The sequence below is a fragment of the Pelophylax lessonae genome, assembly GCF_965119305.1.
Source record: "Pelophylax lessonae genome assembly, chromosome: 3".
In the NCBI taxonomy this organism is placed as follows: domain Eukaryota; kingdom Metazoa; phylum Chordata; class Amphibia; order Anura; family Ranidae; genus Pelophylax; species Pelophylax lessonae.
In genome coordinates, this window is record NC_138770.1 from 513,775,169 (window position 1) to 513,882,668 (window position 107,500).

General features: G+C 41.9%; 1 protein-coding gene across 1 annotated transcript; it reads right to left on the bottom strand.

Annotated features, from left to right (window-relative positions):
- Positions 1-11,168: 11,168 nt before the first annotated feature.
- On the bottom strand, positions 11,169-92,812 carry LOC309549578 (visual pigment-like receptor peropsin; the record flags this gene model as incomplete). Its single annotated transcript, XM_082249951.1, has 6 exons — positions 11,169-12,047; positions 15,154-15,377; positions 23,820-23,924; positions 30,107-30,206; positions 73,631-73,836; positions 92,692-92,812. The coding sequence occupies 6 exons, from the start codon at positions 92,810-92,812 to the stop codon at positions 11,589-11,591; spliced, it is 1,215 nt and encodes a 404-aa protein (XP_082106077.1). The 3' UTR covers positions 11,169-11,588.
- Between the last annotated feature and the right edge of the window lie 14,688 nt (positions 92,813-107,500).

Here is a 107,500-nt window from a genome sequence, read left to right on the forward strand (position 1 = left end):
TCTGTTGGAATTCTATAAAGCTTATGCAGAAGATTTATCCCCTAGATTACACACAATGGTGGTTGGATACCTAGGATCAGAGTCTCTCAAGAGTATATCAGAGTCTACAATGTAATATTGACAGCAAACACACTCATCATAGGTTAAACTTAATGGACTGGTGTCTTTTTTCAACCTTACTTACTATGTAACCACAGCCTCTTACTGGATTATGTGAATTATGTTCACGTTTTTTTATGTTCATGTTTTTGCCTATGTTTGTATATGTTTTGTTCCTTATTTTTGGAAATCTTACATCTCTGTTATTTTCTATCATGGCAAACAGTATAAAATTGATGTAAATATTAAGCTATATACAATAAGGAATACAAATTCCAATCATAAATAATACACTTTGGCAGCCCTTGGAAATTTTGTTTAGGTTAGGGGATGACTAATACAAACAGTTGATGATGATGCTGGGCCCTATAGGATAATCAGATACAACTGTTTGGATTCACTAATCTTTTGCCTGGAAGTTAACTCTTAGCTAAATCAATTGAAATGGTGTGTAGAAATGTAAAACAAATTGTATGTGCATATCCAGCAAAACATATTCTAACGCCTATGGAAGAGATAGTAAAGCTATTCATACATGACTGGAGTTTTGCTCAAAAATGTTTTTTTTTTAAATCTGATTATTAGTGGATTGCAGTCAACCTTTGAATATGGTCTTAGGGATGGAAAGATTTGAAGCAAAAGGTTGGAAAATGTTTTCTATCAGAACAAGCAAAACTCTAGCTGTGAATGTCATTTTCATTCAAGAATATTAAAGTGTCAATCCACTATTGTTGAGAAAAAAACATTCCCCTCTGGGTGATCTATGTACATCGCAAGAGTTAAAACAACCTTTGTTCCAGATTCCTACCTTTTGTTATTCTGAAGAAATCCCTCTGTGTTCCTCTGTGCCGCTGTGGGAAAATTAATCTAATGGGAGTATTTTCATAATTATCAATCAGCTGTGACACCTGCAGGGCACTAAAGAGGAAAGCTGCTGGGGCTGCATCCCTTTACAAGTGTTCCTATTGGGAGTATCTCACCAAAAATTACCTTTTTGTTTTGAGGGGATTACTGAAATCTGACTTGCATCTCAATGCAGACTTCTGGGAAAATTGGTGAGCCAATCACACAAGCGGGAAATTATGTTTCTGGGGGGTGTTCAGTTCTCATTCTGTGTTCTGTGTACAGAACAACTCCAGGTAGCCGTATTGCATTGCATTTTTAGTATATTACAGCAGCTGCAGATTGAAAAGGAAAGGTTATTTTTAATGATATTCAAATACAATATGACTTTATTTGCTATTTTTTCCCCCACAGAAGTGAAGTTACCCTTTAACTGATTGAAAAGGGTTTGCCACTGACAGTACTAAAAATAGAGCTATAGCCAGGAAAAAAGATTGCTAGGGTAAAAGCACTCAAACTTGAAAACATGCCTGGAAATCAGATACTGTACCTGTCCAAAAAAAAAATATATATATATATATATCGCAAATCTTTTATTAGTGAACGTGCCCTGTCTTCTGTATTTGGTTAACCTTAGAAAAATTGGGAAAACTGTCTAGTTCTATCAGTAGGGGGTAACAGTAGCGGGTAAAGAGATGAGATCACAGTGTTGGAGAAATGGACACTGTGTGCTTCCATCGTGGTTGACAAATCCTTTAGGAACCTCTACATTTTATCATTTAAAAAAAAAAAAATTTGATCCTGTGCCCTGTAGTCATTAACATTTCCAGTGCCCAAGGCTCGTCTAGATAAAGCCTCTAAAACAAAGTCACAACTTTCTCACATTAACATACTAACTGGAATTTTCAGACAGTAAAGCTCTATTGGTATTCTAATGCTACAGGTTTTAATAAAATCTACAATTATAAAATACAACGTTTTTTTGTGTTATAACCAGAGAGTGTTTTTCAAAGCTTTCAAAAACATATGTTATATACTCCCTTATTTATACTCATCAAAAATTATTTTTCTTTTAGTGTATCTTTAGCCAAAACATTTTCTTGTTAGCTTTGGATGGAGTACTAAAGGATTAAAGTCTCTGTCATGTTTTTATTGCTTTCCATGTCCCTACGGGGAAAATCTACCTCCCTTTTTGCCCAGTTGACCCATTTTATTGGGACACAGGAAAAATACAACATGGCATGGTTGTCATATTATCAGGGGAGAAGGGAAACCCGCCAGTGAGGACACCTGTTCTGATGGGAATGGTCTATGGTCTGTTCTAAAGGCGATGATTTATGGTCTGTTCTGATGGCAATGGTCTTTTTCTGCTTATTTTGTTGAGATTTATACTTACTTCCTGTTGTGTTTGCAAGACAGAAAGTGAGGGGAAATCTTTTAAATGGGACATGTATGATGAATAAACTCCACAGTGTTTTTGAAAAAGTGTTTTCGGAAATAATACTATAGCTGAATACAGAATGGCAATCGGCAATAAAACTAGAGGGCAGTTATAGAGGAAAAATGGGTGTAATTGACTAAAAGCATTAGTACAATATAATAAACATAAATACAAACAGTGTAAATACAATACAGACTTGTGCATATCACCTGATCAACAAATTAAAGAAACTGTGCTTACCGACTCCACATAACCCCCCTTTTCAGGACGTTCATAACACGCTTTTTTGTGCATTAAGGGAAAGACTCCAGATGTCCACTGTGGACACTCCTCAATAAAATAAGGATAGTGATATACACATATGGCCACCATGTTATATATCTAGTTGCTGTTTCCTAGTAATAACTGAGGACACCATGTGGTTATTTCTCAGGCAAGTGAATGAGAATGTTAGGTATAGCAAGAGCACGTCCATCCAACACTCATCTCTTTGGAGCTAGTGAGCACTTTTTTCATCCATCACTTTTGGTGCTTTTGGTGAAGGAATCGGTGGGTGTCATAATATAATCCGTGGGACTGTAAACCATGTTTCACCTCTGATTATCTTCACGTCACATACCTAAATTGGAATTGTACTTTGTTTATGTTTTCCACTTTGGATTCACTGTGTGGGGGGATTTTTCTCCCTTTTGTATATTTTTTTTGTCACTTTCACTGTTACTTGACGTGATTAATATGCTTTAGTTTAGTTTAATGCCAGACACTTTTTTGTATGTACTGATAGTTTATTGTATTAACTAGGGACATCGGCACAGTCACTATGATGATATTTTGATTAATTAAGTTTGGTTGAGTGCCACACAACACTACAACATTTCTTACTAGAAAGGATATCTTCTGCAGTGTTTGCAGTCTTAGGCGTTTTTTTCAGAAGCCCCTGAACGCAGCTCCATGTTATCTTATCTGTCCATGTACACCAGGTCGTTTACAGTCATTTGCAGGCAGTTGCGTTCAGGGACTTTTTTTTAGAACGCAATTATTTGCGTTCAAACGTGTGTTTCCCGGCGTTTCAAACACAAAAACGCGACCAAACGCGTCCGAACGCGTCCGAACGCGTCCGAACGCGATGACCCGCGTTTAGCGTTCGCGTTTTTCCATTTTAAAGGGGAATAATTTTTTTTACCTCTAGGAACGGTTCTAAACACAAACGCCCGCTAAACGCGGGTACAAACGCGACCGAACGGACGTTTCAAACGTTCTAAAATTTCCAGCATTCAAAGGGACTTTTAACAACGTCCTGTGTACATGGAGCCTTACCGGTATGGTTTTTGTATTTTTCATTTTTATTTTTATTGATTTTGTTAAGTACTTTTTATTTTTGTTGCACAGGTCTGTTTATTGAAATCTTCAAAACAAGACACGGGGTAATTGTGTCTCTAAATAATTGGGAATTGGGAAAGTGTCCCAGTTAGGCGTGCAAATTCTTTTATACAAAAATATATGCATATACTAAACAACATTAATGTATCTTCCTCCTAATTATAAAATCATTGGAATGTATTCAGAAATTTCAAAACCTATAGATGGAATACCCCAATACAATCATTACGTTTATCTTTTTAATTAGCAAACAACTTGACTGAAACATATTTTAGGCTGCAACCAAAACTTTTATATCGGATGCCAAGAGTGCACCATTCATTCATTATTCATAGAATAACCACCAAAAAAGAATGATTTAGTTGGGCTGCATATACAGAGAATTCATTCATTCACTGCTGTTTATTGGCTGTTTCAAGGTGTAATATTTTAAAAACGTTAAAAACTCCACTGTTTTGAGTAAACAGATTTCTCCATATCATTTGTACATTGCAAGATTTTTTATCAGACTTGATTCCTTCATTCTTATCTGCATCCTCCATACTAGGAATGTTAATTCAAAAACTTATTTAAGCTTTAGAAAGGAGGATTGTTAAGGATGAGGTTATCCTTGCTATATTTACATTATTGGACCATGTGTCATAAAAAGATAAAATATGTTGGAAACAGAAAATTCGTTTTCAGAAGGAGTCCTGTACCATGGTTACCATGGAAGAGAGGATGCAACACAGTCAATTGCACATAGTTTGTCCTTCCAGTGTCACCACCAGTCACCACCAGTGCAGGGGCTTTTTTCCTTCTAGTGACACAAAAGACACAGGACAGTTTTTCCTTCCATTGACACGGATGCAGGGACATTTTTTTCCTTCCAGTGACACTTCTGCTGCAGAGACATTTTTCTATTTTATCACACCAGTGATGCAGAGACAATGCTTCCTCACACTGATGCTGGAACATTTCTTCCTTTTGTCATTGTTGCCAGTATATTGTGGGTACGTACATATGTGTACAGAATATAAAGCAAAAAGGGACAGATTATTTTCAAGCATCCCCCTTTAGGACATTCCTACTGTTAGCTGCAATCTTCCCAGGCCCAAAATGCATCCCATCACGCTATAAGAGAACTTGTATCTGATTTTTCTCCCAGGGTGCCACAGGTATTTTTGTTATCCTAGTCATGCTCCCATTTTTCAAAGTCATGATTGTTTGCAGGAAAGCCAAGAAGATTTTTCTTATGGGTATTTTTAATGCTTACATATTATTTATACTGTTTCAATGTTGTTTTAAATGACTGTGGACACTGGAAGGGGACATGGGCTCAACTCATGTTTTTGCATATATGCCTACCGCATTCAGAAAACCCCTCCTAAATTTCATAAAAGGATAAGAATCTTTATTTTCACCTGTAACCATATATTTCAAATCTCAGCTGAAAATAACTGTCACGTTTTTAAACCATTGATCCTATTCCTGGTGTGTTAGCTTTGTGAATTTACAGTATATTAAAGTAGAACTTTACCAATAACAATTTGATAACAAATAATGTTCTTTAGCAAGGAACATACATTCCACATTAATAATTATGCTACCAAAATAAGGGTGTGCTGTAAACTGCCTCTAGCATTGCTCCTGTTTCTTCTTGTTAGAGGCTGCCATTTTGCAGAAGCCCAGAACCCCTGAACAGCAGTAAATCATAAATCAGAACTAAACCCCTCAATTAATGGTTTCAAAAAACAGTTCAATTCCTGGAATGATGGGATTGCTAACTGTCTCATTTGCTTGTGTCCTCAACTAAACTGCCAAGCCATCAAATGAATGGTGTCATAATTGATCACATGTCCAACACTATGGCAGTTGCAGATCAAACAGAAGCAACTTCTAAATGTAAAGGATAGGAGGGCCTAATTCCACTTTAAGGCTGTCAGCAGATCAGCCTCTACAAATTGGGCACAGTGCCTAAAAATAGAGTGCAGCTGGGCATGTGCAGAGCAGGGTGAGTGCATTACTGAATTTTAAACAGCATAGGCACTCTTTTTTCGTTTTACATAGCTATACCTGCAAAAGGGGCCAGCCTAATGTGATCTAGCAGGACTTCATTTTTTGACTAAGGTTCCAATTTATTTTAGCACACAACAATGGCTCTGATCTTATTTGCATTTCACCCATGAAATGGGATGAAACCCAATCTGAAAAGAAGCAACAAAAAAAGATAACTGACATATTAACATATAAAACAGTGGTATCTATGTTCTTTCTTGCATTGACCGTGGCTCAATCTAAAGAATATTATTTGATTTTTCATTAGAATTTATAATAATCATGATATTAAACTTTCACTAGTTTTTTCTCAGCTTTACTCCAACCGCGTATGACTATGATTAACAAGTTGCTGTAGGCTTTCTTACACCAGCAATACTTTAGTGTTTGGCACTTGTTGTTAAATGCCATACACTTGGCTCTAGCGACTCACAAATAAAAGCAGTTCTGTTATCCTTAATGAACAGACTCTATTGAAGCATTGTTGAATGAGTGCTGGTCACTAATAGCAAGCTGTTTCCACTGGGAAGGTGTTGGCTGGATATCAGCAAAGTTCTCAAACATTTCCAAGCATTTTACACTCTGTTTCCTATTTTAAAAGCAAATTGTTGATGAGAGAACTAAAGCATCCCACGCCCTGGGAACAATGCTTCTCATCACTTTTACAAGCTCAGATTGATTCCATTACAGCCAAAATTGCAAAAGAGACACTGACAATACTCATAGACACAGTCTATCTGATCTGGCTGATTTCAGAAATTTTTAGTCACCTGTGTTAAGGCAATCATACATATGTAAAAAATGTCACCAAACCTGGCCATTCTCTGCTGGGTCAGATGAATATGGGATGTCAACTCTTCTAGCTTATGAGTCAGTCTATGAAGCATCAGACAGGTGCTGAGAATGTACCTGGATGTATGAATAGCAGCCCTTTGAAGTTTATGGGAAGATTTAAGGTGCCTGCTGTTAAATAGTTCAGGTACGTTAACCAAATGATCTGGAGTAGTGAAAAGAGGGAAGATGTAAGAATAAAAGTTTTGCTGAAAGTTGAACTTTCAGGAAAAGAAGCATACAATGTAAGGGATGATGTTCTGGTCTATGGAAAAAGTTCATGGCAAATCTATTTCTAAAACAATTTAAAAAAAGATTAGATTAACCTTGAGAAAATTTCTCAATTACATGCATCATGTGGCTGCCCTTAAACCATCAGCTGGATGCTGATTAGATTTTATACATTATCTAAGAAAATACTCTGATAGCTTAGAGATACCTGGATATTTGTCATTCTAGCTATTTCTCTTAAAGCGGAGTTCCACCCAAAAGTGTAACTTCCGCTTTAGGCAGTTCTAACCCCCTGACATGCCACATTTGGCATGTCATTTTTTTTGGGGGGGGGGGGAGCAGGTACCTAGTTGTGACAGGTACCTGCTCCCTCTTCCGCTCGGAGCCCTGCGGCACCCTGAGCGGAAGTTCTCCTCTCCCCCTCCCTCCCTGCAATCTTCTGGGACATGTCAGAGGTCCCAGAAGATTGCCGGCCAATCACGACGCGTAGCGCAACTCGCGCATGCGCAGTGCATACCCGGCTGTGAAGCCGAAAACTGTCACAGCCGGGTGCCCACACCAGTGATGCCGGCGCCGCAGACAGAGAGGGAGAAGAGCGAGGCTTCGGGCGGCCACATCGCTGGACCGTTGGACAGGTGAGTGTGTGTTTAGGCTGGAACTCCGCTTTAAATAAGATCCATCATTATATTTTTGTTTTATAGTTCTGTCCCATGTGGGTCAAAGTACATGTAGTACTTTGCCCCATATTTCTAAGTGCTTTTTAACCCTAGTTATGAGTATGGCCCTGCCCCTCTCCCCTCCTGCCATAGCTGATCCAACAACAGCTTTGAAGGAGACGGCTGATTCATAGTTGCTGCTTGTTTCAGCTGTGAACACTTTGCCGAAATGAACAATAGGGAATGAGGGGAATGCAGAGGAAGGGGGAATGTGTCAGCTTCAGCTTTTGCAATAATAGCAACATTTTTTTTTTTCTTGGCAAAATGTCCAAAATTTCTAATCTGCTTTCTCTTAAATTTGGCTTACTGCTTTCTTAGAAATACACACATTGTCTTCACTGAAATTATAAGCATCCTTAACATTTTACTGCAGTATTTATTAGGCTTGGGTAAACCTAGGAATATTCATCTGAATAAATGAATTGTGAATGTTGTATTCAGTGAATGAGGGATGTCAAGCAATAGAAGAGATGGGTCCATGTCAAATATTCAAGCAGACCATCTAATACTCAGCTAGTATTAATAGTATTTGTCTAGATCAGATTGGCAAAGAACAATCAGTGTGACTGAATTTTTTTATAAATAAATAATAAGAAGAAATAAAGCAAATTAATGCCTGTGAAATAAGCCATGAATAAGCAATTGGCTAGAGTTGACCGATATGAACTTTATCTAACGTGAGATTAGCTGGCCATATATTATACAATATTCTTATTAATTTTCCTTTAGCTTTATCTTCAACTATATAGTGCAAGGGCCTGCCTGATTGCACACAGGTGTTTAGGTTTCACCTCATGTTATATGGTTTAGGTAAATCTAAAGGAAAATTGTACAATGTATGGCCAGCCTAAGGTTTTGGCATAAATGCATTAGCACTTTGCTGAATTAAAGGATTCTCTGGATTTTTTTTTTTTTTTTCGCAATTGAATTTCTTGTATCTTTCAGGATTAAAAGTGAACTCCAGTTCTTTTATCTACTTACAGATGCGGAGATACTTGGAAAGTTATAGCATACCCAAAAAGAATGCTCAGGTAATAAACATTTTCTTATTGGAACATTTGGATTGGTCCTGTCCTTCAAAATCCTCCCACAGTAGGGCTCTGCAATAATGTTGATTAAAATTATAGCAATGTACATAGTATATAATTTACTTGGAGTGTGATTTTTTCAGCTTTCTGGAATATATTCCTCTAGGGTCTGTCCCCTGAAGTGATATTTTCGGTATAAGGAGAGCAATGTTAGATGCGTCCACCCCTGGGTTCTTATATTTCTTGGGCGCTCCTACAGCAAGATCTCCTTGCCAAAGTTTCCAATTCTGTTCCTATCCACCTGGGAGTTTTTTGTGTTCCCACCCACTTTTTTGTTTTTTAGCACTTCCTGTTTCATTGTTCATAATAAAGGATGAACCCCTCATCCAGTAAGGAGCATAAGGACCTCTGATGTACAAACCCAGGACTTCAAGTGCAAATATCCTACCAACAGTGTCCCTGAGAGATACTAGTAATTGTTCAGTAGTTTTATTCTCCAGTTTTTAATAAAAAACTGTTCAATTGGTTTGGGTGGACTGACCCTTAAAATAAATAAAACCTATCATCATTATTCCAGCTTCTTTGCATTACCTATATTTGGTTAAGCTTACATGGCTCTGTGGCTACTCAGCAACTGACTACACAACCTCGGTTTTTACCTGTCTTCATGAAGTTGTTTGGTATTGTAATGATTTAGGATGTTCCACATCAACAATGCCAATTTAATTGTTTTAGATTTCTCTACGAATGCTGCTCTGAGCAACTAATTAAGTTTCAGCAGTCATCATTCTGATAACAATAGGATTATTCTACTAAAAGTATACAGTACATTCTGTTCACTTAGTCCAGTGGTGTCCAAACTTTTTTCAAAGAGGGCCAGATTTGATGAAGTGAACATGCGTAAGGGCCGACCATTTTGCCTGACATTTAAACCATTAAAATTAAATATACACACACATATATATATATATATATATATATATATATAGTGTATAGTATATATATATATATATACTATATATATATATATATACACACATACATATACACACACACACACGCACACACACGCACACACATATATATATATATATATATATATGTATATATATATATATATATATATATATATATATATATATATATATAGGAAATAATAAGCATCAGTACTTTCTGAATAAAATCACACTTACAGTAGGATTGTAGAAGCGACACCTCCTCGGTCAGCCCCATACATACATGCATACATACATACACACATACACACACACACACACATAGACACACATACATACATACACTCACACATACACACACACATATATCACACTTACAGAAACAGGTAGTAGGATTGTAGAAGTGACATCTCCTCGGTCAGTTCCACAAGATCCTTGGTCGGCTCCTACAGGTGGCTGTGTGCGGTGAAGGAGAGAAGGCGAGAAGGCATGCAATTTTCAAATTAATTCTGCACTCCCGCTCAGTCGAGTGGGGGGGGGGGGGGAGCAGGACTCGGCGGGACTCGGGAGCAGCCGAGTGAGGCCAGAGGCCCCGTCCCCGAGCCATCGCATCGGGGCGGGGATGTGAGGAGTCTCAGAGAGAAAGGCATTGACAAAAGTCAGCAGTGTCTCAGGGGGCCGTATAAAACTAAAGGATGGGGCACAACTGGCCCGCGGCCTGGACTTTGGACATGACTGACTTAGTCTGTCCATACATGGTTCGAATCTGGCCAGTTCAGCAGAAATGGGCAGAGATTCCAACTGTTAAAATGGGCAGGCTAAATGTACCAAGTTGATCAATCGATCAACTTGGGTACAACCAGCCTGCAGGATTTTCTTGCAATTATCACTAGTGGCTGCTATAATAATCACTGTCTTCTCCTGGCGGGGAAGGCATCTCCTGCCCGTCCCCTCCCTGCCCTGAAAGACAATTGCTCACAGCCCATGGTTGCAGAAAATAAATTTGTATTGTGTATGGCCTGCCTTAGCTTAGTAGACAATATAAAGCTGTGTCCACTTTGATCATCCAGTCTCATCTAATTTTCCTGGTATATGATTGGGTATTCACAGTAAACAAAGCTTCATCTTATTTAGTAAGCTAAGTGAATTTACACCTTTTAAGTGAACAACTTCTTTCTTTAGGTAAAGGAGAATGGTCAACACTTTCATGGATTCATTTCCAATACATACTTCCAATTTTAAAATGAGCTCCTGTGAACAAAAATATAAATCTAAGCATATCACATCAGAAGTACATTATGTACAAATGTTAGTACAGTTAAGGCTGTATACATTGTAATATACACATTAAACATTTCACAGAAGTTATTATTATTATACTTCATAACTTTAAGTCATGCAAAAAAAAAAAAAAAATGAGCAAAGTCAAGTGTTGTTTATTTAGAATGAGAAAGAGCATACAGTACATTATAATCATATACTTTGCAATTTGCACAGAAATACGTAATATTGAAATAATTATGAAAACATAATTAAACCAGCATAAAAAACTAAACTTTCATGCTTGCTTTCAAGATGACCTGATGGCTGCCATACCAGGTTGCTACTTTGCTTTAGGCAGGTATTTATTTGGATGTGGCTTGGCTGTTGCCTAGGTGGTCTTCCCCCAGGCAGAATTCCTTTTACTGGTTATTAGATGACTCAGACTAATTTGTTAAGATTTCTATCAATATTAATTACTTCTTTTGATGTCAGCAGATTGCCTATTATGCTATGAAGGTGATGAAAAAAGCATGACTTTTTAATCTTTGCACTTTAAGGTATTAATACATCCATTGCCTTCAGAGATAATGAAGGTAAAATGTTGTTACCTATAAGGCAGTTGTGTTTTTTTACTGCTTGATATAATATATTAGGGTTAAGACCAAGTGATGCAAATAAAGACAGCGTACTCCAAAAAGTCTTGCATTTTCTCTTGGCTTTCATAAAAAATGTAATGAATCATTAGATAAAATGATCAAACAACTCACAGCCGATCACATTGATAACTTGGGTTTTCAGGTTCTATATTTAGGCGACAGGTATAGACATCTTTCGTTTTAAGTGGAGGGGTATTGCTGGGACTTCCCACTCCAGAGTCTTGACTTGGTGCTACCTGTGGTACTTCTTCAGGATGCTCAATTGGCTTCTGTTCTTTGAAATTAGCACGGGGGTCCTGTTTATGCTTCAGACGTTTGAAACGTTTTAGTTTGACAGGGTCCTTACCACTTGCCTTTGTGCATGGAAGCAAGATGCCAAGGTCCTTTCTGAACTTAGAGCTCATCCCAAAATAAATCAGAGGATTGTAGAAACTGGCAGATTTTGCAAAAAGAGCTGCTAGTATACTGGTAAGATTGGGGACATAATATCCACATGCTGACCACATAGATATCACAGCATAAGGAGACCAGGCAATTATAAAGGCTGTGCAAATGACAATGGAAACCTATAAAGAGAACATAGGAAAACATTTTAAAACAGCGGCAATTGCAAAATGTGCACCATTGTATTGTTTCACTGATGAATGCTAAAGAAGGCTGCTAGCAAATCCATGATAAATGCTTAAGGGTTCCCGTTCAGACTGTCAAGGTCCAATGAGTTAGTTGTCACTGGGTAGCGAGGATGCAAGCTAAGCAAAGGTCCATCCAGACCCAAAGCACTCTGCAAAAATAGGAAGATATAGTTAGCCCATCGCACACCTCCCCTGTCCCGAGTGGTTAGCAGGTAAAAGCAGCCCCAGCTTGATATATGCAGACCACAACTCCAACATGTTTTGCCCTGCCCTCAGGGCTTAATCATGGAGTACCAAGGGTGGGGCGAAACTTGTTGGAGTTGTGGTCTAAATGAATTGAGCTGGGGCTACTTATACCTGCTAACTACTCAGGCTGGGTGAGGTGTGTAGCAGCCAGGCTATCTCTTCCTATTTTTGCAGTATACTAACAAACCCAGCCACATTGTCATGCTTAGATCTTGGGGTTTAGCCTCAGAATGAGTGTTACTTGGTCCTAGGGAAACAAATGTCTTTGAGCAGAAAATGTTAGTAGCAGTTACCTGAGTTTTTCAGTGTTTAGTTAGATACACATAAACTACTGGATTACTACTGGTGGGAAAGGGAGGATAAATTGAGGATAAATTCAGCTTTGTGTATGGTGCATAAAACAGAAGACAGAGGCTGTCACCTTAGAAACTTACACCACAAAATAGTTTTTATTTGGGGTCTGTAACACTTGCCACATTATGATCAGCATGTAGGCAAACACCAAACTGCACAGTTAAAATAGTTCTGAACTGTATAAATTGCCAAAACTTTAACAATAATACATTTATTTAGGCAGTGGTTAGACCCAGACCCTCTGGCAGACACTTTGGCAGACCTTCTGGCAGGTGGTAACCATTTGTTTATCTCAACTATGAATTCCTGAAGCTGAGAATGGGATTTCACTAAGGATCCGGTCTGGAGAATTAACTTGAGAAATTTCTGGCTGATATTGGAAGGAGGCATCCAAATATCCAGGGACATTATAAGCACAGACCTGAGTGTAGAATTCTGGTGACTATTGCAACTGTTATCCCCATTCACCCAAACAAGTGCTTGCCTGGTTTGGGACATTTCTGAGGGTGCCCCAGTGCTCTCTACTACTTGTGGACTATTGCTAGAAGGACTGCCCTAAGCAGTAGTGATGAAGTGGAGAGTTCCCTCTGATTGCTGTTCTGGGTTTCTGGAGTATCCCACAGCTCCTGACACCCTACCCAGGTCATCCAGAAATTAATTTGAAAAAGGCAACCACTAGGCTGTTCATTAAACCAGAAGAGTGGATGTTGCTGTGTGCCTGGCTGCTGTTACACCTGAACCTGAGGCAAACCAGTAGTCCCTATAGGGGTGAAACGCTAGATCTACTTAACCTCATGTTTCAAGCAACTGGACAGAAGAGCAGCAACCTTCCCAATTGTTTCATATCTTGTGTCTACTGTATATATATATATCAGTACATAACAAAATGTGAAGTCTACTGTGTTTGTACAGTGGATAAGTAAAATAACTTTAAGTAAAGTTCCATCCTTATTTTTTATTGCTCCCATTTGTTTAAAAAAAAGTCAGTTTTTAAATGACAACTTCACTCCTAACACTTCAGCTATGCCCTTTGCATCCTCCTCTGCAGCGGGCTTTGGTCTTTATCTTGGCTAAACTCACTTCTTGTTAGCCCATTCTGTCAATAACACATCCCTAAAGGGTGCATTAGTACCCAGCCTGGTTTCCATAATCTTGGACTGAGCAGCACTCTCATGTTAAAAACAAACCCAAATCCACAGCTCCACTTAAGACTCACCTCTCCTGTACATGGACAATTTGGGTCCCGACCACTGCAGTCTGTCTCCACTGCTCATCAGAAATATGAAAGTCGCACTCCACCCTTAGATTCTCTTGCCATATTTATTTGTTAACAAAGTGACTGCAAACAACAAGATCTTCACTTTGGAACCAACCTTCCTTGATGCATTTCACCACTCCTGGCTTGCTCACAAGGATAGGGGATAGGTTAGAGGACTTTTCCAATCTATGTGAGGAAGCCAGGAGAGGTGAAAAGCATCAAGCAAGGTTGGTTTCCAGAAGGAGACACTGCGGTCACTTTGTTTACAATTAATAAAAATGGCAAGAGTAGCGAAGAGTGGAGTATATTTTATTACCATTCACATGCTGTTAGATGTTGTTAGATGACTACTATAGGCAGGAAGTAAAGAACACTCCCCATTACCACCCGAGAAGAAAAGAATTTCTAAGGGCTCTTTCACACGGTCCGCTCCGTAGGCGGATCCGTGTTGCTCAGCAGGGATCGTTCCGCGATCCTCGCTGAGCCGGGCGGATGACAGCTCCGTCTCCGCTTGCAGAGCGGAGAGGGAGGTGTCTCAGCACCCGCTGCCCTCTATGGGGGATCGGATGAGAGCGGACCACCTGTCCGCTCTCATCAGATCCGCTCCGCTCCGATTACTGAACGGATGGAAAAATAGGGTTTCCATCCGTCCAGATTTCACGCACAGGATCGGATGCGGATGGCAGTGGGTGTCAGCGGAGGTGTCTCCGCTGACACCCGCTGTCCCATAGAGCTGCATGGAGGATCCGATCAGATCAGCCTAAAAAACTGACAGGCGGATCTGATCGGATCGCCCGTGTGAAAGAGCCCTTACTTTAAAGGGTAGGTCACAAAACTGCAAGGTTAAGACATATATGAAGCAAATTTGGGGAGAGAAGGGGTGAGTTAGTCAGATAAGCTGTTTTTTCTATTTATACTCGATAACACAAGAAAAAAGAGATGTAGCAAATTTCTAACTGAAGATCAATGAGCCAGGTTCATCATTTTGAAAGTTTTGGGACTCAATGTTCATAAATACTGTAGAAACTCAATAATTTAAACAACAGCAGAATGTGATTTTTAGTTAAAACAGAAATATGGTCCATACACAACAGTTAAACAGTACTGATATTAGAAAATCATATAATACATCCAATAGTATTCTAAATCTGTCCTAATATATTTCATTATAAAGATACATACCCTGGTTACATCTCGCTCCATCTTTCTTTGTCTGTCTGATAAATTTCCTTCAGTAGCTAAAGCACGACTTGATTTAACAGTGTTGATAATAGAAACATAGCAAAAGACCATGACCATAACAGGCAGGAAGAAACAGCAAATAAATATGGACACAATATAAGACTTGTATATAGTGGAGAAACTGGCTTTAGTCCAGTCTATTTCACATGTTCCATACAAACGATCTAAGAAAAGCAGAAAACATTACTTAGTATTAGTACTCAAATATTCTGAAGTTGGGAAAAGGAAAAATGATTACAAATATATGCATGGAGTTCTGATGAATTTCTAAATATATACAATACTAAATAAAATGTTTCTTTGCTGATCATACACACTAAGCTGTCTACTGTTTCCTGCACTGTCAACCAATCTTTGAGTAGTCTAATGCCTCGTTTCCACTGAGTGGTACGGTACGGTTCGGTTCAGTACGGTACGGTTCGGTTCAGTACGGTACGGTTCGGAACGGTACACATTGCGTTTCCACTGCCAATAGTACCCTTTCATGATAGGCGTGGTGTAGCAGGAAAGCTGTGATAGACGATTCTCTGTCAACCAATCAAAGTTCTGCAGAGTGTAGCTCCACCCTGTTGGTACGGTACTAATGTGCTTGGTACCCCAACTAAAGGGTACCAAAAAGTGTTACGATACAGTTCGGAATTAGGGTACCATTCATAATGGAAACGGCATAAATAGCGTACCGTACCGAACCGAACCGTACCAGAAAGCTCAGTGGAAACAAGCCATTATGGGACTACATCAAGAACAGTGGATACATTTGGCTCAACACATTTATATATTTAAGCTGATCTTAGAAACGGCACAGCAGCGCCAGCACATCAATGGTTCATGGACACCCAAATAAAATCCACTTGGTATTTACTATGCACTAGAGCTGCAGGATTAATCGTTAAAAAATTGCGATCTTGGTTCACCCCCCCTTCATGATCTTAAAATGGCATGTCCTCAATTCTTGCTGAGCTTTTCTCTGCTCACTCACAGCTGTGAAATGTTTATCAACATTGTTAAGGCTGCTAAATAACTATAAACACAATGTTTTACAATATATCATTTTGTTCTTTTAGATCAAAGGAATGAACTTCTGTCTGTAAGTGAGGGCAGTTGAACCTCTTAAAGACTAAGGCTCCGTTTCCCCTATTGCGACTTGTTGTGCGACTTAACACATGTCAAGTCACACAGCAAGTCAAAAGCCATTAATTTCAATTTGGCTCGTTCTAACTGCTGCGACTTGAGTCGCAGCGACTTGAAAAATGTTTTTTTGCACTACTTTTGGGCCGACTTCAGTGCGACTTGTCCCTCATAGAAGGAAGGTCGGACTGAAGTCCCCAGAAGTAGCCTCAAACAAGTCACCCTACAAAGTCGCGCTAGAAGTAGCGCGACTTTGTAGCCTCAAAAGTGGAAACGTAGCCTAAGCCTTTTTCTGACATTTGCTGCTTACAAGTTAAAATCAGTATTTTTTGCTAGAAACCTTACTTAGAAACCCCAAACATTATATATATATATATGTGTATTTTGGCAGAGACCCTAGAGAATAAAATGGTGATTTTTTATGTCACACTGTATTTGCGCTGAAGTCTTTCAAATGCAGCTTTTGGGAAAAAATACACTTTAATAAATTTCAAAAAGACTAAACAGTAAAGTTAGCCCAATTTTTTGGGATAATGTAATAGATGATGTTACGCCGAGAATCGTGATCTTTATTCTAAGCAAAAAAAATGTGATTCCCATTTTATCCAGAATCGAGCAGCTCTACTATGCACCCACAATCAGTGTTAATTTTGGCAGTAAATTTCAATTTAATTTTAGCTGTAGTCTTTTGACTATAATGCCATTTTAATTTTAGTCATATTTTAGTCTTTTGACTAAAATGTTATTTTAGTTTTAGTCGTATTTAAGTCATCTGAATTGTTTTAGTCATATTTTAGTCGACTAAAATCTGAAGCAGGGTTTAGGTAAATTGTAATGCATTATTTAAACATTTGTCTAGAATTTTCAAACTAGTTATATTCTCCTGGATTAAAAATCGATTAATATGTTATTATTTATAGTTTGAACATGCACTACAGACAGAGATTTGTGATAGGTTATACATATATATTACACATTGTGATATATAACATCTTTATAAATAAAACCAAGTTTCATAAACAAACAAAAATATTGCTTTTTGACAAACAGAAGTGCTACTTTAAAATACAAAAAACTAAAAAACTGTAAACTCTATTGGCTATAATGTCATTGCACTTATTACCGGAATATATTAATAACATTAACCTCTTGCCGACCACCCGCCGCAGATATACTGCGGCAAGGTGGCTAGGTTGCATGAATCGCCGTACCCATACGTCCCTTCTCGTGACAGGGGAAGCTGAGTTTGTGGGGTTGGCACCCGTGATTGTTGCCGGGCACCCGCGATCACTCCCCAGGGAGACAGAACGGCAGTCTGACCTCATAAACACGGCAGACCATTGTTCTGTCAGCAATCAACACAGAGATCCTATGTTTCTCCTATTTAGGAACACAGGTCTCTGGGTTGATTCCATAAGCCCATCCTCCTCACAGTTAGAAAACACCCCTAGGCATACATTTAACCCTTTGATCGCCCCTGGTGTTAACCCCTTCCCTGCCAGTGTCATTAGCACAGTAACAGTGCATATTTTTAGCACTGATTACTGTAGTACTGTCACTGGTCCCTCCAAAACTGTCCAAAATGTCAGTTAGGTGTCCGATCTGTCCGCCACAATGTCACAGTCATGCTAAAAATCGCTGATCCCCACCATTACTAGTAAAAAAATAGTTAAATAAAAATGAAATAAATCTTTCCCTTAGTTTGTAGACGCGATAACTTTTGCGCAAACCAATCAATATACACTTATTGGGATTTTTTTTTTACCAAAAATATGTGGCAGAATACAAATTGTCCTAAAATGATGAAAAAAAATGATTTTTCATTTTTTTAATTGGGAATGTTATATAGCAGAAAGTAAAAAATATAGTTTTTTTTCCAAATTGTCGCTCTTTTTTTGTTTATAGCGCAAAAAATAAAAATCCCAAAGGTGATCAAATACCACCAAATGAAAGCTCTAATTGTAAGTACAGCATCACATGACTACGCAATTGTCAGTTAAAGTAAGACAATGCTGAATCTCAAAAACTGGCCTGGTCATTAAGGGGGTAAAACCTTCCGGTCCCTAAGTGGCTAAATATTAAGAAAAAAATATAAGAAAAACATTTTTCTTATTTTTTTCTCTTTCTCTTTTAGTAGATGCCCCCTACTTATGCTTATGTGGTATTGCAATACAGGCTTTGGATGGAATTGTATTGCCGATTTAGAAATGGTCAGCAGAGTAGTGTTCATTTTTATGTCAATTTTCAAATTAGTTTTAGTCAAAGTCTTTTGACTAAAATATCATTTTAGTTTTAGTCGTATTTTAGTCATCTGAATTGTTTTAGTTTTAGTCGTATTTTAGTCTAATAAAATAGTGTTAATTTAGTCAACAAAAATATTTCAGTCGATGAAATTAGCACTGCGCACAATGTATGCATGCATGTGCATAGGCTGCAGCACAAATATGTTGAGTTTATTAACAAGCGTTGTTCTATATGAAATATATTCTCTGATGTACAAATGTACATTGCCTGAGCCATGGAATGGCAAGAACAAAAAAGTACTTTTCTCCCATTTTTTTCTATGTTTATCTAACTGTTGTTACTACACATACATACCATGTAGGACTAAAACCTCATTTTAGGACACACTACTATTATCATTAAAAATCACCAAAAAAGCCATAGTGAATGATATTCTCATGAATGCACTGCATTCTTGCTCTGATAGCATGATGCATGAGCTTTAAGACCCTCTGCTTGGCTTGGTACATGTGTATTTTTTTTTCATAGTGAGCATTTTTTGTTTTCTCCATCGGTACTCTATCCGTACATCAGCCCCAATATCTGAACATTCACTAAATAATAAAAAAATTATTATTTCCTTGGTTGTTTTACTATTGAGTGCATATAATGGAACAAAAATGGTTCAGCTGTAATGATATTATTTAGTGATTTCACTGCTTAGTTCAGACTCTAAGCCCCCGTTCACACTGGGGTGACCTGTCAGGCGACCTGGTCGCCTGACAGGTCGCCGTAGGTCGCCTTCCATAGAGAAGCTGCGGACCCGTTCTAATAGGAGCGACACAAGTCGCTCCGACCTAGAAAAAGGGTCCGGAGCTTCTTTGGGGCGACCCGGAGCGACCTGCATAGACTTCAATGTTATGAAGTCCGTGCCGGCCGCTCCGAGGTCGCGGGGCGAGCAGCGCGCCGCGACCTATGAGGTCGCCCGGCAAAGTAGCGTCGCCCCAGTGTGAACGGGGCCTGAAAACAAAAATTACAATATGCTAGAATGTTTCACTGAATTTGGAAAACAACATTTTAATAACTTTCTTTTGGGTGTGTAAAAAGGTGGCATTGACACTTTATTGTCTGAGTGAAAACTCATCCGGTAAAAAAATGTACCCTAGGTGAATCTCTCCCTGCTTTAGTTTACCCTCTGCCTTACTAGCTGTCTGTGTGAAAATGTGTGAAACTCTCATTGCTCTGGTATATTGAGTTAACCTTTGCTTTACTGACTGTCTGTGTGAAAACTCATCCTATGTTATCTTCTATCAATTTTATAGAAATAAATGTATCTTCCTGTTTGATCAGAGAGATCTGATGCTAGCTTTAAAACCCAGCAGACATTAGTCCTTTATCAGTTTCCTATGGATTAATTTCCAAACATTCCCCATCAATCAGGTGCGGCTGGTGCTTCATTTAATCGGAGGGGTGGCAAACAAACCTCACCGCCAGGTCCGCACATCCAGGCACAAGCGGCTTCCCTGGCTTCTTCTCCCTGCCAATCTGGTCTTAAAACCTGCTTCCTGTTCTGATTGGCCAGGAGGAGAGGCAGGAAGACAATGGCAAATGTTGATTCATTAATGTCACAAGTGGGTGGGCTTGGGGTGCAGTGCTCTAATTGGCTTTTTGAAGACAAATAGTGCCTCAGGCTCTAATCATGTTTAAAAAAAAAAAAAAGCTAGAAGAAATCTATGCGGCCGGCGCCCCACATGGAGATTAGGGGCCGGCGCATGGAAATTAGGGGGGTGGCCGCTGCTGCCATTAATATTCTGATAAAATTAGAGCAGTCTTTGAGGGTAGGCATTTTTGGTGCCTGGGATATTGGTACTCTTGTAATATCAATTTTTATCCAAAGTTTCACTTTTTAGCACAATTGTCCTGGCTAGGGCAGAAACAAGACGGCATGCAAACTGCTCCTGACAGACTACAGGTGAGCCTAAATTTCCCCACTCAGCCTTTTCCTTCCCAGTCTGACTACTGCTTTCTCCAATAGTGTCTTCTCTCCTGAGACTCTCATTCATATATCTTTTCCACTGCACAGCTTTTACATATTACCATAAATCCAGCCCTCCCCCTAATACTGCACGTATTACCTCCTGCTTATTCTTAACCCACAGGCTGACAAAGCTTTCAGAACACTAGAACTTGTGTAATCTCCCTTCCATCTCACCTTCCTTACCCTCATGCTTCTCCTAACTACAGGGAATATCTCCCCCAGCCTTGGCCCTCTGCTATCCTTCATCCACACACCCAGCACTCTTCTTCATCTGCCAGCCCTGAAATCTAAATGCATTAATTTTTATTTCTAAGCTTCCAAGAACCAACCATGCCTTTTCATCTGCCCTCTGGAATACCTGCTCAATCTGTAACAAGCTCACTTCTGTCCATTACCTTTTTATGTCCAACTACCTTAGCCTACTTGCCCATACCCTAACCTGGCTTCAAGAATCTAACTTTACCTCTCCAGCTGCCCTCTCTCATGGTGGCCTTTATTGGACTCATGCAAACTAAGTGAACATAAAGGAAGTGGGGCTGGAAACCTTTCTATTCCTGCAAAGCGCTTTCCAAGTTTTCCCCCTCACTACATGCAGAATTAGGCTCCAGCTCCTACAACCCTGGCAAACAGTTGACACAAGAAGTCTGAAATGACATAGCCTTATCTTAAGTAAGTGTGGCATATAAATACATCTCTGCAAGACTGTCCTCCTAAAATATAACATTTCCTTCCCTGCTGCCAAACAGATTTATTTTATCACTTTCATTAAAACCATTTGATCCAGTTCTTTCCAATTCTTTTCTACCTTTAACTCTCTACCTTATCCCTCACTGCCACCACCCACAAATAAAACAAGATACATGCAGTTTGTGATGTCATCTTTAGCACCGCATCAATGCTCTCCTTTTTTGATCCTGTCACTACAGAGAAGATTGCTAATGTTTTCTCTGATGCCCATATCGCTGCCTGCTGTCCCCTTCCCTCACAACTACTCAGGTTACCCTTTTGCATTATTCTTTGTTTTCTTACTCAACTCTTCAATCTCTCCCTTACTACTTGCATCTTCCACTCTCCTCTAAAACATGCATTGGTTTCCCTGATACTTAAAATAGCTTTTGCTGGACCCCACCACTCGAAACATCAAAAGACCCATCTCCTTGCTCCCGTTTAGCTCCAAACTCCTGGAATGCCTAGTTTACAACTGTCTGAGATGATACCTCACTGAAAACAATCCTCTTAACCCTTTACAGTCTGCCTTTTGACCAAAACACTCTACAGAAACTGCTCCTCTAAAACTCACAACTTATTAACAGTTAAAACCATTGGCCACTGTGCACTACCCTACTATTAGACCTTTCTGATGACTTCAGCACAGTTGACCACTACCTTGGCCTCCAAGACTGTCCTATTTCTTGGTTCTACAACTACCTACCTAAGCTCTCCTTCAAATTTACCTACAACTCTTTTTGTAGGGGTCCCTATCTACAGCTTTTCTCTTGGTCAGTTGATAACCTTGCATGACATGCAATACCATCTCTATGCTAATGATACCCAAATCTACCTCTCCACTCTATAGCTCACCCTTTTAGACTTCTTGTGCATCACTATTCTACTAACCGACATATCAGTATGGATGTCAAGCCACTTTCCAGACCTCAATCTTTCAAAAACTGAGTTTGACCTTGAGATTAGCTTGAGATAGCTTGAGATTAATAGCATATCTATCCCTCTCTCCCTTTAAACCAAGATGCTAGGTGAATTACTGGACTTTCAGTCCCACATTCAAGCACTATCCAAAGTGCCTTTACCTATGTAACATTTTTCCAGAATACAGTAAACCCCCCTCCATTAGTTACGTTCCGGACCCAGCCGCGAAAAGTGAAAATCCGCAAAATAGAAAAACCCTATTAAAATGCATTGTAGGCATGTTTTTTTTACTGTCACTGTACGTGTAAAAGCATTTTAAGGTCTTTAAACACACTTCTTTTAAAACAATAGAAACTCATTTAAACACATACAAGATACTGAGAGACATAGCAAGAGCTATGGAAAACACAAAAATATTTCATTTTTAATGATTTATATAGTAAAATAACATTACAAAAAAAACCGCAATATACCGGGACTGCAAAAACTGAACCGCGATGGAGCGGGGGTTTACTGTATACCCTTTCTTAACCAACAAGACCACCAAGCTACTAAATAACTCTCTTCTTAACTCTTTATCACTTCAACTCCCTCCGCATTGGCCCACCACTACACAGGCTATTCTCCCTCTGGCCCACTGGTTTCTGATCTATCAACAAATATACTTCAAAATATTAACAACAACTGGTAAAGACAGCTATATCACAAAACTCATATCAAAATATCAACCAAGCTGTCCAATTAGCTCCTCCAAAAACATGTCCTATAGCTCCCTTGTCAACTCCTTCCATGCTTTCTGTCAGGACTTCTCTGGAGCCTCTCCCATCCTCTTACACCAGCCAACTTGTATGGCTGTCTCCTGCTTTATATTCCTTTAAGCAATCTCTGAGACCTATTTTTTTCAGGAAAGCCTATCCTGCCTCTAGGTAGCAACTGAATTTTACTTTATTGAAGAGCCCATCCCCACACAGTTATTACCTTTTGTATCACTTCCTCCTCCCCTAAATTGTAAGCTTTTATAAGCAGACCCACAACCCTCCTTATTTAAATTATATTGTAACTTTACTATCTCCCTTTATTATTTAAAGCCCCATGCAAGCAGTTGGTGCTATAAAAATCCTAAATAATAATACTAATAATATTAATAATAATATTTATGATATTAAAATAAGCCAGAAGTTAGCTTGTATAAATACACGATAATACATGATCTGACACACAGGTGGAATTATAATGGGCTTATTATAATTTACTTTTTATCTGTAAAGCACATGGTAACTCTAACACATTCCAATATTATTTTGAGTAAATAATTACCCTTTGTTTCCCATGAATGAAAAAATAATGCTCCCAACCTTCCATCCTAGATCACCTAATCTCTAGTTACTATTCATTAGAAACTATAGTATATTTCAAGCAATGTACATGTACATGTACTGTGTATAGATACCTGTAAAATTTATAAACATTACCTTCCTTGTTTGATTTGCTTATGCATTCATTAACACGCTGTAAAAAGCAGACAAAAACATGTGGCGAGTGCAAATGACCATTTAATCAGGTACCTTACCTCTATAGCTTCCCCATCCTAGAAGAGGAGCTGCTGACCAAAACAAGGCTGCAATCCATATAAGTACCAGGGACACACTGATGCTGTTTTTGCTAATGCAGGTGGCTGTAACATTACAGAGACATGTGTTATACAGAGTATGCCTTATGTAGGGGAAACCCAAGGAGCAGAGGAAAAAAATGAAAGGAGAATGAAAATTTGAGAGCTTGAAAAGGAGATCCATATGCTTCGATTTGTTTCTATGCAATATATCTTTATAAGCTTGTATGTTAAAAATCAATGTATTTAGTTGTACATTGTGTCATGATTGCACAAATATGCAGCATAATTGTAAAGAAAATGAATGTTAAGAGGGACCTGCTTACTGAAATTGGCAATTTAAAAAGGTATAAAGGTATCATGGGGATGTAAAACAAATATTTGTGCATACAGTTTAGTTTGTCTAACTCTGTGTGTGCACCACTTTTATTACTGCGCATACTGTAGGGGCTGTTTCCACCTCATTTGTTCCAGTTAGAAATAATTTTACAACACAGAGATTACGTTTGTAGGTCCTACATTGGGTACGCTAGTGGATTACATTTGTTGTTGGTCTGTTCCCTAAAGGTGGGGAACAGATTTAAAAGAATGCGATTACCATCTTGAAAAGTATGGATTTAAAGAATAAGTCCACCCTTTGGGGAAAAAAATAAAAATAAATGCACATAGTTTTGCAGGTAAAAAAAAGTGCATTCATTTCTTTTCTCAGGAACCTGCAGCATACTGACCAGTGGATTGTGGGTGCAATAGGCTCCTGCAGATGCTTGCTACATCTTTCTGCCCATACTTCTGTACAGGCTTTCTGTTTGAAAGCTGTAGAAAGTGTCAATAAACTATGAGAGCACTCACCAGCACCCTAAATATGGGTGTAGCGTGTAAAATGCTTCAAAAGGTGAACTTATCCTTTAACCACTTAAGCCCCGGAAGATTTTACCCCCTTCCTGACCAGGGGGTATTTTGGGATTCGGCACTGCGTGAATTTAACGGACAATTGCGCGGTCGTGCGACGCTGTATCTAAACGAATTTGGCGTCCTTTTTTTCCCACAAACAGAGCTTTCTTTTGGTGGTATTTTATCACCTGTGCGATTTTTTGATCATGCGCTATAAACAAAAAAAGAGCGTAAATTTTGCAAAAATAGCAATATTTTTCACATATTTTTATATGAAATTCCCCCCCAAAAAAATGTAAAAATCAAAATTTTTTAACATTTTCGGCCAATTTGTTTTATGCTACCTATGTTTGGTAAAAAAAATCGCAAAAAGCGTATTTTGATTGGTTTGCGCAAAAGTTATCGCGTTTACTAACAAAGGGAAAGATTTTTGTCATTTTTGTTGGTTTTTTTTAACGCGTAATGGCGGCGATCTGCGATTTTTTTGTGGTACTGCGACATTGCGACGGACAGATCGGACCCTTGACTGACATTTTTGACACTTTTGGGGTTACCAGTGACTTTTCTACAGTAATCAGTGCTATACATATGCACTGTTACTGTAAAAATACACTGGCAGTGAAGGGGTTAACTTTTTTTGAAAGGGAGGGGCTATGTGTGTCCCTAGGGGCGTGCTTTCTACTGTGATTGGCTGTGGCTTCAGATGTATGAACAGTGATCAACCGTTCTACATAGTAGAACCGTATGATCATCCTTCATACACAGGCCGCCTGACTTTCTCCCTCTCCCCCGACGATCGCAGAGCGGGGGGGTGCATGACCGCGCAGGAGCGGGAGCGCACCTCCGGCGGCACGCGCTCGCTCCCTAGACCTTCACAAGCTAGCGACGTAGACCTACGTCGCTTTGCCTGTGAGGGGCTGACTGCCGACGTAGATCTGCGTTAGTGTCACGGAACCATGAACCAGACGTACAACAACAGATAAGTGAAAATAAGAAGGCTTTATTGAAAATCAAGCTGTAAAGCAAAAGTCCAAACGGATGGCAAAACCAAAGCAGAGTCTTTGCGAAGCCAGGAGGTCAGGAGCCAGGAGGGTAGTCAGACGAAGCCGGGATCAGGAACCAGCAGGGTAGTCAGACGAAGCCAGGATCAGGAACCAGCAGGGTAGTCAGATGAAGCCAGGATCAGGAACCAGCAGGGTAGTCAGACGAAGCCAGGATCAGGAACCAGAAGCAGCAGCAGTCTTAGAAGCATGTGAACACAGGAGGACCAAGCAAGGAACTGAAGCCACAGACCTCCTATATATATGAGCTAGGCATCCAGCTCCTCCCAGTGGGAAGGAGGAGCCGCAGGGTGGGAGGCTACAAGAAACCCAGAAACCAAGATGGCCGCCAGCACATGTCAAACGAAGGAGAACAGCAAGAAGGTAAGACCATGACAGTACCTCCCCCTCAAGGGCCCCTCCTCCGCAGAGTAAAGAACGGTTTCTGAGGGAAGCGTGCGTGGAAGGCTCGGAGCAAGGCAGGAGCATGGACATCTGCGGAGGGAATTCAGGAACGCTCCTCTGGACCATAACCACGCCAATGAACCAAAAACTGCACCCGACCGCGGACCAGGCGTGAGTCCAGGATATTGCTCACCTCATACTCCTCACGATTGCCCACTTGGACCGGACGGCGCAGAGGAACCGAGGAAGTGAAACGATTACACACCAGTGGCTTCAACAGGGAGACATGAAACACGTTGGAGATCCGCATGCCAGGAGGAAGCGCAAGGGCATAGGCTACCGGGTTTACCCTGCGAAGCACTCAGAAGGGACCAACAAAGCGAGGCGCCAGCTTGGGAGTGGGCACTCGAAGGTTGAGGTTGCGGGTGGACAACCATACACGGTCTCCGGCCTGGTAGGAAGGAGCAGGCGCTCATCTGCGATCAGCCTGGAGTCTCTGGCGCTGCGCAGAGACCTCAAGGGACTTCTGGATCTGTACCCAAGAAGCACGTAGGACGGAAAGGTGATCCTCCACAGCCGGAATATCCTGGGGAGAGAATACCTCCGGTAACACGGCAGGTTGGAACCCATAATTGGCCATGAAGGGAGACGTCCCAGAGGAAGAGTTCACCGCCGTGTTCCTGGCAAACTCAGCCCAAGGCAGGAGGTCAACCCAATTGTCTTGGTGATCGGAGACATAGCAACGAAGGAATTGCTCCAAGGCCTGATTGGATCGTTCTGCGGCCCCATTGGACTGAGGGTGGTAGGCCGAGGAGAAGGAGAGATGAATCCCCAACTGGGAGCAAAAGGCGCGCCAGAACCTGGACACAAACTGACTCCCCCGATCCGACACAATCTCCTTGGGCAAACCGTGCAACCGGAAGACCTCCCTGGCAAAAATCGTGGCCAACTCCTGTGCAGAGGGTAACTTCTTGAGAGGAACACAGTGGCACATTTTGGAAAACCGATCCACAATCATGAGAATGACCGTATGGCCTCGGGATGCAGGGAGGTCCACAATGAAATCCATCCCCAGGTGTGACCATGGGCGCTCCCCGGTGGCTATGGGTTGCAGAAGGCCCAACGGAAGGTGCCGAGGGGACTTACTCTGGGCACAAACGGAGCATGCCGCTACATATGCGGCGATGTCGGAACGTAGGGAAGGCCACCAGAACAGACGTGAAACAGCCCAGGACAGCTGATTCTTTCCAGGATGCCCCGCGGTCTTGGAGTTATGGTAGGTTCGCAACAACCGAGTGCGCAACTCCTCAGGCACAAAACATCTGCCGTTGGGTCTCTCAGAGGGAGCACCAGATTGAGCCGCCAAAATCTGCTCACCCAGGGGGGAGGTCAGGCTGGTGCGAATGGCGGCCAGGATCTGATTCGGAGGTATGACCGAAGTCGGAATCGACTCCTCCCTGGACAGGTCGGAGTACTGCCATGATAAGGCATCCGCCCTGATGTTCTTGGAACCGGGTAGGTAGGAGACCACGTAATTAAAACGTGACAAGAACAGAGCCCATCTGGCCTGACGTGGTGTCAATCTTTTGGCCTCAGAAAGGTAGGTGAGATTCTTGTGGTCCGTCAGGATGGGGACCGGAACCACCGAACCCTCGAGCAAGTGCCTCCATTCTTTAAGGGCCTGCACGATGGCCAATAACTCCCTGTCACCAATCTGATAGTTGCACTCCGCGGGAGACAGTTTCCGGGAGTAAAACCCACAAGGAAGCAGAGGACCCTCTGGTGTTCTACGCTGAGACAGAAGGGCGCCTACTCCCGTCTCAGACGCGTCCACCTCGAGGACAAAGGGCAACCCAGGGTTGGGATGCGACAGAATCGGAGCCGACACAAAGGCGGACTTTAGAGCCTCAAAAGCTCGGATGGCCTCGAGCGGCCAGACCTGGGAATTACTGCCCTTCTTGGTCAGATCCGTGAGAGGCTTGGCTAGCATGGAAAAGTCCCTGATGAACTTCCGATAATAATTGGCGAAGCCCAAAAAGCGCTGCAGGGAGCGAAGACCACTGGGCTGGGGCCACTGTAAGACAGCCGAAACCTTCTCAGGATCCATGGAGAACCCCTCAGCGGAAATGATGTAACCTAAGAAGGTTACCTGGGATCGGTGAAATTCGCATTTCTCAAGCTTACCGAACAGCTTGTTCTCTCGTAACCGTTGCAACACTCGTCTGACATCCAGAATGTGGGTCTCCATGGATTCAGAATATACCAAGATGTCATCCAAATAGACCACCACACACTGCTGCAACAGGTCACGGAAAACATCGTTAATGAATTCCTGAAAGACTGCGGGCGCATTGCACAACCCAAAGGGCATAACCAAGGATTCATAATGACCGGTCCTGGTGTTAAACGCGGTCTTCCACTCATCGCCCGCCTTGCGAAGCCAGGAGGTCAGGAGCCAGGAGGGTAGTCAGACGAAGCCGGGATCAGGAACCAGCAGGGTAGTCAGACGAAGCCAGGATCAGGAACCAGCAGGGTAGTCAGATGAAGCCAGGATCAGGAACCAGCAGGGTAGTCAGACGAAGCCAGGATCAGGAACCAGAAGCAGCAGCAGTCTTAGAAGCATGTGAACACAGGAGGACCAAGCAAGGAACTGAAGCCACAGACCTCCTATATATATGAGCTAGGCATCCAGCTCCTCCCAGTGGGAAGGAGGAGCCGCAGGGTGGGAGGCTACAAGAAACCCAGAAACCAAGATGGCCGCCAGCACATGTCAAACGAAGGAGAACAGCAAGAAGGTAAGACCATGACAGTTAGGCAGTCGGCAAGTGGTTAAGCAGAAATATTGAGAAGATGCATTAACCACTCATATACTGTATGTCCTACTTTAGAGATTTCATTTGATAATTGTAAGGATGATATCCACTAGACATTTGTGGTTCCAAAATGAAATTCACACACATTTTTCGGCATTTGGAAATTCAGATGTATACAATAGTAACAAATTTAAACAAATCCGAAACAATGAAACAAGATTTCGAACTAAATTTGAGTTTGAATAGTTTTCAAATCGAATATGAATAGTTTTCAAATTTGAATAGTTTTTGAATTTGAATAGTTTTCTAATTCAAATGGTTTTCAAATCGAATTTGAATTTCTGAAGAGAATAAAATAGAATAGAAAATAAAGGATTGGAATAGAAATAGAATAGAAATGAAAAGAAAAGAATAGATAATAGAGGGATTAGATAGAAAATAAAAGAACAGAATAGTGAAGAGAGAAAAATAGAACAAAATAGAATAGAAAATAAAAGAACAAAATACAATAGAATAAAACACAAAGGAATAGAATAGTATATAATATAGAATAAAATAGAAAAAATATAACCATCTTTTGAAACTTGAATTTCAAATAGAATACATTTGAATTTGAATACAATAGAAAAGAATATAAAAGAAAATAAGATAAGAATTGAAAAGAATAGAATAGAACAAAAGAATATAATAAAATAGAAAAGATATAACCTTCTTCCAAAATTCGAATTTCGAAAAGAATAAATTCAAACTCGGAAAAAATAAAGAATAAAATATAATAGAAAAAAAAGCATACAACAGAAAATGAAAAAGAATAGAATAGAAAAAATATAGATTAGAATGGAATAGAAAGAATATAACCATTTTCCAAAATTCAAATTTATTCAAATTCAAATAAATGAAACAAATTCCGAAAAACGAATTGAACAAATTGAACTAAATGAATTAATGTAAATACCGAATCGAAACGACATGAAGCGTAACAATTTTTTTCATTTTGCACATGTCTAATATCCAATTCCAATAAGTGTTGGAAGCATTTGGTAGGAACATATAAACTGGTATTAAAATAATTTATACCATGTTATTTAAATCTTCTTACCGCTTTGAGGATGACATCCTTTAATATAGCGAGTTACACTGATAACAGTTAGCGTGTTTATACTGGCCAAACCAAACAGTAGAGTAAGAAAACCATCAACCTGTAATAGAAATGCAAAAGCTAAAATTTTGTATTAATTCTCATAGCATCATTCTGAAAACTGTGAAAAGTCTGGAAATTAAATGGCAGATTTTAGTGTTTAATCTCTGAGAAACACAAATATAAAACAGTGGGTCATAGATGATGCAATTTTCTTTCCTGCAGCAGTCAGTGTTGATGTGGGATTCCTTCCCGTAGAGTTATGGTGTTCTCCCGGGGGGAGCGCGGAAAGACGTTCCCTACCAGGAGAACACACAGGGATTATTGCTAGCACGGCTATAGCCACTGGCAATAGTCACATGTTTGAAATCCGACGTGCTGGTTGTACCCAAGTTGATCCATGAATCAACTTGGGTACAATCAGCCTGCCAATACATGGATTGAATTTCTCCCGGTCCTTGCTGAACCAGATTCAAACCCTCTATGAACGTCTTAAGTTTGCTATATTTATCTAATCAGACCAACAAACTTATTAAATGTACAAAAAGGGCCTTTCATGACCAAACATTGGCAAAATTATCTTTAAACATGACAAAAAAAATCATTCAGACAGGTTTTAACTCCTTAATTCTCTGCACATATGTTTTATCAAATGTTTATTGAATTGTAATAACAATAATTTTGTCTATGGTCATCCTACGGCACACAGGCTCACGTAAACCCAAAAACAACAAAACAAAGTTTAAAATCACTGATGGCCAACCTATTATTTGATGCAAGGGGCCTCAAAGTCAGTCCTAACATTGTCAACAAAGGGCCCCACTTATTCTTTAGTGAATATAATGCTGCAGAAAGCGGTCAGAGACTGCAGATATGCACCAGGAGATGAACAATTATGGGCATGCTACAATGGATGGTTAAAGACTACATAGGAGACGGTTGGAAATGATGAATGACCAAATATACGTACTATAGAAGTTGCTGGAGACAGGGGACGTCCTTCAGAAGACAGTCACAGAGTGGAGACTCCTTACCTGAGATGCCTAGATTGCTTCACTGTTATTAGAGCCACTTTACATATCAATGTTTCCACGTTTGTGCTCTCTACAGCCCTATTAAAAAATAATTTTCCCAAATCTGATATTTCTTTCAACAAGGTCCAATATAAAAACAAACAGAAAAGGAGCATGTTGCACAGAAAACCTAAGATAGTGTGAAAGAAATAAACCAAATCGATTAAATACTGGAATTCAGTCTAAAGAATATTTTTCCTTCACTGACCTAAGAAAGTATCTAGGCAAGATTAATTTGTCTGCAGATGCCCTGAGCGCTGCATAATAAGTGTAATAATAAGGGCCGCAGGCACCCCCTAAGGTTAGGCATCAAGATTTTTATATATTTATTTTTATCAGTGCTTTCTTGTGGTACCTGCATTAGTTTTCTTTGTTTTCAGGCTATTTTCCCTTATTTTCAGTGATCCTGTCAGTAACAAACTTCCTGTCCTAGGGTGACAATACTTCGACATTATGCTATATGTTTACAGGGGCAGTATTGTCACCTTAGGCTTCTCTCCTGATTTAACCGCTTGCCAACCAGCCGCTGTGGTTTTTTTGCGGCAGGTCGGCTCTGTCACGCGAAACAACGTACCTGTACGTCGCTTCGCGGGACCACTAGAGGGGGGGGGGTGCGTGTGTACCACCGGAGGCACACGTACATGCACATTGGCCAAAGGGGTAGCCAATCTGCGGGTCTGGCAGCCGCGATTCCTGCCGGGCACCCGCGATTGCTGCCGGGCACCCGCGATCGCTCCCTGTGGAGACAGAACTGTTCTATCAGTTATGAACACAGGGATCCTGTGTTCCTCCTATTTAGGAACACAGGTCCCTGTGTTCATCCAGCAAGTCCACCACCCCAACAGTTAGAAAGCACCCCCTAGAGACACATTTAAGCCTTTGATTGCCCCTGGTGTTAACCCCTTCCCTGCCAGTGTCATTAGTACAGTAACAGTGCATATTTTTTGCACTGATTACTGTAGTAATGTCACTGGTCCCCCCAAAAGTGTCAAAAAATGTAAATTAGGTGTCGGATCTGTCCACTGCAATGTTGCAGTCCCGCTAAAAAAATCGCTGATCGCCGCCATTACTAGTAAAAAAAATAAATAAATAGAAATTACATAAATCTTTCCCCTAGCTTATAGATGCAATAACTTTTGTGCAAACCAATCAATATACACTTATTGGGATTTTATTTACTAAAAATATGTGGCAGAATACAAATAGGCCTAAAATGATGAAAAAAAATGATTTAAATGTTTTTTTATTGGGAATGTTATATAGCAGAAAGTAAAAAATATTGTTTTGATTTCAGAATTGTCGCTCATTTTTTGTTTATAGTGCAAAAAATAAAAATCACAGAGGTGATCAAATACCACTATAAGAAATCTCTATTTATGGGAAAAAAAGGACATCAATTGTTTTTGGGTACAGCATGACTGCGCAATTGTCAGTCAAAGTAATGCAGTGCTGAATCGCAAAAAATTGCCTGGTCATTAAGAGGGTAAATCCTTCCGGTCCAGAAGTGGTTAAACTACAATCATCCCCTCTCATATCCCCATATCATTGAGCAGGAGGTGTTCTGTTGTTTACAGAGAAAACTGGGAGGGCTGTTAGCATTGTTTGACATTTTAGTTACAGGGACACTGGATTTCTGTCATGATCAATGGGTATTTTTATTTACTTGCAAAAAATGGACTTAAACTGAAAACAGAAAACTCCTGCAGCCACCATATCTGATGACTGGTACAGTATTGTACATTTTTGTTCTTGGGTTTAGATATGCTTTAATAAAGCCACACAAAAGTACTGATGATGAAAAAGTGACCTATTCCAACCAATCAGATTACATGTTTTATCATTTTATAAAGGTAAGACCAATAAAGGATGATTTGCCCAAAATGTACTCCAGATACCTAATAATTGTGGCCACTGCTGTTTTATAATATGAAAGCCTGAAACTGGCCATCCATCCCATTGTAGTGATAACTGCCTCTGCCATAAACTTTTTCTCCCAAATTGTAAACTTGTTATACATAAGGATTGAAATAAATGTAAAGACATAATTGGGAATTTCATTTTATCTTACCCTATTTAATGTGAAATTAAATGTTTTAGCTAAGCTTTAAAATCTATGAGCTTAGCAATACTTGACCATCAATAAAGTGAAACAATTTTCTTTAAATTTTCGAAAATAGCCACTGGGTGGTCACGCCTCATGAACCCCGGCAAATTCTTCTAAACAGTTATAATACAGTTTTAATTTTAATACATCACTTGACCCTTGCTGGCTTTCCTTGACCCAAGAAGAAGTCAATGTAAGGCTTACAGAAAATCCCTTTCCATTTTAGCCAGTTTTTTTTAGCAGTCATAATTTGTTCACATTAGCCATCATACTTCACCTCATTAATTAAATTTAAACATGAGCTATTTAATCATAATGCTGTTGATATAAAAAAAAAAAAAAAGCAGGCACCTAGATGTCCCTGCACATACATGCAGCAACCTTCCAAACTCTTATGTCACAGCTGAATGCTGGAATGTTCTAATCAGCAAAGCTTCAGCACTTCCTGCTAGTTCCCCATCCGTTCCTGTCTCCTGCACATTCTTGTTGTCAATTATATCTTACCATCAAAGTGATGATGAATTATTCTATAATTAGGAATACATTAGGAGTAGGTCTTAATAGCAAACTTGCTACCCAGAACTGTTGAAAAATTGCCTAGCAAAATTGCCTGCAATTTGGACTTCATGACACATACAACATGTATGTGCAGGAACCTCTAGGTGCTTATATTTAAAGTGATTGTATAGTCTTTTTTTTTTCTTTTTTAAAATACCAAACATGTCATACTTACCTGCTCTGTGCAGTTGGTTTTGCACAGAGTGGCCCAGATCCTCCTCTTCTCGGGTCCCTCTTTGGTGCTCCTGGCCCCTCCATCCTGTTGAGTGCCCCCACAGTAAGCTGCTTGCTGTGTGGGCACCTGAGCCGAGTCACAGCTCCCTGTGTCCATTCAGACATGGAGCCGCGACCCAGTCCCACCCCTTGATTGACAGCAGCGGGAGCCAATTGCGCCATGCTGCTCTCTCAGCCAATGAGGAGGGGAGTCCCAGGCAACTCCTGGGACATCGCTGGATAAAGATAGACTCAGGAAAGTATTAGAGGGGTTGAGGGGGGCTGCTGCACACAGATGGGTTTTTTATCCTAATGCATTGAATTCTTCTGCCTTTACAATCCTTTTAAGACTTGAAGAAGATTTTTTTTTTTTTTTTTAGATGACAGGGTCTCTTTAGGTAAAAGCTAAGACATGTATTTGTAATGACCTTTGTACTAAGGCAATGTATTTGTCATCAATAAGCCAGAGGGCATTTGACATCATGACTAAGTGATAACCTGATAGTGGAACAGTCATAAACCCCCAGAGATTAACAAAGTATTTTTCTTTTCCAGTCACATTTCAAGTACTGTAACACCTGAGCCTCAGGCAAAGAGAACTGTATCACTTTTGTAAAAAAACAATGATTAATTGCCTGATAGGTAAAGATTGAATGCCCCAAAGCTACTATGGGCATTACTTAGCACGCCTTTGCCATCATTGATGAGAAACGTAAAACAGCTTTATTCTATGAGACAAAAAGCAAAAAACAAGATCCCTTATTTAAATTCACCGGTCAAAGTTCATATCTTAGTAATCTTTATTGATAAAATCCCCAAAACAAACAAAAACATTAATATATCTTTCTTTTGTTTTAACAGGAAAAAGATCTGGTATAACATAGAAACATAGAAACATAGAATGTGTCGGCAGATAAGAACCATTTGGCACATCTAGTCTGCCCAATATATCTGAATCCTATGAATAGTCCCTGGCCCTATCTTATATGAAGAATAGCCTTATGCCTATCCCATGCATGCTTAAACTCCTTCACTGTATTTGCAGCTACCACTTCTGCAGGAAGGTTATTCCATGCATCCACTACTCTCTCAGTAAAGTAATACTTCCTCATATTACTTTTAAAACTTTGCCCCTCTAATTTAAAACTGTGTCCTCTTGTGGTAGTTTTTCTTCTTTTAAATATGCTCTCCTCCTTTACCGAGTTGATTCCCTTTATGTATTTAAAAGTTTCTATCATATCCCCTCTGTCTCTTCTTTCTTCCAAGCTATACATGTTAAGGTCCTTTAACCTTTCCTGGTAAGTTTTTTCCTGCAATCCATGTACTAGTTTAGTAGCTCTTCTCTGAACTCTCTCTAGAGTATCTATATCCTTCTGGAGATATGGCCTCCAGTACTGCGCACAATACTCCAAGTGAGGTCTCACCAGTGTTCTGTACAGCGGCATAAGCACTTCTCTCTTTCTACTGCTTATACCTCTCCCTATACATCCAAGCATTCTGCTGGCATTTCGTGCTGCTCTATTACATTGTCTTCCCACCTTTAAGTCTTCTGAAATAATTACTCCTAAATCCCTTTCCTCAGATACTGAGGTCAGGACTGTGTCAAATATTCTATATTCTGCCCTTGGGTTTTTACGTCCCAGGTGCATTATCTTGCACTTATCCACATTAAATTTCAGTTGCCAGAGTTCTGACCATTCTTCTAGTTTTCCTAAATCCTTTTCCATTTGGCGTTTCCCTCCAGGAACATCAACCCTGTTACATATCTTTGTGTCTTCAGCAAAAAGACAAACCTTACCATCGAGGCCTTTTGCAATATCACTTAAGAAGATATTAAACAAAATCGGTCCCAGTACAGATACCTGAGGTACCCCACTGGTAACATGACCTTGTTCTGAATGTTCTCCATTGACTACAACCCTCTGTTGTCTGTCACTCAGCCACTGCCTAATCCACTCAACAATATGGGAGTCCATGCTCAATGACTGCAGTTTATTGATAAGTCTTCTATGTGGGACAGTGTCAAAAGCCTTACTAAAATCTAGATATGCAATGTCTACTGCACCTCCACCGTCTATTATTTTAGTCACCCAGTCAAAAAAGTCTATAAGATTTGTTTGACATGATCTCCCTGAAGTAAACCCATGTTGTTTTTCATCTTGCAATCCATGGGATTTAAGATGTTCCACAATCCTATCCTTTAATAGGGTTTCCATTAATTTGCCTACTATTGATGTCAGACTCACTGGTCTATAGTTGCTCAATTCCTCCCTACTACCTTTCTTGTGAATGGGCACGACATTTGCCAATTTCCAATCTTCCGGGACGACTCCTGTTGCTAATGATTGGTTAAATAAATCTGTTAATGGTTTTGCCAGCTCACCACTAAGCTCTTTTAATCATTTTGGGTGTATCTCATCAGGGCCCTGTGACTTATTTGTCTTCACTTTAGACAGCAATCTTAGAACGTCTTCCTCTGTAAAGACACATGCATCAAACAATTCATTAGTCATCCTTTCAAGTGGAGGTCCTTCTCCTTCTTTTTCTTCTGTAAAAACTGAACAGAAGTATTCATTAAGGCAGTCTGCTAGCCCTTTATTCTCTTCTACATACCTTCCGTCCTTTGTTTTTAATTTAGTTATTCCTTGTTTTAATTTCCTTTTTTCATTTATATATCTGAAGAATGTCTTATCCCCCTTTTTCATAGACTAAGCTAGTTTTTCTTCTGCCTGCGCTTTAGAAGTTCTTATAACTTGCTTGGCCTCTTTCTGCCTAATCTTGTAGATTTCCTTATCTTCATTGCTCTGGGTTTTTTTATAATTACAAAATGCTAGCTTTTTGTAATTATAAAAAAACCCAGAGCATAACAAACGGTCGGTCAAGACAATGTAACTAGAGAAAAACAAATAATGGAAAAATCAGTGGAAGGGCAATTATTTCATTATTTGCTCCTCTTTGGTTACGATGTTACAATTATTCAGTTAGTATAAAAATTGTAAAATGTGGACTTCTTATCAATTTGTTATTAAATGCTGTGTTGTTTCCCCCATCTCCTCCAAACAGGAGTAGGGTTGAGCGAACACCTAGATGTCCGTGTTCGACGGGTTCGGCCGAACTTTAAAAAAAAGTCCGGGTCCGTGTCCCGGACTTTTACCGAACTTTTCCCGGACACCGAACCCCATTGAAGTCAATGGGGACCCGAACTTTAAGGCACTAAAATGGCTCTAAAACACCAAAGGAAAGGGCTAGAGTGCTGCAAATGGCAGCAAAACGTAATTAAGAGCATGGCAAGTGCTCTGCAAACAAATGTGGATAGGGAAATAACTTAAAACAACAAAAAAAAAAACAGAAAAATAAAACAATGTTCTTCTTCATCTCTGAAGGACGAGGCCCATATGGAGTAGGAGGGAGGTTGAGGTGGTGGTGGATGTGGCGGTGACATAGGCGTGCGCACAGGGTGTGCTGGGTGTGCCTGGGCACACCCTAATCACCTAGGGCACATAGCATTGCCAGTGAGGAGATGGGAAAGATCTCCCTGGGACCTGCTCTGCTCTATTTCTCCTTGCCTACAGGTACATGGCCCCGATACATTACTCTCCCTGCTGGCAAACACATGCATGTGTATTTCAACTTTGGGGTGCACACCTTAATGCAATAGGCTGCGCACACCTATGGGCGGTGTAGGTGGAAGCGGCGGTGGAGGAGGACCAGGGCCGGATTAACAGCATCATGGGCTTGGTGCTGAGGATTTTGAAGGGCCTTAAGGGCCGTGCCTTGCCATGCACCCAGAGGAGGAAGGGTGCAGCCATGCATGCCTAATTCAACATGGGATGCTGTCTCTGAAGCCCATAAACACATCCATGCATCGCCAACTGTCCCTCCTTGTCCGGCCTTCACGCTGTGTGGGGAGGTTCTGAGGGTGCTGCCTGGGGAAGCGAGCATAGAAGCCAGACTTCTGTGTTTACACGTGACAGAAGAGCGGTAACAGTGAATATGGCCAACCCGGGGCCTATATAAAAGGTAGGGGCCTGGAGCTGCAGCTCCAATAGCCCCTACATTAATCTGGCCCTGAGGAGGAGGACGAGGTAGCCAACACTGCTTCTTTTCAAAAATTTTAAATGAGGGTACACCCCAAAAGAGTGAGAAAGAGCAAAAATGGAACAATGGGTGGGTAAGGTCGGTATCCATTGCTATTCTGCATAAGGTACGGAAAAGTCCCGTGGGATCCATGCCTGGTTCATTTTAATGAACGTGAGCTTGTCCACATTGTCTCTGGACAGGCGGCTGCGCTTGTCTGTTATAACGCCCCCAGCCGTGCTAAATACCCGTTCAGATAATACACTGGCTGCAGGGCACGCCAGCACCTCCAAGGCGTAAAGGGCAAGCTCAAGCCATGTGCCCAATTTGGAGACCCAGAAGTTGAAGGGGGCAGACCCGTCATTCACTACATGTAGGCGTGTGCACACATACTGCTCCACCATGTTGGTAAAATGCTGCCTCCTGCTAAGACGTTCCATCTGAGCTGCTGGTGCTGCTGTTTGTTGTGGCGTGCTGACAAAGCTTTTCCACATTTCGGCCATGCTAACCCTGCCTTCTGAGGTGCTGGCGGTGCCCTGGTTGCGTTGGCGACCTCCTCCTCCTCCTCCTCTGCCTTGTGCTTCCACTGTGGCCCCGCTGTCAGATGGGAATGCCAGCAGCATGGCGTCTACCAGCGTGCGCTTGTACTCGCGCATCTTGCGATCGCGCTCCAGTGAGTGAATTAAGGACGGTACGTTGTCCTTGTAACGGGGATCCAGCAGCGTGGCCACCCAGTAATCAGCACAAGTTAGAATGTGGGCAACTCGGCGGTCGTTGTGGAGACACTGCAGCATGTAATCGCTCATGTGTGCCAGGCTGCCCAGAGGCAACGAAAGGCTGTCCTCTGTGGGAGGTGTATCGTCCGTGTCCTCTGTATCCCCCCAGCCACGCACCAGTGATGGCCATGAGCTGGCCTGGGTGCCACCCTGCTGTGAACATGGTTCCATCTCCTCCTCCAGCTCCTCCTCCTCCTCATCCTCCTCATCCTCCAGAACTGTGCCCCTGCTGGACAATTGCGTCCCTGGCGTTTGCGTGTGCAGGAACCCACCCTCGGAGCCCCTTGCGAATGACTGCCCTGAAAGCCTTGGAAATGTTACCTCTTCATCCTCCTCCTCCTCCTCATCCTGTGCCACATCCTCTTCCATCATCGCCCGAATTGTTTTTTCAAGGAGGCATAGAAGTGGGATAGTTAAGCTGAGAACGGCGTCATTGCCACTGGCCATGTTGGTGGAGTACTCAAAACAGCGCAACAAGGCACACAGGTCTCGCATGGAGGCCCAGTTAAATTAAATAGCGGAATAGAAAATATGATCCAAAAAAAGTGTATGTATATCACACGTACACAACCACACTGGGCCCCAATTACTATTGTTTGTACCCCTAAAAGGCTAGATGAGGAGTAGGGGGAGTATGGAACAGGCAGCACCCTCAAACCTTCAGAAGTATGAGATGAACCCCAACAACTTGGAAAGGTGGATCTCTCTCACACGTACCGACACAGACTATCCCGCAATTCAATTGATCCTCAAAGGTTTTTATTGAATAGCGGAATAGGAAATATGATCAAAAAAAGTGTATGTATCTCGCACGTACACAACCACACTAGGCCCCAATTACTATTGTTTGTACCCCTAAAAGGCTAGATGAGGAGTAGGGGGGGTATGGAACAGGCAGCACCCTCAAACCTTCAGAAGTATGAGATGAACCCCAACAACTTGGAAAGGTGGATCTCTCTCACACGTACCGACACAGACTATCCCCCAATTTAACTGATCCCCAAAGGTTTTTGATTAAATAGCGGAATAGAAAATATGATCCAAAAAAAGTGTATGTATATCACACGTACACAACCACACTAGGCCCCAATTACTATTGTTTGTACCCCTAAAAGGCTAGATGAGGAGTAGGGGGGGTATGGAACAGGCAGCACCCTCAAACCTTCAGAAGTATGAGATGAACCCCAACAACTTGGAAAGGTGGATCTCTCTCACACGTACCGACACAGACTATCCCCCAATTTAACTGATCCCCAAAGGTTTTTGATTAAATAGCGGAATAGAAAATATGATCCCAAAAAAGTGTATGTATATCACACGTACACAACCACACTGGGCCCCAATTACTATTGTTTGTACCCCTAAAAGGCTAGATGAGGAGTAGGGGGAGTATGGAACAGGCAGCACCCTCAAACCTTCAGAAGTATGAGATGAACCCCAACAACTTGGAAAGGTGGATCTCTCTCACACGTACCAACACAGACTATCCCCCAATTTAACTGATCCCCAAAGGTTTTTGATTAAATAGCGGAATAGAAAATATGATCCAAAAAAAGTGTATGTATATCACACGTACACAACCACACTAGGCCCCAATTACTATTGTTTGTACCCCTAAAAGGCTAGATGAGGAGTAGGGGGAGTATGGAACAGGCAGCACCCTCAAACCTTCAGAAGTATGAGATGAACCCCAACAACTTGGAAAGGTGGATCTCTCTCACACGTACCGACACAGACTATCCCGCAATTCAATTGATCCTCAAAGGTTTTTATTGAATAGCGGAATAGGAAATATGATCAAAAAAAGTGTATGTATCTCGCACGTACACAACCACACTAGGCCCCAATTACTATTGTTTGTACCCCTAAAAGGCTAGATGAGGAGTAGGGGGGGTATGGAACAGGCAGCACCCTCAAACCTTCAGAAGTATGAGATGAACCCCAACAACTTGGAAAGGTGGATCTCTCTCACACGTACCGACACAGACTATCCCCCAATTTAACTGATCCCCAAAGGTTTTTGATTAAATAGCGGAATAGAAAATATGATCCCAAAAAAGTGTATGTATATCACACGTACACAACCACACTGGGCCCCAATTACTATTGTTTGTACCCCTAAAAGGCTAGATGAGGAGTAGGGGGAGTATGGAACAGGCAGCACCCTCAAACCTTCAGAAGTATGAGATGAACCCCAACAACTTGGAAAGGTGGATCTCTCTCACACGTACCAACACAGACTATCCCCCAATTTAACTGATCCCCAAAGGTTTTTGATTAAATAGCGGAATAGAAAATATGATCCAAAAAAAGTGTATGTATATCACACGTACACAACCACACTAGGCCCCAATTACTATTGTTTGTACCCCTAAAAGGCTAGATGAGGAGTAGGGGGAGTATGGAACAGGCAGCACCCTCAAACCTTCAGAAGTATGAGATGAACCCCAACAACTTGGAAAGGTGGATCTCTCTCACACGTACCGACACAGACTATCCCGCAATTCAATTGATCCTCAAAGGTTTTTATTGAATAGCGGAATAGGAAATATGATCAAAAAAAGTGTATGTATCTCGCACGTACACAACCACACTAGGCCCCAATTACTATTGTTTGTACCCCTAAAAGGCTAGATGAGGAGTAGGGGGGGTATGGAACAGGCAGCACCCTCAAACCTTCAGAAGTATGAGATGAACCCCAACAACTTGGAAAGGTGGATCTCTCTCACACGTACCGACACAGACTATCCCCCAATTTAACTGATCCCCAAAGGTTTTTGATTAAATAGCGGAATAGAAAATATGATCCCAAAAAAGTGTATGTATATCACACGTACACAACCACACTGGGCCCCAATTACTATTGTTTGTACCCCTAAAAGGCTAGATGAGGAGTAGGGGGAGTATGGAACAGGCAGCACCCTCAAACCTTCAGAAGTATGAGATGAACCCCAACAACTTGGAAAGGTGGATCTCTCTCACACGTACCAACACAGACTATCCCCCAATTTAACTGATCCCCAAAGGTTTTTGATTAAATAGCGGAATAGAAAATATGATCCAAAAAAAGTGTATGTATATCACACGTACACAACCACACTAGGCCCCAATTACTATTGTTTGTACCCCTAAAAGGCTAGATGAGGAGTAGGGGGAGTATGGAACAGGCAGCACCCTCAAACCTTCAGAAGTATGAGATGAACCCCAACAACTTGGAAAGGTGGATCTCTCTCACACGTACCGACACAGACTATCCCGCAATTCAATTGATCCTCAAAGGTTTTTATTGAATAGCGGAATAGGAAATATGATCAAAAAAAGTGTATGTATCTCGCACGTACACAACCACACTAGGCCCCAATTACTATTGTTTGTACCCCTAAAAGGCTAGATGAGGAGTAGGGGGGGTATGGAACAGGCAGCACCCTCAAACCTTCAGAAGTATGAGATGAACCCCAACAACTTGGAAAGGTGGATCTCTCTCACACGTACCGACACAGACTATCCCCCAATTTAACTGATCCCCAAAGGTTTTTGATTAAATAGCGGAATAGAAAATATGATCCCAAAAAAGTGTATGTATATCACACGTACACAACCACACTGGGCCCCAATTACTATTGTTTGTACCCCTAAAAGGCTAGATGAGGAGTAGGGGGAGTATGGAACAGGCAGCACCCTCAAACCTTCAGAAGTATGAGATGAACCCCAACAACTTGGAAAGGTGGATCTCTCTCACACGTACCAACACAGACTATCCCCCAATTTAACTGATCCCCAAAGGTTTTTGATTAAATAGCGGAATAGAAAATATGATCCCAAAAAAGTGTATGTATATCACACGTACACAACCACACTAGGCCCCAATTACTATTGTTTGTACCCCTAAAAGGCTAGGAGTAGGGGGAGTATGGAACAGGCAGCACCCTCAAACCTTCAGAAGTATGAGATGAACCCCAACAACTTGGAAAGGTGGATCTCTCTCACACGTACCAACACAGACTATCCCCCAATTTAACTGATCCCCAAAGGTTTTTGATTAAATAGCGGAATAGAAAATATGATCCCAAAAAAGTGTATGTATATCACACGTACACAACCACACTAGGCCCCAATTACTATTGTTTGTACCCCTAAAAGGCTAGGAGTAGGGGGAGTATGGAACAGGCAGCACCCTCAAACCTTCAGAAGTATGAGATGAACCCCAACAACTTGGAAAGGTGGATCTCTCTCACACGTACCAACACAGACTATCCCCCAATTTAACTGATCCCCAAAGGTTTTTGATTAAATAGCGGAATAGAAAATATGATCCCAAAAAAGTGTATGTATATCACACGTACACAACCACACTAGGCCCCAATTACTATTGTTTGTACCCCTAAAAGGCTAGGAGTAGGGGGAGTATGGAACAGGCAGCACCCTCAAACCTTCAGAAGTATGAGATGAACCCCAACAACTTGGAAAGGTGGATCTCTCTCACACGTACCAACACAGACTATCCCCCAATTTAACTGATCCCCAAAGGTTTTTGATTAAATAGCGGAATAGAAAATATGATCCCAAAAAAGTGTATGTATATCACACGTACACAACCACACTAGGCCCCAATTACTATTGTTTGTACCCCTAAAAGGCTAGGAGTAGGGGGAGTATGGAACAGGCAGCACCCTCAAACCTTCAGAAGTATGAGATGAACCCCAACAACTTGGAAAGGTGGATCTCTCTCACACGTACCAACACAGACTATCCCCCAATTTAACTGATCCCCAAAGGTTTTTGATTAAATAGCGGAATAGAAAATATGATCCCAAAAAAGTGTATGTATATCACACGTACACAACCACACTAGGCCCCAATTACTATTGTTTGTACCCCTAAAAGGCTAGGAGTAGGGGGAGTATGGAACAGGCAGCACCCTCAAACCTTCAGAAGTATGAGATGAACCCCAACAACTTGGAAAGGTGGATCTCTCTCACACGTACCAACACAGACTATCCCCCAATTTAACTGATCCCCAAAGGTTTTTGATTAAATAGCGGAATAGAAAATATGATCCCAAAAAAGTGTATGTATATCACACGTACACAACCACACTAGGCCCCAATTACTATTGTTTGTACCCCTAAAAGGCTAGATGAGGAGTAGGGGGAGTATGGAACAGGCAGCACCCTCAAACCTTCAGAAGTATGAGATTGTGTTCACTGTACCCCACAAAGATTGAGTTCACTGCACCCCACAATGATTGTGTTCACTGCACCCCACAAAGATTGTGTTCACTGCACCTCACAAAGATTGTGTTCACTGTACCCCCCAAAGATTGTGTTCACTGCACCCCACAAAGATTCTGTTCACTGTACCCCACAAAGATTGTGTTCACTGCACCCCAAAAAGATTGTGTTCACTGCACCCCAAAAAGGATGTTGTTCACTGCACCCCAAAAAGGATGTTGTTCACTCCACCCCAAAAAGATTGTGTTCACTGCACCCCACAAAGATTGTGTTCACTGCACCCCAAAAAGATTGTGTTCACTGCACCCCAAAAATGATTTTGTTCACTGCACCCCAAAAAGGATTTTGTTCACTGCACCCCAAAAAGGATGTTGTTCACTCCACCCCAAAAAGATTGTGTTCACTGCACCCCAAAAAGATTGTGTTCACTGCACCCCACAAAGGATTTTGTTCACTGCACCCCAAAAAGATTGTGTTCACTGCACCCCAAAAAGGATGTTGTTCACTGCACCCCAAAAAGGATTTTGTTCACTGCACCCCAAAAAGATTGTGTTCACTGCACCCCACAAAGGATTTTGTTCACTGCACCCCACAAAGATTGTGTTCACTGCACACCAAAAAGGATTGTGTTCACTGCACCCCAAAAAGATTTTGTTCACTGCACCCCAAAAAGATTGTGTTCACTGCAGCCCAAAAAGATTGTGTTCACTGCAGCCCAAAAAGATTGTGTTCACTGCAGCCCAAAAAGATTGTGTTCACTGCAGCCCAAAAAGATTGTGTTCACTGCAGCTCACACACAGAAAAATGGATGTGGATCACTGACACCTGCCTATCTCCAATCCCACACCACACAGCAATATCGATTGTAGTTTGTAGAACACAGTTTCCCTAAAATTCAGCAGACTCTGTCCCTAACAGGATTGAGAAGAGATCGTAGATCAGGATTGAGTGCAGACCCCACCCCCCACACAGCAATATCGATTGTAGTTTGTAGAAGACACTGACCCTATATAATTCAGCAGACTCTATCCCTAAAATGCCTACAACTCGCCCTGCCTAAACACTCCGACCTGTCCCTCAATTCTATCCGGACACAAATGGTTTTTTCCTGCCTATCTTTCCCTAATCAGCAGCCAGCACGTTGATGTGTGCTCTGTCCCTGAATCTAAGCAGCATAATGACGCCGCTGCGGCTGCCTCGAACTTATAAAGACTTGGTCACATGCTTCAGACGGCCAATCACAGCTACTGAGACATTTGCAGGCATGGCTGGGATGGCTTAAGGCACACCAGTTAAACGATTGTTGATTGGCTGTTGAAAGCCCGCCATGAAAAGAGCGCCAAAGCATGCAAAACCCGGAAATAAAACGACCGAACACGGATTTTTACCCGAACATACAGTAAAGTGTCCGTGTCCGTGTTCGGGTACAAAAAATCCAATTATTCGGTACGAACACGAATAATACAGTCCGTGTTCGCTCAACACTAAACAGGAGTAGGGGGACATCACCACCATAATAATGACCTACTGTAAGTTAAGATAACACCTAATAAGGAAGTATTATAATAATTATTCAATTGACATCAACGAGAGAAAGTGATAGATTTTTGCCCAGTAACCTCTTCTGCATATTACCAGGGATTTTGGTGGCTACATTTGGTTTACCAGCAAACCTGATTTGTTCAGTTAATTGTCCACTTAACCAGTGGACCATGGACATTCATAAAAACTTGGCAAACTATATATGTGCAAAAATTGAGACATGACCCTGTATGTGGTGGTGCCACATCCACTGAATATGTAGAAAGAAAAAAGGGGGGAGAAAAAAAAAAACCCTGACTTTAAAGGCACCCAGTGTTAATCTCATAAAGAAATATATGATATAAAAACATACAAAATATATTTCTACACAGTGGACAGTTTCAATCAGGAACAATCCTGTTATCATTACTACTCTATAGTTGCAAACTGAAATTCCATTACTACTCTATATTTCCAAACTGAGAGGATACTGGGCACACTATGTCTATTATCCAAACACCAAAAGGATCTCCTGAGGAAGCTGCATAGCGAAACACGTAGCGATCCATTGGCATCCAATAGAACCCTTCTGACCTGGACATAGGAGGTCGTTTGTCCCTGTGGTCCACAGATATCATACCCTGGCATATGTTGGGCCATGCATGGGTTCTTTTGGTTCAGTAGCATGCTGTTTTGCACTTTTGTGCGTACTCATTAATGCGATGGTTTTTATGTATTGAATTATTCTACTATGTTACTACAATAAATTGTGTATGTTTTTATACATTCAAGTATCGTATATTTCTTTATGAGAATAACAGTAGGTGCCTTTATAGTCCTATTACCCTCAGATTTGTTTCTCCCTCCTTTTTTTCTTTCTACAAAAACTTAGCAAATGTTCGGACACTTACTAATTTAGTAGCTTAGCAAATATTATATTAAAGTGGTATAACAAAAAAATAAGCAAAACTGGATAAAGCCAGAACGAGGGACATAGCTACAAAATCCAATCTGCAAACTTGTGAATCGTGGCTCTGTTTAGAGACCATACTGCATTGAGGCAATTGATATCACCGTTTTATACAAGCATATTTTTTTGCGCTGAAAAAGAACAAGGCCAACTCTGAAATTTGGGACAGCATGCTGCCTGTGTCTTACTGAAAGTATGCTGAGAAAACAAGATGTCTAGATTTTACTTGCACTGCAGAGGGTCTTGTTATCAGTAGCTATTGACTCTATCTTCATATATTCTTCTGGATTTACTCGCAAGTGTGAAGAGATGGTTAAACAGAAATCAAAAAGAGTAAGCTTGATCTGAAAATGTTGAATTTACTTGGAGCCAAAAGTGACTTTTCACTTGGCCAAAAGTGACTTTTAACATTCTAAAAAGAAGGAAAGTTAAACACAACAGCAGAGATGAAGGGACACAATCCATAGGAAAATACTCATTTACAGTATATGAATATAGGACACCCCAGGTCATCTTAAAGTCGAACATAGGCAAAACTTTGTTTTATTTTGAATAGAGTAAGGGAGGGTTATAAGTAACCCCTGTTAGTTTATTTATTGCCATTTGTGCCTCATTGGGAAGATTAACCTTCACTTCCTGTTCCATAGCCATAGAAATCCCTGCAAATTAAGAGAATCCTTTGGGGACCCCCCGGGTGACAAGGTCCAGTGTCCCCATTGGAAGATTTCCCCTCTATTACTTTTCTGGGGACAACCCAAAATGTGAGATTTTCTTTTTCTTTTACTTTCACTTTCAATGATAATGGTCAATGTCCATGTTTTTCCCTAGTAAAAGCACCTCCCACGGTACACAAAAACACTGGCTAGGCACACAGTTAACCCTTTGATCGCTCCTGATGGTAACCCCTTCCCAGCCATCAGTCATTAGTACTGTGACAGTGTATACACTTTTTAGCACTGATCACTATATTAGTGTCAATTGTCCCCAAAAAGTGTCAAAAGTGTCAGTTAGTGTCAGAATGTCCGCAGCAATATCGCAGTTCTGCTATAAGTCGCTAATCATCGCCATTACTAGTAAAAAAAAAAAAGTAAAAATAATTAAAAAGATCCCACAGTTTGTAGATGCTATAACTTTTGTGCACACCAATCAATATACGCTTATTGGAATTTTTTTTTTTTACCAAAAATATGTAGCAGAACACATATTGGCCTAAATTGATAAGGAAATTTGATTTTTTTTCATTTTTTTTTATTGCATATGTTTTATAGCAGATGGTGAAAAATGTTGTTTTTTTTTTTTTTTTTTCAAAAGTCTTTTGTTTAAAGCTCAAAAAACAAAAACACAGAGGTGAGCAAATAGCACTAAAAGAAAGCAATATTTGTGGGGAAAAAAAGGACATACATTTTATTTGGGTACAGTGTCACATGGCCGCACAATTGTCAGTTAAAGTAAAACCATGTTGTAATGCAAAAAATAGCCTGGTCATGAAGGGGGGTAAATCTTTTGGAGGTAAAGTGGTTAAAGATACCCATCTTAGTTCAAGACTTCCTGTGATAAATCCTGACAATCAGAGAAAGCCTCTCCTGAGACCCTTGCTTATTTTTAATGCCCCCCCATGGTCCCCAACAGGACTTCTTTTGTTTGTATTTTTTACTTGCATTGTTGACAAGAACAATTTTACAGACAGCATTCACAGATCTTAGGCTTCGTTCACACTATGGTGTTCCCATTTATGGGCAGAATTTGACAAGAACAATTTTACAAACATCATTCACAGATCTTTAGGCTTAGTTCTCACTATGGCGTTCCGATTTATGGGTGGAATTTGACAAGAACAATTTTACAAACACCATTCACAGATCTTTAGGCTTAGTTCTCACTATGGCGTTCCGATTTATGGGTGGAATTTGACAAGAACAATTTTACAGACATCATTCACAGATCTTTAGGCTTAGTTCACACTATGGCATTTCGAATAGTGGGTAGAATTGCAGCAATTCTGACCGTGATTCCGAAACGCCGCAAATCGTGGATTGCCCTTGCAATCCCCATTATTTTCAACGGCACTCAAATCACGGCTCGATTTTGCCATGATTGTCGCCCCGACGAATCGTGGTAAAATATCGCAAACAGAATTGCGGTACACCTGTTCCGGAACTTCTTTTGGGCAACAAGCGTCCCGCGATTCTGTTAGTGTGATTTTACAGCGATTCGTCAGGCAACAATCACAGCAAAATTGTGCCGCAATTTGAGTGCTTTAAAAAAAAACAGGGATCGCAAGTGCATTCTGCGTTTTGTGGCGATACGGAATCATGGGCAGAATCATGCCGATTCTGCCCGTCATCCGAAATGCCATTGTGTGAACAGAACCTTAAGCTTCTAAGGAAGCAGGCTTAGTCTGCGAAAAAAAAAAAAAAAGATAGAACACGTTGATTTCCAATCTTCCAAATCTACATAAACACCAGTGGTTGTAACAAGCTGATCTGTCAAGCCCTCTAAGTGAGGCCTAACCACTTCACTACAGGGCACCTTCACCCCCTTTCTGGTCCAGGCCAATTTTCAGCTTTCAGCGCTGTCACATTTTGAATGACAATTGGGCGGTCATGCAACACTCTACTCAAATGACATATTTTACATTATTTTCCCACAAATAGAACTTTCTTTTGGAGGTATTTGATCACCACTGGATTTTTTTTTTTATTTTTTGCTAAACAAATTAAAAGAAAAAAAAAATTTTGAAAAAAAAAATGTTTCTTTGTTTCTGTTATAAAATTTTGTAAATAAGTACGTTTTCTCCTTTACTGACGGACACTTATGAGGCAGCACTGACGGGCCCTGATGAGATGGCACTAATGGGCACTGATGGGGATGCACTAATATGCAGCACTGATGGGCAATGATAGGTGGCATTGAAATACAGCACTTATGGGCACTGATAGGCGGCACTGATAGATGGCACTGATGGGCACTGATAGGTGGCACTGATGGGCACTGATAGGCAGCACTGATGAGGAGCCCTGCCAGGCATTACTGCTGAGTACTGTCTGGCATCCCTAATGGGGCACTGATTGGCATCCCTGGTGGGCACTGATTGGCATTACAGGTTGGCACTGGTGAGCATCACAGGCGGGCACCACTGATGGGTCTGCACTGATAATCCCTGCACTAATTATAAGTGCAGATCCCCCCATCAGGAAAGCCGCTAATCGGCTCTCCTATACTCGCGCTCTATCACGCGAATAGAGGAATGCCGCCACGTCCTAGTAATGCTGTGATTAGCTGTGTTTGGACACAGCTGATCACGTGGTAAAAGCCTACGCCATGAGCACTTTACCGTACTACTGTTCTCTGCAGTGCACGCCCCAGGGGGCGCACGCGAGCGGCTTGTCCTGCTGGATGTCATATGACGTCCAGTCAGGATAATAAAACCTCTGTCTGGCTGTCATTCTGCTATAGGCTCGGCGGAATGTGGTTAAAGTAGAACTATAGACAGAATTTTTTTTTTCATTTTGGATGGAGCAAAGCAGGGTCATAACCCGTCATTTTTTTTTTTTTTGCCATCGGTGTCCCATTGCAGAGATTTCTCTTTACTTCCTGTTCGGTAGCCAAACAGGAAGTGAAGGAATTCCCTGCAACTAAAGGGATTTCCTTGGTGACCCTCGGTTCACCAGAACTAGTGTACCCGTTGGAAGATTTTGCCTATTACTTTCCTGGGAACAACTCAGAATTTAGGATTTTCTTTTTCTTTCACTTTCAATGATAACAGTAAACAAGACAAAAAGAGAGGGGTGCACAGACAGAAAAATACATTAACCACTTGCCGACTGCCTAACGCCGATCTACGTCGGCAGTCAGCCCCTCACAGGCAAAGTGACGTAGGGCTACGTCACTAGCTTGTGAGGGTCTAGGGAGCGAGCGCGCGCCCCCGGAGGCGCGCTCCCGCTCCCGCGTGGTCACGGACCCCCCCCGCGCGTGTGACCGGGAGAGGGAGAATGTCAGGCAGCTTGTGTAAACAAGCCACCTGTCATTCTCCTTGCTATTAGGATACTGATCACTCGGATCTAGTATGTAGATCCGTTGATCAGTGTCCATACAGCTCAAGCCCCAGCCAATCACAGTAGAAAGCACGCCCCTAGGGATACACACAGCCCCTCCCTCCCAAATAAAGTTAACCCCTTCACTACCAGTGTATTTTTACAGTAACAGTGCATATATATAGCACTGATTACTGTAGAAATGTCACTGGTAACCCCAAAAGTGTCAAAAATGTCAGTCAAGGGTCCGATCTGTCCGCCCCAATGTCGCAGTACCGCAAAAAAAATCGCAGATCGCCGCCATTACACGTTAAAAAAAAAAACAACAAAAATTACAGAAATCTTTCCCTTTGTTAGTAAACGCGATAACTTTTGCGCAAACCAATCAAAATACGCTTTTTGCGATTTTTTTTACCAAACATAGGTAGCATAAAACAAATTGGCCGAAAAAGTAAAAAAATTTTGATTTTTAAATTTTTTTTTGGGGAATTTCATATAAAAAAAATGTGAAAAATATTGCTATTTTTGCAAAATTGACACTCTTTTTTTGTTTATAGCGCGTGATCAAAAAATCGCACAGGTGATCAAATACCACCAAAAGAAAGCTCTGTTTGTGGGAAAAAAAAGACGCCAAATTCGTTTAGGTACAGCGTCGCACGACCGCGCAATTGTCCGTTAAAGTCACGCAGTGCCGAATCGCAAAATACCCCCTGGTCGGAATGGGGGTAAAATCTTCCGGGGCTTAAGTGGTTAACAGGTGTTCTAATCCCTTTCTACTCTATCCAAAAATATGCCTTCAGTTGTACTATAAGCAAGGTATGCCCATATTAAAATTAGTACGATTCAGCAGGAACCGGCCAAATGTCAACGTGTATGTCCCTCTCTGTTCGACAGAAGCTGATCTATTGACCAGCTTCTGTCAAATGGTCCAGCTGGAAAATCAGCATCCAATCAGCGCATGCAGCCAATAGCTGATCAGGGCTTTCTGACAGGGGGGAGTCCCCCTTTGTCAGAATATAATAGCACAGCTGTAGAGATTCTTACATCTATAACACTTGTGTGGATGCCGGAATATGTGGTAGTACCAGTAGTAAATGATGCATGAGACCGGGACAGCCAGGAACAGTCCAGGTTTGTTCTTCCCTTTTACTCATCACTGCAGCAATACAGGTTCAATGCAGGGGGGGCTTTGAACATATATATAGTAAAAACAAATATCTGCTAGGGGAGGAGCCGAGCTGTGTGTGACGTTTTACCGGAGTCGCGCCGTTGGAGGTGGTGAGCCGGATGACAATATTAAAGCGTGTATTTTCTACCTTCTTGTAAGTGGAATTTTAATGGGGTTTTAATAAAGTGTTGTTATGGTACATGCTACTGTATGTCTGTCATTTTTACCCTGTTACATATTACCTGTGGGGAACTGTGAGGACCAAACATTCCGCTCCATCGGTGTGGAGAAGAGGAAAGGAGACGTCTGTTTTGGTTATAGCAACAAGCTTTCTCATATGTGTTTGGAGCTGAAAGGACAGAAGGTTCTGTTTAATCGGTGTGGAGAGGAGGAGTGGATATATTCACCTCGGTATAAAACGACAAGCTTTATCTTATGTGTATTGAGGTGAGCAGGCCCTTCACCTGGTGATGGATATTCACAGTGCATGAAGATTTTAGACACGCGGTGTGTTGAAGTAGTTGATGCAGTGCACATGGAGGAGTCAATATATATTTATTCATCAGTGTATTTGATGCGACTTTTTTGGGACTGTTTATAATTATTGCTGCGCTACACTGATAAATAATTTTTTGATTGTTTATTATAGGTGTTGTGGAGTCACTTACACAGTGTTTGGCTGTGCAGCAAGCTTTTCTTGTAATTTCTTTACACAGATTTTTCACAATTGTTTTTACATGTTTATTATTTTTTAAGGGGTGTATTTGCGCTGATTGTTTTCACTATAATTAAAAATTAATGTACAAAAAAGGGCATTGAAAGCTGAGAACCACCATGGCAGCGGGAACAGTGTCCTTTTCTGCATCTTTGAGGGCAACATGGAAAATACACCAATTCTTTAGACTACATGCTTGGGAGATGCCTTCAAGCTGTATGTGGTGTTAAAGAACAATATGATAGTAATAGGCAACTCCAGCAACACTGTATTCTGGCATTAAGTATTTTTGATTTTTTTTTAAATTGCTACATATTACCTTGACCTAGATACAGCTTAATACTTAACAAAAAGTTATTTAGTTTTGCCATGGCATCTGATTTTTTTATCAAACAGTAACCCAGATAATCAAAAAAATAGCCTTATATGAAGACTACCTACAGCGCTTGCTCAAATTATGTGATTAGATCATATAAAGGTGCTATATACAATATGTGAATTTACGTACTATACAGTTGATGATAGGCTCCTCATTGGGAAGTGCAAATTGCAATAAATAAATCAATAAATACAATATATAAATCCGTGGTAAACAAATGATATACAAAATAGTGGATAATTAAAACACTGTGCTATTGGTTTAAAGTACACGTGACCCTTAGGGGTTGATTCTAGTCCATATGAAGTGACTGTGGTGATTAAAACAGTTCAACAAATATTCCTTGTGCAAATATGTTCAGATATGTAAAGTTTTGTATATATTTTTATATATACCTTTCATGTTTTTAAGAGTATTTTTTGCACCGTATGTAATTTATTGAGTATATATATATACGATTCGCTATGCAATAGAAGAAGGGATGCGTAAAATATATACTGTTTATGAACAAATCACCAAGAAATTTTACCTATACATAAAATGGGAATACAATGTTTATAAGTCATTGGACCATTTTTAAACACCGTAAATATAACTAGATCTGCTTTGGTTATACTTCAGTATCGGAAGTATATATCAATTCCCCCCCCCCCCCAAATACACAATTTGGCCATCTACGTAAGGTGACACGTAGTCCCGTAGTTTAGCCCATTCCGGAATCAATTACACTGGGCGGAGTGAGGGGCGGTGTTTGCCATATAAATCAATACCGCTACTGTGCCTTCCCATCTCTGATGACGTCACAGGAAGTGATGAAACACGTTAGATTGGAATGCACAGCATGTCAGCACGTCAGGCAGAGCGCAAGCCGGAACTTCCGCTTGCCACTCTGCAGTTGAATTGCCTTAGACGTACAGCCTGTCATTTTTATCGCTCTGCAGGCAAAAGTGGTCTTAATGCCATACGGCATATAGGACCCACTAGTTCTGGTAAGTTACCCAATTTACCCTTACCATGGTGAAGAGATCTATGTCACAAAGAAAAAATTGAATACAATCCACATTGAACACCTGCACCTTGATTATGTTGGATGAACATATTTGCACAAGGAATATTTGTTGAACTGTTTTAATCACCACAGTCACTTCATATGGACTAGAATCAACCTCTAAGGGTCACATGCACGTTAAACCAATGTTTTAATTATCCACTATTGTGTATATCATTTGTTTACCACGGATTTATATATTGTATTTATTGATATATTTATTGCAATTTGCATGTCCCACTGAGGAGCCTATCATCAACTGTATAGCACGTATATTCACATATTGTATATAGCACTTTTATATGATCTAATCACATAATTTGAGCAAGTGCTGTAGGTAGTCTTTGTATAAGGCTATTTTTTGATTATTACCACTTCCATTCTATAGCTGCTGCTTTACACTTTAATTTTTATATCCTACAATACCTCCAGGCATGGGGAATATACCTAGGTATATTTTTATTACATAGTAACCCAGATAGCAAGCAATTGAGCTGCAAGTTTGAAAATGACTTGTTAAACTATTGCTAGACTTGCCTGATTTCACAAGTTTGTTGCACAATTGCAGCAAGTCTTCATTGCATGACTCCAGATCAACTTTCTTTGCAAAAATTCTGCAAGTCTGCTGAAAGTTCGGGCTCAGTTCTGTTGTGCAATAGTCATCCCACCACAGGGTCACTGTGGTGCAGAGTTCTTTCTGTAGACTCACCACTGATACTTTCCATGCAAATTTTCTACAAATTAGAAAAGTGTCAACTAGAACTTGTACTTCAAGTGATCTGCAACTGTATAATGTGCAGCAAGTTAACGGAAAATTCCTATCATACTTACCGTAATTTTCCTTTCCTGGTGGTCTCCATGGCAGCCTACGTGTGGGTTAACCCCGCCTCCTCTCCAATGGTATAGGACCCCCCTCTATAAATTTCAGCTTGCAGGCACAGCCAGTGTTCCATATCTTAGCCGAATCCAAGACCAGAGGGTGGGAACTCCGGCTGCCATGGAGACCACCAGGAAAGGAAAATTACGGTAAGTATGATAGGAATTTTCCGTTTTCCTGGCAGTCTCCATGGCAGCCTACGTGTGGGAAATAACTAGCCCAAACCACACGGGTGGGAATGTTTCAAATCAAATTTTACTTCAAATTATTAGCAGACAAAACAGTCAAGCCAAAATTAACTGAAGATAAGGAGGCTGGCTCCACACAATAATGTGTCATGAACGTATTTACAGAAGACCATGAAGCTGCTCTGCAGACTACTTCTGGTGCAACATGATGTGAAGCCGCCCAGGACGTTGAGATGCTTCTCGTCGAGTGGGCTGTCACCGCCTCCGGAGGAGCCAAACCCTCTACACAGTAAGCTCGCTGAATGGCAGACACAATCCAGGCCGCAATGGACCTTGACGAGGCCCGTTTCCCTCTATTCTTGCCTGAGAAAAGGACGAAGAGATTATCCGATTGTCTGAAAGAAGACGTTGACTGGAGATATTCCATAAGAGTTTTCCCTACATCCAAGGGATGAGGTTCATTATCCTCTGAAGAACGAAAGGTAGGAAGTACAATCTCCTGGTTCTCATGAAAAACCGATGATACCTTCGGATTGGAATTGAGCATCGGAATTAGGACTACTCGGTCCGGGAAAAACGTGAGAAAAGGTTCTTTATAACCAAGAGAACTGATCTCAGAAACTCTTTTAGCTGAAGTGATTGCTACTAAAAAGGCTGTTTTAATGGTAAGATCTTTAATGGAGTCCGACAAACTAGATCTTGAAAGGACGTTAAGGACAAGGGGAAGGTCCCATTTTGGGAACCTTGGCTTCCTCTGAGGTCTGAGTCTGACCGCACCTTTGAAGAATTGTTGTATGAGTATATGCTTGGCCCAGGAGAACCCTGAGAACACCGATAAGGCTGATATTTGCACCCTGAGAGTCCCAACTGATAGGGACTTATCCAGACCTGCTTGAAGGAACTTCAGGACTTCTTGAACTCCGAAATTCAGGGAATGATTTCCCTCCGGGTACGTGAATTCCAAGAATCTAGACCAGACTCTACAGTAAACTCTGTTCGTGCTAGGTCTCCTAGAGTTCATTAAAGTAGGGATTGCCCCAGGAGGGCATCCGAGTGACTCCAACCTCTCCCTCTCAAGAACCAGACCGTTAACCTGAGCAAGGCGGGGCAGGGGTGTAATGTTGTTCCCTGCGAGAGAAGGTCTGGTTTGATGGGCAGGGGAATCGGGCTCCGATAGCTGAGTTGCAGGAGAAGTGGGAACCAGGGCCTGTTCGGCCAGTGAGGGGCTACCATGACGATCTCCACATCTTCCGCTTGGAGTCTCTGAAGAAATCTGAGGATGATGGGAAATGGGTGAAAAGCATATGCCCTGCTGAATTCCCATCTGTCGGTCAGAGCATCCGTTCCGCATGCTTGGTGACACTTGCTGCGTGTGAAGTACCGGACTAGCTTGTGGTTGCATGGAGATGCAAACAGGTCTACTTCTGGTGAGACCCCTAGGGACAGAATCCACTTGAATGAGTCTATGTGGAGAGACCACTCGTTGTGATTCAACTGAACTCTGGAAAGGAAATCTGCCTGAACATTCTGTGGCCCCGGAATGTAGGCCGCCGAGATGTTGGACAGATGGGCTTGGGCCCATGTCATGATTGGGTCTACTTCTTGAAGAAGGGAGAGACTCCTGGTACCGCCCTGTCTTTTCACATAAGCCACTGCCGTGGTGTTGTCCATTCGAAGAAGTACGGATTTGCCTTCTATTAGATGATGGAAAGCTTGAAGAGCTAGAAAAGCCGCACGAAGCTCCAGGACGTTGGAAACTGGGGAGTGGGCTTGCGGGGGCCATTTCCCTTGAGCCACCTCTGTCATGCAATGGGCTCCCCAGCCAGAGTTGCTGGCGTCGGTTGTAATGATGACCCATGTGATGGGGACTAGAGAATGGCAATTGAGCAGGTTCTTGCGTTGGAGCCACCAAAATAAGCTGCTCCTCATGCTGTGGGAAATAAAGATATGCTGATCGTGATCTTCCGGATTCCACTGCCGAAGGAAGCCCCTCTGAAAGGGCCGCATTCGCCACAGTGCCCACTTGACCATAGGGGCCGTCGAGACCATTGTGCCGATGATCTTGAGACACTGGGATGCCGTCAGAAAAGAGGATGAGAGGGCTGGAAGGATCCTCTCCCGAACCACCGGGATTTTCTCTAGAGGCAGAGAAAGTGTATTCTGAACGGTGTTGAATTGAGCCCCTAGATAGACCAGATGTTGAGAGGGCTCCAGATGACTTTTTTGAAGATTCAACAACCACCCGAACTCCATGAGAGTTGTAGTGACCAGGTCCCTGTGGAACAAAAGTTGATCCCGGTCTTGTGACAACAGTAGAAGATCGTCCAAGTAGTGATGTAGACGTACACCCTTTTTTCTGATTAGAGCCACCACAGCTAGAAGGACCTTGGAAAACACCCTTGGGGATGTGGACAGGCCAAAAGGAAGGCAGATGAACTGGAAGTGTTGATGTTCTACCGCGAAACGAAGGTACTTGTGGAAGTTTACTGCTATAGGCACATGGAAATACGCGTCTTTGAGATCTATTGACACTAGCCAGTCTCCTGGAAGTACTGCTTTCTGGATAGTAGATAAGGTTTCCATTTTGAACTTTTCGTTCTTGATGAACCTGTTGAGATAGGTGAGATCTATCACAGGGCGCCAGGATCCATTCTTCTTCTGTACTCGAAAGAGGGGCGAGTACACGCCTTGGAATCTTTCCTGCACGGGCACCGGAATTATTGCGCCCTGAGCTACCAAAGTGCTTACATAGTCGAGCAAAACGTTTCTTTTCTCGTCCTGAGAAGGCAAGCGAGTGGGAATAAATCTGGACACGGGATCTGTTGAGAAAGTCCATGTGTGTCCTGTGGACACTGTCCTGATGGTCCAGAAGTCTGAGATTGAGGCCGCCCAGACACGCTGAAAGTGGAGCAGGCGTGCCCCCACCTGGCATGTCTGAACGGGCCCAATCTCAAAAGGACTTCGAGGTTTCTTGACCGGAAGGTGCTGAGCCTCTGACCGGCTTACGAGAGGATGCTTGGCTGCTCTTCCAATTTCTCCTGTAATCTCGCCCAGGCCTATATGAGCGGGCATCCTTTGATCGCTCTGCAAACTGCTTTCTTGGTTGCTGCTTCTTAGGGCCAAAGAGGCGCCTATCTTGGGGAAGGAGACCTGACTTTCCACCCGTCACTTTAGTAATTGCATTATCCAATTTGTTTCCAAATAAAGAGGAACCTTCAAAAGGGATTTTGCACCAAGCCTGTTTAGAGGCTGGGTCTGCCAGCCAGGGACGCAACCACAGGGCCCGTTTGGCTGTGACAGAAGCCAACATGGATCTGGATAAGAGACGTAACACATCAATGGATGCTTCTCCAAGAAACACAGAAGCTAACTTCAGTTCCTGAACAGGAGAGTTCTCTACTGCATCTTCAGACACACTTCTTAATTTTAGTTCAACATCAGAAACCCAGGTTTCCATGGCCTTAGACATGGCTGCTAGTGCTAGCACAGGTTTACAAGCCGCACCGGCTGTGACATAAATTCTTTTTAAATCCAAGTCCATCTTCCTATCCAGAGGGTCTTTAAAGGACACCGCATTATCCAGCGGGAGTGTAACGTGTTTAGCCAGTCTGGAAACTGCAGCATCAACCAGAGGAGCTGATTCCAGGTGACTGACTTCTTCCGATTTAAAAGGATACAACTTGGACAGTTTGGAGGATAAGGAGGTCTTGCTGTCCCCTTTACTCCACTCTTCTAGGATGACATCCTTCAATTCTGACAGGAGCGGAAAGTTTAGCCGCTCTTTCCCCAAATGTTTGAAAAACCTTCTCTGTTTTACTTGTGGGGTACTGGGATCTTCCCATTTCAGAGCCTCTTTGACTGCTCTTATGAGAGGTGCAACAAGGGCAAAATCAAAACCCCCAACTGCACCTTCCTCTTCTTCCGAATCGCTCTCTGAGGATTTCCCGGAAGTGAAGCTTGGCTGAGAGGGACCTTGCTCTTCAGGAGCATCAGCAGGAGAGCTGGGAGTAGCAGATCCAGGTGTGGGACTAGCATTCCACTCCTTCATGGATTGTTGGACAATCCGTTTCACCAGGGATTCCAATCTCTGATCTTCAGACTCTCTTTCACCAGCTGCACGAGCGAAACAGGGCTCGCAAAGGGACTTGTCCTCCGGGACATGCGCCCCACAACCCCAACAGGCTCTCTGGGCCGTATGGCTACTGTGGCGGTGTGTGCGGTGTCTGGAGGAGGAATGTGAGCGTCTCCTCTCATGTCTGCTCCCTGATGGAGACTCACGGCGTCTTGACCTTGAAGATGATTCTCTTCGTGGCCTGACAGGGTCTCTTTCTTGACCAGACCTGGAGGAGCTGGGAGAAAGAGAAATCCAGGGAGACACAGGATTTAGCCATGAATCATGAGCCAGCATCCCTCCCTTCATATCCCTCTAAATGTACCAGCACTCACCTGTTGTGAGAGGGCTGGCCACAAGAGGGCGGTGAAGCAGGATCCATGTTTCAGGCAAAACCACAAACTCACTAGGAAGTAGAGCATACAGGGATCACTACAAAGCAATAAGGAACATTCAGGTGTTGTCCTAATATGCATCCAACCGCTCTCCCCCCCCCCCTGCATACCACAAAAGGGTATGCAGCATCCGGTCCCCACATACCTGGTAAAAAAACGGACAAGGTACCGGGAAGACGTCGCTATGCCCACAGTGCATTCCCAAATGCTCTGGAGCTGACAGGCGTTTAAATTTTCGCGCCAGGATGACGTCAGCGATGGCCGGCCGTGATCGCAAGTGCGCATGCGCGGACCAGGCCTCGCTTCCGATCGCGGCGAAGTGCGCATGCGCAGGCAGCGAGCGGAGCTCCATTACCACACAGCGCATGCGTCCGCCGGACTGAGCGGAGGGGAAGCAGGAAGGAGATGGCTGGAACGCACGGAGCGTTCCAGCCGCCATTGGGCCACCAGGGATAGCAAAGAAAGATAGTTTGGAGACAAACAAACATAACAAAAACACTGCCATGGAGGAGACAAATCTTCAGACCCTGTCAGGATATCCGTCGGCCATCCGAAGCACCGCACAGTTATCAGCCAAAGGGGATTTTGAAATGTCACTCACCCGCCCGTGGCTGGGCCCTGGACATAGACACCGACTTTTCATTCTGAGGTAAGCCGACCAAATTCCAACAGGAAATAATCCAAATAGTTGATCCTTGGAGGAGGACAAAAAAGGAACACTGGCTGTGCCTGCAAGCTGAAATTTATAGAGGGGGGTCCTATACCATTGGAGAGGAGGCGGGGTTAACCCACACGTAGGCTGCCATGGAGACTGCCAGGAAAACAAGGCTTACAATTCAACACTGCCACAAATGTATTGCTATCTGGGAAAAGGCCAGGAAATTAACTGGTAAAAGTAGCAGCCACAACAAATCTAAAAGCTATAGAAATTAAAGGTAAAGTCCTCAAACTTCATACAAACTGGCTCCGTTTAACGGTTTAACAGTATACTTTGTGAGTGCCTTTTTTCTTCGCATCACACTGCATTGTCTTAAACGTTTAATAAGAAGTTAAAAGAGAATGCATGAAAGCGCTTCAAATCCACAATCCCCCATTCCACAAACCCACTACCATCCCTGTATCTTCAAAATATAGACTTCAAGATTGTGTTTGGTAGAACTTGGCTAGTGTGAGGACAGTAAGGCTACAAACTTCAAGGTGCTATCTGGGAATTTCTTGCAGGAAACAAACAAAATTGGCAGCTGAGATCTAGCTGTGGATACATTGTGTGGCACTGTTATTATGCTGGAGCTTTAGAATATACTAGAAAAGGTTGGCAGGCGCTAGTAATGTTGGCACATATAATTACATTTTTTTGGAGGCCTCATGACAAAGTTCAGTATGTATCATCCACAGTAGGGATTTTGTAGTCATTGGTAATCCAAGACAGTCTTATTTTATTGAAAGTGTCGGGGGACAGGCATATTTATCTCTCTTTACCAGAAGAGGAGGAGAAGGAAGAAGAGGGTGCATTAGCAGAAGTTGCAAACAACTGACTGCTCTGTATCTGGGGGGGGGGGGGGGTAGAGGAGGAAAGTGTCAGCCACTCAAATATTTCCTGTGTGTGATGTGGCTGTAAAGCATGACTGCTCTGAGATAGAACAGGCAGCTGTGCCCTGCTTCTAGATTGTGTGACCCAGCCACTGTCTTGTCTTGCAGAACCTCTACCTCTCACTTAGGGGATTGCCTGCATTCAATAGCAGTAATGAAAATAGGAGATTAAATACACTGCTCAAAAAAATTAAATGAACACTTTTTAATCAGAGTATAGCATCAAAACAAGTAAACTCCTGGGATATTGATCTGGTCATTTAAGTAGAAGAGGGGGGTTGGTAATTAGTTTCAGCTTTGGTGTTAATGAAATTAACAGGAATGGTTTTACCATCCTGACTACTATTGATAGTGTTTTCATCAGCAAATTCTTAGATATAGTCCCTTATCAACCCCCCCAATAGTTTATATACTATTGATGCTAGACTAACTGGCCTGTAGTTTCCAGTAGGGTTGCTCCGATACTGATACCAGTAACGGTGCCGATACTAAGTATTTTCATAGGTATCGGTACTCATGCAAATGCATCGATACCCAAAACTGATACCTTCTGGTTCGGTTCTTTCAACTGTCAGCAGGATTTCCCCCGCTAACAGCTGAAATGTAAAGAGAAGAATGCCGGCAATTATTGGTTGTTAAGGAGCGGTGCAGCCACATCCAAAACAATCAATGACATTTCAGCTGTCCGGGATTCCCCTCCCTGCCTCCTCCTCCCCTCCCGCCAGCTGTCACCAGCCGGGCTGCATGTACTAAAAAAAAGCTGGCTAATGTGACAGCAGAGCTGACACCAGCATAAGGCTGTGTAGACAAGACAATAATCCTTGCAGCAACCGCCCTATACACACTCCTCTGCCCAGTCCACTGTGTTTCTTTTTTAGTAATAAAGGTTGTGGGAGTGGAGAACCCAGGTCAATTCACAGGCTCTGTCCTCTTACCTCATCCCTGGTTTTGCTGGGGGTGCGCATTGACCAATATACGACCAGTGGCAGACCGTGGGTCAGTCAGACTGAGGAGAAAGACAGTGGGCTCAGAGTTTAATTGGTTGTGGTGAAGAGAAAGGGGGGAGCTTTTGCAAACTGGCCTACCCATCATCCTGAATGTAGGTGCTACATTGCTGCTGTACAGACTCTTCCTATAACATTATTATTACTGACATTCCTGAAGTGCTGTGACCTGAGATTGTACAAATGTTGAGGATCCCCTGCAGCTTGCTAGGACTACAATTACAGCAAACACTGTTTCTGATAATTGATTGATTTGGGATACAAAGCTCACGAAAAATCGCACATTGTTGTCACCGGAAGTGTTTTTTAGGAAAGTCACTGGATCATCAATGAACTTTCATTACAACCACTTGTTATGAATTAGCACTTTATTTTGGGCACATTGCTCATTTGCATTTGGACTTTTGGTTCCTATGTTAACCCATTGTAGGCACTTTACAGCAATTTCTGGTGGTTATTATCATTTTACATTATTTAGCACTATTTGCACTTTCATTTTTATTATATATAGTGCCTACTTGCACATACATTGTGTCTCATCTGTTTATTCACTGCTAGCTTATTACAGCCTTCTTGCTGTTTATAGCTAATATTTTTTTGTGTCTGTAGCACTATTAGCACTTTCATCATCAGTATTTATTCACTGATCACTTTATCAGCAATTCAGCACTCTTTGTGTATATTTGCACAATTTGCACTGCTTTTTATTATAATAAGAAGGATTGATTTACGTATATCCACATTGTTATATTAATTCATATCTACACTTCTATTATACTCATCGTTTATGATAATTTTGTCCACTGAACATTTTATTGTGTCATTAGCACTTCAGCACTCATTGTGGGATTTTGCACATTTTGCACTGCTATTTTATTGTTTTTTTATGAAGGATTGTTATATATATATATATATATATATATATATATATATATATATATATATATATATATATTATCCTCACTATTTACGGTCGTTAGTTCTACCATACCACTATTTATTTGATTTTTATGATTATTATCTGTGATTTATTCTTCATATTCTACATACTACATTTATTTCATCTCCACGTTTTTTTCTGTGGTCCACCATTCCCAGAAATCAAGCGCTGATTTCCCTTCTTGTATCTTTTTGAGTATGTTGTGACACTACTGAATCAGCTGCTGATTTCGGTGTTCCACCAATACTCCATTATTTCACCTTTTATTCTTCACATTTACCTCAGTGGTAGCGCATTGGTTCCCCTCCTCTTTTTTCTACTGTTTCTGATAACACCAGAGCGCTGTCACTTCCTATGACACAGTGGATTCTGTTATAGACTGTGTGTATATACTGGGGCTTCCATTCTGTCAGCCAGCTCAGATTGCAATCGGGAGATGCAGTCACCCTGAGCATCAATTCACAACGTCTGTAACTTTTAGATGGTCACAGCCACAAACAAATCCAGCTCTCAACCCCCATTTCACCCCACCCTCAACTACTCTGACCTCACTTACTCTCCTACTTCCACCCTGCCCTCACTTACTCCCCTACTCCCCCCACACTGTCCTCACTTACCCCCCTACTCTCTCCCATTCTGCCCCACTTACCCCCCTACTTTCCCTATCCTGCCCTTACTTTCCCTCCTACTCCCCCCCCACCCTGTCCTCACTTACCCCCCTACTCCCCCCCCACCCTGCTCTCACCCCAGCCTCACCCAGTTTCACCTCTCCTCCTAAACCATCCCTCTACCTACTCTACCTAGGTGATAGGAATCGGTAATAGGTATCAGCGAGTACTTCAAAAAAGTATCAGTATTAATACTTGATGTAAAAAAAATGGTATCAGTACATCCCTAGTTTCCAGGAATATATCTCTGTCCTTATTTGAATATTGGTAACACTTGGGCTTTTTGTCAATAAGCTGGTACAATTCCTATCAGTACATTGTCAATAAAGATTAGGAATAATGGTCTGGCTATAACCTGACTGAGTTCTTTGAGGACTCTCGGATGTAAGCTATCCGGTCCTGGTGATTTGTGTTAAGCTTTTCTTGTCTTTCCTGGATGCCAGCTACTGTTAGCCACAAGAGTACATCCTAAGATGTGTTACTAACAATACTGTTGTGGTAGTCATACCCCTCCTTTTTCTGTATAAAAACTGAGGAGAAGAAAGCATTTAGTACAGTTGCCTTCTCATTGTCATTTGTAACCAACTTCCCTTCATTATCATTTACTGTATGTGGCCAATATGCTCTGACTTTGCTTTTTTAATGTTAATATATTGAAAAAATATCATGTTTTTTTTTTTTTTTTTTTACTCTCCTCTGCTTTGTGTTTTTCAGTCTTTTTTAGCTGCCCTGGTTGCATTTTTTACACTTCTTATTGAATTCCTTGTAGTGTTGGAGGGTCAAGTGAAACAAAAGGCAATAACTGTGGGGGAGGAGCTGATGGAGAAAATTGAAGTATTGTTGTTAGGTGTGGGTAGGATAGGCTTCTCTGAAGTGGAGGGTTCTCAGGGATCGTCTAAAAGCTAAAAAAGTAGGCGATAATCGAACAGATTGGGGTAGGGCGTTCCATAGGATTGGAGAAGCTCTGGAAAAGTCCTGGAGGCGAGTATGGGAGGAGGTGACCAGGGAGCTAGAGAGCAGGAGGTTTTGAGAAGGACGAAGAGAGCGATTGGGTTGGTATTTTGAGACTAGGCTAGTGATTTAGCTGGGAGCTAAATTGTGGATGGCTTTGTAAGATGCTGTTAGTATTTTGAATTTAATTTGTTGGGTGAGCAGAAGCCAGTGGAAGGATTGACAGAGAGGAGTAGCAGACACTGAGCAATTGGAAAGGTGGATGAGTCTGGCAGCAGCATTCATGATGGATTGAAGGGGGAATAGCCTATGTAGAGGTAAGCCAATGAGAAGGCTATTGCAGTAGTTGAGGCACAAGATGACCAGGGCGTGAACTAGGAGCTTTGTTGTGTCATTGGTTAGTTAGGGGTGTATTTTGGAGATGTTGCGGGCTTGAGGTGGCAAGATTTGGACAGTGATTGGATGTGGGGCTTGAAGGAGAGTTCAGAGTCCAGGACAACACCTAGGACCTAGGCATGCGGGGATAGGCTGATAGTTGTGCTATCGATATTGACAGAGAGATTGGGGGAAGGGGCACGTGGTGGAGGAAAAATTATAAGTTCAGTTTTGGATAGATTGAGTTTGAGGAAGTGGAGTGACATCCAGATTGATATATCTGATAGTAAATTATTGATACGTGAGGAGACTGAGGGAGTGAGCTGATTTGGATATCGTCAGTGTAGAGATGGTATTGGAAGCCATGGGAGGCTATCAGCAGACCCAGAGAGGAGGTGTAGATTGAAAATCGGAGACGTCCAAGAACAGAACCTTGGGGGACCTTACCAGAGAAAGGAAGAGGAGAGGAGGAAGTAGAATTGTAAGTAACGCTAAAGGTGCGGTTGGATAAGTAGGAAGAGAACCAGTGAAGAGCACAGTCACGAAGACCAAAGGCGTTGCGTTTTTTGAGGAGGAGGGGGTGGTCAACCATATCAAATGCAGCAAAAGGTCCAGGAGTAGGACTGCATAATAGTGTCTGTTAGAAAATCGTTTGTTAGTTTTCGGAGAGGTTTCTGTGGAGTGTTGAGGCCGAAAACAAGACTGAAGGGGATCAAGTAGGTTATTATCGGCAAGGTGGCCGCTCAGTCGGTTGTAGACCAGTCATTCAAGGAGTTTGGATAAAAAGGGGAGCAAGGAAATAGGGCGTAGGTTGTTAAGATTGGTTGGGTCCAGTGAGGGCTTTTTAAGTAAGGGGCTGACTAGTGCATGTTTTAGAGAGTTGGGGAAGATGTCAGAAGAGAGGGAGAGATTTAAGATGTGGGTTAGAGAGTGTAGAATAGAACCAGAGGGTGAATGTAGCATTTGCGAGGGAACAGGATCCAGAGGGCAGGTGGTTAAGTGGACGTTAGCAAGTAGTTTAGCAACCTTGTCTATAGTGGTGGGGTTGGATGAGGAAAGTAGTAATTGCACCTGTGGGCATGAAGTGTAAAGCATGGAAGGTATCTTAACAGCTGAGATCTCCTCACAAATTGTATCAATCTTCTGTTTGAAGTGGTTGGCAATCTCCTGGGCAGTGAGTGAGTTAGTGGGTGGAGGCAGTGGAGGATGAAGTAGAGAATTAAAGGTAGTGAAGAGTTGCCAGGGGCAGGATGATAAGTTGTTAATGAGAGTGATAAAATAGGTCTGCTTGGAAGTGTGTAGACTGGAATTGTATTTTTGGAGGGCAGATTTATATTGGTTGAAATCTTTCTGAGACCTAGTCTTACGTCATAGGCGCTCAAGAGCACGGCTATAATTTTTCAGTGTTATTTGTTTGCCAAGGTTGAAGGGGTTGGGCTTGGTTCGATGTGTAGTGAGTGGGGCCAGGGAGGCTAAATGTGAAGCGTTGTAGACAAAAGTGGCTAGGTTGGTGCAGGACAGGGGTGCGATTTTGTCATAGAGGTGGTCGGTAGCAGAGTAGAGAAGAGAAGGGTTGAGATGGCGTAGGTTTCTATGGGTAACTGTAAGGCAGTTGGAGGGAGAGGAGGTGAAGGAGAGGGAGAGAGTGAAACGAATAAGGTAGTGATCAGAGAGAGGCAAAGGATAGTTAGAGTGGTTGCATGGAGTGCATAGGTGGGAGAAAACAAGGTCAAGGATATTCCCTTTAGAGTGAGTAGAAGCATGTATCCATTGCTTCAGGTCAAAGGAGGAGGTTGGACTGAGAAGTTTGGAAGTGGCAGGAGTGTTAGTATTAATAGGGATGTTGAAGTCGCCGAGAATGATTGTGGGGATTTCAGAAGAGAGAAAGTAGGGTAGTCAGGCAGAGAAGTTGTCAAGAAAGGTTGATACTGGTCCAGGGGGGCAATAAGCTATCCATAGAGAAACAGGAGAGAAAAGATAAATGCAGTGTGCCTCAAATGAGGAGAGTGACAGAGAGAGAGGTGGGTAAAGTACCTGAGAGGTGCTATGTAGGGCTAGAAGGATTCCGACACCCCCTCCCTTGCGTCCACTGGGTCTGGGGGAGACCACCTTGGGATAGGGCAGCAGAAGATGGAGTGTCGGATTCATGAAGCCAGGTTTCGGTAATGACGAGTAGATTAAATGAGTTTGTGATAAAAAGGTCATGGAGAGAGGTGAGTTTATTACAGACCGAGTGGGCATTCCACAGAGTGCAAGAGAGAGGGAGTCTGGTCTTTGGAAGAAGAGAGATGGGAACTAAATTGTGCTGATTGCGGCTGCAGCCAGAGGGTGCATGGTAATGAGTGTGTTGAGTACAGGTAAATGATGGAGGCCCAGGGTTTTGGGATATATCTCCAGAGGTTAGGAGAAGCAAAAAGGTGAGGGAGGTAAAATTAGAATGTGATTTATATGAAGGGACATGCCCCAGTGTCCTGGAGGTTTTGTGTGTGTGTGGATTTATAAATAGCAGGAGATGGTGAGTGCAGTAATAAGAAGAGGACAGAAGTGAGGGTGATATATAGAAGCTGTGGGGTGGAGAAGAGAGGTGAAGGAGAGAGAGTTTAAGGATAGATGACACGGCTGTCAGAAGGAGTGGTAGAGAGAGTGCATGTTACAAGGAGAAAGAGCTGAAGGGGTAATCAAGGTCACCTGTAGACTGTGTGGTGTTTATCTCAGCATTTCCTGTGTTCATTCACTTTGTGCATTCGCTGAAGTGCAGAGTCAGAAGTGCTTCCACTTATACAAATAGCCCCATTTTGAGAAAGAGCCCCAACAGCAAATATGCCCCCCCTTTGCAAACGTGCTTTCCCCAAGTGATGCTTACTTATATACTGTTAGAGGTGGGGGTGGGTGCTTTCCAATTAACTAATCAGGAATTAATAAAGTATGACTGGCTAAACAGAGCAACATTTTAAATTCAGAAACAGATTTACAAGAGGACAGCTAACAGATAAGAAACAGGCTATAAATTTAAAAGGTAAGACATAGGGAGACATTAAAGCATTGCAATGAGAACAGTCTACAGATGGTTAAGCAAAATAAACATACTACAGTTAAAGACAGAACATAAGGAGAGCAGTTTTCAGTATTACAGCTTTGGGTGGAGTCGCAGCAGTGTGAACATACCACGGTTAAAGACGGAACATAAGGAGAGCAGTTTTCAGTATTACAGCTTTGGGTGGAGTCGCAGCAGTGTGAACATACCACACTTAAAGACAGAACATAAGGAGCGCAGTTTTCAGTATTACAGCTATTGGTGGAGTCGCAGCAGTGAGAACATACCACGGTTAAAGACGGAACATAAGGAGAGCAGTTTTCAGTATTACAGCATTGGGTGGAGTCGCAACAGTATGAACATACCACAGTTAAAGACAGAACATAAGGAGAGCAGTTTTCAGTATTACAGCTTTGGGTGGATTCGCAGCACTATGAACATACCACAGTTAAAGACAGAACATAAGGAGAGCGGTTTTCAGTATTAGAGCTTTGGGTGGATTCGCAGCACTATGAACATACCACAGTTAAAGACAGAACATAAGGAGAGCAGTTTTCAGTATTACAGCATTGGGTGGAGTCGCAACAGTATGAACATACCACAGTTAAAGACAGAACATAAGGAGAGCAGTTTTCAGTATTACAGCTTTGGGTGGAGTCGCAGCAGTGTGAACATACCACAGTTAAAGACAGAACATAAGGAGAGCAGTTTTCCGTATTACAGCTTTGGGTGGATTCGCAGCAGTATGAACATACCACAGTTAAAGACAGAACATAAGGAGAGCAGTTTTCAGTATTACAGCTTTGGGTGGATTCGCAGCAGTATGAACATACCACAGTTAAAGACAGAACATAAGGAGAGCAGTTTTCAGTATTACAGCTTTGGGTGGAGTCTAAACGTACCATTGCACAGAATGGCCGCAACCCTCCTAATCTCAGGTCCCCCGCTGGCGCTCCTGGCCCCTCCTATCTGTCCAGTTGGGCTTCCCATGGGGGCTACAATGCATGCTCACTTTCGAGCCCTGCTGCTGTGTCCTTTAACACAGAGAGTGGCACTCGTCCCCCCTGCTCCCTTGTCACTGGCTTTGATTAACAACCAATGGCTCCCAGAGCCCCAGCAAAGCCAGAGAGACACAGAAGTGAGGGGTGAAAGGATCTGCGGACGTCCACTGCACTGGATCGCATAAGGGCTCAGGTAAATAACAGCGGGGGGGAGGAGTGATGCTGATGCGTAAACATTTTTTACCCTAATGCAAGTAATGCATTCAGGTAAAACATGTTTTAGGCTTTAGAACCACTTTAAGATCTGAGAAATCACAGACATCTGATACAAATATTGGAGCCCCTTTCCATGTGTAAGTGAAAAACCAAGGTGACACATATACATTGTCCACAATTCTGCCTGCCAATTCACTTACAATATTATGTATATGCATTTTAATATTTTAAGTGAAAAAAAGTACACAACTGTTTTTACTAACCCAGCTTACTACTGAGTGTTGCTGTACATTGTGGTGTGCTACAATACTGTTGCACAGCCTTAGGATATTGGAGTGTCTTTTAACATGAATGCCTGTATAACCATGTTCCATGTGTTACAGCATATTGCAGTAATGGACATGGTACTACATAGCGGTAATGTGAACAGGCCCTTAGTGTTTATGAACCTTAACTGTAAGCAATAACAGCTAAATACATTTTATGGTTGGGAAGTAGCAATGATTATTATTGAGACATGAATGGAATTTGACACAAACATGACATAACTACACCCCCCCCTTTTCCAACAGGATTTGCACATAATCCGTAACATATCCTATCTTAACATTGCACAAAGACAAGTAGATCTCATAAGTAATTACAATATGTTCCTCTTGTTGTTGACGTTGCCATCAATCCTGCCTGATATGATAATTGTGGCTAACTAAGACCATTTAGCATTTTGTGTATATACATTGTAAGCATCATGCAGTTTTCCTTGCAAGGTGAGAGATTACTTTACCAACCCCGAGCTTTATTTTGGTATTGCAGCACATCATAATGCAACCGCCCTAGGTGACATATAACTCTGATCTATTTCTTGTGACTCTTGTATTGCATATGGTTACTTTTTGTTACCCAAAAAATAAAATAACAAATGTATTCACATTACACAAAAGGGCAACAAGAAATTATTATCACATCACCTGTAAATAAAAAGAAAGCCTGTTTTATACTGAGAAGTTTCTCTTTCACTAGCTCTGTTTATCTATGGCGTGGCAGCTGTCTCTGAAAATGTTACCAACATTTTTTCCTAATCCCTTTTTAACAGAGTTAGGATGGATTGAAAACAGATTGCAAAGTAGCTATTGTGTGTCAACTTAGTCTGCAGATCTAATCCTTCCATTATCTGTTAATAAAGCTGCTGCACAGGTCACATAAACCACATCCGATTTTTTCGTCAGTTGGATTTTGCTGAGTTTTAGTTCCGAAGTATTTGAAAACAGCACATAGTATTACACTGTAATCAAAGACGTTTTTATTGAAGTTGTCCAAATAATGACCTAGCATATATTTTTTCCACCGTTCTTTAATTTCCTTAAAACTAAATCTTAAAAACATTTATTTAGCATGCAGTATAATACATACTTTAACTACAAGAAATAGAAGAAGTCCAAAGAAGGTTCACAGTTAAAGGCTTACTTTTTAAAGTGAGAGGTTTTTGGCCGTTACTGGTTTAATAATTTAAAGTAAAAAGTAAAGGCTGTTCACCTACAAAAGTGAGTATTCATTTTGCATGGTGATTATCAGTAAATAAGGTGAAGCTATATTCACTTTAAATATCCAATTATGTGCAAGGGAAATAAAAAGAAACGTGATTTTTGTTAGCACTCATTCAACAGACAATTAAAAAAATTACAAGTTTAAATGTGTCTGTTTAAATATAAATATCAAACATCACTTTTAGAAACAGTGGAAGGGAGAAGAAGGAGAAGGATGGCCAGCAGTTGAGCACATGATCCATAAGCTAGTCATCCCTTGTCTGGGGGAGTCTTAGAAGAGAATGTGTACACCATGTATATATGTGACTACTTATTGAAATCTTCTTATATAACTTATAGAACACTAGCTGGTTCTCTGGTCTCTGATTAAGCCCTGAAGAAGCGAAGTCAAGCGAAATGCGTTGGCTGCACAGGGACCATATCCATCCTTCTGACTGAGACTCTACCATCTGGTTACTTACTTTGTGTTCCATTTTAAATATATGTGGTATATGTATATATGTGCTTCTAGGCATGTTTTCATGCCCTTTTTATTGATTGATAGTTCATAAAATGTGTTTTAACCTTACTACGGTGTGGCGTTGAGTCTATTGACCATCTCATTTGAGCCTTGAAAGCCCCACTTTTGTCTATATTTTTCTTCATAGTATATAGGGGTGTGGCTCATATCTTACGGCAACTATTTTTGCTAGTATTAAAATCTCACGTAGTTTCCTTGAAGGAAACTACCTTTTGCCAGCAGGAACAACGTTCTATATATTTTTCTTTATTTTACATCAGAATGCTCCCCAGTATTGGCCTGCATGTCAAGTCCACAGTATACTTTTGTTCCACATACATGGAATACATACAAGGAGAAATCAGTGAATGCATGTTCATTGGTCTCCTTTCCGTCAACCTAGCAATACCCAGTGGGGGAAGATATTCAGAGGATCTGTGAAAGTAATCCGGCTGGCTTGCTTCCATCTAAAATTCAACAGTCAAATTGAGTGTGCAACCCCCCCCCCCGCATTTGTCAGGTCAGGTACTGATGTGGACGAGAAGGCCTTGCTCACAGTCTCTGCTCTAATTCATCCCGAAGGTGTTCTATCAGGATGAAGTCAGGGCTCGGTGCAGTCCAGTCAAGTTCCTTTACCCCAAACTCGCTCATCCATGTCTTTATGGAACTTGCTTTGTGCACTGGTCCATATCATTTGGTAGAGGGGGGATAATAGTGTGGGGTTGTTTTCCAAGGGTTAGGCTTGGCCTCTTAGTTCCAGTGAAGGGAAATCTTAGGGAGTCAGCATACCAAGACATTTTGGACAATTACATGCTTCCAACTTTGTGGGAACAATGGCTCCTTCCTGTTCCAACATGACTGCTCACCAGTGCACAAAGCAAGGTCCATAAAGACATGGATGTGTGAGTTTGGGATTTTGCAGCTGGATTTTGACTGAGGTAAATTGTTTATTTGTGGATGTTACATCACTCCAGAGCAGGTAAATGGACATTGCCAGAAAATATGAAACATATTACCTGTCGTAGTTCCACAACTCCATCATTCAGAATTTGGTGGTATGATTTATGTAACATGGCAGGCCCTTAATACTATCTCATTAGAATCTTGTACCCCATTTCCCAAGAAATGATTGGCAATTGAGGATTTGTATGTGAAAAATAGTATTTTTTTTCCATTGCTAGGCAGATAGTTGAATATCTTGCTCAGATTCCCTAGCAGTGCTATTTAACCCCCCTGCCATTAGTGGTTAGTGGAAGTGTTCCTCGGTCCCCTCCCTTCATTGGTGATCGGTGGCAGTATTTTTTAAACTCTCCACCTTTGGGAGTCCTGCATTGGTAACCAGTGGCAGTGTTTTTAAATCCCTCCACATTGGTGGTCAGTACAATAACAATGAAATTAAAATTTACTTGGTCACATGCTCCCGCAGTGTTCTCTCCTCAATGAGGCCTGTATTACACTTGAACTATTGGGTGGAGTTCACTCTGCCTGACAATACTGTCTTTACTCCAGTGTTGCCAGCCTGCCACCCTGCTGCAGCTTTGCTTTGCTGCAGCTTTGCAAATTCCACAGGTACCCAACACGTGGTGGCCCAGGACACAGTGGGCCACAAACAGGAAGCCAGTAGGACATATATGGCCTATGCGACGCATTAATGCATTTTGGGCAAATTGGGACCTTACAGAGGTAAGTAAATTATGATATTCTTGATCTTTGCTTCTTACACAGGCTTGGACATTTCAAGAGCCTGGAAGGCATAATCTCACAAAGTCCTGGTGTTGTGTTAATATCACAAGCTAATCACAAACAAAAGCAGTAAACCAAGGGAAGTAAAAATTGTGAATGCCTTTCTACAACTACAATGTACTTTGGTTTCTCAGGAATAATAAAACATTTTCTGAACAATTGGCTGGACTGCATTCCTTTGCAACTCTTTGATTGTGTTTAGCAGGTTTTATGCATTGCAAATAAAGGTTAAAATGCCAAACACTGAGATGTACAAATGGCTTTTTTAAAGTTGTGCAAGGAACAATGATATTTCTAAAATCATTGGTAACATTTTTTGGAACCTTACAAATATTTTAAAAAATGCACAGGTGAATAGGTAGTTTATGAGTGCAAGTATAGGGTTAGACAAATTACCATTACAGATTTAAGCCATAAGTAAGCTAGTGTGCTCACAATCTGTAAATAAAGTATTTGTGAAGAAAACTATCATTTATTCCTACCTGGCATGTCCATATTGAGGTGATAAGAAAACCATCATCTCTGAAGACATTAAAGATCTCTATGATGCCTCTAGAGTAGCCAAATACAGATATGCTGGCATCCGACACTGCCAGGTTAAATGTAAGATAATCTGTGGGCAACAAGTTGGTTTTCTGTTTGTATAATATAAATATTACAATGCTGTTGCCAAACCAAGACATCCAACCTGTGGAAAAAGGAAAAATAAATGTTAACACAAATAGGTGAATACAGCAAATAACTATGATTTTGTAAATCTTTAATTACACCAGTAACATATTTTTATTATTCTGAGCATGGCTTTAGACCATTCATGTTTTTAATTTTGCCAGGTAGAAACAAAGGTGTCAACAACCCTATTCTGTTTATCCTATCTTATAGTGTTTCCAATATATTGACGGCTGATCTTCTCCACCAGTAGTTCCTGTAAGTTCTTAGTGCAAAAGCTAGTCTTCTTTATTGTTTCTTGAGAGCTCTCAGTGTTTAGTACAAAGCCTACATTTTAGTGACCCAATGAGCTGTTCATAGAAATCATTAATGTCCATTTACATTGTACATATTGTTTACATTTCTTAAAGGCCAGCATTTATAATTTCCCTAGCCTTATCTTTTTTGGAACCACATGCCAGTTTGTATATTTTTTTAAGAAACCTGACATTAAACAATTTTGGGCTGCCATTTCTGAGCTTTCTTGAAAATTCTGGTTTCCTGACTGTCATGCTGACCCTTTGGGCCAACAGTAAGTGACTGAATTCTAGTTGCTTATTGCCATGCTGATCCTCCTGCTGCAACAGCTTCATTGACCAACCTAGAGGAAGTATGACCATAATGACTTCTGACTTTTGTCTGATTTTCTTGATTGGCAATTTGGCATCTTTGTTCCAGGCATTTTCAGAAAGAGGCCAGCAATAGCAGCTCCAGCATTTCTCTTGGGGTCTCTTATGTAAATATTTTTTTTTTTTTTTTTTTTTTTACTGTTTCAAAGATTTTATTGGAGTTAACAAATGTAGTACAACGTTTAACATGCACTGGAGAATTACAGAGAAACAACTAATAACCCATAGGGTACAGAGAGCAAACAGTAAAGTAACAAACAGTCGTAACCTCAGGAAAACCTCAGTAAGTGACAACAAAGGCTATGAACCAATGGGGGATCTCGGGATGGAGAAGGGTAAAAGGAACCCATCCCCTAGGCACCCCGTAAAGGGAACAAGCTGTGCCCAGGAGGAGAGGCGCGGCCAACAAGCACTCACCAAGTTATGAGGCAACTGCAAGAGGGTAATCAGATCCCGGAGGAGGGAAGCGTGGGACAAATAGGGCTGTCCTGGGCAGGGACCAAGACAGCTGGAGCATGAGGTTACGAGTAGCAAACAGGGGGAAACATAGCTCTCCGTTACCACATGACCAGTGGTTGAACAATAGTAGTTGAACCAGACAAATACGTTGTCAAAAAAGAAAACGAAAAAGAGAAAAGAAAAAGAAGAGGGGTCAATAGATAGCAATAATGGAAAAAAGAGAGGGGGGGAGGAGGGGAACAGAACAGGGAAGTAAAGAGGAGGGTGAGAGAGGGGTGGGTGGGAGAGAGAGAGAGGGAGGGGTGGGGGGGGGTAAGACAGGTCGCCGGGGGGGGACACCAGAAATAAGCAGTGTGAGCTATGCAAAGCTTGAAAGCCGATTAAGGAAGCAGCAAGGCTTCGTCAAAGTTGGGGGGCAGATAATGGGTCACCCAGGGGTGCCAAAGTTTATCAAACTTCTCCACCTTGTCAGTTAAGATCGCTTCTATTTTTGCATGGATCATCGCGTTGGTGACTCTATGTTTGAGTTCTGGCAAAGGCAAATGGGACGTCTTCCAAGCTTTCGCTATAGTTTGTTTGGCCGCTGTGGTGACCTGCAGGAATAACTTATGTCGAAATTTAGAAACATTGTCTGGTTTCAGGTTCAACAGGGCCAGCGAAGGATCCGGGGAGATGGGTACTTCCATGAGGGTGGAGAGGATTCGAAAGACCGCTTGCCAAAACTTTTGAACTGTAGGGCAAGTCCACCAGATGTGCATGTGCGTGCCTACAGCTGAGCAACCCCGGAAACATACGGAGGGGTGCGTGGGTAAGAACTTAGCAATGCGCGCTGGCACAAGGTACCAGCGCATTAGAACCTTGTAATTCGTCTCGGATGCCACTACATTTTGCGAGGCAGCCTTCGTCGTCTGCCAAATTTGTGACCAGTCTGCGGGGTCAAGCGTAAGCCCCAAATCATGTTCCCATTTAGCAGTGTACGGGGGGGGGGTTCGACTCGGGGGGTCTGAGAGCCTGGAATAGAGCATGGAAATCAGGCCACGGGTATGTGGGTCGTGAAGGCAAACGTGTTCGAAGGAGGTCAGGGTGGGCAAGGAAGTGTCGGTTTGAATGCACGGAGTTAGGAAGTGTTTAATCTGTAGATAGTGGAAGATTTCAGAGCTTGGGAGCCTATGTGCGTCTTTTAGTGTTTGGAAAGTCTTGAAGGCATTAAACAAGATTAAGGAGTGTGCCCTAACGAGGCCCATCTGTGGAACGAAGACGGAGAGTCCCAAGCTGGGGGAAAAGAAGGGTTATGTAAAAATGACAATAGAGGGTTGTGAGGTGACTGGAGTTTGTATTTGAATTTCAGTGTGTTCCAGAGACGAAGGGAATGGCACAAGATCGGGTTAGTTAGTGAACGACGGTCTGAGGGTGCCAGCCACAACAGATTAGCTACAGAAAGGGGATCACATTCCACTGCTTCAAGGGACACCCAAAGGGGGATTTCTTGGGTGGCGTGCCACTTGGGCAGCTGTGCCAACTGAGCCGCCTGGTAATATTTGGCAAATTGGGGAACACCCAAACCTCCCTGTAGCTTGTGAAGGTAGAGGACCCTACGGGGGATCCTGGGCCTGGATTTGCCCCAGATGAAAGAGAAGGTTCGGCACTGGAGTTGCTGAAGGTAATAAGAGGGGACAGGTACAGGCAAAACCCGGAACATGTACAGTATTTTAGGCAACAAGGCCATTTTAGCTACGGTGATCCGGCCTAACCAGGCTACAGGTAAAGGAGCCCAAGTTTTCATGAGTTTAGTGAGGTGACGCAACATGGGAGGGTAGTTGGCCGTGAAAAGTTCCGATGGATCCGCCGTGAGCTTAATTCCCAGGTAGGGAATGTGATGAGTAGCCCAGGTAAAGGGGAGTACAGACTGCAGTTGCTGAAGGAGTGGGGGGGGCAAGGAGATGTTAAGAGCCTTCGACTTTCGGGGGTTGACGACTAGTCCAGAAAATGCAGCAAATCGTTGTAGGAGAACAAGGAGATTGGGGGTGGAGGTTAGCGGGGATGTGAGAAACAGGAGGATATCATCTGCAAATAAGCACAATTTGTGGTGATGTCCTCCTATTTCCAAGCCTTTAATATCAGGACTAGCACGAATTTTCTGGGCCAGAGGTTGGATAGCGAGGGCGAAGAGGAGAGGGGAAAGAGGACACCCTTGTCTGGTGCCGCAGCCTATAGGGAATGTGGGAGATCTAAATCCCGCATATCGAACAAAGGCTGATGGCGAAGAATAAAGTGAGGAGATCCAGGCTAAGAAGTGGGGCCCGAAACCCCACGTGCGGAGCACAGTGTGCAGGTACGACCAAGATAGGGTGTCGAAAGCTTTTCTAATGTCAAGGGAGACAAAGCACGTAGGGACTTTACGTTGGCGGGCCAGGTAAGCTAGGTGTATCGCTCTACGCACATTGTCACCAGCCTGACGGCAGGGGATAAAACCTGTTTGGTCCCTGTGCACTAAAGATCCCACTATCGGGTTTAGGCGGGCCGCTAGGATTTTGGCCATGATCTTAATGTCAATATTAAGGAGGGATATCGGGCGGTAATTAGCCCAGGAAGTGTCATCAGTCTGTGGTTTAGGGATCATCGAGATGGCAGCGGTGAGGGAATCAGGACCAAAGGAATGGCCCCTGAGTACAGAATTTTAAGCCTTGGTCAGCATAGGAGTCAGGAGGTCAGAGAAATGTTTGTAGTAAGAGGCTGTAAACCCATCTGGACCCGGTCGCTTATTGAGTTTAAGAGTTTTGATTGCATTACGAATTTCGAGGTCCGAGATGGGTGAGTCTAGAGCTTCACGTTGCGAAACTGATAAGGCGGGCAAGTCGAGGTCTGAGAGGAAGTCAGAAGTCTGCGCGTCGGGGGAGGGTTGAGGAGGAGAGTAGAGCTTGGACAGGTGGTGACGAAATGTCTCTAAGATCTTGACCGGATTGCTAGTGTGGGTTGTGGGGGAGGTTTTAAGGCGTATAGGTTTTCGGACGACATTGGCATTACGAAGGGACAGAGCTAAAAATGTATCAGGTTTATTGGCTTTAATGTAAAACCTGTGATGAGACCGTCGCAGTTGCTTTTCGGCCGAATCAGTGAGGAAGAGATCCAGCTCCAACGCGGCCTTGTCCATGGCAAGTTTGCTGTCCGGGGTGGGTTGTGTTTGGTACTGGAGGTGGGCACTGGTGTAGGCTGAGTCTAGGGTGTGGTAGAGGTGTCGGCGTTCCTTTTTGCGACGAGAGGCCAGACTAATGAGGGCACCGCGGATGACTGACTTGTGCGCTTCCCAGAGCGTAAATGGCGTGACGTCAGTTGTGTCATTGTGGGCAATATAGTCTTTAAGCGCTCCGGCTATCTCCAGTCTGTGGGAAGGGTGGGTTAGGAGGGTGTCGTTCAACGACCAGGTGAAAGAACGCTGCTTGGGTATCAGGGAGTCGAAGGTGGAAACTACTGCGTCATGATCCGACCATGGGATTGGAAGGATCGAGGAAGCCAAGAGTGAGGGTGAAGTAGCTATGGAGGTGAGAATATGATCAATACGTGAGGATGTCTTGTGCGGGTTGGAATAAAAAGTATACTGCCGTTTCGACGGGTTATGTTCGCGCCACGTGTCGATTAGAGAGTGAGCGTGGAGTAGCTGCTGGAAGGTGAGTCTACTTGTGGACTGCAAAGGAGCGGCTGGGGATTTGTCCAGAAAAGGATATAAGACCTGATTGGAATCTCCACAGAGGATAACTGTGCCTTTTTTGTGTTCTTCAGTGATTCGGAGAAAGTGGGAGAGAAAGGCCTGGGGGTTTGCGTTAGGTGCATAGTAGGAAGCCAAGGTTACCTTCGTGTCTAATAAGGTGCCAATGAGTATAAGGTACCTACCTTCAGGGTCTGCAATGGATGAATGAAGTGTGAACGGTGCCGTTCTGTGGAAAGCTATCAAAACCCCCCTCTTCTTAACTGAGGCCGACGCTGTAAAAAATTGAGGGTAAGAGGAAGTTAAATATTTGGGGGTATGTGAGGCCGAAAAGTGCGTCTCCTGGAGGCAAGCTACATGCACATCAAGGGAGGCCAATGAGCGAAAGGCCTTGCGCCGCTTTTGTGGAGAATTGAGACCCTGCACATTGAGGGTCAACACATTTAAAGAGGCCATCGCGCAGGTGTGGGCTGGGAGCCTAGATTAAGGAACCAAGTTATAACAACCGGAGCCCCCCGGCGAGGAGGAGGGGAAAGGGGAGGGAGAGAAGGAGAGGCAGAGAGAAGGCTCAGACTAGGAAGATAAGAGGAGGAAAGGAGAGACACTGGGAGCAGCAGACATATCAGCTCAGGCAAAAGTACGAAAAACAAAAAACAAAAAACCAAGAACATCCTCCGTCAACGCAGTGGGAGAACACCTACGCTGAGGGAGGAGAGCCACCACCGGAAGTCTCCCGAGGGAGGGTTTCAGAGGTGGGTGGAGGCAGCAGTGTCAGCCGACGGGTGACAGACCCGCCCGTGGGCGAGATATGGTGATAAAGTCCATGTTGGTGACCAGGAGAGACAATAGGTTACAAAAGGAGGAGTAACCGTGTCAGGGTGTAGCATAACCAGTAGGTACAAGCACAATGTTAAAGAACATTAAAAAAAAAAAAATGGGGGGAAGGGAGATAGGGTCCATCAATGTCCCCAGCAGGGGGGATTCTTTGGGTAGAAGAGGAAAAGAAGTTCCCGGCAGGATTAGAGTTACCGTGAGTACAGTCCAGACTGTGCAGTCGTTGCTAGGATGGTCAAGCGTGGAGATGAGATGGTGATCCGTGATGCATAGCTACCTGACGAGAGATCCAGGGTCCGCCGAAGGAAGCCCGTGGGGTTGGCCTAGTGAACAAACTCAGTCTAGGGGACAACAAAAAACAAAAAAAAAACAAAAAAAGGGGTGGGGGAGAGAAAAAAAAAACAAAAACAACAAAAAACTTCAAAGTTAGCATATGAAGAACATTGTGGCGGGAGTCGCTCAAAAGCAGGTGGTACGAAATAAGCAAGGACTTGTGTAGATGAGGCTCTCAGTCCATCGAGTCCATAAATGCAGGCAAGGGGGAGATGTGCCGGCTCCGCTTAGGGGTAGTGGGTGTAGTGGCTGCAGGTTTCAGGGGGGAGCGTGAGGCAGAGCGCCTGCGCTGTTGTTGAGCTGTGGGTGTCACAGGGGCTGTAGTCAGGTGCAAGTCCTGGAGGAGCTGCTGGAGGTCATCAGTGGTTTTGCAAGTGTGCTTGCGGCCCTGGTAGGTGAAGCGCAGAGAAAAGGGGAAGCCCCAGGAGTAAATGATATGGTGTTGTTGGAGAACTTGTAAAAGAGGTTTGAATGCCCTACGCTTGGTAATGGTAGCCTTGCAGAGATCAGTAAAGAGCTGGTACGTGTAGCCCTGGAAATGTAGGGTATCTTTTTGCCTTGCAGCTTGAAGGAGTTGTTCCTTAGTTTTGTAAAAATGGAGCTTGGCTATGATATCCCTGGGAGGTCCCTCAGATTTACGGGGAGCTAAAGCCCTGTGTATGCGGTCCATTTCCAGGCGCTCAATAGGGATGGATGGGGAGAGTTCCTGGAAGAGAGCTGTTACCGTGGATTGCAAGTCCACCACAGTTTCAGGGATCCCCCTTATCCTGATATTAGAGCGTCTAGCTCTGTTCTCCTGGTCCTCTAAGTGGTCCTGTAAGAGCTGGTTTTCCTCCCTGAGGGCCTCTAGCTCGACTGAATGGTGAGAGACACTGATTTCAAGCTCGTCAGCCCTGAGTTCTAGGTCAGCAGTACGTTGGCCCAGTTCTCTAATTTCCTTAGTAAGCTTGTCAGTAATTTGGTCTGAGGTGGTTTTTAGGGCCTTATGGAGGATACGTTCAAAATTCTGCAGCATCTCAGTAGGTGAGGAGCCGTAAGCTGCAGTAGCCCTCTGGGTGAGTGGATAGTCGGAGTCAGACTCACCTTCATCGGGGTGAGGTAAAATGTTCCTGGGGGTCCTGGGTGTGCTGGGGCCGGCGCGGGAGACAAGCGGCGGCGCCATCTTGGAAGATGCCCTGACCAGGACATCGCGGATATTGCGGCTCTTGATCTTCGCTGTGGCGCCTCCCGAGACCATGGCGGGGCGGAGGAGGGTTGCGGGAGTCAGCGGGGTATGATCGGTATGCTCGGAATGCGGCTGGTCACCGTGGAGAGTGGCGGGCTGTCACCAATCGGAGCGGAGCTCAGTCAGACATGTCTGACTCGGCGAGTTCCGCGCATGCGCCTCGGCACAGAATGTTCTATTGGGAAGGGGGTCAGATGGCCGTGCAGGGGTGCCACACCTTCATGTGCGCCGCTGAGTAAGGCAGTATGGGAGATGAAGAGAAAGGTGTAGTCTTACTGGTGTCCGGATGCCGCTATTCAGGCAAGACCGCGGCTTTTGGGCCTACCTAGGCCTCGATGTGTACGTTTCTCCCGGAGCTCTATTTCAGCAAATGACGGGTAGAAATGGTCCCCCACGGCTTCAGGAAGCCGATCCTGGTGTGGATTGTCCGTTAAATTGTAGGATGGAGGAGGATTGAGACGGATTTAGTTTCCGTTCGACGGAGCTTCTCACTCGTCCGTCCGCTGTCTTATTCTCAAAATAAGGCACTGGGAGGGTACTCCATGGTCCAAGAAGGCTGATTAGTGGACGGATGGTATGTTAGGAGTTGTAATTCGGGCGGATTGCTGTGGATTAATCTTGTAAATGGCAGAGCTCTTCACACAGCAATCCACCTCGGTCCGCCTGAGAAATCCTCTTTTCTTTCAGCTTCGCCCTGCAAAATATAGGCATCCACCGAAGCCCAAGCTTCTGCAGGGTAGCTGGGGAGAATGATGTGGTTCCGGATGGTACCCTGCACTCAGATTGTGCCGGATTGAGGTTAGGCCGCAATGGCGCCGGGCTCTGTAGTAGGCCGCGATCCCGCCGCTCCGGTCCGCGGAGCTCTGGGGATAAACTGCGGGTAGCGGCCGATACCTCGTCCTCCGCTGAGGTGGGGGAGATAGTTTTTGGGGTGATCAGCGGTGTTAATAGGCTAGATGGGGGATCTTTTAGTTCACTGAATGCGGAGCTCTGTATCCCTGCGTCCTGCTCCCTTATGTAAATATTTTTATATAGAATTAACTTACCATTCACCCAGGATTCTTGGTGACCTCTGGGTAAAAGTTGTTTGAATCTTGTGTAAAAACATTTAAACATAGTCCTTAAGGGTTGAGATATAATTGGATGTCATTTTGCATTCAGGTTCTTTAAACATTAGATGTAGATGTGTAAAATATATGAGTGATGTCAATTGCAGGTTGATGCAAATGGTTAGCATTAATCTACGGTAACACAAAAGCCCAAGAAACTTGATGATTATTTCATTATGGGAAGATATCTGTAAAAGTTACCCTTTTGTATGGAGCAAAGATCTAAAATTCTTTCATAACTTTTTTAGAAAATATGTGCAATAACAAAGATTTAAATAAAGCAAAGCTCCACCCAAAAGAGGAAGTTCCGCTTTAAGGACTTGCTCCTCTTAAACAATTAGCACTTTTGAGGAGTAAGTACCCGATTTTGACAGGTACCCACTTCCCACTTTGCTGTGCTTGGCAACAGAAGTTCTCCTTGCTCCCTCACCCTGCAGTCTTCTGGGACACTGACAGGTTCCAGAAGACTGCATCTACCATTCACTATGCGCAGCACGACTCGCGCAAACGCAGTGGGCACCTGGCTGTGAAGCCATAAGCATAGTAAAGATTCCAGTGCCGGGGACCGAAGACAACGGGTAAAACCGCCTAGGTTGAGTTCACCGCTGGATCCTGGGACAGGTGGGTGGCTGTTTTTAAAAGTCAGCAGCTACACTTTTTGTAGCTGCTGACTTTCATTTTTACCACAGGTGACTGGAGCTCCTCTTTAAAATAATCTAAGAAGAATACAGTGCTACAATCTTAAATAAATACTAAATGTAATAATAGCATTACAAAGCTATTTTATCATAATACAAACTGTGCAGTAAAAGAAAATGTGCAACAAAGTACAGACAAAGATTCTAGTGGTGTTGGTCCCTCTTGTTGGTGTTCATGAAGCATTTGCGACACTTTTGGTTCTGACAGTGACTCGTGCACCAAATTCAGGTAGTTCTACAATGCCCTGCTTTTACATTGTGGTGCAATGAATGTGCCAAATTCAAAATAACATACTGACAGTTCATATATAAAGAAAGTAGACCTAATTAGAAGCAACTGTTTTTTGGCGTACAGAAAAAAAGAAACTGGCGCAGACAAATTATGGGAATGTGTCGCTCATCCATTCTAAAAGGGCAGTAACATGTGCCAAATTCAAGCACAAGTTCTAGACAGGTACATGAATTTGCTGCACCACTTTTAGAATGCATGAGAAATACTTTTACAAAATCTGTCTGTGCCAGTCTTTATGAATTCTGGGGTATTCTGATTAGCCAGTACAGACGGCCCTGTTGTACAAGGCCCGACATCCTTAGCTCAGCAAGGGGGCCTGGGCAATCTCAAAGACACACTGCAGAATTAAAAAAAAATTTATTTCTGAAATTCACACCCCCACTTCATCACTTCTACTAGCTTAGTAAAGTTGTATTTTTCCATTTTCTGTGCCCCTTTCTGATGATGTGCTGGTCAGATTGGAGGCACTATTTCTTCCATTTTGGGTGCATGACCATTCCGCTCCCACTCTGTATGTTCCTCTGGCTTGGCTCAAGTCCCAGTCAGCTGACTGGCAGCCTATCTCCTTGCCTTTACCGGTGGAGTGATCTTCCTCCGCTCAGCTCCGCTCCTCACCCAGTAGTAGCCAGGGCCCAGAGAGCGAGACTTGAGAGGCTGTGAGGGGGGCGGTGGCGCAGCGGCAGCGACAGGCAAAGAAAGGCAGCTCAACTGACAGTGTCCAGCAGCAACAGAGGGGAAGCGGATCATGGGGCTGCCATTGGCTTCTACACAGGTGCGATTTGGGGGTGTGAATAGACTTCATTGCACTGTCTCTGTCACTGGCATCATGGATGGTATAACTTACAGGCAGCAGGCTCTCTATAATGGCTCTGGCTGGCAGTTCTCTGTCACAGTGTGTCACATGGCTGCCGATTGCTGATTTTGTTAACTTATTGGTCATAGGGTAACAAAATCAGCACCGAACAGCCATGTCATGTGACACACTGTGACAGAGCCAGCCAGAGCCATGAAAGAGTGCCTGCTCCCTGTGAGGTATCATAATGCTGATGATCTCAATCAGTTTCCACCCGCCCCATAGCATATATACTGCTACAGGATGGTCGCTCTGCGCAGGATTATATATATATATATATATATATATATATATATATATATATATATATACATGATCCTGCATTTCTGGGTATCGGAGACGATCAGTGGGTCCCACAGACTCGATGTCTGCCTGTATCTGCTGATCGTTCTGTACACAGGCAGAACAGCGGGCTATCTATGTAAACAAGGCAGTTCGCTACTCTGTCAGTATGAAAGACATTGATCCTGTGTTCCTGCAAAGCAGAGACAAGGATCTATTAGTAAAAGCACCTCCCCCACTCCAGTAGGAAAACACTTATTTAACCATTTGATTGCCCTAGATGTTAACCCCTTCACAGCCAGTGTCATTAGTACAGTGACAGTGCATATTTTCACTGAATTGGTGTCACTGGTTCCCACAAAGTGTCAGTTAGGTGTCCAATTTGTCCACCGCAATATCCCACTCCCACTATAAGTTAGTTGCTGATTGCCGCCATTACTAGTAAAAATAAATAAATAAAAATTCCATAAATATATCTAATAGTTTTTAGACGCTAGAACGTTTGCACAAACCAATCAATATACACTTATTGGGATTTTTTTTTACCAAAAATATGTAGCAGAATACATATTGGCCTAAATTTATGAAGCAATTAGAATTTTTACATTTTTTATTGGATATGTTTTATAGCAAAAAGGAAAAAATATAGATTTTTTTTATTCATTTTTGATCTTATTTTTATTTAACGCGCAAAAACTAAAAAACACAGAGGTGATCAAATACCACCAAAAGAAAGCACTATTTGTGGGAAAAAAAAGGACATACATATTATATGGGTACAGCATTGCACGACTGTTTAATGGTCAGTTAAAGTAACGCAGTGCCATATTGCAAAAAATGGGTTGGTCATGAAGGGGGTTAAATCCTCCGGAGGGTAAGTGGCCTGCCAGTGTTGCTGTTTGTTATCAAGGCTTCTTTCACATGGGGCAGAATCAGCTTGTTCAGTGGGGGATCTGTCTGCTGATGCCCCGCTGAGCAGAGTGGGCAGATGACAGGTCAGAGTCCACTCAGCTTATGCAGAGCGGACACGGACACAGCCCATTGTGCTATAAGGGCGGCTGGTGTAAACAAACCGGCTGTCTGTTTACACCCAACTGCCCTCCAATCTGATCCACTAGATGGAAGGGAACGGATCCCTTTCTGTTTTGTTTAGTGGATCAGATTGAAGTTAGGCGGGTATAAATGGACATAAGGCTGTTTAGATCCATTGCTCTATAGTAGTAAAAGAAGGGTCAGATCAGGTCTGCCTGAAAAATGGACAGGCGTTCTGTGGACAGGATCAGTTCTGTGAACCCACCCCCAACCTTTTCCATTTAACTGTCTGGGTTAACCACCTGGCAGGGTGAAACATGCAGGCTGGATCACATACATGGATACGTCATTCACCCTTTTCTTGGTTAGGGACGCACATGCATGCGCCTGCTGCTAACCCACTCTGTCACTGGCTACAGTGGGATTTTGTCAGCAGGTCCTGGCCAAAGATTTATGGACAAGACGTGGTGATCGGCTGTAGCCAATCACAGTACAAAGTCCTGTGTTTGCAAGCAACAAATAAAATAGCTCAAGCACATTGCTTGTGATTGACAGCCTCAGGTCTCTTCCTATGTTCTATGTGAAGGGGTGTGTCTCTTTTCCTCAAATCATCTCCCAGAGCTCTCCTCACTGAGCTCAGCAATGTGTAATTTCAGATTTCCGCCCCCTGTTTTTTGACAGCTCAGACAAGCTTTATAAAGGCTGGACTTTGAACAGATGTAGAGAAGACTACAAATAAACAGGTACAACTTTTGCAGGAGGATTTTTTTCATCTCTGTGTTTCATCTGAAAATTGTCACTTCAAGGGTTTATAGAAGGATCTACAACCATTCTAAGCAGATGATCAGCTCCTTCTGGTAGAAAACCACCTCAGGTGTCTGAGAAGTCCTCATCTATTCATAGGGCCGAACAAAAAAGGCGGCACATAGCGTGATAACACCAAAAAAATCATATCCTCTTGAATAAATTGTCATTACAACAAAACACATTGGGGTGGAGCCAGAAAGTGTGTGGTCAGTTGACAGATTGATAATCCAGGAGCGTTTTCACAGCATTGCCAACTTTGGCTGTTATGTTTTATAGAGCACCAGTGTTATTTTGCTGGATGCCATACTCACAGTGTTTTGATGGGAATATTTTATATTAGAAAAATATAAGTATATGGTATTATTTATGAAGAAATTATTTTATTTGGTGGTATCCAACTATTTGGGGTCTTTTTAATAAGGGCACTATAAATTCACGAGGAAAAAAAATCCCCTGATACCTGAAGGTGGTTTCCTATCAGGAGGGGTGCATCATCAGCTAAGTCTTCCCAAGTGAGCTCAGGCTGTGTAATGAAATACACAGAACTTAACATAACAACAGCCTTTTTTTAAAACAATCTTCTTACCTGTCTTGAAAGAGATTGGCCATTTAAATTGGTAAGTATATGTCCATTATTTGGCTGGAGGGAAACCCATCCAAGAGATTTTTACTTGGTGGTGTCAGTGGGAAGTAGTGAAATTTTAAGAAATCTCTTAGCGAACACAGTATACAGGGATATGGGAAATGATTATGAACACGCGTACCTACATAGGTTGAACTGGATGGACTGGTGTCTTTATTCAACCTTTAACTATGTATTATTATTTTTATTACAACTATTAACTATGTAACTATGTAACTTTGTAATTGGCTGGCATCTTTCCACTTAACCACTTGCCGACCAGTCACGTTGACTGTACTGCGGCAAAGTGGCTCGTTCCCGTCCAGCGACGTATACCTACGTCGCTGGACTCCTGCCCTTGTGGGCGGCGCGCGCGCGCCGCCGGAGGCTCGCTCCCGCTGTATTCAGTTACAGCGGGAGTCGGGCCAAGGGAGGAGCGGCGGTGATCACCAGGCATACATTAACCCCTTGATACCAATAAAAATTAACCCCTTCCCTGCCAGTGTCATTTTTACAGTAACAGTGCATATGTATAGCACTGATTACTGTAGTAATGTCACTGGTACCCCCAAAAGTGTCAAAAATGTCAGTCAAGGGTCCGATCTGTGCGCCGCAATGTCGCAGTCCCACAAAAAAAATCGCAGATAGCCGCCATTACTCGTTAAAAAGAAAAACACCAAAAATTACAGAAATCTTTCCCTTAGTTAGTAAACGCAATAACTTTTGCGCAAACCAATCAAAATACGCTTATTGCGATTTTTTTACCAAAAATATGTGGCAGAAAACAAATTGGCCTAAAATGATAAAAAAATTAGATTTTTACATTTTTGGGGGGGGGGGGGATTTCATCTAAAAAAATGTGAAAAATATTGTTATTTTTTCAAAATTGTCGCTCTTTTTTTGTTTATAGCACAAAAAGTAAAAATCGCACAGGTGATCAAATACCACCAAAAGAAAGCTCTGTTTGTGGTTAAAAAAGGCGTAATATTCGTTTGGTACAGTGTTGCATGACAGCGAAATTGTCAGGTAAAGTTGCACAGTGCCGAATCGCAAAAAGTGGCCTGGACGTAAGACAGCAAAATCCTCCGGTGGTAAAGTGGTTAAGGAGAAATTAATTGCATTATTTCTAAATATATGATTTTTTTTGGCAGTTTTACACTACGTGCAGTCTCTTTTGTATTGTATTTTGGATTGTAGGTCAGTATTCTAGTTTTTTTATTGCACATATTTAAAGGGTTTATAATATAGGTGCTGATTTATTCCTTTTTTTTTTTACTTATTTATAACATACTAAAGCACAGAGTGGGGTTAACATCATTATCTGAGAGAACAGGAGAATCCTACTGGCTATTGTAGGCAATTGTCCATAAGAGCTATTTGTAGTGTGTTGACCATCATCCATCTTTTCTTTTTTTTTAAATAAAACCTTGTTTTCTTTTATTTCCTTTCCTTGCAATAAGCAAATAAGCAAAAACATAAGTTGCTGATTTTCTGAGAGAGAGCTTCTTATTCTTCTTTGAAGGATTAAGCTTACCAATGTTGATGGGAACCCACTTGCTTGGTTCATGCAACGCTTAAGTCCCAGACCTACCACAAGGACATCATGAGGAGGGACCAAAGCATTCTGCCACACAGTGCCTCAGCACTGAACTTCTCTCCACCTAAGAAGTTGTTGTTCTTCTCGCCACATAGGTTATTGACTTTACACAGTAAACATAAAAAGGATCGTTGACTTGTTATGTACGTTTCTAATGTTTTTCTTAAAGTGGTTGTAAAGGAAGATGGTATTCTACCTTAACCGCTTGCCGACCGCCGCATGACTATTTACGGCGGCGGTCAGCCCCTCACAGGCAACGCGACGTAGGGCTACGTCGCTAGCCTGTGAGGCTCTAGGGAGCGAGCGCACGCCGTGGGGGGCACGCTCCTGCTCCCGCGTGGTCACGGGCCACCCCCCGCGCGTGTTCCCGGTGGACCCGATGTCCGTTGGGCACTCGCGATCTTCCGTTACAACGGAAGAAAGGCAGGCGGCTAATGTGAACAAAGCCGCCTGTCATTCTTCCCTGTGTGTAGAATGTTGATCTCTGTTCTTACACTAGTAGCCACAGCCAATCACAGTTAGAAACACGCCCCTAGGGACACACTTAACCCCTCCCTCTCCAATAAAGTTAACTCCTTCACTGCCAGTGTCATTTTTTTACAGTAACAGTGCATTTGTATAGCACTGATTACTGCAGTAATGTCACTGGTAACCCCAAAAGTGTCAAAAATGTCAGTCAATGGTCCGATCTGTCCGCCGCAATGTTGCAGTCCCGCAAAAAAAATCGCAGATCGCCGCCATTACTCGTTAAAAAAAAAACAACAGAAATGACAAAAATCTTTCCGTTAGTTAGTAAACGCAATAACTTTTGTGCAAACCAATAAAAATACGCTTTTTGCGATTTATTTTACCAAACATAGGTAGCATAAAACAAATTGGCCTAAAATGTTAAAAAATTTTGATTTTTACATTTTTTTGGGGGAATTTCATGTAAAAAAATGTGAAAATTATTTTTTTGTTTATAGCGCATGATCAAAAAATCGCACAGGGGATCAAATACCACCAACAGAAAGCTCTGTTTGTAGGAAAAATAGGACGTCAAATTTGTGTAGGTACAGCGTCGCACGACCGCGCAATTGTCCGTTAAAGTCACGCAGTGCCGAATCGCAAAATAGGCCCCAGTCAGGAAGGGGGTAAAATCTTCTGGGGCTTAAGTGGTTAATACATTCTATGCATTAAGATATTTATCTGAGCCCAATCTCGATCCAATTTTCATCCAGTGCTGTGCACAAGAACAGTGGCTTTCTCGGCTCTCTCTTCATTGGCCAGCTCACGATCAAGCTTGATGGGGGAGGAACCAAGAGCACCAAGGAGGGACCCCAGAAGAGCAGGATCGTGGCTGTTCTGGGCAAAGCCAATTCACAGAGCAGGTAAGACAAGTTTGTAATTTAAAGAAATAGATTTAAAATGACTTTAAAACAATGTGAGTTGATGACCCTGCAATCCCCTATTCCTACAGTAATATAATTGCAACTGCTTTCATTGAATGAAGCCTACTGTTCTATAAATGACACTATGGATTATCTACTCAACTGAAAACCAGCTGGATCTCCATATTTAATTGAACACCTATTCTTGTATGTCCTGAATTGACTCTAACATGTCAGTTTCCATCTGGCAGCTGGACAGAGCAGAAACACTTCTGGTTATATAATTGATATATATATATATATATATGCACTGCATCTACTTGGGTATTTACCATTTGGATGACTGCAGGGAGAGTATTTACATAAACTTCAAAGGTTGCAAAACAGATGCCCAAGACACTTTGCTGCTCTAGATTCTTAAAATTAATAAATCATCTGTCTTCTTGTAACCAGAAACTGCAATCTCATCTATAGGAAGTTATTTACAAAGTACAGTTTATGACTTTTTTAAAAATAGTTTTAAAAGTATTACTGTTTTATTGTTGCGTTTGTTGACATATTTAACAATACAGTTGGTTACATATATTAAGGAATGTATTATATACAAATCATAACATAGATAAATAAGGTAGTTGTGTACATGTACACACAATGGAGTTAATTTACTGAAGGCAAATAGACTGTTTTGCAAGGAAAGTTTCACTTTCCCCAAAGCTTAGCGGATGTGGTGAAATTTCGCTTTGCTAAAGTCCTGTACACACGGGCTGAATGTCGGGAGACATCAGCCGGTTCAATAAAAACCAGCACCTGACCGAATCCTGACCAGCGCTCTCAGCCAATAGCAGAGAGCGCTGATCGAACTGTTGTGGTGGGGGGGGGGGGTTGCCCCCCTGTCAGAACACAACAGTTCAGCAGGGGAGATCGCTGTGGATCATTATTACAGCGGCTCCGACCGGAGCTGTCAGTTTTTTTTTTCGTTCAACCCGCTAGGTTGAAAAAACGGTTAGTGTGTACCAGACTTAAGAATACCCAATCACATGCAATGAAAATAAAAACAACGACATTTTTGCTTGTAAATGATTGAATGATGGCAGTATGCAGTGCATCACCTTGTTAACTAAGCTCTGGGGAAAACTCTATTGCAAAGTAAAATTTCCCTTGCAAAGTGAACATTCTATTTATATTTAGTAATACAATGAATAAGTGATTATTCATACTGAATGATCCTAACAAGGGAAATGGAGCTATAATACACAAAACTAGAGATGTTATTGTTGATAGGATTAGCAACTTTTATGGGGCTGATAAATGCTATCACACATGTAAAAGAATACATTACATCTTTATTTAAATTGTATTTCTTTATTTATATTCTAGCAGTGGGGAACTGTATAGAAGGCCACTTAGTTGATTTACTAAAAGCAATTAGGCTGTTCACTGTACAAGGGAATTTACCCTGAAGCTTAGTGAATGTGGTGAAATCTTGCTTTGCAAAGAATACCCAATCAAGTGCAAGAAAGAAAAAATATTGCACAAGATCAGATGATAGAACTCAGCAGGGTTTCACTTAATTCAGTACGTTTTGGGGAAAATTCACTTGGAAAGTGCAAATTCCCTTTCAAATAGAAAAACAGCCTTTAGTAAACCAACCCTTATGTGTACAGAACCTGTGCTTGTATTCAGATGATGGAAGATGGGGAGCAATTTATATCCATAGTTGGGCCTACAGCTTGCTGATAACATAAACTGATTTTTACCTTTACCAGCCAAACACAACAGTTAGTTATTTTATTTTAATTTAATTCAGTATGCGGAGCAGAGCTAAATCTATGTGTGATATTAGATAAAATATATATGTTGTATGTATTTAATATATATAATAAATATAATAATTTTTTAATTATCACACATAGATTTAGCACTGCTCTGCTTACTGAATTATATACTGACGGTGTATGTGGTGACATTACGGGTATTGGCAGCGTTATCTACTATTTATTTATCTATTTATCTATTTTTTGTTTAATTTTTCACTTTTATACGTCTGTTTTTATCATTCTACACACTTGGTAGCTCATTCGTTTTTTAGATTATTTCTTATTTTATTTTATTGTCTTACAGAATATCAAACTGGTCAGAAAAAAATTACATAGCAAAAACACCTTAGAAAAATGAGCTTCTCTGGTCAGGTTTCAAGTCTCAGGTATTTAAATTCACCTCTAAGCCAGAAAATATTTAAAATACTCAATTTTCTTTAAATACTTTGTCCCCTCTTTCCCCTTTTACCTGTGCAGTGAAATAATGTAATGAAATACATAAACTTTACCATTACAACAACCTGTTTTAAAGCAATCTGCCATTCATGAGCACAAACAGACTCAGGGGTTCTACAAGTGTCGAATTAGAATGGTTATGTAAGTCAAGATTAGCCATGAGCCATGAATTTCACTAACACCATTTACATAATCAGACCTGAAAATGGTGCATTCATTTTCTGTTCAGTCATTTTGATATATAAATTTGGGTAAATGACAGATACTCTTGATCACAGTTATGCCTATATTTTACCTTTATAAAAAAGTTACTGACTTTATGTATGTAAAACAAATAAAATCATTTTTTTCACACAAGCTTTGCACAACTTTCCCCCAGGATTCACACATTTTGAATACAAGTAAAAAAAGTGGTAATCTTGAGTGACAGTTTTGTAAATCTTGCATGAAAACAATTAAAAATAGATTCCTCTTAATGTCGTTCACAGTGGAGCATTAGGCATTAGGCATTAGCATTAGGCATTAAATAAATTAAAAAAGTACTATGAAACTACTTTCTTTAACATACTTTCATTTAATATATGCCACTATCTAAACAAGGGGTAAAAAAACAGTTTTACTAAGTAGTAAAGAAGCAATTTTTATATTGTGTCTATTTTAGTAGCACATACTATAGCAGTATACATTTTGAAGGGCTGATTTTCCTGCGGTACATACCCAAGGATAGCAGATAGATTCCTATGATAGTTTCTGCTTGCTCTGATATTGGATTTTCTTTTTGCGGTAGAGTCATGCTGTTGTTCCTCCATGGTATTGGACGTGGAAGCTGTATAGACATTATTACTGTTTTACTAATTCTAAGCAAAATAACAATTCAGCTTCCTAGATACATGGATGGAGTAAATGTTCAAATGTCCAGCAATTAGCCAATGCTTTTGTCTTCTGCATTCTAAGATTAACAAATTAGGAATGAAAATCTTCTCAAGAGACAGAGAGCTAGGTAAACGTTTGACCCCCCCTTCCTCCCCCCGCTCCTTATTCTTCTAATCCATTCTATAAATACAATGACTGTCACTGAATAGTGTAATATGTAAAAGATGGCTCTAGGAAAAGATGTCTTCTTTCACCTGCTTAGTAGGGATGAGGATTGGGTTCCCCGCTACCATAAGTTTGTAGCTAATCTTGCGTGTTTGAGATTCACAGACCTGATAAAATAGTGGAGAAATTTGCCATAATAACTATAATGCACTACCTGGCCTTTAAGCGTGGCCAATTAGGGGGCTTTTGGATAAGCCAGCCCACTCAGTCTAGAAGGATGCAGTCACAGCAGACAAATTCACAAAGTGCTTTTGCTGTGATAGGGAAAGTATTGGAGTATTACCGGGAAATTTCATAGAGAAAGATTAGTGTAGACACTGGCAGGTCTGTTAAAGTAGATGGAAACCCTTACTGAGTGTCATGTAGGTAGGAAAATGCTATGTATCTTAGAGCAGGGGTCCTCACCCCCCAGGCCGTGCAGATGAGGGTGCATGACAAGGTAGCTAGTCAGCAAAACCTGTAGTGCCACCCTCTCACCACCAGAAGGCATCTGCTCCCCTTCTCCTAGTACCACTACTCTCCTTCTCCTAGCACCACTACACCCCTTCTCCTAGCAACACTACTCCTCTCTCTGTGATCAGTTTTCCTTTGTAGAGAAAGGGGAAGAGGGAGAAGAAGAAGAGGAGGGAGGAGGGCCTGGAGGCCCCCAGAAGTAACAAGCAGCACCAACACCCTCCCCAGTCCGTGAAGGGGTTGTCATCACTGAGGCCAAGTCCCTGGTGCCAGGGTGGTTGGGGACCACTGTCTTTAAGAATTGGGGAAAGGGAAGGATTTCTACTTTCTTATTTTTGTTACATCTTAATGTTGCTGATATTGGTTCTGCAGCCTATCTATAGCCTGTCCCTGTCCACATGTACTACAGTGATAACAGGCTGCACGTATTTTTTACATGGCATCTTTCTTAACCTCCCTGGCGGTATGATTCTGTCAGGAATTACATACCAAAAGCGGTACAATTCTTTTCATGGAAATTTGGCGTTATGTATTATAGGCCTACAATTCTTAGTAATTACTGACTTAAACCTGACCAAAACAAGAGTCTAGTAGACATCCCAGATGTGATAAATTTGAAACACAAACGCATGAATTATAATCTAATCAATAATATAATTTTATTATTTAATATATAATATATATAATAAAATTATATTATTGATTAGATTATAATTCATGCATTATATATTATATATATATATATATATATATATATATATATATATATGTGTGTGTTTGTGTATATATATATATATACACACACATATATATATCTATATATATGTAATATATAACGCATGAATTATAATTGAATCAATAATATAATTATATATATATGTATATGTGTGTGTGCATATATATATATATATATATATATATATATATATATATATATATGTATATATATATATATATATATATATATATATATATATATATATATATATGCATATATATATATATATATATATATGCATATATATATATATATATATATATATATATATATATATATATATATATATATATATATAATATAAAATGTGTTATGTGTTTTGCGCAACGTTTTTTTTTTTTTTTTTAATTTCCCTCCCTATGTCCGCTCCCATGCAGCATTGCTGCTGCAGGGAACGGAACTAGGAAGTGATCACACCGACGGTGGACGGAGAGCGGCGGGACTCTCGGCTGGCGATCTCAGCAATGAGAGATCATCGCTGGATCGCCAGGAGAAGGTAAGAGAACACCGCTGCGCTCTCTGCACATCCACCCCGAGCGTGACTCGGGGTTACCGATCCTGCAATGAAAAATCCACCCCGAGTCACGCTCGGGATTACCGCCAAGGAGGTTAAGGCCCCTTTCACACATACGGTCCGTTCAGTTCATCAGTTCAGTCACGTCAAAATGTATCAGTTTTTCATCCGTTTTTCGTCCTTTTTCATCAGTTTTTCATCCGTTTTCCTTCCTTTTTCATCCTTTTTTCATCCATTTTTCATCCGTTTTTTATCCGTTTTTTTTACATCCACTACCAATGCAAAAACGGATGAAAAACGGATGAACGGACAGCATGTGTGAAAGGGGCCTAATTGTTTATGGCTGCAATTGGTTTTTAAAGACCTTTTTTTGAATGGTGACAAAAGTGAAATTTAATTGGACGATGTGCATCAACACAGTAGCAATTAGTTTCCTTTGGGAGAGCATGTGACAAAGTAATTTACAGGCAGGAGATTGTGGGAGAAAGAGTCACAACACTGTCACCCCCATAGCACAAATTACCCAAACAAGGACCCTTATATTTTGGTAGTCTTCTGCAATCATGGCCTGATTCATTTTGTGAAAAGTCAGCTTCTCATTTACAAATCCCATCCGATGCTGTGGAGACCCTCTCTGACAAGACACATGCAGCAGCGCAGGCTAAAAACTCAACTATAAGTTATGCCACCTCCAGCCAGTGGCACATATTTGACGCACAGTAGTCCATTGGAATGAACATTTGTAAGCATTTTAGTTATAGTCCTAACATCCCTGCACTTGTTTGCTTGACAAGAACATGGTAGGCTTTATAAGGAAAACATTTAAAAAAAATTGAAACATTTAAATTATGCAAAATGTAAGGTACACTAGACACTCAAAAGCCGCTAAAAAAAAGCTAGATACAAAAAAAGGCTAGCATTTTTGCAGCATTTAGGAGAGTTTTTTAAAAGTGTTTAGGATCAGGTTACCCGCTGACAGCTGATTGTAAACAAAACAATAAAACAATAAAATTTGAGAAAAAAACAGCATGGGCCCCCCCCCCCCAATTCATACCAGGCCCTTTTGGGAACCCGACAGCTGTTGAGTCATCTGTTGTTAAGGACGTGGTGGCCAGCTATACGCTAGTGGACCGCTGGCTAAGAAAAAAGAAAATGCTGATTAACAGCATTGGTTAACAGTGTTTAGGATCAGCTTTTTTTTCTCTGCTGGCAAACCACTCCCAAAAAATGCAAAAAAAAGCATTTTTTTTCTGCTTCTAGAAGCTGAAGCTTAAAAAATGCTTCTAGCCTACAATAGTGTGCATGGACACATGGACACACTATTTGTTTCTAGGGGCATAAATAAATGCTCAAAATAGCTGCTAGGAGCTTAAAAATAAGCTAGCGTGTCTGAAGCCTAAATCTGTAAATCCTTTTTAACAAAAAATAAATACATAATAAATAGTGTGGGCAGGTGGGCAAATGTTAATGTAGATATACTAAAAATGGAAGAGCCAATCACAGTGTACTCTTTATCATATTACACCAAATGATGCAACAGTCCACATTAAAGTAATAATACCCAAAGGAAGTCCATAAAAAGTCCAGCTGTGATCCTCCTTCACTCAAAATTATGAAGTCACTCACCAGAATCTGAAAAAGGCTCTGTGTACCAATGATACCTGTGTGGGTCTCCAATAGGGCCTGTTATTTTTGATGGTCTCTTTCACCACCATACCATGATAAAGTTAGTAGAAAAATTTCATAGTGCAGTATGTTGTTTGGGTATTTGCAAAGCAGATAGGAATAGAGCCCCTGTGGTGAAAGCAAACATAAAATTCCAGCGCTTTACTCCATCATCCCCGCGTGTAGTGCAAACTCACCATACAATTTAACTCAATGAGCCTGTCATCATCACATAAATGCCACAAGAATTGAATCGACTGCAGCTTCAGTGTCCCAGGGATCTCAGACAACGTGTAGTTGGAGGACAGTCAAACACTCTCACCGCATCATGATACCCAACAGAACAGACAGGGTGTCATAATGTAACATAGTTTATTAAAATCGCCTTGATACATACATGTATATGGCATACAAAGGTTAAAAAAACATTCACTTGTGGCAGCGTGACGTCACATGAGTAGTACCGCCCAACACGTTTCCAGCCAATGCTCCTTCTCAGTGTCCTCTAGTGTGCGTTATGAATGGCCCTACATATATAGCCTAAAAGCGGAATTGTTTTAAACATCATATCTGCTTTCGGCACCATTTTCCCGTGGAACAATACGTCACTTTAGGTTACTGCACCATTTTCCCTTAGATCTTTAAATGTAAACAAAAGGCGCCATTTTATTATAGATCCCAGAAGATCATAGGACTCCAGCCACTGCACTATTACACTAGAGCGATCAAACTGTAAATAAAATTTGACTAGCGGCACGAGCAAGGAAAAAAAATAAGGTAATATCTATAAAGACTGAGGAGGAACAGTGATTTAAGAAGAATAAGAAAAAGAAGGTTTGGTTTTTAAATGGCAAGAGTAAATTAGAACTGAACCTTTCACTGTCAATACTGAACCACTGATTAATACCTCCCAACCTCCTATATACAATCCACAGAGCACCCTATGGGTTCGTGTACAAAGATCCAAAAGTAAAAAAGGTCCATGGAATAATTATTAGAATAGTAGGAGGGACAGTTTTTCATATACCCCCCTCCCCCTAGAAGAAATAGTTACTCGCAATTTAGGATTTATCGGCCCTATAGGAGGGACTCTTCTGAAGTACAGAAACAGAACAGGTTTGAACCCCTAAGCAATCACAGGGAGGATAACTTTGGGGGGAGATATTTTGATTGGCATCCTTATCAGTCATGTAAAGGACAGAATGCCTACCACCCCCCATCAAGGAATAATTATTCTAGTCAAAAGAGCAATACATACAAAAGAGTGGGATCGGATGATAGTGATCAGAATATAGGAACAATAGTGATATGAGGAAAGCTTATTCAAATCAATTTTCAACCTTTACCCCTTCATCCAATTATCTTAAGCTTAAGCCTCTGGCCATGTAGTATATTTCCTTTTGTTATTCAATCTCCTAATGCTTACCAAATTTTTAGACCCCTGAATTAGAGAGGTCAAACCATCCAAAACAAAAAACAAAAAAAGAGGGATTTAAATTGATAGGGTATCAATAATATACCCGCAGTGCTAACCCACTCACAGCCACAATAGGGGATGGGGCTCTCTGGTTATCCACTTTATCTGCAAAAAAAATGCAGACAAGCACTGTCTACCAAATAAGAACCAAACATATGAGCCTCTGGGGTATTAAAAAAAGCTCTCCCAAAATAAACACTGATAAATACATAAATGTAAAATACTTTATTAAATCACAAAAATGAACACCATAATAGTAAAAATATTTTTACTTTTATGTTGTTCATTTTAGTATTTTAAATTTGTTTATTTATCAGTGTTTATTTGAGAGAGCGGTCTGTAATACCCTGGAGGCTCATCCTGTGTGTGTGGTTCTTTTTTGGTAGACTGTCCTTGTTTGCCTTTTTTTCATAGAGGTCAAATCATGCCTGTGTATGACATTTTCCCCATATGGAATACCCAAAAGTGCTAGCCACAATCTGGAACACAGTAATCAATAGCTTAGCTCTTTTTCAGTATGAAAGAAAGGAAAAAGCTCTAAATGGTGCAGATACAGTAATCCAAGAGTTTTTTTTTTTTTTGGTTTTCACAGTTCTTCACCATGCATGAATTAGTAGGCACTAGTCTCTCCATATAAATCCAGCTGTTTAGGGCCTCTCCTTCTAACATAAAAGGAGAAGGAGAAAAAAAATTCAGCTGGGCGGAGAAGGGGGAGGACAAAGAGGTGATGGAGATATATAAAGAAAAGGAGGAGAAGAAGAGGGAGAAGAAGTTGAAGGAGAAAGAGATGAATAAAGAAGGAGAGGAGTAGAGTAAGGAGAATGTCACATTAGCAATCCTTGGTTACCTCCATGTCACCTCTCCTTTTAAGCTTTTTTGTTTAATGGTCCTAATTTGGGAAGGGTGTGCAGCCTCTGGCCAATAATTCAACACTTAATTTTTGCTTCTGCCGGCCTTTGATCCTAGCTCTAGGTTTCCTTCCTTCACTGGTTGCTGCCTGCCCTTACCCCAGGAGTGACAGCTTATGGTCATAGGTTTTGCCCTTGCAGCTATTCCTCCAGTGCCCTAACTATAATAAAATAATTGCATAATACAAAATATAAAAAATATAACTGGCTACTGAGCAGGGGAAAAAGATTATGCTGGCTGTGTGCAGCTCAACCACCATATAAATACCAAAAATAGAGATTAAAAAAAAAATACATATGAAAATAAAAATTGAAAAACATAAATTATGAGAGAGGCTACAGCACAAATAACTTTGACAAAGTGGGCCTAGATCAGCAAACTTTGGGGTAGTTATAGAGCACTTTTGCAGTTCCAAGTGGCATCCGATGCCTACTGTCATCTGGGGCTGAGGTGTGTCTAATGTCTCTCAGATAATACACATTTTTATTGCAAGATAAAATCTGCCTTGACTCTTTCTATTTTCTGCCCATTCAAGTGCCCCTGATGCTAGCCAACATTTATCAAACACATACTAAAGAAGCCTTTTTTATTTAAATAAATCAAGTCTGGCTGCTGCTGCAGCTGCTGCAGTTTTTAAGCCAAGCTAAATATAGTATTTAAAAAAATCCAAAATATGTGTTGCCAGAATACAGTGCCACTGACACTGTCTGTGAAAATCGTGTTTTTCCCTTAACAAATACAGCCTAAAGATGTGTACCAAGCACGTAATTTAAAAGATTGGTGTTTTCTCCCCAGAATCGCCTAAAAATGACCTTCTCCCCACTGTATGGTGGCAACATTTTTTTTTTTTGCTAAATGTCACCTATGACAGTGTCCAGCTTTTCATACTCTATAAGCCTTAGTAAAATTTAGTATCAAGCCCCCCCCCCCCCCCCAGACTTCGATGGGGTTTACAGCTAAGTTTGGGTATTAAAGATTTCCGGCTACATGTTGTTTGTCAGCATTTGGGACAAATGTAGGATTCTCTACTTTAGGTAAAATAGAAATGTTTACTGGGAACATTCCACAATTGCTTTTGTCAAATTATTATTATTCAGGATTTCTATAGCGCCAGCAGTTTACGCAGCGCTTTACAATGTTAGAGGGAGACAATACAGTTACAATACAATAAAATACAATACAGTTACAATACAATAAAATACAGGAGGATTAAGAGGGCCCTGCTCAGAAAAGCTTAAAATCTAATAGGGTCACTCAGTCTTGTTATTACTAGTTTAATTAACATGATTCTGAGGGCTGTGTTTACAAACCAAGCTGCCCATGTAATATCAGTAATGATAAGCTTTTGTAAAATCTTAATCCCTGTGTGTATGGAGTGTCTTCACAGCCAGAAAAGAGGAGTGGAAAACGCAAAGGCACTGTGACAGGGCTGCATTTGCAGCGCTAGCTGCTGGAAGTGAACCTGCCCACTGCCCAGGATACAGAGGACACTGTGATTGGCTGCAGTTCATCCTAGGGAGAAATGCCACACTTCATTTCCTGGGGACTAGTGGGAGAAGCAAAGACTTGTAGGCAAGGTAGTTCCTAGAGAGACTAGACTCAATGTTGTAGATCTGTGTGGTACTTAAAGCCCAGAAGCCGTGTGCTATAGGGGAGGAAAAAGAAGTAGAAGCCAGTGTTACGGAGAGATGCGACCAGATGTATTGGAGAGCTGCCTGACTCTGGTCAAAGTACCATATATTTTGTGTCTCCCAAGAGACCAGATGGGGCAGGTGCATCTGAGTCATTATGTCTGTCTGGTATTGTGGCCACTGCAGGGGCATCAACGTATGCTTATGACACTAAGGATGACTTAAGCTGATGGCTTTGGCTGGCCTAGAAGGAAATATTGCTGGCATGCTAGTTTTCCTTGGAACAGGATGGTAGGAAGTGGGAGCGCTCCCCTTTTCCAGATCCTCCTTCGGTTGTGGATGAGGAATGGGTAGATAAAGATAAGGAGGTGGTAGGGGTAGAACTTGAAGAGGGTCAGGCAGTGGAATCCATGTTGAAGGATTCTGAGCCTGAAAAAATTTAGAGGCTTTCTGTCTCTCAAGCTCAGAGGATGTTGGTGCATTCCCTCTCTGAGATGGTTTGGCCTAATTTCAAGTTGCCTCCTGCCAAGTCCAAACATTTTCCCTTGCAACCTATCTTAGAAAAGGTGTTAACTGCTGAATGGGATCACCCAGATAGGATGTTTGTGCCCCCAAAGAGATTTTCTCATCTTTATGCAATAAAGGGAATTTTTTAAAAACAGTGGAACATGCCCACGGTTGAGGCGACAGTTTCTTGTCTTAATAAGAATTTGAATTACCTGGCTGATGATGTTCAGGTCTACAAAGACCCAGCTGACAAGAGACTAGAGAAACTGTTAAAAGACTCCTTTTCCTTGGCAGGCTCTGTTATGCAGTCAGTGGTGGCAGGCATTCCCGTAAAGTGGTTGGTTAAAAATAATCTGTTACATGCTAAACAGACACAAGTGAGGGGTGAATGGAGTTGCCCTGGGCTCTGTGCTTTGCAGTAGATTCCCTGAAGGACTCTGTTCAACAAATTTCTCTCTTTCACCTGGTGTTTATTCACATGTGCAGGGTCTATGGTTGAAAAGCTGGTCCGACGGGCTTGGCTCCAACCAATTTAGTCCTGGATAGAATGCTATTCTAGTACTTGTGTGTATACATACAAATGTTTATGTTCGCATATGCAACTGCCCAGATTCTGAAGTCACGGTGGGGCAGTATTTGAGTCTATGGTATTTTCCTTTTACTGAATATGCTTGCAATGGGTGATTGTTATGGTACAAATAGTGTATATACTGTAACTTAGTACTGTATAACAATTTCGATTTTTGTGAGTACATATGAATAGTGTTGAGCGAACACGGACTGTATTATTCGGGTCCGTACCGGATAATTGGATTTTTGCTACCCGGACACGGACCCGAAAACTTTACTGTATGTTTGGGTTTAAAATCTGTGTTCGGTAAAATCTGTGTTCGGTAATTTTATTTCCTGTTTTGTATGTAATGGCGCGCTTTTAATGGCGGGCTTTCAACAGGCAATCAACAAGCGTTTAACTGGTGTGCGCCATTACAGCCATGCCTACTAATGTATTAGTAGTTGTGATTGGCCATCTGAAGCATGTGACCCATGTCTTTATAAGCTCGAGAGACACAGCGCGGTGCGTCATTCTGCTGTAGTGTAGGGAGAGAGCACACATCATATGTGCTGGCTGCTGCTGATTAGGGACAGACAGGGAAAAATTGTGCCCGAAAAGAATGCAGGGACAGGTCGGAGTGTAGGCAGGGAAAGATATTTGAGCATTTTAGGGACAGGCTGGAGAGATTAGGCAGGGTCAGATAGGAGACACAGGACAGAACAATCGTCCGTTAGCGATCTACATCAATTTTGCTGTGTGGGGGGTGGTGCAGTGAACGATCTTTTTGCCCTCACTTGAGCCCACTGAGGAGGAGGAGGAGGGAGAAAAAAATATATTTTATATGTCTGTTGTGTGCAGCGTTCAGCTATATTTTACTACAGATTGCTGTTCTAATCTGCTATTTAAAAATTACAAATTTAAAGGGGAATTTTTTTTTTTTTAAGAGCACTTGCCATGCTCCTAACTACATTTTGCTGGCATTTGCAGCACTCTAGCCCTTTCCATTGGTGGGTTTTTAGAGCCATTTTAGTGCCTGAAAAAGTTCGGGTCCCCATTGACTTCAATGGGGTTCGGTGTCCTAGTAAAGTTCGGAAAAAGTCCGGGACACAGACATTTCTTTTTCAAGTTCGGCCGAACCCGCCAAACACGGACATCCAGGTGTCCGCTCAACTCTACATATGAACAACAATGCCATTTGACAGTCTGTAAGGCTCCGTTCACATGTAGGCGTTTTGGGGCGTTTTTGGGGCGTTTTTCTGCTCTAGGATCAGCTCTCAAAACGCCCAACAAGACAAATCCTATTCATTTCAATGGCCCCTGTTCACATCTGAGCGTTTTGAGGCTGTATACAAAACGCCCAACGCTCAAAAAAGTACATGAGCTTCTTTTTGGGCAGATTACAGGCGTTTTCCATTGATCTCTATTCAATCTAAAAACGCCTGCACAAAAATCGCGGTAAAAATCGCGGTAAAAATCGCGGTAAAAAACGCCGCAAAAATCGCGGTAAAATCGCGGTAAAAAACGCGCGAAAAACGCTACGCTCAGGTGTGAATGTAGCCTAAAAGTGTGCCATTATTCTTCTGAATATGATATGACTGTGTATTGTTTTGCAGTTTCTAATAAAACTTTCTTTCTGATTTAAAAAAAAGAAAAGCTGGCCTGAAGAGTTGCTCTGTAAAAAATGATTAGCATGATTTCCTATGGGGAATGCTTTTTTGGAGATGATTTAAATAAATATATCCATATGATTTCTGGTGTTAAAAGCTCCCTCTTGCCGCTCAAGAAAAATAGCTAGCATCCAGCATTTAGATGTTCTGCCCCTCCAGCTTCTGGTTCTACTTCATCTAGGCAATCCTTTTGGAACTCCTGGGTGACTGGGTCCAGAGGGTGAACTCAAGGCCAACGGCAAAAAAGGTCCTGGTCAACCAAGTCAGCCAAACCAGATTTCAAGTCTTCACAGTGAAGGGGCACCTACACTTGTTTGGGTGGGGAAGAGGATACTGTTTTTTTCGGAGGCCTAGCAAAAATTGATTTCAGACAATAGGGTCCTTTCCACAGTCTCTACCAGTACCGGTTGGGGTTTTGGATCTTTCCTCCTCAACGATTTATGAGGTCAAATGTGCCTGTAGATCAACGGAAGAGGGCATTGCTGTTTCAGGCACTTATATGTCTGCTGGCACAGTGGGTAATCAGATCAGTTCCAGCGACTGAAAGTTTCCTCAGATTTTAATCCAATCTCTTTACAGTTCCAAAGCAGAGATGTACGGCCAATTTTGGTCCTTAAAGTCTGAAGAAGTTTCTTGAAATTTGGACATTTAATTAAGAGTTGGTTCATTCAGTGGTGGCCTAGCTCCAGCAGGGAGACTTTTTTGCATCGGTAGACATAGGGGATGCAAAGCTCCTTGTTCCAATTTTTTCCCATGCATCGAAATTTCTTACAATTTGCGATAGAGGGCACACATTTTCAGTTTGTGGCCCTGTTATTTGGATAGTTTTCACAAAGGTGTTGGCTCCAGTGCTGGATCTGTTAAGAGTTCAGGGAGTATCAGTTCTGGTGTATCTGCAATACCTGTTGCTCAAAAAAACAAAAAAACAGCTGGGTCATCAGTTAAAGAAAAATGTGCCCCCTATGTTTCATACACTGGAAGGTCTGAGCTGGGTCCTCAATATGCAAAAATCAACATGGGAACCAACGCAGAGTCTGGAGTATATAGACCTAATCCTGGCTATTGTCCAGATGAAGGTGGTTCTGCCTCCAGAAAAGTGCCTTTCTCTGAGAAATCAGGTGTCCATACTCAGGAGTCACAAGTCTTTGTATGAGACTGCTGGGGAAGATGGTTGCCACATTTGAGGGGGTTCCATACACTCCATTCTAGGCTGTTACTGAGAAATATCCTGTTGGAATTAAACAGGTGGGTTCAGTCACTGGATTGTTATATGTCCCTATTTTCCAGCACTAATCTTTTAACCATTTCTGCCCATGGCTCAATATTTTCTGTAAACTTTATCACTGAAAGGGTCACCCAAACTGCTGTTATAAGTTATAAAACCAAATAGATAGGTCTGCCTTTTAGCCAGCTGCTGCCTTTTAGCCAGCTGCCAACTTCATTCTGCCTTTGATAGTCGAGTTTTTCCATTCACCCTTGTCTAAAATTGTCATTTTGATTCTGATAAAGCTGTATACATATTACAGAACTGAAAAACAAACACTAAGCTTTTTATAGCATAGAAATTTTTGTCTCACATATGATTTTGTCAGAAAGAAATTTTCCTGCTGTAATGAAAGCATTTTAACACATATATTTATGTAGACATGTATATTTTAAACAGTTGTGATATATACTGACAACTATTTATATAGCACATAGTTAGTATTGCATAGCTAGAATTGTATAGGATCAACTGTGTCTGCTTTGTATACAGTATGGTGCAGTGTTTGTAAGGTAATTAATTAATCAGATAATGACAGCTGGCAGATCAAGAGCAAATATTTAAATAATTTAAACATGTTATCTTTGATTATAATAAAATAGATTCATTACAAGAGTCCCTTAATTTATATTGTATACAGCAGTTTTAGTAGAAGAATCAGATAATCTGCTAGCCAAAATGTATGTGATCACTGTTTATGTGTTTTCCAGACTCGAGTAATGCTTGTAACCATATAGAGATAATCAAATATTTCCACTTCATGTCATGCTTGTAACCATAGGAATCCAAGCGAAGATTTCCACTTGGAGTCAACATGTCATTTGATAGATCAGAAGATCTTTGGACTCTGCAGTTCTGATTTATTTATCCAAAACTATCTTTTGTTGGCCAGACAACAAACTAAACAAAATGGTGCATTTTGGGGTTTAGATGCTGCCTTAGGAGATGGCTCATAAGTTTCCTTTGCTAAAAAGGCCCAGTTGTACTTGCCTATTACAGCTGTCAATCTTTCTTAGTGTCCATTCACATGAGCGTCATCAGTTCCATCATAAAAACAAAATTGAAATCCCTTTATGTCATTTTACTTAATTTTGTACATTCATAGTTACATAGTTACATAGTAGATAAGGTTGAATAAAGACATCAGTCCATCCAGTTCAACCTGCATAGGTGTGTGTGTCAGTGGCTTGCTCATTTCCCATAACCCTGAATGTTATGATCTGTGAGATGCACGTCCAAACGTCTTTTAAAAGTAGCCATACTCCCTGCAGTTACCACCATTTGTGGAAGAGATTTCGACATTCTCACCACTCTTACAGTTAAGAACCCCTTACGCAGCATAAGGTTAAACCGCCTCTCCTCTAATCTCATTGTATGGCCACGTGTCTTCTTGCACTCTTTGAGGTTAAATAGTTTTCTACCTATGCTAGGATCACCATTAATGTATTTGTAGATCGCTATCATGTCCCCTCTCAGGCGTCTCCTCTCCAAGGAGAATAAATTAAGCGCTTGTAATCGCTCCCCTAATTAAGGTCCTCCAATCCCCTAATTAGTTTAGTTGCCCTTCTTTGGACTCTCTCCAGTTCCAGCACATCCTTTCTCATAATTGGCGACCAGAACTGGACAGAATACACAATGTGTGGCCGAACCAGGGTTTTATAAAGTGGCTGGATTATAGCTTCATCTCTGGAGTATATCCCCTTCCTTATGCATGCTAATATTCTGCCGGCTTTGACAGCCGCAGCCTGACATTGCATGCTACTACTTAGTCTATCCTCCACTAGAACCCCCAAATCCTTCTCCATTCTGGATTCCCCCAGAGGTTCCCCCCCAGAGCATAATTTGCGTTTATGGTTTTTGCCCCAAATGTAATACTTTACACTTCTCTACGTTAAATATCATTTGCCACGTAGTTGCCCACTCTGTTAATTTGTTCAGGTCTTTCTATATCTTGATGAGAAGTTATTGCCCTACATATCTTTGTGTCATCCGACAAAACTGAGATTGAGCTACTGATTCCGTCCTCTATGTTATTGATGAATGAATTAAACAAAATTGGTCCCAGGACTGAGCCCTGGAGGACCCCACTTACCACTCTAGACCAGTCTGAATACGCATTATTTATCACCACCCTTTGGACACACCCATGTAACCAGTTTTCTATCCAAGAACAAACCCTGAGGTCAATGCCTGCAGACCTTAGCTTGTATATTAAGCGTTTGTGTCCAGATACACCACATCCTTTAGATCTCCCCTATCTAGCTCATAGCTCACCTCCTCGTAAAATGTTAGCAGATTGGTTTGGCAAGAACATCCTTTTGTGAACCCGTGCTGATTATTGCTGATGATACTGTTGTCCTTAGCAAAATCTTAGATGTAGTCCCTTATCAACCCTTCCAATAATTTACATACAATTGATGTCAGGCTGACCGGTCTATAGTTTCCCGGAATATCCCTCTTCCCTTTTTGAATATTGGTATCACATTAGCTTTCCTCCAGTCACCCGGTACAGTTCCTGTCAACATACTGTCTGTAAAGATTAGGAACAATGGTCTAGATATAACCTTACTGAGTTTCTTGAGTACTCTTGGGTGCAAGCCATCCGGTCCAGGCAATTTAGTAGTATTAATGCTATCAAGTCTTTCCTTGATTTCGCCCTCTGATAGCCACTGCAGAAAGTCTTGCAGTGTTGTGCTAACCAGACAGTACTGGTATGTATACCCCTCCTTTTCGTGTGTAACAACCGAGGAGAAGGAAGTATTTAGCACAGTTGCCTTCTCTGTGTCCTCTGTAACCAACCTCCCATCATTGTTAATTATGTGTGCAATGTGCTCTGACCTCGCTTCCTTGCTATTAATGTATTTAAAGAATTTCTTAGGCTTTTCTTTACTCTCCTTAGCTATGTGTCTTTCGAAATCATTTTTAGCCGTCCTGATTCCGTTTTTTACATTTCTTGTTAGATTCCTTGTATTGGTGAAAAGCTGATAATGTTTTATTTTTTAAAGGCCAT